At 34.0% G+C, this 144,179-nt stretch overlaps 2 protein-coding genes, 2 long non-coding RNA genes and 1 other non-coding gene across 9 annotated transcripts; 2 read left to right on the top strand and 3 right to left on the bottom strand.

Annotated features, from left to right (window-relative positions):
* Nucleotides 1–18,019: 18,019 nt before the first annotated feature.
* Nucleotides 18,020–18,183, bottom strand: LOC126740822 (U1 spliceosomal RNA). The gene has a single exon (XR_007662008.1). It is a non-coding gene; the product is annotated as a U1 spliceosomal RNA (small nuclear RNA).
* Nucleotides 18,184–29,581: 11,398 nt separating this feature from the next.
* Nucleotides 29,582–99,931, bottom strand: LOC126740757 (uncharacterized). 4 transcript variants are annotated; one of them, XR_007661987.1, is made up of 7 exons: nt 99,847–99,931; nt 99,523–99,796; nt 89,177–89,315; nt 88,480–88,732; nt 59,691–59,807; nt 51,174–51,354; nt 37,096–37,271 (listed from the first exon to the last, which is right to left on the bottom strand). It is a non-coding gene; the product is annotated as an uncharacterized LOC126740757 (long non-coding RNA). The 4 variants fall into 4 exon arrangements; XR_007661986.1 differs by lacking the exon at nt 37,096–37,271 and adding an exon at nt 29,582–30,294 and having other exon boundaries at nt 99,523–99,909; XR_007661988.1 differs by having other exon boundaries at nt 51,174–51,351; nt 99,523–99,911.
* On the top strand, nt 44,911–49,493 carry LOC126740759 (uncharacterized). The gene is made up of 3 exons (XR_007661990.1): nt 44,911–45,333; nt 45,393–45,417; nt 49,379–49,493. It is a non-coding gene; the product is annotated as an uncharacterized LOC126740759 (long non-coding RNA).
* On the top strand, nt 53,540–54,360 carry LOC126740747 (uncharacterized). Its single transcript, XM_050446908.1, has 2 exons — nt 53,540–53,741; nt 53,806–54,360. The coding sequence occupies exons 1-2, from the start codon at nt 53,547–53,549 to the stop codon at nt 54,235–54,237; spliced, it is 627 nt and encodes a 208-aa protein (XP_050302865.1). The 5' UTR covers nt 53,540–53,546; the 3' UTR covers nt 54,238–54,360.
* A 13,325-nt stretch (nt 99,932–113,256) lies between the features above and the next one.
* On the bottom strand, nt 113,257–143,782 carry LOC126740754 (alpha-crystallin A chain-like). 2 transcript variants are annotated; one of them, XM_050446915.1, is made up of 3 exons: nt 143,337–143,782; nt 132,674–132,776; nt 113,257–113,526 (listed from the first exon to the last, which is right to left on the bottom strand). In XM_050446915.1, the coding sequence occupies exons 1-3, from the start codon at nt 143,639–143,641 to the stop codon at nt 113,434–113,436; spliced, it is 501 nt and encodes a 166-aa protein (XP_050302872.1). In that variant the 5' UTR covers nt 143,642–143,782; the 3' UTR covers nt 113,257–113,433. The 2 variants fall into 2 exon arrangements, with proteins under 2 accessions (XP_050302872.1, XP_050302871.1); XM_050446914.1 differs by lacking the exon at nt 143,337–143,782 and having other exon boundaries at nt 132,674–133,211.
* Nucleotides 143,783–144,179: the final 397 nt, after the last annotated feature.

The raw sequence follows: 144,179 nt of genomic DNA, 5'->3' as shown, positions 1-144,179 counted from the left end.
AAAGGCAAGTTCATGTTACAATCTCACTTTTAAAATGACATTTTAATTTTATGATTTATTATTTGTCGTTCGACCCAATCTATAGGTTGATGTACAGAAAATTAAAAAAGTTGTGTTATCTTTTCTTTTATATCAGTTAAAGATCAAAAAAAGATAAACAATAACTGGTGAATGCGGCGGGCATTTCTATCTCCCAGCGCATTCACCAATTCATTTATTTAACTTTGTTTAAAAAGATAAATACGAGGCGAGCTACGACAGTTCTTTAAAATGTCGTTTTCTTAAGACAATTTTTTTTACACATTACAGGGCAAAAAAAAAGATTAAACATAACTTTAAAAAAACTGGTGATCGCGGCGGACATTTCTATCTTCCAGGGCATTCACCAATTTATTTACTTAGTTTCTTTTTAAGATAAATACGAGGGGAGCTACGACAGTTCTTTAAAATGTCGTTTTCTTATGAATATTTATTTATTTACACTTTACAAGGCAAAAAAAAGATTGTAACTAACTATTAAAAAAATGGAGAATGTGCCGGGCATATCTATCTCCCAGCGCATTCACCAATTTATTTACTTACCTTTGTTTAAAAAAAAAAAAATTGTACTTTTTAATCATACCTAAATAATAAACGAAATGCAAAAAGAAAACTAATTAATTATTTTAACAACGAAAAAGAAAATAAATGATTGCTTAGAATGTATAAGAAGAAGTAGCTAAAGCGCTTGGAAAGATTTAAGTGAATGTGTACAAATTTGACTAAAAAAAGAAACTAATTATAACTATCATTATCACTAACAGAGTCGGAAAACTCTTCGTCATTTTCCGAATCTTCTTCAAATGGAGCAATGATCAATGGTTCAACTTGGATATCGAGTACTTTTTCTCTCTTCCACCAGATTCTAATAATGTTTTCTGTGTGATCCACTGATTTCCGCCAATACTCCTTTGTGATGTGATTCAATGCCTCATTTCAAACAGCTTTAACCTGGTCAGATCTAAGCCCAGCACCCACATGCTTCTCATAATAAGATTTTGACTCTGCCCATATAAGCTCAATGGCATTAAACTGACAATGGTATGGTGGCAATCTTAAAACTTCGTGGGCATATTCACGTACTATTTCGTCAACAGCATATATTTTTGGTCTTTTCAGCGATTTTGCAATTGAAAGAAGTTCGAATTTTAGCATATATGGCAAGGGATTCTGTTTTTCTTTTACTAACCATTCATAAATTTCGCTTTTTCTCCAACTTCCATTTGGTTGTTTATTCAAAATTCTTGAATGATACGACGCATTGTCTAATACTATTAAGGAAGGTTCTTGCAAGTTCGGTATTAACTGTTCCTTTAACCATTTTTCAAACATTTCGCAATTCATATTGTCATGATAATCCATACTTTTAGACTTAGAAAAAAAAATTAAACTTGCACATGGAACGAATCCCGTTGAAGACCCGGCATGTAAAAAAAATAAATCGTTTTCCCTGACTTTTCTTTTCACGCTTTTTACAGATTCATCTTGCCAAGATTTTATTCCACTCCCGTTTGAAAATATCCAAGTTTCATCTAAGAATACCAGTTTCCTTAACTTTGATGTTTTATTTTGTGTATATTGTCTTAAAAATCCTATTCGTTGGCTCACAATATTTGGTAGTTCACACAAATATCTTCTATTGCAGTCTTTTTTATAGCGAAAACCTATGCTTTTAATTAATGTTGATAAAGCAGAAAGTCCAATTTCCAAAGTGCCGCTTTAAAACATCCCTCAGAAATGGCAGCGTTATATTTGTTTTTAGCCTATATAGTTCATAAATCCTATGCCTTACTTCCATTTTTACACATTCACTTAAATCTTCAGTCTTCGGCTTCTTCCTTTTACACTTTTTTTCCTTCTTGGGAATAAGATTGTTCTTGTTTTCATATACAACCTTTTGCACCACTCTTAAACTAATTCCAAGCGCTTTAGCTACTTCTTCTTGTACATTCTTAGGCAACCCTTTATTTTCTTTTTCGTTCTCGAAGTAATTAATAACATTAGGTACCATTTTTTTGGCTTGAGGATTTAGAAATCCACAAAAAGGCTTTTTCTTTTCCATAATTTGAAATTTAAATTATCTTGTGACAAATAATGTCATCCGTCAATCGAAACGAGACAGGCATGTTTGTTATGAAAGTAATTGTTTTAGAACCACTGACATTTATCATTTTATCTTCTTTTGATACATTAACGCTGCATATATCTGTTTCGTTTATCTGACGCGTTGTAGTTAAAAAACTTTGTTGCGCAAATTGAAATGAAACGTTACTACAAAAGTTTGTCGTTGATAATCCGATACACCCGCACGATAAGAGCGATTTTGACTATACCTCGGTATATTTTTTAAGATGTGGTTGGTTGGTAAAATGTGGTTGGTTAAAAGGGAATTTTAAATTAGGTTTCTTGCAATAAAATAAAAAAGTTATACATATATTTTCGCTAATATAATATTTCATGTTTTTATTGAGGTAAAGGATAATAGAAGTATTAGTTATAGATTTTACTTTTAGATCAATAATTTAACTCGTATCTAGTGCTTTTATAGAATTTTATATGTAAAATTCTGATCCTATAACAACTTTTGCTGTAGAACAAATTATTGATAGTACTAGCTGAAAATGGAGATCTATGTTTTGTTAAAAAATTAATTTAATCTATAGACATTGGTATAAAAAAACAATGTATTTTTTAAACTAGAAAATAATAGTATAGGCACATAATTCAAGGTTAAACTATTTGATTTTTTTATATTTTTTAGGTTTTCAAGAATAGGATGATTCGGATCGCAACAATAATTTTATGCCACGCAGATCTGATGAGGATGAAACAACTTCATAATATAATAATTTTTAATAATATACTTAATAATTTTGACTACGGTACTGAAGAGATTTCAGACCACTCGACCATTTCAGAGCCAACCAGAAAACCTAGAAAATGAAGGAGAAATCCAGAACAATGGAAACGCTTTTAAGCTAAGAAAAGAAGAAATAGTGGCCTAGAGTATGTGGGACGAAAAGGGGAAGCTCACATTGGTAAGCAAGTGGAACCTTATCTCCATTCCTGTTGTTATAAATGCAATGAGTTTACCGAAAATGATGAGTTGCTATTTTTAAAAGGTGTTGGGAATTGCAAAACTGGAGTCTTTAGACCAGTGGCGGCTCCTTCTTAGGGTCAATTGGTCAATGACCCCCCTTAAATAATCTCATAAAAATACCAATTTTATTATAAATATCTTTTATCTAAAACTTTATTGTGAATTATAAAATTCTCTAAGCAGTCTGCATTGGCAAAACAAATATATTATTAACGTCGCGCCTCGCGCGCATCACAAGCCCGTGGCTGGGCCGTATTTTAAATTGTCCCTATACAGTTCTTATGGCTTAAGGAGAAATGCATGTAAAATAGAACAAAGAAGGCAGATTAGCATTTCGTGAGCGGGAGTGAGAGTCACCTTTCAGTCCTATATCGCTAACGTAGTCGACGGCCCGACTGGATGAATGTTTTATTGTTTTGTTTTAGTTAGTTACTGTTTGCCGCCCGCACTAAATAATTGCCTTAAAATCTGCTGAAACATTAAATCATTAACGGCGGCTTGATAAAAAGCAAAGTGGTCGACCAAAACCAAATAGGAATTTAAAACAAACAACAAAGGATAGGGGTAAAGATATTCAAAGATATTTTAAAGAATCAATGTACAATTTGTGTAATTGGATTTGTGGCTGCAGTGTGAGAAATGCATTTTTTTGCTACCCGTATTTACTGTTTCCGAATGACGCTGTATGGGCGAAAAATGGAGTAACTGACATTAAGCATTTAAAAGTCAAAATTACAAAGCATGCTTCTTCCACTACTCATATAAATTCATCAATGAGTTACGCAAGTTTAGGACGTGTTAACATAAGACAGCAACTTGATAGTGTATATCGTAAATCTGTACATGACTTTAATGAATCGGTTTCTAAAAATCGGTTTATAATAATAAAAGGAGTTTTCGAAATTGCATTGCGCGGTCATGACGAAAGTAACAGCTCCAATCATCTCATAACAGCACCAAGGAATTTTTCTGGGCCTTATCGATTTTGTTTCTGAACTGGATTTAATGTTTAAAGAACATATTGAAAAAAGTACAGTATTTAAAGGAACATCCATAACAATTCAGAACGATATTTTAGAATCAATGTTAGCCATTTTGCATACTCATATAATTAAGGAGATTGGCCAGACGAATTTTGTGGTAATTCAAGTGGATGAGACCACAGACAGCTCCAATAAAACGCAGATGATTGTCATATTGCGATATGTATTAACTGATATTGTACATGAAAGATTTTGGAAATTTGATAACCCTCCAGGTGCCACAGCACAACATTTAACTAATGTAATATTGGAAGAACTTCAATAATTATCAAAAATTAATGAAGCACCTGAAAAATTAATTGCCCAAAGTTACGATGGTGCATCAGTCATGAGCGGTAAACTGGGAGGAGTACAAACAAAAATTAAAGAAATATCCCAAATGCACACTTTACTCACTGCCCATCAACTTAATCTTATCCTGCAAAAAGCGGCGAGTCAACATAAACCGATAAAAATATTTTTTGCAAATTTACACGAATTTTCGTCCTTTTTCGGCCGATCTTCAAAACGTACGATGGTTCTGGGTAGAGTGGTTTCGATAACCTGTTTATACCCTTTTTCCTATATTTTTATTTAAAATCATTACCCTAATAAAAAGGCAAACTTAATTTTCGAAAAACGATTTAAGCATTTAAAGTTATTTTTACCCGCTTAATAGGGCAAATATCTCGGTAAATATTGAGTTTTATCTAAGTCTGTATTTTTTATCTAAAATATAAATGCTAAAAGATTTTTCAAAAACTTTAAAAAATCGATAGTTTGATTTGTTTTTTTTTTCTATTAAAGTAAACTATAAGTTTTCAAACCAAAATGACCCCCCTGAAGATTGACCCACGAGCCGCCACTGCTTTAGACTTCTTTTTTCTATTCATGCATTGGAGTACGTGTCCCTCGCCATAAAGTTCAAGAAGTTATAAATCATAAAGCGATCAGCACAACAATACATTTAACCTGGAAACGTATTTGCAAAGATGCTTTGAATATAAGTAATAAACAATTTACCAACGTTATAAAAAAAAGTGTGATTCTCCTACTGGTGTACCACCTACTGACAAAAGAGGCAAACATAAAGCTTCTAATAAGTTTGATAGTTCTCTAACAAATTTTGTGAAAAAACGTGTGAACTTAATTTCCAGATTTAAGAGCCATTACACAAGTCATTATAATCCAAACCGAAAATATCTGGATTCTGTTTTAAATGTCAACAAAATGTATGACCTGTACAAAGAGAATGTAATCAACATAATAAACAGCCTGTAAAAATTAGCTACTATCGTCATATGTTTTTAATACCTGCTTTAATCTCAGCTTCCATAAACCTTATACAGATACATGTATATTATGCTTACCTTACTTTTACTTTGTATATTATGACCAACTTAGTAACACAATAAAAACCGGCAGACCAGAAGACGGCAGGTTGCAAAGATCAATAAAGAAGTGCATCTTAAGAAAGCAGAGAAAGCTCGACAAGCTAAACTGATCAGCTAAAAGTTCAACTGATCGAGTAGCTATTTGCTTTAATCTGCAAAAGACCTTACCGACACCTTTACTAACCAATAGCAAAGTATTTTACCTCAGGCAGTTGTTGACTATAATGTTGGTATCCATGACCTTGCCAACAGTCAATCACATATGTTCATGTGGCATGAAGAAGAGTCATCAAGAGGGGCTGGAATTTCCAGACTTGGAAAATTTCAAAGGTTATTCCGACATTAACATTTCTAAATTGGTGCTTTACAATCTCTTATTTTTTCAGTGAAACATTCATTAGTAAACTGATTGTTCAGCATTAGGGACAAATCGATGGTTTCTCATTTTGTTTTAGGTTTGTAGATGACACATTAAACCAAGGATATTAAGTAGATACAATATATATAGGGAGTGTTCGAAAGCATTTGACCGCATAGATCACAATATTTTAATAGAAAATCTTAGTTGTTTTGGATTATTACATTGATGAACTGTTTTGTTTTATCTTAACAATAGGCAAAAAATAGTAGAGTATGTAGGTCAAACACCTTAGGTCTTTTTAGGTAACATCAGGTGTCCCTTGAGATTGAGTTTCTGTCTTATTTAATATTCTTATTATTACCATTAAATCCGGAAGCAGTAAATAGGTTTTAGATACAGAATTTAGTGCAACAGTAATTGAGTCCATCAGCTACGAATGATAAAGATATCGCAAGCTTTGTATAAGTAAAACAAGTTCTTTGTCTATTGCCACAGATGCGTATTGCATTACAATTTTTGTATGTTGTATGTATTTAATGTTTTATGTAATGGTACTGTATATTTTTTTAAGTCGCATTTCTGCATTCTACCTTTTATTTTCTCATTGCATGTGAATACATACAGAGTATAAAAACATCCAAGTACAAAGTCATCCTAGCAGAGTTGCTAGGATGATTTTGACTATACATATAACAGCGACACTATTAAAAACACAAAAAAATATTACACATCTATCACTATGTCATCCCGATAGAATTCCTCCAAGCTATAATAAGCGTTTTTTAGGAGTTTTATATATTTAACAGTCCACGAAAGATCTTGAGGCATAAAACAGTTAATGTTAATGAGTAAATGATCATAGAATTTATGTCTCTCATATATCAATTTCTTGATCAGTGCTGTTCTAGGCTTTGGCAAAGGTAAATTGGAGGCCTGAAGCATCGCAGATCATTGGTTAGTGCCTTGGATTCGAATAAGGTTTGTAAAAACAAGGGATGAGGTTTCTAAAACAAATATAGATATCAATATTAGATTTCTCTGAGCCACAAAATGAGGCCTACAAGATTCTCCCTAGTTGATATTAACCAGAAATCTAATTGCCTTTTTCTGAAGGACGAAAACTACGGTTAGAAGACCCCGGTTAGTCCACCCGAAAATGGAATGCGACTCAAAGAGGGTAAAATAAATTGAACGTGCAAGATCATGGCCTAAATCATTCCTAATAGCTCTTATTGCAAAACAATCTGATAATAATTTCTTGCTCAAGTGCATTATTTAATCTTCATAATGCAGCCCCCCATCAATTAGAATGCCAAGAAACGTCGCTATATTTCTAAGTAGATTTTCTTTAATAAAGAGGGCTCGTATATGTAGAATGAATATTATAATAATATGTACAAATTAATGGAGGTCACGTAGAACAAATAATTCAAATTTTACTTTAATGTCTTCGTGTTTCACTCGACTTACTTCAAAAAAACGATTTTATATTTCTCATTTTGACGCTTTGTATATTGTATATCGAGCGCCCAATTAAAAAATTACATAACAAAAGTTGCATGACTTCGGTCCACCCTATATGTGGCCGGCGGATTGACTTCCTTTTTCCGGACACCCTGTATACAGTAATATTCCATGATCCACACAATCGAATGCTTTGGATACATCACAGAACACCGCCGCCGATGCGTTCCTTTCATTCGCGCCAAAGTAAACAGTCTCCAAAAAGCTGTAAATAGCATCTCGAGTGCTCCTTGCCGACCGAAACCCAAATTGTTTAGATATTATCAAATTAAATGAGTGCAGATATTCCCACATTCTTTTCGTTACCAATTTTTCGATGAGTTTCGAAAAGTAAAGAAATTAGACGGAAATTGGCGAGGCCACCAGTTAGATGTTAAAAAATATAAATGGCTGTAACTCCCAAATGATTTGGAAAAAACTTCGTTTTAATATAAATCATAGGGAAAGTTGTAGGATTTCAGGTTCGTATTTGATTGAAAAGATATTTGATTACGAGAAGTATAAAATAAGAAGAGATATGTATGATATGTATAAGAAAGAGGTTTACTATAAAACTGCCGTTTTTCCTCTTAAACCTTTTCGCTTTTCAGTAAAAGATAATCCGTTTTCTATCCGGAATTAAGCTACGATAGGAACTTCGTAGTCTAGAGAGGGGAGGACTCAGGAGAAACTCAGATCATGTTCCAATCTATTTTTTCTGGGATTAACCCAGAGAGAATCACCACTAATAACCTACAACTATACAGACAACTATACAGGCGCCAATACAGACATATACTTAACAATGTTAGAAATATTTCTTGGAAAATTGGGACCATCGAGCAATTAGAACGAGAAATCGAAAATCTGATCAAAAATATACAACGCCAACTAATACTTCTACTACTACAACTCGCACGAAACTCATTAGCCACAAAGGTTATATGCAAACCTAAGAAGGAAAGGCTTTCCTTGGACATCAAGAAGCTTACTCGTTTAAAAAACCATGTGCGAAAAATATAGCAAAACAACCGACGAGACGAAGACAGGCAGATGACTACCCAACTAACAAACTTAATACGACACAACATTCACACTTACAAAAATGGCTGTTGGACACAAAAATTAAACAGACATACCACACAGAACAATTCGCTCTAAAGGATTGCAAGAAGTGTGAGAAAAAACCATTTTAGTCATTAACCAAAATGGCCATGATTATAACGCATATATGAATGCCGATAAGTCCACTTTGTCCCAACCCAACACAACCCTGGTGAAATAGGGTGAAAAAGTTTCTGCCACGCCTACCACACTATAAGGCTGCCTGCACTAAAGGATCTAAAGGATACCAGGTTGTAATCCCTTACAACTCAAATAACAAACCTACTTACAAATCTCCCTGAAAAGGCAATTGTCCAGCCTGCAGAGCAGCTTGGCTCTAGACCTGAACATAATACTACCCTCCTGGCGGTCAAACTCGTTCAAGATTCCTATGAAAGCTTCAATAAGAAGACGAACACCGCGATGCTGTTGCTGGACATAAAGCACGCATTTAACTCAGTAAGGCTTGCAGGACTCGTCTTTAAATCAGACATCATCCTTAACTTCTTCTCCATCCAACATCTCTCATCTACACCTATATTAGTGACCGTAGCTTCCAAATCAGAATCAATAATAAGCTCTCCACACCCAAAGCACTAAAAGCCGGTGTTTCTTTATACCCTCTACACCTCTGACGTACACTGAACTCCTCACACCAAACTAGCTCTATACGCCGCTGACACTGCCCTTTATGCTCAATCGTACTATGCCCCAGCGGAAAATATCTCTATCTTACCCTCCAATAAAGAAAAATATCTTGGCATTATTATTGATATTTTCCCTTAACACTGTTTTTCCTTCTCCCTCTCCTTTTCCCTTAACATCAAAATATATTACTATATATACTTCATCCCTTAATTTCAAAATATATTAAATAAATCATATAATAAAAAATATATTTTGCAAGACGTCAGCCACTTTGAGTTAAACTGGACTTTCATTTCACTGATGCCGAAACCCAAAATCTTACCAGACAACTTTTAATTTATTTTCGACCGCTGTAAATCCACGGGAAGAACTATTTATCTATAATAACCTCTCTCTATGGTCTACCAGCGTGACACAAGCTCCCCAAGCTGTTTAAGCCACTAAGAAATCTTTTTGGCCACACCGTTTATGCGCTACTAATAATACTAAAGGGGTTTTTTACATTTTTAAATATAGTTTTCCTCTAGTAATTGAAGGGTCTCTTGCATCGGTGAAGGGAGCGCTCTTTCCCCGCTACTCAATGCAATTTAAAGGCGCGTACACACATAGAACAAAACTCCGCTTCGTAGCATCGTCGCATACCAATTTTTTGTTACGGAGCGAAGTTCGGGGTTTTGATAAATTATCGTGTCACAAAGCATTGTATAAGCTGTAGCAGAACATTCTGCCGTTGTATCGTTTTCTATTAACATTTTAATTTATTTAAAGTTATAACATGTCAATGTTACGTTAGAATAATTTAATATATAACAAATCTCAAAATTCCCTTTTACTCATAAAATGGCGAAACTCAAGAATCTGTAGTAGCCAATGCTATTTTATTGCAGTTTCGCCATTTTATGAGTAAAAGAGAATATTGAGATTGTTATAAATTAAAGTGGTTCTGTTTTATTTGTGTGTGATGACAGTGGCGTATTGTATTGTATATTATATTATACAGGATTAATATTTGTATGCAAATTTTTATTAATTTAATAACCAAGTAACATAAAATTATTAAAATATTCTGATGTCAATAAGTGTATACATAAAATAATATATTTATTTCTAACAAAATAAAACAAGGTGTTGACCAGACTAAAAGGAAATTTATCAATAACTTTATCTGAATTATTGACAAAATTTACTATTAACGTTTCGAAATAATAATTTTTCTACCTTTGAAGCACTTGGACGACTTCTTCTGTCACAAATAATTAAACCAGCCTTTGAAAAGATTCTTTCACAGGGAACTGATGAGGCTTGCACGCAGGATTTCTCTTGTGCCAATTTACTCAAATGTGGGAAATTATATTTGTTCTCCCGCAACCATTTAAAACTATCTTCGATGCGTGGTAATATTGTTGCTTCCAAATATCTCTATACTTACGTACATACGGACATTTCATCTGCCTCATCAAAATCTTCATCATATTTTTTTTCTTTTCTAATTGGTCATCGGTAGTGGTTAATACTCTTCTCTCTTCGGCAATTAAATTTGCAATATGTATATTTATTCTTTTTTTTGTGTTTACTGCCGCTGCTGTATTTGAAAATGCCAACATTTTAAATCTTGGGTCGAAGAAACTTGCTGTGGCCAAAGTATTACTAAATTCAACTGTTTCAAGACGCTCATAAAATTGCTTTTCAATAAGATCAATAACATTATTTATTATTTTAAAAAAACTCTTTTTTTTATTGGTATAATATAGGAGGCAGTGGCATAGTTTTCACCACTAATCATTTTGGTAAGTTTTTCAAAAGGCTTCAGTAGACAGAGTTGTTTGATAGTTATCCAGTCTGAAGAAGTTAATAATGGAAGATCTTGTCCAATAACTGCTATGGTACTTTTGATAGCCTCTTCCGGAACAATAAATCTCTCTAACCTAAAATACAGCGAATTCCATCGAGTTTTTACTTTCTGAATTAATTTAAAAGGCTGATAATAGTTGCCACTTTGCTCCTGATACTTTATGAGCTTTTAATAGAAAATATTGCTTCGGTTGAAATACGCCACAACAGTTTTAACTTTATCAATTATAACATTAAGTTCTGGTAAATATATTTTTGAATCAGAAATCGGCTATTTCATCAGATGGACTTTGCTATTTATTAAGAATAATTGAAATAGTGGTAGCTAAATTCTCGCTAGTATGATGACCTTCGATTAATGAACACTGGAGCAAAACTGTTTTGAGCTGAAAATCATGTGTGATGAAATGGGCGGTCAGTGCGATATAGCTTTCTGAATTAATTGATGACCAGCAATCGGTCGTAAGTGCTATGGACCTTGAGTTTTTTATAAGAGCCTGACATGCATTATAACATTCTTCATATTTCGCTGGATGTAGTGTTTGTGAAATATACTTTCTATTTGGGAGTGCATATGAAGGATTTAATGTATTGATGAAGTCTAGTAGAAGTACAAGTAAAAAACTTGTCATTTTCTGTTGCGTTGATTTTGAAATAGTACCAGCACGGCCGTCACTACAAGCACTAGGTACACACGTAGATTCAGAATCTCTAGCTGTGTTTGATAATATGTCATGATTACTGGATTCCATATGATTACTGGTTCCATTGTCAAAAGGATTTACAGAAATATTGATGGCTGGATGGCAAGATGTTAAATGTTTTTTTAATTTCGAGTTTGTTGATTTGTAAGAAATTTTTTTCTTACAAATATTGCAACTTGACAGGCAGTCGGCGTTTTCCAAAGACGTAAAAGAGTTCCATATTTCAGTTGTTTTCGCCCTCTTTGCCCTTGGAGCACTTGACATGTTTGTTTTTTTATTAGCCCGCACTTTTAAACTTTAGCGAAGGTTGGTTTATCTATAAAGATGTTTTTCTTAGGACCAGATAATTAGAAAATTTAAAATAGATTATTTAAAAAATAATATTATACGCTTAACAGTGGTCATAGGAAATATAGAAAATAGTGAAAGTCACTCGAAGGGAAGTGATTTTGATCCACTATGAAATCTAACTTTTTTATTAGCTTATTTTTTTACAATAATTTTTTTTTTAATTTCTCCAACAAAATTAGTCAACATAGACTTATTTTATTAAAATTAGTGGAATCTTAAAATTAGCGGAATTTTAATGCCTAGTTTAGTTTTATTTCTTTTTTTATTGCTTACATATTTTTAAAATTAAATATCAATAAAATTAAAATTATGTATGACGGGTGCATGAAGCAAAAAATAATTTAATATTATCATACGTTACGTAATTTTTGGTACAATAATATCAAATTAAAAGTTATTAAAAACCAGGAAGACCACATGTTTATAAATCAAACCAACCTTTCCGTTTTAGGTTAAGTAGTAACACTTATTTTTTCACTACAAAAACACCTTTAAAATTCGCAGTTTGTAAAAGAGCAAAACTACTTATATTTAAGGGAAGAGAATTTTCATAGAACTACACACGTCCGGGTACTGACTATTGTTTTATACGGTGAAATTGGCAGTGTCTAGCATAGATAAAAGGGGTTTAAGTGTCTGTTTTTGGTGTCTAGTGTCTTTAATGATAAAAAAGAATCCAAGAAAAGACTAAAGAATTTCCGGGCTGCAATGATCTTGGAGGGCGGGACACGCGATATTTAAACATATTTTATATTGATTGAGAATATGGGAATAGAATATAATATATAGACATAGAAGATACAAAATGTTTTTTTTTTGTTACTAGATATCTTTTTATAGTTTTAAGTATAGTTGTAACAAATAGTAATTGAGAATTTGCATGTGTCGCAATATATTTTTGTATTAATTTTTGTCTTAAAAACTTATTTAAGTAAGTAATTATTTGTCCACGCAGCTAAAATAAATCGTTCCTAGATTTGACGCTTCGCGGCAGCACCACACGGTGCACGAAACTGAACTTGAACTGCAATCCGATAGTCGACCGGGTACACTTTTTAACACAGGATTGCGTATCTTCCGAAATATTCAATCAACGTATTTTATTATAATAATTATTTATCGAAAGAACTGCTCCTACACATATGGTGTAGTTCGATATATTCGCCCTTTTATGCGTTATTTGCGGTTATTAATATATGCCTTTAACGTGATGTGCGCCAATAAGGGTAACTGCTTAATTCTCTATTCAATATCGGTTATAACAGTTATCGGCAAATAACCGGTTATTAATAACGGTTATTGATATATCGCCCATCACTATTACTTTTTCCCAAATCTCAATTATCTGTTTTTTCTTTTAAAAACCCTTCAATTAAGATTATCAATTTGAAATCTATTGTGTTTACTCCCCAACCTGAAAGTTTGGATGAACTTCGTCAACGCATCATCGACAGCTGCCATGATATCCCACAACATGTTTTTGAAAATGTCCGTCAGGAATTTGAAATCGCCTATATCCATGTATGGCCAAAAACGGGCAACATTTTGAACACTTATTGAAATAAAAACTGATATTTTCATGTTTTTGTTTTCTATCTGAACAAATTAAGATAAATAAAGATTTTTCTAATTTTCTCAAAAACGAATCGACCGATTCAAAAAAATCAAACGTCAAAATAAAAGACTTCGAAAGACCTTTCAAACAAGCTATTACTCGATACCCCTTGCCGTTTAAAATTTTTAAGGGGATGACCCTGGGGGGTAGAGGGTGAAAGAGGGTGTAATTTTAGGTTAGAAAGTCGTCCCCCTTGACAAACCTTTTGACGTATTTCAGCGTTTTTTTTAAACACTGATTTTCGATAAATCCGTGGTGGGAAGTTTATAAATGAACACCCTGTATATAATAAATAAACGTTGTAAACCGTTACATATATAATAAATTATTTATTGGGCTAAAGTAAGTAAAAAATAGTTTATATTTCACATATAATTGTCCTGCCATGAAAATTGGCCTTCGTTCTAATTGGTTTTGCATCTATCGATAGCCTCCTTGGAAGTAGCGAAGACATTGTCTCCTTTGCAGCTTTTGATGGTTCAAGCAATAATAGTTTACGAACTACATATTCAAAATTGCTGACATGATACCAAATACATTTTGTACCGTTCTTCTTGCGCATGATAATCTGAAATAAAATTCTTTGCTATGATCTTTTACGAAAGAATCCAGAGGAAGGTTTCATTAAGGAATCGTTCAAAGCAAACGCCTTATCCCCAAGAAAAAAGTAGAGAATTTTGTTGTGTTGTGTTGTCTGCTGAGTTTAAGGTTTTTGGCTCAAATTTAAATTATTTTTCTCCAATATCATATAAAAATAACAGTTTTTTAAATATTCCACTATCTAGAATTCGACTCTGATACCCGGAGTTGACATATAGGAAGTTCTAATCAGAATCTACCAAGGCAAAGAGGACAATACTAAAAAATGATTTTTAAAATTAAAAGCAGAAAGTAAACGTAAATAATCTTGTTTTGTATATCGAGAATAAAGTGACAGGTAATGAAGACAATTATTTATCCGATAATCATCTAGACTCCAATGAATCGCCAAAATCCCCAAATGCCCCAGAAGTGAAAAATAGGCAAGAACCAAGTTAAAAGACAAGACAGCAAAATCCTACTTGAAAACGCCCAAAGAAGGTTGAAAGTTTGGATAAAGCTTTTATTATTTTGTCAAACGCAGCAACATCAGGTAATAAAGAACCTGAAAAAAACGAATGTCAACGTTTTGGAAATTTTGTGGTAAAACAAAAAAAATAGCTAAGTATTCTTTTAACTTACAAATTAGTGTTCAACAAGATATTACGAATATTTTATGTAAGGCAGATAGAGTTCATCTAAAGCAAACTTGAAATTCGTTTGGGGTCAATCACATATTAATAATCTTCAATACCTATTCTCTAGAAAAGCTCCAAACTATACTCTATTTAGATAACTCAGAATTAAATAATATTGGTGTTAATCTGTAACAGACACCGCTGCCATCTCCAACGTATTTGAAAACTTACTCAAACACAAGTCGCACTGGTTCTATAAATTTAGATCATATGACAAACATTGATAATGGTGTGAATTAACAACAGACACCGCTGTGATCTCCAACGTATTGAAACACTTACTCAAACACAAGTCGCACTCTGTAAACTTCTGTAAATTTAGAAAATATGACAAACATTGATAATGGTGTGATTTTACAAACACCGCTATTATCTCCAAGGTATTCGGGAATTCACTCAAACGCAAATAGCTCTTTCTGTAAATGATACAAATTTAGCTTTCAGCCAAACAACGCTGTTTGATATGACTAACGTTGATTTACAGGAATTTTAATTCAGGATAATGGGCATTGCCATAAAAAGTAGATAAATTAGATTTTAAAACGTTTTATATTATTGATTTTCTCTTATTTGAGTAATATATATTTTTTATTTATCTCAATAAATATCTAGTTTCTTAGCTGAATGTTTTCTTTTGAGTCCTTCTACAATAGCTTCGCACACTTCTGGAGTAAAGGCGCTTATGGCTTTGTGATGTAGCCTCCGGTTAGGCCATATATATATGCTCAGCTTTTGAGGCCCGCTGGCTAGCTTATACGGTATGGGTTGGGGGATTGATAGTTAGTCCCCTATATGCGAAGATTGTATTGGTAGGGTATGGGTTTTAAATGGTGGTTCTGTGAGCGCCCCACACGGTTTAATAAGTGAAACCACTAACATACCCGCGTGTGTAGGGATAGTGGAATAAATAAAATGTTGTTAATAAAAAAGACACAGTTTATTGGTACCTGGTACCTTCTTTTCTTTGCGGTTCTGGAACCTGCTTGGCGTTACTCGATTTGCCCTTTTGTAATCTCTAAGTCAGCTGCAATGTACGAGGCGAATTCAGTGCATTTAAATAGTTGAAATCAATTAGCTGATTTCTAAATAAATATCATGATAACATATATCAAATAGCAGCCGATGAGCTGAAACAAAATGCACATTACCTTGTGCTTCAGAACGATAAAATGTCTGCATTACACAATTGAAATTTAAAGAAAATTAAATCAAATTAAGAGAAAACGAAAGGAATAAATTAAATGTAATATCTGTGATACTCACCTCACATGTGGTTGACCCCTTTTTGATTAAAAAAGAAGCTCAAAAATACGGACCGGCACCATATATCGCTAAAGTCAGGTGACTTTTTTCCGGTTGAAATAGGTATTTCAACCGGCTGTTCAGATCAGAAAAAAAGCCAAACGTATTCTCTTCAACAAAAGAACCCACACGTAGATTGACCAGAACTCAAAAAATAACGATTTAAATAAGTAAAAATGAATTTAAGATAAAAAAATATAAAGGATTGCCCGGAAGCTCCCTACCTAAGCGTGGCGCTTCCAGACAGTCACATGACTGTCTTTTTTAGAGATGAAATTGTAACTATTGAATTTAAGGAGAAATATTCATATTGAAAAATCATAAAATAATTAAATAGGTCCGGGGAATCTATATTGTTGTGAAAAACAAAGCTTATTAAAAATACAGTAATTCCATCTGATCTAACTACCTACCTACCCGCAATCCGTCAACCTGTAACGGCGAATAAGTCACTGATATGAATTATAAAAGTATAGTGATAGTTTCAGACAGATCTTCCGAAGCATGGGGAACCTGCAATCTGTCAAGTTACAAAGCGACAAGCTGACTGGTTACTTACAAAATTACAAATTATTGTAAACATTACAATATAGTGACTGAAGATCTTAAACACTATGCGAAAATGGTTGCCTTAAACTATTGTTAAATAGTCAGTAGCTAACGCCATCTATGCACACTATAAGCAAAGTAATAGTACTATTTTCGTATTAGTAATAGTACGATTTTTAGATTTCACCATTTTATGCGTAAAAGGGAATATTGCGATTATTATATATTAAATTTTTTTAACACGATATTGACATGTTACAGCTTGCTTAGATATTTTAAAAAGGTTTTGCAGACTACTATAAGAATCACCAGTAGCTAAAACATTAATTGCCACAGCCATCTAAAACCGATAAAGCCCACCTACATCGAGTATCCTTTCTTGTCGTCCAAATAAATTAAGGTTCTTCATTTTATGAGTAAGGGAATATTGAGATTGGTATATATTAAATTATTCAAACGCAACATTGACATGTTTGATTTGGTGACACAACCTTGGCATATAGGGCACTATCCATAAACCCCCAAGCTGTAAAAGCTAGTCAGCGGACCTCAGCAAAACTGAGTATTCACATGGTGTAACCACAAGTCACATATAAAATTAGTGCCCTGAATGTGGGGCTTGATTTGGTTGGATGGTCCACCCTATTGATATGCCTTGGTCGCAGTGAGGAATAAATAAGGTTTTAATTTCATTTGGATTTCTGATGTTTTTTTATTTTCTATTCGATTAGTAACATTTTTGAATTGTACTAGCTATAGGTATTTTCTTTGGTTTATTACTTAGTGAATAATAATAATTATTATTGCAAACATTTCCTCACCAACTTCTGTTTAAATTTGATTATAAAAGGTACTATTGAAATTAAATTTTTAACGGAAGCAGAAACTGAGTATTTACTATCTTTACATAAAATTTGTTCAAAAAAGAAGACACCGAATAGCAAAAGAATCATTAGAGCTACTCTTATGGAAGAAGGCAGTTTTAAGGATAAAAATATCCACATTTAATCTGAATTCTGAACCTGTATTATCTTATTAGATTATTAGTATACCTATATTAAGGCCAGTAACAGGGCAACTGGACTAACTGGTAAGAATACCTTATTCATAAATAACAGTCGCGGTTATAACTGGTAGTCCAAAATAACCGCTTAGCCCATTAAATAAAAAATAATCCAATTTTGTTTCAATTATCATATCCGGGACAGCGCGTACGCAGTCCCGACTACCAAAAATTACGCGCCCGAGTTATCCGCATTAGGGATAATCGCAGGGGTCAGCCCAAACGCAGTGCAATGAAAGGGCCTCACCCCGGGGGAACCGCCTTATTGATCACGGTAAAACCCCTACGCCAGGTAAGTATGATTTCAGCCATAAGATAATTCCAAATAAATCTCCACGTCGAACGCGCCACGGTATGATGCTGTATATGGCGCCATCTGTGGTAGGGTAGCAAGCGAATAATTTACGCATAGACTATTGGATTTACTTGTTGAACAGGCTGTTTAGCATATATACGCTAAATAAAGTAACACTTGTGACTCCACCGAGTGGCAGAGCACGACGGCAACGAAGCGCGCTGATTTTAGCATCTGCTGTCGCGAGTTAAATTCAGAAATCGACGAACGGTTTTTTAAAAAACATTTATTGATACAAAAGGGCCTTAAAACTAGGTGAACAAAATATGAATAGCAACGGTATTAGCCGAGGCTTTGACACAATATTAATGTTGTGTAAAAGTCTCGATTGTACTGTAAGTTTTTGTTTGAATTGCCATTATTTAATGTCTAGTCCATATCCGTCGCAAAAATTAAAAAACATATTAATACGAAATAGGGCATCTTTAGGATTAGTAGTTGAAAACAAAAATTCTAATATTTCTAATTTAAATAGTCAAAATATTTCCGATCAAAATAATTTAGATAGCATAAGTAACCTATTAGATAACTTAACTTTAGATTCTAATTTATCCAAGCCTAATTTAAATATTAAAATGGAAAACATAAGATTCCACACTTCTCTCTTACCAACCTTCTCTGGAATTCAAAACCATTTGGAGAGTTTTATAATATCCATAGATGAGTTTTACCAATTATATTTTATAAATGATGGTATTGAACAAAATAAAGTTGTTTTAGCAGCCATTAAGTCAAAGTTAATAGACAATGCTCGAGACTTTTTACTTTCTAGACCAGATTTAGATTCATGGCCTTCAATTAAAGAGGCCCTAAGGCTAAAGTTCGGTGATCCTATCACTTATCAAATTTTATCAATAAAAATGAAAGCATATTACAATTTGTAGATAGACTCGAATCCTTTGTACAAAGAATTTTTTCTAAATTACCGTCAAACGGGGTTAAGTGAATCATAGTGGGTAAAATGAATTAATCGGGTATTTCCGCAAAAAAGTCGATCCCGTCGCAGACCTGCCCCATATAGTGACATTATTGCATCGAGATGACCTCGTTAGTATGTCTTTGTATGTGGTAGGGTGTGTTTCGCTGCTCAAAAAAATACACGTGAGTACCATCACGACATGTTCCGGTTAAACGATTTTTTTGTATTTTACAAAACTTTGGAAACGATTGGTTGCGGAAGTGATCAATATTAATATTTATTTACTTGAATGTAATTAATGTGTTTATTAGACATTAATAAACAAATTTGTGCTTAATTTTTGGTAAATTTTTTTTTTGTTGAATTTTAGCATTTTTTTTTTCTAAGATGGTAACTTTAATGGGTAAAATGAATCATTTAAGTGTCGCTGTAAATTTATGATTAAATTTTTTAGAACTTTTTTTTTAAATAATTTTTTATATAAGAAATATTTTTTATTAGTTTTGGTCTTTTTAGCATGCCGAGAATTTACAAAAAAAAAATTGGGAGCGCAGGGAAAATGTAACTACGATCAAGAATATGTTCGTCGAGCAGTGGCAGCGGTTAGACGAGGTGATATGTCCATGAGACAAGCATCTGAAAGATTTGGTGTACCTTTCAGTACCATTCAAAGAAGATATCATGGCAAACATTCTTTAAAATATGGTCGACAGCCTGTACTAAGTGGTGAGCAAGAGCTAAGACTAAAGGAGACAATCAAAATTTGCGCCGACTGGGGATTCCCATTAAAAAGTACAGATGTTAAAGCAATTGTGCAACAATATCTAAATAGACTAGGAGTAAGGGATTCCAGATTTAAAGAAAATATGCCAGGGATGGACTGGTTCAAAAGTTTTATGAGCAGAAATAAAGACCTTACCGTTAAGTTGGCTGAAAATACAAAACGCGTTAGAGGTGCATTAACCCGCGAGGTTATTCAAAAATATTTTGAAAACTTGCAGGTCACGTTGAAAGACGTCCCTGCTCAAAATATGATCAATTACGACGAGACCAATTTTGTGGATGATCCCGGGTCGGCTAAAGTAATTACAAAAAGAGGTGCAAAGCATGCCCATAGGTTAATAGACTCCTCAAAGACCAGCACAACTGTGATGTTTGCAATAGCCGCTGATGGAACATTACTGCCTCCATATACGGTATACAAGGCAAAACATTCCTATGATGGTTGGACAGAGGGAGGAATTGAAGGAGCAAGATATAACAGAAGCATGAGTGGATGGTTTGACTCTGATATATTTGAGGACTGGTTTAAGACAATTGTCATGCCTTATTTTCGAAAGCTTGCTGAGCGTAAAGTTTTAATAGGCGATAACTTAAATTGCCACATTACCACTAATGTCGTACAGCAATGTGAGAATAATGAAATTGATTTTGTCTTACTCCCTCCCAATTCAACTCATTTGCTTCAACCGCTCGATGTCGCGTATTTTAGGCCTTTAAAAGCTGCATGGAGATCCACCTTGGAACAATGGAAACTAAAACACCGTGGAGTCATTCCTAAAACGGAGTTTCCAAGGCTGCTGAGACAGAGTGTGGAAAAGGTTGGCATAAAGTCGAAAGAAAATTCCATTGCTGGTTTTAAGGCATGTGGAATTTTTCCGCTCGATCCCAACAAAGTTTTAAATAAAATTCCACGAAATTTACACATCGATGAAAATGGTGAGAATAATGATCAGGCCTGGAGTAACACAATAATCAGTCACCTAAAAAATTTAAAAACTACCCCGAATCAATCAACAAAGAGAGGAAAAAAAATTATTATCGAGGCTGGCAAAAGTGTGTCAAGTCAAAGTTTATTATCAACGATAATAGATAAAACACCCACAAAAAAATCATCTAAAAAAAACATGAAAAAAAACGAAAGAAGAGCCCTGGAAATAACGGATGATGAGTTAGATCGAGAGTTAGATAAAGAATTTTCCCTAAGTGATTTCGAAAATATTGTTGAAAACTTTGACGAGTTTGATCCAAATCCGTCGACATCGAATGATGATACTTACATGATCGACACAGACTTATCCATGGAGCCAAGGATTGGGGAGTTTATTATTGCAAAGTTTCCAACCGAGAAACGAGATCGATTGTTTGTTGGCAAAATCGAGAATTGTTCAAAGAAAAAAGAATTTACTATAAATGCCATGAGAAAAAAGGGAAACTCGGAAAAGGGGTATTTTGTTTATCCAGAAATACAGGACCTTTGCCTAATAAGCCAAGACCAAATTATTAGAAAACTGCGTCAAAAGTCTTTCAAGAGGGGTAAATTTGTTTTTAACTTAGACAACGACGAATTTAAAAAGTTGGAGTAATTTCTTTTTTGTTAATTTTCCTATGTTTTGTATGTAGACTTAAGTTTTTTTTACCAAGAGTGCCATTTTTGTTTAAAGAAAAGTTCCTAAGTTTGTTGTTTTTATAAAGCCTTAATATTCTGTGATAGAATGTGTTATAGAATAAGACTTTGTTACTTAATCTTACTTTTGTTACCTTTAGAATAAAGAATTTGTTTTTTTTAAGTGTTTTTTTCCGTTTAAATCTTCTTTTTTTATTTTTTGTTGATTCATTTTACCCACATTATGTTTAAAGTGAATTTTACAGCACTTCTAATACATGATTCACTTTACCCCAAACCGGAGGGTAAAGTGAATCAGACTTTATCAAAAAAAATGGAGGACTTCCCATGCTTAAATGCTTACAAGTTTTAACAAAATCTTTTAAGACGTTTACCAGAATCTACAATATTTTTTACATATTTTTTAATTTAATACTTTGGCAGAAAAACGAAAAAAACCACTTATTTTGATTCACTTAACTCCATTTGACGGTACATTGCGAAGTCTCAGATATAAATGCGAAATTAATTTTAATTAATCAAATAGAAAAAACTTCGGTTTTAATTCTGACAGCCAATTCGCCTCAGACATTAAAAACGATGTTAATATTACAACGCCCTAATGTACTTGATGACGCATATACGCATGTAATTAACTATAATATGATTGAATCACAGGTAAATTTTTCAAATCTGTCTAATGTTCATAATAACCAATTTACTAATAATAATAACCATAATTCCTATGTAAAACAAAATAGCTTCCAAAGTCCCGTAAGATTACTACCCTAGAATCAACCCCCCATGACATTCCCCCAGCAACAATTTCCCAGTCAGCCCATACAAATACGACCTAGACCAGTTCAAAGACATTATCCGACAAATGCTCAAGTTTTTGGAAAACCAAGAAATGTCTTCGCTCCCCAAAATCATAATAAACCTAAATTAGATCCCCTACTCCAATGTCAATCTCCATAACTGGACCCTCTAGGCAGTATCAACAAAGAATTCCTTTTCGACAACCAAACTTTTTCCAATCATCAGGCCCCCGAAATTTTGTGTCCCAAGAGTTAACTAACATTGAGACCAATGCTAACTCTTATCCCGAAGTGCCTTATGTCGAAGATAACCAGTCTGAACATTATACCGATTATTCACCCCAACATTATTCTGAATATTACGAGCCAAACCTTCAATATGAAGAAACCTCTTTTGATCCCATCTTAACGAATCCTAATGAACAAAATCCTACTACTAATCTACCCCAATTCCGAACAAAAAATTGATAATTTCGTAAATTTTCAGAAATCAGGCCCAGATCTACCATCAACTTAAATAACGTAGCACAACAAATTGAGCTCTCATACTTTTATTTACCACAAAAGCAATTGACAATTTTAATTGACTCTGGTGCCTCTGACTATCATTTCTCCTAAAATTGCAAACAAATATTCCGACAAAATATTTATCAAACCTTTCGAAGTAACCGCATGCAAGAACATATAAAGAAATCAAAAATTTAAAAATTTCCTTGCTAGAAGATATATAGATAGGCATAAAAAACGAATTTAAAATGAGAGTATTAAATTGGCATAACGATTTCTATGCCTTAATAGGATCAAAAGATCTTAAAAACTTAAAAGCCTTACTAGATTATGTAAGCAAAACCCTTAAGTTGAAAAACATAATAATTCCCTTCTCTTTGGCTTACAATGCCCCTCTTGCATCTGGTACACGACTTTAACAATAACTTTTTAAAAATATTAGTAAATTTCGAAAATGGTGTCGCTATATTGCCCTCGTTTGACATAAAAAATCATATTATACCTGACAGTTTAGTAAAAGTTGAAAATGGCTTTTGCACTATTCTCAACCCCACGCCTACCGTCCACGTAAATTTTCATCAAAGGATGAAAGTCATCCCCCAAGACCAATTTGATATACTAGACCCATCATACCCAATTTTAGAAAAATTCAACCCTGAAAACATCTTACGTTTTGATCACTTAACCCCTCTCGAAAAATCCAAAATTTTACCTTTATGTCATGAATACAAAGACATAATGTATCACGAAGGATGTGACCTCAGTTTTACCAGTCAAACCAAACATAAAATTCGAACTAAAACAGACAGACCTATTAAGGTAAAATCCTTTCGACATCCCCCTCTAATGAATATTGAGATACAATCCCAAATTCAGAAATTACTAGAGAACAAAATAATTCGTCCTTCAATATCTCCGTATTCCGCACCCGTGTGGATAGTCCCGAAAAAGCCCGATGCTTCAGGCATCCAGAAACATAGGATGGTGATTAACTATACATCCCTTAACAACGAGACAATAGAAGAAAAATGGCTTCTTCCCAGAATTGATGAAATTTTAGATAATCTCGGAAAATGCACGTACTTCACGCCCAAGGATTCCATCAAATAGAAATGGATCCTGATTCTATCGAAAAAATATATGTTTATATCGTTCATATATCGTTGTTTATATCGTTCGAAAAAATATAGTCATATGTTTATATCGTTCTCCATCTTCTAAAATAAATGACTTTTTAAATAAACTTAACACTATACTCTCCGAAATTCCTTCTAATGCTAAAGTGGTTATTGCGGGTGAAAATCAGATACACTCTATAATGCTCAAGAATATGCTAACAGCTTATGGGTTAGTAATGTATGTGAATTCACCTACAAGAATTACTGATAGTACTGGGTCAACCATTGACTACATTTGCTCAAACATTGAGAAAGTTGCGTGTACGGTATTCCATTCAGGATCACGAGGTAGTATTCTTTTACCGTCAACAATGGTCACTATGAATACCTCAGAATGCCCTTCGGCCTCAAAAATGCACCCGCCAACATTACAGCGTATGATGGATGAAGTTTTCCGTGATTACTTATACAAATTTTGTTTTGTCTACATGGATGACATAGTCATTTTTTGCTCAAGTCCCTATCTGAACACATAGATCATATACGTCAGATATTTAAAAAAGTAAGGGAAGTTAATCTCAAAATACAGCCTGATAAGTCAGAATTCCTGAGTAAAAAGGTAGCTTGCCTAGGACATATCATTACCTCCGAGGGAATAAAACCCAATGCTTTAAAAATTGAAGTAATCCAACGTTACCCGATGCCAAGAAATCAGAAACAAATTAAAGCCTTTTTAGAGCTTGTAGGCTACTATCGCCGATTCATCAAAAATTTCGCCAAAATTACCTTTCCTCTAACGAGATGTCTACGAAAAAATACTCAAATTGATATAGAAAATTTAGAGTATAAAAATTCCTTTTCAAAATGCAAAGAACTCATATCCAATTCCTCTATCTTACAATACCCTGATTTCACAAAACCCTTTAAACTCGCCACCCACGCCTCCAACATAGCGTTCATACTTATATGGCCAAAAATTCCTAATTGAAACTGACCGTAATCTCCTAGTTTGAGTTTCAAAAATCAGAGAATCCAACTCTCGATCAATTCGTTGGAAAATAAAACTAGAGGAATACAATTTCGAAATTCACTATAAAAAAGGAAAAGAGAATCTAGTAGCAGATGCTCTCTCCCGCATTAATCTTAACACTCTTGAAACAAATGATGCCGATTCACAGTCTAATGTCTGAAATGCCGACAATACAGTTGCCAACTTATCCGATTTTTACTTAGCCGACTTTGTCTTTAATGAAAGATACAAAGAAGACGTTCCAGCCCAAAACATCTCAAACTCTGTTAACCCCGTCGCGAACGACGACGATTCTGACGTCACTGCACACTCGAATAATGATACAGAAGGAAAGAGTATCCCAATATCAGAATTACCCCTTAATTATGCAACAAATCGTCTTGTCATCGACTACGGCGATGAATTTAAACACACCTACACTAAAACTTTTAATAAAAACCACAATTTTGAAAAAATTTCAAAAGAAAAATCAGGAACAACACATTTTTTAAAAATTATCAAGGACATAATTAAACCAGATGTTACCTTTACTATATTTATTAAAAATGTCGAATTAAAACTCGAGTTTCAAAGCCAAGTATTTTCTAATCTAAATACAACCGTAAAACTAGTTTTTGCTAGCACTTACGTTCTTGACGTAACTGACAAGACTCAACAAAAGGAAATTTTAGCCAATTATCACAAAATTAACCATAACGGTATAACAGAAACATATAACCATATTAAACAAACATATTATTGGCCTAAACTACGAGATTCTATAACTAATTTTATTAATTCATCTGAAATATGCCTTCAAAATAACGTCATTATTTTTCACATCATAACACCCCCTTAAAAATCGTCACAGACGTAAGGAATTACAAAATAATTTATTCAAAGAATTCTGTCAACTTTTCTGTGTAGAAGTTCATTACACTACTCCAGGAAATTCTTCCTCCAACAGTCCTGTAGAAAGATTGCATTACACCCTTTTAGAAAAACTAAGAATTCTGAAAATGGAAAATACCTATGAAACCCCTCAAAACCTCATGACTTCCGCTGTCCTAACCTACAATCAAGGTCATTCGACCTTTTCCATAGTATATGGCCCTTACGTAAACGAACCGAACATCGATAACGACCTAACCTTATTTGAGAAATATAATGATAGACGAAACAAGAAGTTACTACCATTTCACGAACAAATTTATAAAACAGCTTACAACAAGCAAGCTACAAATAGTCAAAAACAAAATAAAAATACAGAAAAACTGTGGCATGGCAAACATGGCACTGCGGCAATAATACATGTTTACAAGCACAGGTTTAATGGAAAGACGAATTCGGATAAATAACATTGAAAAACGCTGAAACTAATCGCTGCAAGCTTTTTTCTCATAAAAACGCATGTTATGAAACGCATAGTTTTAAAATTTACGAGTTTTTTACTCACTTTTTTATTTATTTAACACATCGTTGCTGATATGATAATACCTCCTAACTAACATTTTTGATAAACATGACTTTTTTTGTATCATTAGCTTTATACATATTAAGCACACGATATGAAATCATCAACTAACTTCAATAAAAATATTTTGATTAATGAAAAAGAATTCATACTCTCTAGATAAGTTTTTGCGAGACGCAACAATACCTGCAATCTGTTATTATCCGCTTGTCATAATTATATATTATAACGACCGTTTTGGTGCTCTGTATTATTAACTAATTATTTTCACCAATATAAAGGCGTAACTCCGCCTAGTCAAGCGTTGAAAAAAGACCCACTTAGCGTAAGCTAATGGGGTCCAAGACGATTGCTTAGCCCCTAGCCCATAGAAGAAGGAGGGAACACACGCAGAGGCTGGGAGGCATGGCACCGCTACTCGGCATAACCCATGAGAAAACAAGGCCGAGCCCTAGATGGAGCCCTCCGGAGAGGTAGCAACGTAACAACCAAGGTTTTAGGCCCGCTTCCTTGGGCTGTCGGTTAGTATAGGGGAACAACCTTACGTAGCTAGCGTAGGGGCTGCCCTTTCAACTGGTCAAAAATCTCGATGATTATAGTAGTGCTAAGTGGCACCTGTGGTAGGATTCTGCTGCATCCATCGGGACTACACTTGCTGCTACCGGATCCTCGTGAAAGGAAAAGTCTTGACCACCATATACATCACCCTAACACAGCACTGACACACATAAGCAAGACTGGAAATTCTACCCGCAAATTCCCCGAATTCTGGATGGATGTTTCATGTGTCCAGGAAGAAAAGCTACTAAAGTCACCAGCCGTCAGCAACTCAAAAGCTGAGGTAAACGAAAACCAATCAACCAAGGCGGAATCAAAACGTTCAAATCAAAAAAAGACCAGGCGGGATTAATGCTACCGAAGTCGAAAAGATGCAACGACTTAAAGAAAAAAAGAAGCAGGCAAGGAACTGCAAGCGCACGAACAGGCGGGAAGAAGAAAGGCAGAGGAAGAAGAAGGAGTGAGAAGCTAACCAGGAGGAACGAATAGTTCCGCCAGAACCAACTTCCGCTCCTACAAATTCTCTTGTAGGAGGTAGCTCCAAGGGCAACACTAAAGCCTCGACTAGCGGGCAACACCCGACGAGCCGCCAGCTATTACAGGCGTGGACCAACGGCAAGTCAAAAAAGATACCCCGCCCGACTACCAGCATAAGAAGCCTAGGCAACAGGGCAGGTTCATTCCTCAAAAGGATGCTCAGACAGGCAAGACACCTAGGAGAGACACCCAGTGAGGGCATCCACGAAGGATAAAATGACAAACTCAGTTCAACAGGGCCAACTAGGTCTTTTTTATCTCATCTCTGAGATGAGAAGGGCGAAGGCTGAGCTTCACTTCGGAAACTCGGGACTTTCAACTTCGGAAAATTCAACAAAAACTTACCATAACATACACAAAACACCTAACATATAAATAAACAAAGCTTACAATAAAGTGGCACTATCTATGTACAAAGAACTCAACTAAACAATCAAATCACCTTATACATTTCAGAAATCTAACCATCATTTGAGTCTAAAACTATTTAAGGTTATTAAAAACTAGGTGGCCATCAAATTCAAACCTTTTATTAACACAGACAGATCTGGGCTTTTTTAATTTCCATTGTCTCCAAGAGGTTTAGTTTTTTAATTTTATTGCACTGATGAAGTATTTTTATATTTTGGCTGTCAGGAAAATTATGTTTGGAGTCGAGGAGGTGATTAGCAAAAGCCGATCTGGTGACTGTGATATCGGTATTTTTAAATTTATTATATTGGGCCTTGTGTTTACTAATCCTAGTAGAAATCTTCCTACCAGACTGGCTAACGTACACTGCAGGGCACTCTTTACACCTAATCTCATAAACTCCCGGAGAAGATAGTGGAGGTAGTTTATCTTTAGTTTTAATTAGATGTCTTTTTAATGTATTATTGGTTTTAAAAGCTTATGCCAAAGGGAGAAAAAAAGCGAGATAGTTGTGACGAAAATGGTCCAAAATAAGTAAATGACCTAAAAGTTTTGATATAGTTTGTTTGTTGTCTGATAAAATTAAATGATAATTTATACTTGTTCACATACTGAAAATACATTTTATATATAGGTTTAAGAGGGAAAAAGTTGCTAATTGTTTAATGGTAAGGAATTCTTTTTTAGAAGCTTCACGACAAAATGCTTAAAACAATATAAATTTAATACTTTGTTAGACATTATCAGTCAAACAATTATGGTTCGCCTGTATAACATTTCTATTCTTAAATATTTGATTTCCTGTGAATCCAGTCCCAGAGTGACATTTTTACTGTAAATTCTAAAGCTGCTATGTAAATGCTATACTAGAAATAATTAAGTATGATTTGGGAAAGAAAACAACATAGATACACAACTTCTATACCAAAATTTTATTAATCAAATCGTATTTATTAATATTTTATAAACATATTGTTTTTAAAGCAAACGTTACAAAAAAAGATCGTGTTTATATTAATCACAATAACACATTAAGAATATCAGTCAGAATAAAGTTATTAATTTTTAAATAAAATTCATTTTGTTTACTTCTATCTTTTTTTATACAGGGTGTCCCAAAAAAGAGTGTCAAGCGAGCGCCCAGAGATAGAGCAACCCTAGGGGAATCCGAATCACCCCCATGTATATGTTTTTAGTTTAGGAGTTATTAAATTTTTTGTGATTTTTTGGTATTATTCGACTTTTATGCTTATTTCTGCTATATTCATAGTAAATAGGTAAGGTGAATGCCTGATTTTTATTTTATTATTTAGATAAAAGTTGACTCTGACAAGAACAAAGATAATTTGATCCAGAAATTAAAATATTGCTTACAAAAATAAATAAATTGTGACATAAAAAACAAAAGTAAAAAAAGTTCAACAAAGTTAAAGGCGTTTTAAAAATTACAGCATTTTTTTTTTAAAACATAATTATTTAAGAAACCTTATCGGTCTATCAGCTTTTCACTATAAAAAATTCATTGGGCTTTCCTTATCGCATCTTATCTAAATAACAGTTAAAAGGAAAACAAAAAAAGATTTACTAATAAATGAAATAAAGCAAAAAGTGTTTTAATCAATTTATCTTTAATTATTACATAAAGTTTTCAAAATGACGACCTTGTTGTTCAATACAAATACGGCATCGGCGAAAAAAATTATCTTTTAACTGTCTAAATGTTAATCTGTTATTTTTTACGGCTTGTTTTGCTTCATTAATTTTTATTCTTAGTTCTTCTAAGTTTCTTGACTCTTGAGCGTACACGACCTCCTTGTAGTAACCCCAAACAAAAAAATCAATTGGGTTTAAGTCCGGTGACCTGGGGGGCCACTGAATTGGTCCACCTCGACCGATCCACTTGTGTCTAAATCGCCTATTCAGATATTCTCGAACATTTATCGCATAATGGCAAGGAGCCCCATCGTTCTGAAAAAAAATGTCTCTCCTTGTCTCTTGAAATTCGATTCGTCGGTCCATAAAATTGAATTAAAAAAATTTTTATTTGCCGCTTGACGTTGCAACATTTCTTCACAGAATCTTACTTTTCTCGGATAATCTTCGGGTTTTAGTTGATGGACCCTTTGAATATGATATGGATGATAACCCATCTCATGGAGTGTTCTATGGGCCTTCGATTTCGGTATTCCGATACGGTGCTCAATTGCTCTAAGGCTTACATTTGGATTTGCTTCAACTTCTTTGACCACTGCATCTACCGAATCTGGGTCTCTCATCCCTAACGGTCGTCCAGGAATAGTCCTCGGTACTCGCCCTTCCCTATAAGCATCGCGAATGTAAGAAATATTAAAGAACAGTAGGCTTAGTGTTATATTAATTTTACGAATCCGTTCGGTTTGTTTATTTTATTCTTATACCATTCAAAGAAAACGTTTACGGCAGGTAATAAATATTAATGTGTTGATACGAAAAGAACGCCTCGAACGGATAAAGTTTTTTTTGCTGAGGAATGTGAGTTTTGGTTTGACTATTCGAAAGCAGAGTATTGATGTTTAGCCGGTTTACGAAACTTGTAATAAAAGTATTGTTTTTGTTGTAGAAGAAGTAACTGTGTTTTTGTAACGTTATTATCCTTACATATCAGCGGTGGGATAATACTCGCGATATTTCTTCGGAGATAAGCTACATACCGTAAAAGTTAGCTAGTGCGTGTGTGATGTGATACAGCTGATTGTTTATAGAGAATGAAAGTGCGCAATACCCCTTAAAGCTAATGTTCCTTGACGTGAGTTGTTAAAAGTTTGAGTGAAAGTTGTTAAAATGGGCAAAAGGTCTAAGAAAGGAAAACGCCGGCGATCACCATCCTCCAGTTCTTCTTCGTCAAATGAGGACCGCAAGGACCGGAAAATCCGGAGGTTAGAACAAAAGCTAAGCAAGCTGACTGATCAAGTAAGTCATAGTTATAATAAACAAATGACAACTTTTGGCTCGGTTGTCAATGAAACAATTATACCAGTGTTCGACCCTAGTCTGGAAAATTTGACTGTGTGTGAATGAGTTTAAAAAGTGGACGATCTAGCTACCCAGCACGGTTGGGAAGATTTGTTAACTTTAACGTTAGCTACCAATCGCTTACGTGGTAATGCGCGTAAGTGGCGCAATACAGCGCAGGTGGCTAATTTAGACTGGAGCGATATTAAGCAACTCTTACAAAGTAATTTTCCAGGAACAATAAAATTCGGGAAATTATTAGTTGAAGCTGCCCTTTGCAGACCATTTTCAAGTCAAAATTTGGGGGATTATTGCTTCGAAAAAGTGTCAAAACTCAATAAACTTCGTTTACCTATACCCGATGAATTTTTAATAGATAGTGTCATTGAAGGTTTAGTCGATAAAAACGTAGCGTTGGCTGCTAGGGCTGCAAATTTTCAGACTGTCGGAGAACTGGCTAACTATTTAGGTAACATTAGCAGTAATCCTACGAGTTTTAGAGCTGTAGATAAAGGTCCTAAAGTGTTTATTCCGCCTAAAGATGAACAAACTAAACAAAAATATTCTGTTCTTCCGTATGCTAGTGATAAGAGAAATCAAAGTAAGAAGAATGCAGCTTGCTATAATTGTGGCGAAAACCATTTTCTAAATCAGTGTAGAAAACCTTTAAAGAAATGTTTTGTATGTAAAAAGATTGGACATTTGCGAGATGGGTGCCCGACGAACTCGAAGCGCAAAGATAAAGACATTGTGGCGTCTTGTAAAGTATTTAATAGAAACGAACAACATCTGTTTGTAAAAGTCGTGAGGTTAAGTGTTTAGTAGACTCAGGTAGTTCCTGTTCCCTCTTAAGATTTTCCTTAGTACAAAAGTTACAATTAAATTATGTTACATGCGAACCGAAAGTTTTGACCTCTTTTAACGGTAATAGGGTTGTTGTAACGAAGGCTACTACTACTAGTGTAACAGTTGAAGAGGCAAGTGCCGAAGTCAATGTGCTTTTGTTAGATGACCATGAATTACGGTATAATTTTATTTTGGGTCCCGGCTTTATAAATCAAGAACATATTATGATGTTGAAAGTGCGTGACAAGCTAACATTGCGTACACTAAAACCGTTCAATTTTGATGCTCTCTAGAGGACTATGATGTTAATACAGTGGAAGTAAATCCTATTACATTAGATCTGTTGAAAATTAGCCAGCAAGTTACAGATATCGAAACGTCGCAGTTGTTACAACTAATAAACAAGTATCCTGACTGCATTTCTTTTTCGCTGCAAGATCTGGGTAAAACTGATTCGACCCAAATGACTTTAAAATTTAAGTGTGAAGGGCCCGTAGTTTACAATCCTTATCGCATGTCGATTTCTGAAAAGGAAATACTACGTAATATTGTTAAGGATTTGTTGGATAACAATATTATACGTGAGTCGGTTTCACCTTATGCGAGCCCGGTACTTTTAGTAAAAAAGAAAACTGGGGATTATCGTTTAGCGATTGATTATAGAAGATTGAATGCCAAGTTGGTAAAGGAAAAATATCCTCTCCTTTTAATAGATGATCAGCTGGATCGTTTAGGAGGTCATAATTGCTTTATCACACTTGATATGGCTTCTGGCTTTTATCAAGTGCCAATGGCGGAGGAGTCTATTGAGGCGACTGCATTTATCACGCCAGATGGGCATTACGAGTTCCTCAGAATGCCGTTTGGTTTGGCAAATTCGTCAGCTGTTTTTCAAAGATTGGTAAACAATGTTTTAGATGAATTACGAAACAAGATAGCTTTTCCTTTTATTGACGGCGTTATTATTCCAGCTAGAACCGTAGAAGAGGATCTGAATAGGTTAGACCGTGTTAAAAGTTTTACGTGACCATAAGCTTACGTTAAAGTTGAGTAAGTGTGAATTCTTTAAGTCTAATATCGACTATTTAGGAAGAGAAGTCACTAAAGATAGAATTAAACCCGGATATAAAAAGATAGCCTCGTTGGAAAATATTCCCGAACCACGAAACGTTAAGCAGGTTCGTCAGTTTTTGGGGTTGGCTGGATATTTCCGTAAGTTTGTTCCAAACTTTGCGACGTTGGCAGAGCTGTTAAAAAGGCTTACAAAGAAAGCTATAAAATGGGAATGGTCACAAGAACAGGTTCAAGCTGTAAATAAAATAAAAGCATGTTTAATATCCAGGCCAGTGTTAGCTATCTTTGACCCAAACTTGGCTACAGAACTCCATACGGATGCTAGCGCCAATGGAGTAGGAAGCATCTTACTTCAGAAAGTAGATAGAGAAAAGAGAGTAATTGGTTATTTTAGTAAACAAACTACTAGTGACCAAAAATTGTATCACTCGTATGAGCTAGAAACTTTGGCTGTAGTTTTAGCTCTCAAGTTTTTTAGAGCATAATGAGTTGGTTTAAATTTTAAGGTTGTTACAGACTGTAATGCCCTGAGAACAACGTTCACTAAGAAAGATTTAATTCCCAGAGTAGGGCGATGGTGGCTTGAGGTTCAAGACTATAATTTCCAAATTGAATATCGACCTGGTAAACAGATGATGCATGTGAACGCATTGAGTCGGAATGCAGTGCCTACGGTGGAAGTTGCTTCCGTAAATTTAACCGAGGGAGACTGGATCACCGTAGCTCAACTACAGGACGAAGAGATTTTTAAAATTAGCGAGGTTTTGTCAGGAAAAAGGGAGTGTTTTAATGCTAATCAATATAATAAAGAATATGTTCTTAAAAATGGCTTAAAAAAGTTTATAAGAAGCTTGGGTGCGGCAAAACGGCCTGGGTGGTTCCGAAAACCGCTATTGTGGCATGATGATGCAGGGCACTTAGGGCTTGAAAAAACTTTAAAGCGAATAGCAGATACCTATTGGTTTCCAAGCATGCGAAAATTTGTTTCAAAATACATTAAAGCATGCTTGAATTGTTTATATTACAAGCATCCTTCAGGAAAAAAACAGGGTATGCTTCATCCTATTGAAAAGTCACCTGTTCCGTTTCATACGCTTCACATAGACCACCTGGGTCCTTTTGTGTGTAGTAGTAAAAAGAAGCAATATATTTTGGTTATAGTAGATGCTTTTACAAAAGTTGTATATTTGGAAACGGTCAAAAATACTAAAGTTCATTATGTTACGAAAACATTGATGGATTTATTTTATTTATTTGGCGCGCCTTCTAGACTAATATCTGATAGAGGATCAGCGTTTACGTCTAAGATCTTCAGAACATTTTGTAAGAATTATGGGGTTAAGCACGTCCTAAATGCAGTCGCCACGCCAAGGGCCAATGGGCAGTGCGAAAGAGTGAATAGAACAGTTTTAAACTGTCTGGCAACCACAGCTGGTGGAGATTCAGAAGAATCGTGGCATAAGTACGTAAAACAAATCCAGAGTATAATAAATTGTACATCAAACAAAACAACAAAAGTTTCCCCAATAGAAGCTCTCGCAGGTTATAAGGGCAGAATAGTGGCGGAGTCGAAAATTCTGAATTTTGTGAAGGAAGGTTTGAGTCGAACTGATTTACGTGTATTAAGAACCAAAATAGATGAACGCATCGCAAAGGAGCAGTTGGTTCAGAAAGAGAGGTTTGATAAAAAGAGGTCCAAAGCAAAAGAGTACAGAGTAGGCGACGTGGTTATGGTTCTTAGAACCGATCTCCCAGCAACGAACAGTAGTAGAAAGTTACCAGCAAAGTTCAACGGTCCCTTTCGTGTTGACAAAGTACTATTTAACGACCGTTATCAAGTCGAAGATTTGAGAGATGGCTCTAAAAGGCTTAAGACGGCAGTAGCTGTGGATAAAATGAAACCATGGCTTTTGTTACGGGAGTAGTTAGTATAGGTCAAAATTCAGTTAGCATTGACCATAACGCAGTCAGCATTGGCCAAAATGCAGTTGGCATTGGGCTTGTTGCAGTTGGCAATGGTTAAAATCCAGTTGGCATTAGTTAAATTGCAGTTGGCAATGGTTAAAATTAAGTTGGCATTAATTAAATTGCAGTTGGCAATGGTTAAAATGCAGTTGGCATTAGTTAAATTGCAGTTGGCATTAGTTAAAATGCAGTTAGCATTGGTTAAAGTGCAGTTGGCATTGCTTGAAATGCAGTTGGCATTGGTTGAAAGGCAATTTACATTAGTTGAAATGCAACTGGCATCGGTTGAAATTTAGTTGGTGTTGGCTTTGGTGCAGTTGGCAATATCTAATGAACCGTTGGCACGAGTTTATCTGAAGTTGACATGACTTATTGTTGGTATTAGTTTAAGCAGAAATATATTAAGTAATGATTTATTTGTTTGTCATCCGACTTAGTATTGAAACTAAATACATATGTGGAAAATCAAGTAATTTATTGTTGTAATAATATAGAAACTAACTTAAGATTTTCTATATAAACTTTTATATCATGGTAGATAATTAATGGTGTTATAGTATACTATTTGCATTAATAGTTGTTAGTATTTTTGTTGTTGCCGTAATGGTGTTAAATTTGTATATTTTCTTTTGAGTATTCGAGGACGAATAATCTAACAGGATGGCCGAATGTAAGAAATATTAAAGAACAGTAGGCTTAGTGTTATATTAATTTTACGAATCCGTTCGGTTTGTTTATTTTATTCTTATACCATTCAAAGAAAACGTTTACGGCAAGTAATAAATATTAATGTGTTGATACGAAAAGAACGACTCGAACGGATAAAGTTTTTTTTTGCTGAGGAATGCAAACACGGGACGGGAATTAGTTTCAGTTTTGGTTTGACTGTTCGAAAGCAGAGTCTTGATATTTAGCCAGTTTACGAAACTTGTAATAAAAGTATTGTTTTTGTTCTAGAAGAAGTAACTGTGTTTTTGTAACGTTATTATCCTTACACGAACTCTTAGTATCATGCGATGATCAGGCCATCTCTCTGGTATTGGATCACCTCTGCATTCTACTTGCCTCCGGTATAATCTAGCTGGTTCCAAAGCATTCCCTCTCGCATATCCGTAAAAGTAATGCATTTGTTCAAAGTCTTCGCTTGTAAAAGGGGCCGCGTGTCTAGCCATATTCACAAAATACAGTACAGAAAAAAATCGACTTTACCACTTACAAAATAAATAAACTTAAACTTCCACTTGAAAAAAGAAAATAAAAAAACTAATTCAGATCAATGTGCACATAAATGTAAAAGAAACCAGTTCGTTAAGACGTATTTATCAAAAATCGCTAATGTACGTGAAATCGCTACTGTACACTACTAAGTACTGCATGTGAAAGAATGTGAAAATAGTAACGGGCCAGTGATTTATAATTTGTTAGTATCTGGTTTAGAATACTTAGAATACTAAATTTCTTAAGCAAAAACTTGTTTTGGCAATTGCATTTTCAGTTACTCAAATCAATACGGACAACTTCTTTTAAAACAAGATATTAATTTTAGGATTTTAGGCTTGACAATATTTGAACTTATTTTTAGGTATGATGCAATAAATTTAACTAGATAAAATAATCGCGGTAAAAGGCTGATAAACTGATAAAGTTTTTTTAATACTTGGTTTTAAAAAAAATGCTTTAATTTTTAAAACGCCTTTAACTTTGTCGAACTTTTTTTACTTTTGTTTTTAATGTCACAATTTATTTATTTTTGTAAGCAATATTTTAATTTCTGGATCAAATTATCTTTGTTCTTGTCAGAGTCAACTTTTATCTAAATAATAAAATAAAAATCAGGCATTCGCCTTACCTATTTACTATGAATATAGCAGAAATAAGCATAAAAGTCGAATAATAGTAAAAAATCACAAAAAATGTAATAACTCCTAAACTAAAAAAAATCGGATCATATACATGGGGGTGATTCGGATTCCCCTAGGGTTGTTCTATCTCTGGGCGCTCGCTTGACACTCTTTTTTGGGACACCCTGTATAGTATAAGTATAATGTATTTGCAAAACTTTTATTCATTTACAAAAATTGAAACGTTATTTAATACAAAACACTATGAAAACATTAAATTGAGATATAGTAATAAATCATAAAATAAGTTATACAATAAATCATTATTTATTTCCCTAAATTTTCCTTTTGTAATTTTTGAGATATCAATTGATTTATCTGGTTGAGCTCTCTGAAAAAGAAATTCATTCTAAAATATTAATTTATTGAAAAATTTTAAAAAATATATAAAAATTAAATATCATAAATAACTATCTTATATGATCCTATAGGCAATACGTCCTAGGAGAGTCTTGTAAAATCAACTATCTAAATTGCTGGTAGATGGCTTAGGCGCTTTTGTGGTACATTTAACCTTTCCTAAAAATTAAGAGCTTTAGATAGGATTTTTGTAGATAAAGTGTATATTAGGAATAAGGGTAGAACAAAAACACATTAATAGAAACTATACGTTAATCTGTGCCTTTAGATTTTACGAAAATAGAATTACGAATGAGTTTCTTTTTCATTACAAACAGAACCAAGGGGTCTTTGTATATATTATAAAATATATGCGTCAGCAATTAGAATCATATTCTGTTTTTATTTAATAGATGACGACGGGGATATCGGCTTCAGACAGAAAGCTAACATAACAAGAAAAAATTGGTGCCCGCTATACTAACTCTAAAAATAATAAAACAATTCTGTGAATAAAGTTATATGCTGTATCGAAGTTACCAAATTTTCTGTAATTCTCTTATTTATCTATAGAATTACTCGGTTCTTTTTCCAACTTAAAGATTCATATTGATAACTAAGCTTTGGCCAGTAAAGTTAGGAAAGTTTCTACTTTGTTAATAAACGCGCGACCGCGTTAATTATTAATTTATCATCGCGTTTAATACCTCAGCACCGTTTGTATCCGTACCACCATTACTATTACCGCGTTTACTGAGTACCGCGCATGCCCATTCTCTATACAGGGTGAGTTTTTTAAAGTGTTACAATGCGATATGTCAAAAACGGCTGCAATTTTTTTTTTGACATTTTGGTGACATTTCAAGTATACCGGGGGGCACTTTTTGTGATATTTTTGACATTTGTCCCTTCACCCCCCTAAGAGGGGGGGAGGGTCACTTCCTTATTTTAAATGGAATGACGTGTTTTTTATTCTTAAATACGAATCTACATAAAATATGAAGTCTGTTTACAAAAAAATTTTAAAATTGCTCTGCTGGTTACGGAATTATGATCAAAAATGTTTTGATTAAATTTAAAAATAATTCGAATATTTTACCATAATAACAGCCGGTTGTCATGGAAATCCTACTATTTATTTTACTAGTATGGATGGAAATGAAAATCCTAGTAATAGTAGGATTTCCATGGCAACATATGTTGTTAATTTTGGGGGAGTGCAGAAAAAATTATACGGAGGCTGCAGTAGTGTGGGCTGAGAGGTTTCCGGATATTCCAAAATCTCATATGGCCTTTAAGAGACTGGAGACCAGAAGTCGTATGACTGGTAGTCTAAAAAGTAAACGACGAAATCGGATTAAAACGCAAACAGATGAAAATAAGGCAGTTGCTGTATTAGGAGCAGTAGCTATTGATCCTCAAATCACCAGGCGGCTTGCTTTAGATGCTGGAATTAGTCAATCACCAATTATAACAATTCTGCACCGGTACAAGTTTCATCCTTACCACATTACACTTCATCAAGAGCTTTACGGACATGATTTTGAGAATCGCATTAATTTTTGCACTTGGATTTCAACAAAAATGCGTGAAAATAACCATTTTTTGAGAAACGTTATTTTTTCTGATGAGACTTCTTTTAATAATTGCGGGCAGGTAAGATTTAACTTATTTAAATTAGAACATATTCAAGTTTTGGTTGTTTGTTTTTCTAAAAGGTAAACAGGCACAACATGCATTACTGGGCAGCAAATAATCCTCACTGGATGAGAACTGTACCAAATCAACATCCCTGGTCTGTGAACGTATGGTGTGGTATTTTCGAGGATAGAGTTATTGGTCCGCATTTTTTCCAAGGTCATTTAAATGGACAGGTCTACACAGATTTTTTAAGAAATCAGTTACCTCGTCTACTAAACCAAAATTTAAATCCTAACGTATGGTTTCAGCAGGACGGAGCTCCACCCCATTATGCCATACAGGCCCGTACTTATTTAAATGAGATTTTTGAAAACAGGTGGATTGGTCGAGGTGATCCTGTCAACTGGCCTGCTCGTTCGCCAGATTTGACCCCCTTGACTTTTTTTTATGGGGATTTATAAAAGACAAAGTAATGGCTAGTGCACCTACAACTCCAGAGGACATGAAGAACAGGATTCGTTTTGCTTGTTCATTAGTGACACCAGCAATGTTACAGCGGGTACGAAACTCATGTCAAGAAAGGATAAGAAAGTGTTTGGAAGTCGAAGGCGGTCACTTCGAACAGCTCCTTAGGCATAATACATAGACGATAAATAGTTAAAAAGTAGGAAATAATTTGTTTTTATTGTAGTAGAATATTCGAATTATTTTTAAATTTGATCAAAACATTTTTGATCATAATTCCGTAACCAGCAGAGCAATTTTTGAAAATTTTTTGTGAACAGACTTCATATTTTATGTAGATTCGTATTTAAGAATAAAAAACACGTCATTCCATTTAAAATAAGGAAGTGACCCTCCCTCTTTCCCTCTTAGGGGGGTGAAGGGACAAATGTCAAAAATATCACAAAAAGTGCCCCCCGGTATACTTGAAATGTCACCAAAATGTCAAAAAAAAATTTGCAGCCGTTTTTGACATATCGCATTGTAACACTCTAAAAAACTCACCCTGTATAACGCGATGGGATGGCTGGGAGGCATATACAGTAACAGCACCCGTGCTATGCGAATCCGGCCAGCCGAAGTTAAAAACAGTAATAGCAATTGCGCTAGAAGTAGCGCACCCTAACAGTATATCAGCTAGAAGTTTTATACATTTTAAGGTTTTTTTTTTCGAAATCTCCGAACCACTTAATTCAGTTCTTTAGTGTAAATAGCTTAAGTAGGAATAGGTATTTTATTTTTAAACGAAAGATAATCATTCGATAGGAAATGTGAAACATTTTAAACTGCTTGTTATTATTATAGGTAAATATAATAATAATGTAAAACTAACAAAAATAATAGGTAGTAATATTACAATAAATGTTCAGATTCAACAATTGTAGAGGTTTACAATTGTTCAGTTAAATTATTTATTATTATTATTATTATTATTAAGTAAGTAATTAAAACACATTCGTAGAGCTATTATTTTTTAAACTTGTTAGAACCAAGCGCCTTGCGTTCGTTAACGCATTTAGCGAGCGCATGAGGATTTCTACTTTTTTTAATTGAAAATCCTTTGGCGTTTCTAAGAGCCATGCTTCCACCCATACTGGTCGCTCTTCTTGACACAGCAGTTGGTTGAACAGATATTTTCGTACCGTGTCCTAAAGCAACTCTCTTTTTGCTGCAAGTTACTTCTTTATACTTAAAACAGGTATATAAGCCACTAACTAGACTATTTTGGTCCTGGCATACTTATTTTTATTACTCAAAAACTGTTTTACGGCTGGACAAAATGTGGTAGGATCTTCATCAATTTTTCGTAAAATATCAAGATAGTGTTTCTTCCATTCTTCTTTTATTTCATTAATTTCTTGGGGTGATCAAACACTTTTAGGGCTATTATCTTCATTTAGTGAAATTTCATTATTTGTTTGTGATTGATTATTATTATCTGTTTCTTTTTCCTCGTCACCACACACTATTTCCTCATTCATTTCACCTTACAGTGGTAGAAACATTTTCCTGTCTGGTTCTTTGCCACTTGCTACCCTAAACACCTGACGCTTAACATTTTCACTTAATGTATTCAAACTGAATTTTAAATTATATTTTGTTAAAACAGCAGCTTGATGCTTACAATGTTATCCATTGATCCCTATATAGCAAGTGCATTTCCCAGAAAGCATATCTACCATGTAAGAAACAGTATTATCACTACTGCTAAGAACACTATATTCAAAATTATTTATTTCATGGATATTATCATGATTAACATCTTTATCAGATGTGATGTATCGATTTAAAACACTTTTTGTATTTCTATTCATAATCAAATCTAAAAGACGCTGCTTGTAGTAACTTTCAAAATTCTTTATAATAAAATCTACTAATTGAGTTAAATTAAACGCTTTTGTTCTATCTAAAGCTATGTCTTTTAGTAACCGACAAGTAATTTCGGTGTAATTATTTGTGTTCGTACCTCTTAATAATAACTGATTCCTGTACAACATACATCACATCTCTTTCTTTTTCAACAAGTTCTCAACATAACTTAGGAATAATGGATATTTGCAGGTCTGTTGGAAAACTTACAGATTCTTCAAACCCTTCATTGTCAGAGGCTATTAAAATATTTCGAAAGAGTTTCTACATGGGTTGTTGATCTTCTTTAAGTATACCATGGCTTCCGGTCTGAATGCACTTACATGAGGCTTTAAGAACGTGAAACGTACATAATAAAAAGTTAGAATTAGGCCAATATTTACGTAAAATATTGGTTTCTGTCAAGTCATCGTCGAGAAATCGAGAAATTTTAATAGGAAGAATTTCAATAAGTTTTTGGAGAGCTGCATCAAATACTTCCGATTTTAGGCTGGTTGATATTATAGAACCGATTGGTAATCCTCCAGCAGGTGTCTGAATAATAAAAAAATAAATCTTGTGATTTTGGCTATCACAGTTACCAGAAGAATCCACTAATAACAGTTCGTTTACTGTAGGTAGATTTAAAGTTCTTTGCATCACGGAAGTGCACAGTGCAACAGCATAAATCTTCAATTCTTGATATTCCATACAAGGTTCCGTCACTATTTTGTGCTTCATTTAAATTCTCCTCTAGCTGCTTCATCATTCCTTCTCCACTTTTTTCACCAAAGTTTGCTTTAAAGTTTTTTTCCCACATGACGTGTTTGCACGTCAGTCTTTGTCGAAAAAATGCATCTGTCGGATACTTTACTACCATAATCTTCTCCCAATAAATCCATCATTCATGCATAATACGTATGGTAAGCGGAGGCCGCGGAATGTCCCCGTTGAAATAACTCCACAATTTTTAATTTAGCTTCTTCTCCTAGATCTATGCATCTAGTATTCCTATGGCATTTATATTCTCTTTTGAAAATATTTCTGTCTTGCTTTTTTCCCATCGATTCTATTGTTCGTTTTATAGTCCAAGCTTTCTTCGTATTATTTTGTAAATCTCTCATTCAGAGCTGTACGAAAAAAGAAAACATGTGTGTAGTAGGTAACTAAGTATGTTTTATTTAAATTTTCTGAGTTAATTTAGTGTAAAACTGTAGTATTTTTATCAAGAAAACCCATGACACTAGTCAAAAAATTTTTTTTTAAATGTTGAGCAGCCAGACACGTTACCTGTATAGTTGTGACGTCACCATAGAGTAATTAAAAGTATGAGAGGGTTCAATCCCATAGTGACAAGTGGGCACCATCTTTACCCTAAATTCGATTGCAGCGTACGGTTGCGGTCTAACCGAACTAAAATAATTGACATTTGTCACAGTCGGTAAAATAGTCTACTGTAATACCGATCCGTCATAGAAATGAAAGGCAGGCTATTCAAAATTTTAGAATGGCGCGAAATTTAAAATTATTGACCCATTAAATCAATTTTTAACAGCGTAAAGGCTGTGAATCTCGATCACAAACTCAAAAAAATTATGAAATAGTGCAAGTGTATTAATTTAATTTTTGAAGAGGCTAAGAGTGATAATGTATGTAATTTAAGTTTATTTTATACATTTTTTAATTGAATTCGTTAGTGTTTTGACATTAAATTCATCAAATTTGCTTTTAAGGTTAATTTCACTGTTATCAACAAATTAACAAGGGTAGGGGTAGAATTTAAGTCAATTGTAAAGTAAGTTTATAATTTATTGTCTTAAAAGGGATCCTGATACAATTTGTTTTTGTGCTGCTTTAGCACAACACTGTCCATGGTATGTATTTTGCTTTTTACATTTTACATTTTGAGGATATGATATAAAAATTACAATTTATCAAATTTATAAATTAATTATTTATAGACCTAAGAACTATATTTCTCAAAAATATGCCCTAAAAATTTTACATTTACTACCTACTTTTTTGTACAGAGGGTCCCCAAAAATGTTAGGGGTGTGGTAATATATAAAAACTAACCCTGTAATTAAAATATTCTTTATGGAGAGTATGATATTAAAAATTAGTTGACACTGATGTATACCCTAAATTCTAGATGTCATCAGTCCTTTTTCTTAAATATTCAAAGAGAATCCCTGGTTCTTACTCCCATCTTATCGAGGTGAGGTACCTCCTTGAGTAGTGACCTGGTAGAATGGAAGTTGTTTCACTTATTGTGCTTTTGGTACTTCCTAGCAGCAAAGCACTGATGATACCTTTTGTCAGACCTAGTAAAAAGTGGTCTAGCATAATTATGTTCATTCTGAACATTATATTGAGATTGATGGATTATGATAGCAGGTAATAAAGTCAATGTATCTTCCCAAGGTACTTGTGCCTCGACCAGTACTGGGGCATTTTGAATAATACTTGGGCCAGCAATTGGGAAAGCACACTTTCTTAAATAAGTAAGTATAGTACTAGTAAATGAAATATCATCAAAATGGTCTTGACATAAATAACACCTTGTTGAGGTTGGGCTTAAACCAAGTATTTCAAACCATTCGAACCTCCTAATAATGTCACTTTCAGGAAATTTAAAGAAAATTTTATTTTTGTATGAATCTTCAATAGGACAATAGTATATATTAGAACAAGTGGGTGCCTTGCATTTAAAAATTAATTTTCCTGGTAATGACATTATTAGGGCAGTTTTAAAATGGTAAACAACAATTTTAGGTGACCTACAACATGGTGAAAACTATTTGATAAAAAAAATTGCACTTACCCCATCCTAGGGATCTGAAACCACACAATAAAACAACAAAAAAGCTTCTACCTATATGATGAAATTACACTTGAATGACTTTAAGCTACATTTTTAACTATTTTTTGTTGAGAAAAAAACAAAAGAACACACCCAATGGACGCTCAAATAAAAAGGAATAAGCAATGGCGACGATCGATGATGCGAAGGTGGGTGATGGCAAGGAACGAAAGAAAATCGATAATCTAATGACAATTATGACAGAAGTTGGCCCTCGATGCCGTCTAACCGAACTAAATTTCTTAGGTTAAATTTTAAAACTTGATGATCAAATTAGGCTACCTTGCAAACACTCTTTTAATATTCATTTCTCTATGGACGTCACATCCGCGTGTTGGGTTGGGTTGGGTTAATTAACCACGTAAACCTTCACAATTTTTTAAAAGTTTTTTCTTCTCTTTATAAATAAGTTTTTTTCTTATATACTCCAAAAAAGGAAGAAAAAAAAAAGATGGTTTCACCACATCATTTATTTAGCCTAATATAACGAACTTATAATGCATCTTTATAATAATTTACGTAAAGAGTAATAAATAAAATATAAAATCGTTATTAGAGTCTAAACAACATATATTTTATTTATAAAATAACAAATCACTCTGTTAAAAAATAAATAAATATGATGAGCCAGCAATGATACATTATTTTCAATTCCAAAAGTGTTTAATTCATTACCTAATAAAATATTCTTTCTCGAAAAACAATTTATTATACAAAGAAACTGAAAAATTTAATGTTCTCACAATCAACACTCGTCTTAAAACAGCGCAAACTATCATTTTAATCCCACGTACCTAACTCGAATATGGCGCCAAAAGATTCAGCCAATAGCGTTAGCCTCAGTTACAAGTCCATGATGTTTAGAAATCACGCGGCCTGGCTGCTTAAAATTTAAAAATTTTTTTTTTTTTTAAATTAAAAAAAAAAAAAATTTACTAGTTTTATGTGTTTTCTTGATAAAAATACTATAGTTTTACACTAAAACTTAAAAATGTGATACCTCCCTGTTTATTTATTATACATGCTAAATTTACTTTGTTTAGATACAGCGCTTGACCTTATGTTGTCACATGTAATAATAGTACAACAAATAATTACGTTATTCTTACCTCGACATCAAACTTGTTGCATAATTTCAACCTTATCACACTGTTACTTATAACTTTTGTAGGAAAGTTCTCAGGCAAACGTCTTGCTTTCATGTTATTTTAAATATTTTTTATATTCGACAGCCTGCGATACTGAACAACTACTGACATATACCTAGTCTGTTGTCAGACTAGGTATATGTCAGTAGTCACTCCAGAGAACCGATCGAAGCGTCAGCAATAACCGACCGAGGTAAGCCCCACAGTCCGTACATCGCTCCGCCGCTGTTGCCAGTATGTAAGTATATTAGGTAAGAAGGTAGGCAAATCCCTTTTTCCTATTACTCGTGTCCACAGGATACACGGCGTTGCGTGCCGGACCGTTACATGCTTAGAACATTGAAAGGCTAGAATTAGTAAACAACAACTTTGTTTGAGTCCAACATGTGCACAGGGGCAAGAGGGGTGTTTTGTTTACAAACATATTTGCCGATTCTCTGTTGTCAAGTCGACGCAAATTTCCAACGGAGGAAATTTTTAGCTATATTTTAACCATCATTATAACGTTAATTTAACTTATTTGTATTGTATTTTATAGGAAAATTTAAAATAAAAAGAATAAATACTACAATTAATCTATTTTAAGAATAAATATAATATCCTTAAGCAAAAAAAACAAAATTATTAACATTCTTATCGCTAAGACTGCTTCTAAAAAATTTGAAGCGACAACACCGGAGCTTAAGCGCCTGAGCCATACGCGTAGTGTCATCTGTCAAACGGCCTCTTTGTTTATTTTCGGGATTCGTGTATTTTCATTAATTTTTGGTTTAAAAAGGAAAAAGGCCACATTTTAGTGTTTTTTTAAATTGCTAGGATGGCAAAAACTTGTGTCGTTTGTGCCGCATCATGATAATGGTCGGGACACACATGCCCGCAACGAGTCCGCACCGAGCACGCACCGTAGCACGGCCGTGTCTCGGTTGTGAATTGTCGTTCGTAATCATATGAAGTAGTCTTAACATGACCGCACCGTGCCCGTGCGCCGACTCCGCAACGAGCTAGAATAGTTTTGTTTTAAAAATCGACGGTGACGGACGACGGTGCGTTCCCGTAGTAATCATACAGCTGGAAATTAAAATGGAAATTGAGAAGCTATTAGTTTATAATAATTATTTTTAGCTATTTAGTTTTTAAATTTACATAAAAAAAGGTTACAAGGTTTAATTACCAATATTTTTACCACTAGATTCTACATTAGTTGTTTGGGATTTTCGTCTTGGAAAAAAAATTTTTACGGCGAAGAAACCAAATAACTAGTAAAAAACATGAATTTTGACACGATCTAGATTTTATTTACTACATTTTAGCAAAAAAGATGCAACATCTAAAAAAACTGGCAAATATGATCCATAAATTAAATTATTTAAATTGCCAGGGCTGTATTTTCCTGCCAATCTACGCTGCCCTCTATAGAACTAAAGAAATCATTTAGTTGTTCTCGTATTGCGAATGCTGCATTTGTTGATCATTACCAAATTTCGAAAACATTTTTTTTTGAAATGAATTTAATGTACCAACCCAATTAAGTTTCGATTCAAACTGAATACTTTAAAGTGCGTCATGACCGTCCAATGCGATGCGGGATACGGCCGTGTGTCGGAGATGTGTGTTTTGGGAGATAACGCACCGAGACACGGCCGAGCTACGCTGTGGGCACGGTGCGGTCTCGGTACGGATATGTGTGCCCCGACCTTAAAAAGGTGATTCCAGCCGATCTTTTCACAAGTAAGTACCGATACTTTCATAACATCACATCATAAGGTTACCATCATCATAAACGTAGAATAGGGGATCTTATAGATATTAACCTAAATGTGAAAGTGTGCGTAAAATACCAAAATATTTATATTTTTAAATGTACCTATATAGTTATGTTTTTTTAATATAGATATTAGGTAGATAGATGAAATTACTAATTTTTTATTGCCTTTAAAGAATTTTGAAATTATTAATTTCAAAATTTATTTAGATATTGATATCTATGTATAAAGTTAATTTTGTCTTTCCCTAAAATTTGGTCGATAATTTATTGTTTGTTTTACCATATTGCAACTTACAATAATACATATAGTAATTGGCACCACATATTAATTTATTACTGTATTTTTTTTTGCTTTTTGATTAAATATCAAATACTTATTATAGATTGCTTAATATATGCCCACAGGGAACAATGGATTTTATTAATGGAAATCAACACAATTAAAAAGAACATATTTGTTTATTCAGCTCACATCCTTAGAAGTGATTTATTATATAAGGAAGATAATATTATCAGTAGCCAGACTTTATTAAAAAAATCAGCTCTACCTCAAAGGTAGTTTTTTTTAAAATATATTTTTCTAGTATAAAAAAATCGTCACAAAAAGTATTAGTGTTACTCATATAAGCTTTATTTATACCTAATACTTATTAGATTAGGTATGTGTGTAAAACTATTTTTTTACTAGGATTTCTGATGCACTGGTTAAAAACACAGCAGCCGATAATTCAGTTAATTTACCAAGTGATTTACCCTTCAAAGCTGCAGGGGTAGTTTTGCTGAAGAGTGCAAAAACTTCTTTAGCTTCCAAAATGGTATATAGTACAAACAGTGAAGCTAATATAGACAAGTATGGATAATTAAAATAGATTAATATTCTTGATACACCAAATTTTGTATAATTACAGATCTGATCATTCATCATCAACAATAACTGCATCTGAGATTAATAGTTCTACAGTAACCGTGGGGTCTAGGTCAACAATTACTATTTCTCATCCAAGCCGTTTTTGTTTAACTGCTACACATTCCCTGACTCTGCCAAGGAAAAGGTAAAAATACACTCAAAATAGAGTACTAGTTTTATGCATGTATCATCCTATTTTATATATCTTATTTAAAAGTGATATAGTATTTTATTGTGTTATATTTGTTTAATTAAATGCAATTAATCAAATGTATGATATTACAAAGATTCTTTATAATAACATGCATTTTATTGATCAATTGGTTTATCATAATATATTTTTTTAATTTTTTCTTTTTCTTTTTAATTAATACTGTATTTTTGTGTATATTATTCTAGGGTAAAATCGAAATGATATCCTGAGGACCTAAGCACTGATGATTCCATCGTTTCAAAAGCTAAATCACTCGTCACCAAATTATGGCAAAGAAAATAAAGAACAAAAAATTAAAATTCGAAGATTGCAACAAACAAATTTGCGCCAAAGAAATTGAATTAGATTTCTCAAGTCATTATTAAAATACTTAAGAAATAATAACATGATTTTCGAAAAAGCCCAACATACTACATATTTTATTTGACTTGTTAAAGTACTTGTATATTTCTACTAATAAACTATCTAATCTAATCTATTGTACATAGTCTTTATTCTCAGGTAAGCTTTGTTTTTTAGTATAAATTAATATCATATAATAATTGGTATTAGGTATTATATAGGTCACTGTTAAATGTATCAAAACCATTGTACAGGCTAAATACTCATAATAAAAATCTTATAACCTATAAAAAACCTGCAACTCCTTCACAATTTGAACATCCTTGTAGTTTTAACTCTTTCCGCTGAAGCAATACTGTCCCTTTGAAAAAGTCAGCACCATAGAGGTATATATTATGTGATATAAAGTAACTGATGTAAAACTGAGTTTTATCCAATATAACAATAAAATTATGCCAAATAATAAAAATTTGTGTCTTAAAACATGATTTATTAAGAAATCTATAATATTATATTATTAAAATATTTAATTTCCATAAAAATGCTTTGACAAAAATGCTGCCTTTTATTAGGACCTTCCTCTAACGAAGTCCGTTAAAAAACACATAAATAGCTCGTAAATGGTAATATTACTTATACTCAAACTCTATAATAATTAACAAAAATTTATCAGGTAAATATTTGTTGACGACGTCACTGGTAGAAAGTGCTTGTATCGGTGGCATCAACAATGCGATCGAGCGGCGTTGCGATGCCATTACCGTTTTCTCGTGGCTTCGTACTTTATTTTCATTTATTTAACGTATATTGACTTCGATATAGAGTATCTTATCAAATTTCTTTAAAAAAATGCTTGATATTTTATTAAACGGTTATTTTATAAAAGTAGTATTGTTTTGAGCCTTCGGAAACAACTGAAAATTTTTATGATATTATAAAGTGATTTTTTCCATTTCTCTATGAGCATTTGGCATCATTGCATCAGAGATGTTGCAAGCAAACAAACCTGCCCACAGTTCCACGGTATGCTACTTCTAGCCTTTCAATGTTCTAAGGTTACATGGTAACGCTGTGGACTCCTTAATAAAGTGCAGAGGGTTACGTGTCGGACCGTTACGAGATAGCACCCTGCATTGGATATTATCCCGTTATTCCCAACCTGACAACATTGCCATCTTCTACCTACATAATTAAATCCGCGAATTTTTAAACAGAGTTGGCCATGGTTACGAGCGCCCGCATTTATTTTCCATATTAGACCGCTTACATCTCCTGTGGGTGATTTACCGCTTACCATACCGATTAATACCGACCCTTTCATGCTTTAATTCCTCTGGGCTGTATCTGATCCACTGCCATAATTAACCGTACCGCTTTTACATGTTGCTTACCGACATGGGTTCTCTTCATTGCATCCCTCCTCTTCTCTTCCCGCACCGTACCGTATTGAATTAGGCCGTATGTAAGGTTTTTTAAGAAGAACACTTCTTAATAAACCTCTCATCATTATACTGCATCATCATCTCATCACGTCATCTCTCTGCTAAGAAGCAGAGAGATGACATGTTAGGTTTGGGAAGGAATAAATGTGATTTTGTTACAATTTTGCCTATTGTTCTACTCACACAGAAGACCTGGATTACTTTCTCCACTGTTTAAAGGCTACCCGATAGGCTGTGGTCCCTCATCCTCATTAAACTTGAGGGTGGCGCACGAGATAATGGTTGGATAACCAAGTACAAACTTTATGAATAACCCAGAAGATCGAAAGAAGATTAAAAAAATTAGTAAGCGCTAGTAATACCATTACAAAACCGATTTCAATAGTGTATATAAAATTGAACTAGCTTTGCAAAAAATTGACCTATTTAATATTGCATCTGAGAATGAATTATTGCAAGTAATAAAATGTATATTCATAGAACCACCGTTTTGGTGCCCATAATTAAAATTTTCACTTACTTTTTATAATTGATAACATACTCCCACCCATAATTCTGAAGAAAGAGTCCTTTGAAGTGAAAATGAATAATCATCATCTGCCTTCATCCAATTTGCGAAATGACATCAATTATTTTTTTACATGATGATCTTTAGGAAATTTGGAAAAAAAATACACATATTGAATTTAAATATGTGGTAAATATTTATTTCTTTTATCATGCATGGAGGTTTATATTAAAACTCTGACCCTATATTAACTTTTATAGTACTAATAAAGCAATCAATGAGCAACTCTGCAGGTGAAAGCATTAAAGTAAAGGTAAGTAGAATACCAAATAAACTCGTAAGCCGAAAGTACAACATACAATAAAAAATAATGACCCTATTCACATTTTCATAACAATACGAAGATATTCACTTATAAAATGACCTGGTAGATTTATAGGGATTATACCTCTCTCAGAATTACACAAAAAACGAAAAATCGTAAATGCTCATTGTTAGTTAAAAATTCCACAATACACGAATGTCCAAAGAGAATAAAAAATAATGTTCAAAATTCACACCAACACAAATCTCTTATCTCGTATTGCACAGGCTTGCAGAATCAAAATTCAAAAAACGATCGATAATAGCAAAGGATAAACTTATACCAAATTTACACTCTGCTTAATTTTACCTTTTCTCTTTCTTGGCATCAAAATTTGCACACTAGCTTATAAGATGTTATCGGTATTTAAGTTTATAAGTATATGGTAACGCATTTATTAATGAAGGTAATTTATAGTGCTCAAGTTGAAAACATCAAAGTGTTATTTACTATAAACCATAAGGTAAGTAAAACTGCTTAAAAAAAGATTTTAAAGAGATTTTAACGAGATCTTTAAGATTAACAAAAAATATTACCTTTTCCAGGCCTCAGAATATTAAATGTTTTTTCTTTCTCAAAGGCCTTTCTGAGAACCCTGGTTTTCGTTTTTTTTCAAAGTTAGTCATACAATGTTTGCTTCAATTGGTGTTAATACTCTTTTCTTCTCAAAAGAAGGCATATAGATGCCTATAGGTTTTTGGGCTGATCGGTCATCTGCTAAAAAAAATTATCTCATAACATTATTTAGACTTCACAAAAAAGGTTTTATAGTTACTATTTTAGTTTTTAGATGTTCAATCAATCAATAATTATACTACGTTGAAGTTTCAATTTACAGTATTTTTATGCAATTTTAGTAATATATCGTAAATGTATATTGTATGTAGGTTACAGTGACAGTTTATATTAGTTAAATAGATTGTCTATTTTACATATGGTCTGTAAGATATACAGTGACCGCATAAATTCGATAAAAAGTAGAGACATGATTTTTTTGAGAAAACGCTCAGAGCCGTCGATTTTTATTTTAAGTTGCGCGTTATTTCACATAAATTTTTGTATACAGGGTGAAACAAAAAAAGTTATGACGTCATCGGTCATTTTTTTAAATGGAATGCTATATTTTTTATTGCATTTATGAAATATAGGCGAAATTCCAAGCAAGTTTCGTATAACACACCTTATCTCAAAACTATTTTCGAAATATTTACATTTAAATAACAAGAAAATAAATAAGTACGTCGATTTACAAATCAAGGTAAAATCGAGAATAAAAATAATGTTATAAACACTGTCAGTTCGAAAATTAATAGTTTTTATCAGAATAAATGATGGCTAATTTAACGAAAACCCAACGAATTGAAATGATGCTAGGGTACGGAGATCGAGTGCGCACGCAAAAAGAAGTGAACTGTTTAATGCCAAATACCCAAACCATCCTATTTCTCAGTCAATAGTTACTAGCAGAATAGAGCACAAATTCATAACTTCAGGTCATGTTAGGGATTTGCCGAGATCAGGTCGTCCAAAAATTTCTGAAGAAACAAAACTAAACGTTCTGCTCTCCGTCGAAGAAAATTCAAACAATGCAATTTCACAAATTTCAGTTGATAATAATATAGCCGAAACGTCAGTAAGACGCATCTTAAAAGCAAATGAATACCACCCTTATAAAATTAGACTAATACACGAATTAAATGAGGACGATCCTGATCGAAGAAACCAATTTTGCGAGCAAATGATCAACATTTGCAATAATAACCGTTAGTTTGTGTTACGAGTTTTGTTTTCGGATTAAGCAACTTTTTGTTTGAACAGTGTAGTAAATCGGCAAAATTGTCGGTACTGCTCAGTGTCATATCCACACTGGGCAACTGAGGCTCATACACAGTACCGTAAATCTATTAATGTTTGGGCTGGTATCGTGGAAAATAAAGTAATAGGGCCATACTTTTTCGAAGAAAACTTAACAGGACAACGCTATTTGAATTTTCTTCAAGAAGATCTTATCCCTGCTTTGGCTGCCCTATACCCAGACAAACAAGACCCTGCTGTCCCGACAAATAATTTGTGGTTTCAGAAAGACGGCGCACCGCCACATTTCTTTCGAGATGTCCGTAAATACTTGGATACAGTGTTCCCAGGAAGATGGATAAGACGAAGAGGGCCAATAGAGTGGCCGGTCACCATACCTAAATCCCTGCGACTATTTTCTATGGCCAAACAACGTAGAAGATTTGAAAAATAGAATTAGATATGAAATTAAGACATACAGTGTCGGCCAAAAGTAGAGAAACTTTTCTAATCTAATAATCTATTCAAAAATTTTGTGACACCATGTATTAAAAATGTTTATCTTAGCCTAAGCCATAAATTCATACCAAAACAGTTTAAATATTTATCACAGGAATCTAAATAGTAAACAATGAATTTTTTACTTGAGGACATAAATAGAGAAACTTTTTGTATTAAATATTTTAAAATAAATAGGTCTCGTTTGAAGCAGTTCGTTTTCGATTGTGAAGAAGCCTATTTAGTATTAAAATGCCTCGAGGTATAAATTTATCTGAACAAATAAAAAAAACTTATAATGGGCCCGTTCTCGATTTTTTTTTTATTTTACAAATCGAAAGAAAAACACCTATAAAGTAAATTCCCAATTTTTTAGATTTTTATTCCTACTTTTAACCCCTTAAAAAAATTAACAAAGTTGCTCCACGCGAAAACGGGGCGGAGCTTCGGGTGACGTCACGATGCAGCAGACGAGACGGTGCGACCGCGCCGCGGTATCGGGAGACGGCCAGAAACAGTGGAAATCGAATTAAAAAACGTGTTTGTTTAGTCTGTTGCGAGTATTCGTGTGGTGTTTTCTGTTATGTAACTTTTTTTAATTTAATTTCTGGTGTACCATGAGTGAAAAAAAAACTACGAGGAAATATTGTATTATACCTGAGTGTCCTAATACCTCAAAAAATGCCCCTGAGAAACTATTTATAAACGTGCCTTCTGATCCTACAGCTAGGAAGGTTTGGCAAAAAGCTATGCGTCGAGAAGTTTTTGTTTCTGGTAAATCACACGTTTATTGTTGTGAGGATCATTTTGATGTAAGTTAAAGTTTGCGATGATAACGCAGAATAAAAAATATTTTATATCTTTAACCTCTTTTAGGTAAAAGAAGACATAGAAAATTATATGTATTTAAAAACTATGAAAAAAGGTAATATTCTTATTAAGCCAAATGTAGTACCGAGATTTTTTGATTGCCAAAAAAGTCGAGTAACAGCACATAAAGCGAAACAGTCGAAGTTTTTACAAAAAAAAGAACAGCGGTCTTTGATTCATAGTTTACTACTTCCTGGGACTTCTGCTGAAGTCGAGGATGTTGAGCAAGAAGATAACGTGACAAGCGAAACAGAACCGAAACAAAAAGATGTAGGCATTCAAGTTTTATTTAAGGTAGAAAGTCGCAGCAAGGGAATTCAATGTATGCCAGATGATTTGGTGCCAGTGGAAAAAGAGAAGAAAAAAAGAAAATGTGCATTTAAGCAAAATGATTCGAAGATAATGCGGTTTGCTGAAAAAAATAATCCAGCACCATGAACATATCTACTTCTGGCAAATTCCCAGAATCTGCCTTTATGAAGCCTCTTTCGACTGAAAACATTGCACAAAACTCCACTAATCAAAACAATAGTTTAACTAATAATAATAGTGTTTTATTACATTCAGCCATCAAACAAAATAGACCCTTTTTTATAGCGGCGAACTAGATAATAATAAATAATAACATCAAAAACACTGAAATGTCCGACTCAAATGCGTTCGGGGTAGGTCGCCCGCAGAGAGCTGCTGCGGCGTGACGTCAAAAATGGAGGGAGCGGCTTTTACGGATATTCAATATTTAACGTCGAATATCTAAAGATTGGATATACATAGAAAGCTGAAATTTTTACAGTTTATTTAGGATGTTAAGCGTTGTTGAATTCTATGAAAAAAATTGCGAAAAAAAAAAGTCGGCAACAAGCCCATTGAGAAGCACAATGCGGGAGTAAAACAAGTAACAATCGCTAGAGAACTTGATCTTCGTAAAAGTGTCATTTGTAAACAAATCAAATTGTGGCAAACTAGAGGCACTACTGCCAGCATCTCTAAGCCAGGTCGACCCAAAAAAACAACATCTGCAACTGATAAGCTGATTAGACGATGTTCTATAAGAAATCCATTTTTCTCCGACGAAGATCTAAAAAAGGCATATCCCAGCATTTCCCTTTCAGTTCGATCTATTCGAAGACGTTTATGTGACGCCAACTTAAAAGCCAGGAGACCGGTAAAAAAAAACCTTTCATTTCAACGAAAAATAGACAAATTCGTTTAAAATTCGCAAAAGAACACTTACATTGGACCTATAATCAATAAAAAAACGTTTTATGGTCAGATGAAAGTAAGTTCAATTTATTTGGGTCAGATGGTATGAGATGGGTTAGACGTCCCGAAAATGAAAAATTCAACCCAAAGTACACTATTCCCACAAGCAAACATGGAGGCGGTAATGTGTTGGTGTGGGGATGTTTTTCCGGGCATGACGTTGGTCCACTGGTGAGAATAGATGGGATCATGAATAGCCAATATTATCTAAACATCTTAAGGAATAATATGCTTCCCTACGCCGAGGATAATTTGCCGTTAATTTGGAAATTCCAGCATGATAACGACCCCAAGCACACTTCTAAAATTGTCAAAAATTTCCTAACCTCTCAACAAATTCAAGTTCTGAAGTGGCCAGCTCAAAGTCCAGATTTAAATACCATCGAGAAGTTCCGAAATAAAGACAAATTATTCCAAGTCCTAAAAGAAGCATGGAGTGAAATTTTCGGAGATATTATAGATATATAATCTTCTTGAATCTATGCCAAGACGGTGTAGTGAAGTTGTGAAGAATAATGGTTATGCCACAAAGTATTAGTGTGCTTTTATCCACATTTTGTATTATAACATAATTATGTCATAAAAATAAAAAGTTTCTCCATTTTTGTCCTTAGAGAAAATAAATTTTGTTTGCATATTTTGTAATAAATTATTTGTTTTCAATTTTTTTTTCTAATTATTTTCATCACTACTAGATATAACCATAAACATTATTTACAATTACTTCGAATTAGTTTTAATAAGAAAAAAATTAAAATATTATAAGTTTCTCCACTTTTGGCCGGCACTGTATATTACCCGAAATAATTGATAGTGTTTTACATGAGTTTGTAAACCGTCTTGCTTTCTGTCAAGAAGTAAATGGGGATCAGTTTGAACACTTAATGCATTGATAAGAGTTTTTACAGTTTATAACATTTTATCCTCCATTTTATCTTAATTTGTAAATAGACGCGTACTCACTTTCTTTCTTGTTGGTTAATTGTAAATATTTCTGAAACAGTTGAGTTTTGAGATAAGGTGTGTTATACGAAACTTGCTTGGAATTTCGCCTATATTTCATAAATGCAATAAAAAATATAGCATTCCATTTAAAAAAATGACCGATGACGTCATATCTTTTTTTTGTTCCACCCTGTATACAAAAAAATTATGTGAAATAATGCGCAACTTAAAATAAAATAAAATTAAGCGCAACTTTAAAAAAAAAGTCCGAGCGTTTTTTTCAAAAAATCATGTCTCTAATTTTTATCGAATTTATGCGGAACTTTAGGCGGTCACTGTATGTGTAGTGCCCCTACTTAAGTTAGCAACATATAGAAAAACTTTTTTATTATCAGTTTTATTATAAAAAGTTCTGCATGGTCCAAAATCTAACATCCAATAATCAAATATCAATAATCGTAATACAGTAGAACCCCGATTATCCGTGCGCGCGTTATCCGGGCGGCGGATTCTCCGTGCGGCATTTTAAATTGATCATCCGCATCGTGCAAACGCTCGTCTCGGGGAATCCCCAAGTTTCTTTCGGGGAATCCTTCGTTTATGTTTTTACCTGTTATTTTCGCCAACTGGCGAGTATTGGCGACCGGCTCATCGCTTATTAGTTAAACGTAAACAGGCGCACAAAATGCAGCGTACGGGTGCTAATGAAAAGCGTAAACGCAATGTTTTAACTATGGAGCAAAAAATGGAAATTTTGAAACACTCTGAAAATAACATAAGTGTTGCTATTTTGGCTAAAACATATAATATTGGAAAACAAACGGTTCTTGACATTGTGAAGAAAAAATCCCAGTTACAGAGCTTTGTAGCAAAAGCGGATAGTGCAAAAGCTACTTCTGACAGGAAATCTCTAAAAGGATCTACGTTTCGAGAACTTGATGATGCTATGACCAAGTGGTTCTTGCAGAAAAGATCAGTGGGGGTTCCGATATCAGGACCTATGTGTACTAGGCAAGCTGAAAAGTTTCACAAGCAGTTGAAAATTAAAGGCAACTTCTCGGCATCTTCTGGTTGGCTTTACAGATTTAAAAAACGTCATGGAATACGAGAATTAGCTGTTCAAGGGGAGAAATTAAGTGCTAATGATGTAGCTATGGTAGAATTTTGCTATGATTTGGAAAATCTCATGATAGAGCATGACCTAAAACCTGAGCAGGTGTACAACGGAGATGAAACTGGACTCTATTGGAAAGCAATGCCGAGAAAGAAACATTTTGGAGCCTCAGAAACTAGTGCACCAGGTTAGCGTTACATACATATTTTTTTACGTATAAAATATTTCTCAAAGTTGTATTTTTTTTTAGGTTTCAAAGTAAGCAAAGACCGTTTAACAGTTTTATGCTGTGCTAATGCCTCAGGAACCCATAAGCTTAGGTTAGCCGTCATTGGAAAATCCAAAAATCCTAGAGCTTTTAAAAATATAAAAAGATTGCCTGTGGATTATTATAATCAAAAGGCAGCTTGGATGGATCGAGTAATTTTTAAAAAGTGGTTTTTCGAAAAATTTATACCTCAAGTTAGAGCTTATCTCAAAGAAAATAATCTTCCACCAAAGGCTGTACTGTTACTGGATAATGCGCCATCGCATCCTGATGTAGAGCAACTAAAGTCAACAGATGGGAACATATTCGTAGCATATTTTCCTCCGAATGTAACATCTATTGCCCAGCCAATGGACCAAGGTGTTATAGAGACCATGAAGAGACTTTACAGAAAAGACCTCATGCTGCAACTGTTGGGAGAAGATGACATTGTGGGATTTTGGAAACGTCTAAATTTGAAAGAAGCAATTTATGCTGTAGCTCGTGCTTGGAGTGATGTGAAAGTGGATCACATTAAAAAATCATTTTATAAAATAATGACTTTAGAACATGAAGACGGTTCTGAAGATGAAAATCACTTAAATGAAGGTGAGCTGTCCGTCGGAAATATAGCAACTATTGCCTCACAAATCAAAGGTTTAGAAGAAATAGACAATAAAGAAATACAAATACAAGAATGGATAGAATGTGATCACCAAGAAACAGGGTATCAGATCATAGATGACGATTATCTACATAACAAGAGCTCTGCAGAAAGTTCTGACAAAAGTAGTGATGAGAATGAGAGTTCTGATAAAAATGATTGCGTCATTATGACGAGTCATCGAGAAGCAAGGGATGCAGTAAACATACTTATTCAATATTCTGAAGAACAGCCTGTAACTGATGACATTCATGTACTTCAGCTTAGAAAAATGAAGGAAATTATAGGGTGTAGAAGTTACGAGGCCCAAAAACAAACAAAAATTAGTGATTTTTTTATATATGTACATATGTATGTATATACATATAATATGTAATATAATATGTATAACCTACATAATATTTTTTATAATGTATGTATACGTTTATACATAGCAAATACATTATGTCTAAATAGGTAATAAAACATTTTTTTTGTTGCATTATGTTTTATCACGTTGTTTCTTTTCGTCTGGCACATGTATTTGTTTAAATAAATTATGTATTAAAAAAATAAAAATGAGTCTTTGGATTATCCGTGTTTTCGATTATCCGGCGAAGGCTCGGTCCCGGCTGGCCCGGATAATCGAGGTTCTACTGTACCTTTATTTTTGACAATAACGAAAACTGTTATAAAAAGAAATTATTTAGAACTAAAAATTACAATCAAATATACAATTATAAACTGCTATTAAACTTGTTTTCCCACAATAACAATGCAAATGTAAGTATAATTACGTGAAATCTAGGATACACTGACAACTCAATGCACAATTGAGAATTCGAAAGTTCTTCTCATTCAACTCAGTTAGTAGGAACATCTAAAAATTGCCTACACGAATCTGCAGAGTATTAGAAATAAACGGATGGTTGGATTTTGTGCAGTATTTTGTGGTAAAAGAAAACTGTGATGTGTTTTTAGGTAGTGAAACATGGTCAGAGGAAAATGAAACTTTTCTTTTTCAATTGGATGACTATTGTTCTGTCCATTCTTGTAGGTATGGAAGTATCTTGTAGGCCTATGTACGAAAATCGATAAAATTTCGTGAAATTGAAATATCAAGTACTGGTGAGTTAATAAACTTGATCTGTATTGGATTGGGTGAACAAAACCTAAAAATAAGTGTTGTTTATAGACCTCCCTCTCTTAATATTCACCATTTTTTAAATATTTGGAGTCTATAATGTTAAAACATCCTAAAACACACTTATTAGTAGGAGCTACCAGAGTTAACACAGTATCAAAGTCTGATAGATCATGTACTTAGTGATTATAGTTGTAAGTTAGAATTTAAAATTAATATTGGGGACAATGCAATTTCAGATCACAATCTAATTTTAGTAGTCTTAAGGCAAAGTTTCACATTACCACTAGTCCATATATAACAGTCCATGAAATAAAATTTAACAATAAGGTACTGTGTTTAATATTATGGTCAATAAATATTCAATGATGTCTATTTTTCTAGTCTATTTTTATGGTTTCACTTCTGAAAGTCTTGAGACAATTTAATTAATTATTTGATTATTAAATTAAATTAATTAAATTATTTGGTGTTCTGTTATATCAAATGATTGATTCGTGCAGACCAAATTAAAAATTAAAGTAAAATACACTACCTGTTCTACTACAACTAAATAAAATACTTGTGAGTTGTTCCGATTCCTTTTAGCTTCCATTCCTTTAGAGTACTTTACTCTATTCCAGTTTTCCTTTTTGAAGCCATTCATCAAATTCTAAAATTAAAATTTATAAATAAATAAAGATAAACGATCAAAATCTAAACTAAATTAAAATATGACAAATATGTAAGACGAAATAAAATCTTTAGTACTCTATCTAAGTCCCTGATATAATTATTTCAGTAGGAAGATCTTTTCAACTTGGATTCTCGAATCGCAGAAGCATATAAAATTTTAGTTGATAAAAAACGAGTTACGACCAAAAAAAACGAATACGCAGAATTTTAAAAATTCTTTTATTGCGAATTAGCCGGAAGTAAACGAAAACGTTCTAAAAAAGTATTAAAGTCTGGTGGCATTATGATATGTGGCAGAAAAAAAGTTTTTATACAAAAGCTGTAAGATTTACTGCAAATACCCAAAAAACGTTTAAAAGCATAATACAATGTTTAAAGCATAAAGTTATATAATTCATTAATGATATTACTCTATGCTTTAAAAATGGTCTTTTACTTTTGGTTGCTATTTATTTAAATATTTTCATTACTATTGATGGTCGCCAAGCTATACAAATGACTTTAACAATTTTAATCAATGGTGTAAATAAAACTATATGTTTCTTCAACCTTCTGTCAGTTTAAAAAGAGAACCAATCCAGTATTAAATACCCACCAAATTAACGATTTTTGTATATAAAATGTGAATATAGTTTATCATTCAATCGTTTTAATTAGCTTCGATATATATGTTAGGGGGGAAAAGTGGACTGTATTTTTTAATTGTTAATTGGAATAAAAGGTACTTACAATTTTCTGGATGAACACTCTTTAGACGGCCGGCTTTCTGCTACAATTCTTGTATCAGATGAAAGGAAGGTGGGTTTAAGGAGAAGAAAAGGAGGTTGACATTGATCAAATTAAATTTTAGTTGTACAAAAGATAAACTGTACGCGACCGCGCTTTAAGATAAAAAATGAAGTTAATTTTTTAAAATGTAAAAAATGAGAATAAAGACATTCCGTCGAATTGATGTGAAATGCCTCTGTCGAGTACCATATACAGAGTATGTATATACAGGTTATTTAAAAACATTATTTTGTAAATAGAAAAATTATAGTTACCCAATTATACTCTATTTCAGAAGTGTGTAGAGCAATAAAACCTCATTAGGTATGCAAAAGTGGTACCTGGTGATCCACCAATATTTTATGCCACTACCTTAGTTGGGTATTAGTTTCAATGTAAAATTCTTTCTTTTCGTTGATTGCAGGTAGTGCCACCCGGTTTTGGGTCAATTTATGAGTTTTGCCCATTGTTACCCACTGATAAACATTGAAAACGGTTCGCCAAAGGCGTGCAACTGGGACTTTTTTACCTTATAATTAATGTACTTAAATGCTATTTTATTTTAGAAAGTTACTTTTGTTTAAATGGAATAATATATTTTTTTCACAAATTTATTGAACATAATATGTAGAGTAAAACAGTTGAAAATGTCACTTTTGGATCTGGCACTTTTTGAACAGTGTATAACAATTTTAAATTATAATAGATTGTAGTCTTCTTCATCATCTGACGAACTGTCATCACCTCTTGACATTATAATTAAAGGATCGACTGTCTGATCGATGAGGTTGTCAAGATCCCACAATTTGTCCTCTTGCTTAATTACATGCTGGACTGCTTTTCGCCAATTCTCTGGTGTCGCTTCCGTAATGGCTTGATCAAACAGTAGCTTAACATCTTTCATTTTAAAAGTCGTGTTTTGTCTTGCTACAAATCCTTTTACCTGCGCCCATATCAGTTCTATAGGATTTAGTTCGCAATGATATGGCGGTAAGCGCAGTACAGTTATATTATATTTTTCGGCTATATCTTCCACGGCGTATTTCATGAAACGAGTTTTGTGTAAGTTTGCTATTGCCAGCAGTTCTTTTTTTATCAAATTTTCTTCAAACGCAATACCTTTTGCAGTCAGCCAATCGATAATTTCTTGCTTTCTCCAACTTGAAGTTGGCGTCTTCTCTATTCGCCGTGAATGATAGCTTGCGTTATCCATAACCACCACCGAATTAGCCGAAAGAAATTTTATCATTTCACCAAAATAGTCCTCGAAAACGTCTGAGTTCATGTCTTCATGGTAATCTCCTGTGCGAGTCGACTCAAAGGTTAGCAGACCTTCTTTTAAAAATCCCTCTTCGCTTCCAATATGTGTGATTATAAGTCTTTTTCCTTTTCCCGAAGGTACTTTAATACCCGTAGACAGGCCTTCTATGAAAGCTTGGCGAGCACTGGTTATATTTTTGTCTTCCCACATTTTTTGGACTATATAACCTTCGTTAATCCACGTCTCATCAAGATAAAAAACTTTCTTTTGCTCCCTGCGGTACTGCTTGATACTTCTCAAGTATTGTCGTCTCCAACAAACAATTTCGTCGCTCTCCAGTAAAAGTGCTTTGCGGTTATGCTTTTCCCAGGCAAAATCCATATTTTTTAAAGTTTTCCATAAAAGTTTTCTACTTATCAACGGAATACTGTCATCTCGGCCAAGCTCCATTAAAATTTTGTCTAGGGTGGGTATTTCCTTTTTAAAATAAAAAGAGTGAACTTTTCTTCGAATTATACATTTAGCATTTTCATCAAGGACTTTTGTAGGTCGTCCTGGCTTTTGCTTGGGAGATTCCACTTGACCTGCTACTTTTCTCTCCCGCAACAATTTGAAAATGGTGGACTTTCCAATTCCACTCATTCGAGAACATTTTTCAACAATTTCTTGCACAGTAAAACTAGGGTAATCGTGTTTTATGCAATCATGTACATTTAAAATAATAACTTTTTCACTCAGCGATAGTGGAGAATTTTTAGTACATCTTTTCGTTGGACTGAATACCTCCATTTTTTAAATATTGGGATAATAATATTGTGATTACACTGCAGCGTAGCAGTGACTACTAACGTTTAAAATATGATTTAAAAGTATTTATAGTCTGTATATATTACCTGACCCCATTTTTGCATGTTACAAAGCGTTAAAAGATAGGTACCTATACAAAAGGATTAAAAGTATTTACTTAGTATTTAATCTCTTTCAAAATAAAGGCATTTAATCCGTGAAAATTAAATTCATAAATATTGTAAGTACCTGCGCCTATGAACTACCACGAAATGTAGCCAAACAGAACGGAATTCCCCAGTTTATTGCTCTATACACTTCTGAAATAGAGTATAAATTTAAAAATAAATACACCCAAATTCAATGAAATCCGAACATTCCGCCGACAAAAAAAAGGTATGAAACACCTTTTTTTCCAAAGAGCTTAACTAATTACTATATATAGGAAGCAGATATAGTTTCACTACAGGCCGCTTCAATAAACCATTCACAGTACGTACCATCACCACCCTAATCAATCCGTCAGAGCTCGGATACACTTCCACCGCTCGACCCATTCCCACTGCATGTGTACATGTACAGGGTGGGCCAATTTAGACGTTTTCTTATGGGAAGTCATGTCCCTGTTAGAGATAAAAAATGTTGACCTCCATTCTCCGGGCTCAAATTTTAAAAGAAGTTTATTGAAGCAAATGAAATTTTGCTATGGCAAACAGTTTGGCCGCTAGAGGGCGTTTCTGAAATTTGGTCATTTTCGTTTTTCGGCTATGGCTGCTGTGTTTTTAAAGATAAATGATTTCTGTAAAGACTTTCTTATAGCACTTTTAAGCGCTTAACATGCTCATGATATTTAAATTTATACAGGGTGCTTCATTATTAAATTTATTTATTTTTTTAATGGAATGCATATTATTTTTTTGCATTTTCTTGTAGCCCTTAAAATTCCCTTTTCAAATATATATAACACTTATAATCTAAATTCATTAGTTTAGGAGATATAAATAGATTTCTTAAGTATCAATAAATTATAATGCCGTGCCATTTAAAACGCCTAAAAAACAGAGTAGGCGGTTGACACAATTGCGGGTGAAACAATTGCGTAAAGGGTTGAGTAGGCGGATGTCAAACTGCTTTGAGTAATACGTCATTTTGACATAAACAAGCTTATTTTCATAATCTGTTTTACTTTGTATTTCTTTTATGTGATAATCACAATGTATCAAAACTATGAAAAATTCGATATGATTAAATGTTTTATTGAATGTAATGAAAATGCAAGAGAGGCCTGTGATTTATATCAACGACGATATCCAGAACGGAGGCAGCCACATAGTACGCTGTTTGAGAAATTAAAAAGAAACCTTATTAATTTTGGTTCTTTTGCTAAACCTCGAAGAAATGCTAATAATAATATAAATGACGATCAAGAACTATTGGATATAACAGTTTTGGGCGCAATTGAAAATAACTCTAATCTATCCACCCGGAAATTGGAAGTACAAACTGGTGTGCCAAGCACCTCTGCAAGACGGATTTTAAAAAAATATAGGTATAAAGCTTATCGAACCCGAAAAGTTCATCATCTCTTTCCTGCGGATCGTGATAGAAGATTGGAATTCTGTCGGTGTTATTTGCAAAAGTGTGGTCAAGATACAACATTTGGCTACAATTGTATTTGGACGGATGAAGCATCGATTAGTAGTGCAGGCATTTTTAATAGGTATAATAGGTATACCTGGGCTCGAGCAAATTCTCACGCAATGGTGGCTGTAAGAAATCAAGACCGTTACAGTTTTAGTGTATGGGTAGGCATATTTCGTGGTAGATTTATTGGTCCCTATATTTATGATGGACAGTTAAATTCAGAGCGATATTTACAAATTCTGCAAACGCAAGTTGAGCGCTTCCTAGAGGAATTGCCTCTAGCCCAGCAGAGGCATCCTATATTTTTCCAGCAGGATGGTGCGCCACCGCACAATTCTAGAGTGGTCAGTAATTATTTAAATGAGCAGTTTGGTGAGCAGTGGATAGGAAATCAAGGTCCAATACGTTGGCCGCCTAGATCCCCTGACTTAACACCCTTAGATTTTTATCTTTGGGGAAGAATAAAAGACTTGGTATACCAACAGCCAATTACTTCAAGAGTAATGTTGGAAGAAGCTTTACATAATGCATTTGCAACAATAACAAATATTGAATTAAGAAACGCTGTTGATAATGTTGAAAAACGTAGCCGCTGGTGCATTGATCAGGAAGGAGCTCAGTTTGAACACTTGTTATAAGTACGTAATATATAGAGTTGCAGTTTTTGTTAAAATATCAATAAAAAAATAAAATCTGGTTTTTACTTTTTGTTAGTTCATATTCTAAGTTTAAAATAAATAATTAAATAAATACTTTTATTTTTATTTTTTTTTACAGTATTATTTTGTTTTTGTAACTGTATTTCTCCATTAATATAATGGACGTTGATATCGCAGGCCCTTAAATTCTCATTATATTTGATAAAACATCTAATCATATGGAATTTTTTGAAAAACTGATACGTTTTTGGATTCTAATATCAAAATATAAATACAAAGGAAAACATAGATTATAAAAACAAGTTTGTTTATGTAAATATTAAGCTTCACTTATAGCAGTTTAAAACACGCCTACTCTTCCGTTTACGCGATTAAAATGGCGGGTCATTACCTACGTGTTTTTAATATTTAAGAAATTTATTTATATATCGTAAACTATTAAATTTAGATTATTAGTGTTATATATATTTGAAAAGGGAATTTTAAGAGCTACAAGAAAATGCAAAAAAATAATATGCATTCCATTTAAAAAAAAAAAAAAAAAAAAAAAAATTAATAATGAAGCACCCTGTATAAATTTAAATATCATTCATGAGCATGTTAAGCGCTTAAAAGTGCTATAAGAAAGTCTTTACAGAAATCATTTATCTTTAAAAACACAACAGCCATAGCCGAAAAACGAAAATGACCAAATTTCGGAAACGCCCTCTAGCGGCCAAACTGATTTGCTTCAATAAACTCATTTGCTTCCATAAACTTCTTTTAAAATTTGAGCCCGGAGAATGGAGGTCAAAATTTTTTTATCTCTAACAGGGACATGACTTCCCATAAGAAAACGTCTAAATTGGCCCACCCTGTACATTACTTCTTTGATGCAAAGAATGTAGATATTCTTTTGACCAACGATACCAAAAATCTTGGTTAATTCTTTGCAGAAGTTGCCAACAATCAAGAGGGTTTATAGGTATAGAAGATAAATTAGGTTCCGGAAATGGCTGTAAGGCTTCCAAAGTAAAAAAATAAGAGCAGATAAGTCGTTGGCATCGTTACTCACAGGAGAGAAAGGACGACTATTAAGAAATGACTCGATTTGTATTAGGACATTATTCATCTCCTCATAGGTTAAGTTTTGATTGCCAATTACTCTAAAGAGATGAGTCTTGACTGATTTCACTCCCGACTCCCATAGACCACCGAAATAGGGTGCCGAATTTCATTCAGGTATTTGTAAGGTCCAGTAAAGAAAGTTAGTCCCAAAATCGCTATAAAGGACTTCATGCCTACCACGTGGCGCAACAAATCTAAGTGCGGCTAAGAAAGCATCACTACCTAAACTAATCCAAATATAGTGCTTTCGTTGCAAAGCAGACGAACAAGCATAAATATGCCTTTGACAATCTAGCACTTCTATGTCTAGACATAAGTATGTTAAATGGACCGGAAAAGTCAACCGCCGGTGTGAAGAAACGCCTTGACTTGACTAACCCTTTACTTTGAAAGAGCGCCCATAGAAGGCTGGGAAGACACGAAATTCAGTTTCCAACATGTGAGACACTTAAACAAAACACGTCTGATTACGCGTTTAGACGAGATAATCCAGAATTGTTGGGAAATGATATACTGAACAGATTGAATTCCAGCATGGAAATATTTCAAATGAACATACTGGATCAAAAGCTCAATAAAATGACAACTACTCGGTAGTAGTGCAGGGAATTTTTGTTGATATGATAACTTCGACTAACACAATCTACTACCAAGCCTAACAACATTATGTTCATCAAGAAAAGGACTTAGTTTACGAAAAGATTTAGAAGTAAGTTTATTTTTTACAATACTATTTATTTCATCAACAAAATAAGTAGACTGTATGTATTTTACTAGATGAAAAAGAGCTTGATGTAGTTCAAGGCTTCAGAAAGGATCTTGAATATGAGTTTTAGACTTACAATTATTAAAAAATCGCAAAACGTAAGCAAATATTCTTGTCACTTTATCCATCTTTGAATATTTAGAAATCAGAGCGTCAAACATATGGGATATGGTCAGATTGTGAAATGGCAATCTCTGACCAAGTATCTTTGGGAGCCATCAAGAACTTTGGACCAGACCACCATATAGAACTCTCAAGGCTAGCTGAGATGGCAAGAGTCCTCTTGAATCAAGATCAACGACATTGTTTTGGGAAGAAACGTGCTGCCAATGAGAATATAAGAGCGACTCTTGAATAAATGTAATTCTATTACTAACAAATGTTTTCCATCGATGAGGAGACGATTTTATCCAAGAGAGTACTATTGTTCAATCCGACCACGCAAAAATCTGATTAAAGGAATAAACCTCAATCACAAAAGATAACAAGCGGCTTAACAAAACCGCTGCACAAAGCTCCAATTGGGGAATAGAAATTGTTTTGAGAAGAGCAACCTTAGCCCTGGCAATGACAAATTTAACTTCTAACGCATTAGAACACTCAAAACGAAAGTATACAGCTGCACAATATCTTTTTTCCGAGGCATCTGAGAAACCATGTACTTCATAAGATTTATTATTACCCGGAATCAATCGGTTATTTTTACTATTAGACAAAATGGAAATTTCAGTTCAAAATTTTTCCCAGATCCGTAATATATCCGCAGGGGAATGAGCATCCCAGTTTAAGACCACATTCTTTGAATTAAATGTTTAAGAAAAAATATCACTGGAGTTAGAAATCCAAGAGGATCGAATATCCTAGCGAAATTACTTAGGATATTTCGTTTGGTACACAAAGTGTCCATTGAGCTAATGGAGAACTGATAAACATCAAAAGAAGGATTCGTTAGGAGAATTGTTTAAATCTATGTCAAATAATAAATTTTGATTATATAGATATGAAGCCGGAAAGTTACTTATTTAATCTAGGATCATTCGCACTCCATTTACAAAGTGCGAAACCGCTTTTTTTTAAAGATTTATCAGATCTTCTTGCAATTTGAGTGTTTCCTCAATAGTGGAACCCATTAATTCCATGGATATTCTCAACATACGAATGAGACCTAATCAATTCAGCTGCTTTAGGGTAATTTGACTTTTCATGTTCGGACAGTATAAGCAAGGTTTTAATAGCTAAATAGGGATTAGGGGCAAGACCATATGTGACAGTACATAATACCATATCTTCAATAGGACCACCTGGTTGAAACCGCCATAAGATCCGGTGATAATCGATATTATGAGGATTTCACAAGAATCTGTATAAACATTTGACGAATATTAGCAGTAAAAACAAAACGGTCACGCCTAAAAAGTAAGAGCAATTTAGTAATATCAGCTTGAAGTTTAGGCCCAGAAAGCAAGTTGTATTTAAAGATAATTGAGACGGAACTTTAGCAGAGACATTAAATACTACACGTATTTTAGTAGTAACACTGGAAAGTTTAATGACACATGATGAGGAATATAATACACGTTTTCTGGGATGGTGGTACTAGAAACAATTTTTATGTGCCCTAATTCCATATATTCATTTTATGAATGAATATATGGAATTACATAAAAATACACAGAATATATTCATTCCGATAAGTTGTTTCCAAATAAATTTTATCTTCCGGTTTATCATCGAGAGATATTGAAGTGACTTTAGGAACTTCATCAACGCTCCAGAATCTTTAAAGTGTTTCTTTAAGAGAGTTAGTACATAATAAACTTGCAGAAATAGATTGAGAGGGAGAAGAGCGTGTTTTTACCATTACTAAATATCCAAAAACATTATTAATCTGTCATTTCTAAGGACACCAGCGAATACATCTGCGCCAAGTAAGGCATGAACAGGACGTGATTTATAGAAAGTGAATCAGCCACTTTTCACGCAATTTTTTAAATGCGACCAATAGGTGGCCGCAATATTCGAGTATGGTAGGTCTCCACAATTTTTTGGAATGACAAAAACAAGCTGAATCTAATGGTTGAATTATGGATGAAACTCCTTGTACGCTATTGAATACGGGAACCCGACCAATGCCGCGAACGCTATGTGACAATTTGTAAGGACTTAGTCCAAGACTTTAAATGCAACCCTTAGTAATAAAATTTGACTGACTGTGATCCTGAGTCTTCCAAAACTCGGACGGATTGATAATTACCTCTACTAAAGTGGCTAAGGGATTGTTGGAAGAATTTAAACTGTCTGATGATTGCAAACATGGGTTACAGTCTACACTTAGACCAACAATTGTGTTACTAGGGGTGGAGAAATGTGACTCAACTTGATCCTGCTGTACATTTGCACCCTGAATATTGCGAATATTGGCAAGTTCATTAGATGAGCTAAAAATGTTTATGAAATGAATCAAAGTGCGATGCTTAAGACCGCATTTGTGACAAGAAAGGGCAGAAGTAAAGTTGACATGAGAATTACTAAGACAGTTTATGCAAAGATGGTTCGCTTTTGCAATAGTGTAACGTTCATTGTGTAATTTTGATAAAAAACTTTGACATTTATAAATAGAATCACTACATTTTTGACATATTTTACAACTCAACTTGTTGTCCTATCTACTTTGGAAATTAGTGCTTTCAACTGGGTACCTCTAGTGAAAAAGACTTGCGCAGAGGGTTTAGAAAAATTTGATTTATGCTGTGCATTTGAGGTAACAGGCTTTTGGATCATCTTCTTTTTCTTCCTAGTAGTTTCTATATTATCTAGAGCAAAACAGTGTTTATTTAAATATGCAGTAAGCTGTTGAAAGGAAGGCATTCGATTCGAATCTGTAACTTGTAACCCTTTACTCTTTTACTGTCTACTCTTTTAAGCATCATTTGTACCAAAAGTCCCAGGAATCAACTGGTAGTCCCAAATTACGCAAAGCTTCTAAATTATCCGAAAAGATATATGGGTTACGCAACTCTTGTGTATTATCAGAGGAGAGTTTTTGGGTAGTTTTAATAGCAGCCCAATGATTGGCCGAAATGATTCTACGGCGATATCTCTTACATAAACTGTCATAAGCAATTTTATAATTACTTTCAGTAAGGGGTAAATTTAAAATTAAAGTTAAGGATTGTCCTTTGAAGATCCTAATAAATATTAAAATTTTTCAACCTCTGATATTAAGTTATCATTATGCACTATTGCTTCAAATAAATCTTTATAAGTCGGAAATTGGGATATTTCTCCATTAAAGGTTGGGACTCACAACGGTGGCAAAGATACAGATTGACAAGAAAAACTACTGGTTTGAGATGAATTACCATTATTTGAATGCGTGTCATCATTAGAATTATTAAATTGGAACTTTGGAGAACTCCTGTAGTAGTCTTAGTTTTTCAGAGTAATGACCACCAAAATTAACCCATTGGACATGACCCGATAGATAGGAGCTAAACCAACCCAAAGAAGACCGTCTAAAACCATATCTCTTTACCTTTTACAACAGTATTCCGTTATCCACTCAGTGAAAAGCCTTGAATAAACACTGCTCACAGAACACTGCTGCAGCAACTTCACCGGAATTGAGTGTTCTATAAAGAAATTAAAGAAGATCAAAAATAGCATCACCCGCGCTCTTGACCTCTTGAAACCCAAACTGTGCCGCGCTGAGAGTGTTAAATCTTTCCAAAAAAGATATCATTCTCACCTTCACCAATCTTAGATATAGGTAGGGAGGAGAGCTATTGGTCGAAAATTAGAAGGAGTGCTGCAGTGTCCCCCTTTATGAACCGGAGCAATAATTGCTTGTCTAAGGTAATGGGGATATGTATTTGAAGTAAATGGGCTTCGATGACACTTTAAAATGGGAGGCTCATTAAGTTCACTAGTTGAAAGTGTATGCAAGAGAGTTGGAAGTGGTGTGTTTGTTTTGCGAAACCTGTATGGATGTGTGTCCGATGCTGCCCTAGGAAAAACCTACTTTAACATCTTACACAGTATCGGTGTGCTGGTGTGGGGGGAGATCCTCTTATTCGCAGCGGATCTTTGGCTTTCAAAGAAATTTCGACATGACATGACAGTACTTACTGGACTTTTATTTTGTCTTATTGGATGCTAGCCACTATTTTTTCAACATGCAAAGTTTTAAGGAATTTCTGAATCTTATCTGCGTCGTATGCAATAGTATTTTTCAACCTAGCTGCAAAAATCGTCTTAGCAAGGTGGTATCAATTGGTGGACATGTAATATATTGCTCAGGACAATGTCAAAATAAAGCTATTGAAAGAGAGCATTTTGCGAAGGAAATGCAAGATACTATCGCTGCTCTTAGTGAGAAAATTAAAGAAAAACATATTCACATTTTGCGACTTAAACGTAACAGAAAGACATTTGAAGATCTAGCAACGGAAGCGGAAATCAAACCTTCAGCGGAACTAGATAGACAACATCAGTACTGTAAGGACTCTAAAATTCAGATTAATAATTTGGAAATAACCCTCGTCGAATTGCAACAAAGCATTTCAACAAAGGAGAAGGCCGATAATAAAAAGTTGTTAAAAGATCACAAAGCCTTAGGTGATTTGAATCATACATCATAGCATGCTGGTCTCAATTAAAACTCTTGAATTGTCAAACGGCAGCTATTTCGATTAAATTAAATCTCTTAAAAAATCTCTACTTGCATTAGAGGTCAGGTTCTCTGATGACACTAATATAGAGACAATAGTACAAGTTCGGGCAGTTCGGAATTCAAATTAAAAGATCGAGGCCTGATTGTTGGTGATAGTGGCACTGAAACTTTCCTTTTCCAATGATACATGGTGGCGCGACTGAAGGTAACTACCTTGGCTACCTACGCGTTGCAACTAGTGATGCGAAGAGTCCGGATTAATCGCCCGTTAAATCCGAATATCAAATTATTCCGAATAAATCCGGATATCTAAATCGACCGGATACACGCCGTCCGTCGTCCGTTCGACCGACAATGAAATAATTGTATGAGCTTGCACGAGGCTCACGAAGTGACACGATCGAAGTACAATATCCAGCAGTATTTTCTATTTCTTTTCCGTTGCTTAAATATTGCTTTATCTATACTTATTGTACTCATTTAGTTTTAACATAATGTAGAAATCTGTAAAAACGAAATGTCTAATGGGTTGCATAATGCATACCTTATATTCGAAAAACAGCTATAAAAAAACGTTTATCGGATGGTCGCGCATCGAGCCTGAAGGCCGAAACATGGCATAATTTGCCGAACGGCCGATACATCGAGCGGATGAATTAATCCGGATGAAAAGAACGAATTTTCAATTCATCCGAATCAATACTGTCCGGATATTGAATTAATCCGGATTTTTACAACACTAGTTGCAACTGCAACGCGTTAGTGCGCTTAAAAGAGAGCGTTGGTGGGGAGATGTATTTGATAATCATCGTAATTTTCCCAAAGCCGGTCGATCATCGCGGTACAGCCTACGTTTCGTTTACGGTACAAGATTCCCCCTAGAGATGCTGTTCCGGCACGGAGCTCCATTTTATCATGGGTGGAGCCTTTTAGAGCAGTGTGTCTCGCAAGAGACTAGGAGCAACACGGACAATTAGAACACCCGCAAATATCGAGGCAGTCCGACAGTCGGTTTTGCGATCTCCTAGACGATCTTCTTCGCAACATGCCGCTGTCCTGAGGTTATCGGACCGCTCAATTCTTCAGGACAATCTTCACTTTCATCCATGCAAAATGGTAGTCGCCCAACAAATTTCCGAGCGTGATTTTGTTTCAAGGCAAAGAGCAAGCGAAACGATTGTGGAAAATTTGCCTCCAGATGCAGTTGTGTTTTTCAGTGATGAGGGACATTTTCACATCACAGGTTGTGTTAACAAACAAAATATGCGCTATTCGTGAGGAATTAATCCCAGAGAAATTCATGAAAGGCCTCTTTGGACTGCTATGTCAAGTGGGGTTTATTGGGTCATATTTTGTCGAGGAAGATAATCACACAGTTACGGTAAACTCTGAGCGTCATGGGACAATGATTAACAATTTCCTTCTTCCAGCTCTTGAAAATATGGCCTTAGGCGATGTATGGTTCCAACAAGATGGGGCCACAGCCCACACATCACGACTTTCAATGCCTGTTTTAAGACAAAATTTTCCAGGGCGACTTATCTCCAACCGAGGTGACATTCCATGGCCCGCACGCTCGCCAGATGACTATTTTTAGGGAGCTACCTCAAACAAAAGTGTATAACAACCGTTCTGCAACCCTGGAAGAATTAAAAACCAATATTCGTTACGAGATAGAGCCAACGTACCGAATGATATGTTAGAAAGGATCCACGCAAACTTCAGAAATCGGTTATAGCAATGTATCGACAGTATTGGAAGACACTTGTCAAATATTCTGTTTAAAACAACTTGATTTTGTCCAATGCTAATAAAAAAAAATAATAAAAATGTGCAATATATATTTTTATTTTTTACCTATGAAAAAATTAAGTTTCATTGCCGGACCCTGTAGTTTTTATAAGCCGTGTTAACGCTAAGAGGGGATATCCAATTACGCATGATAAAATAAATACTTTAATTAAAACTTGTACTAAAAGTAACTTAGGATTAATTGATTGGATCTCCCTTTTCTGATAGAAAAGTACTCAATGAATTTATTTTTCAAAATAATTTACACATAAAATCTTGTATGCAGACTAATAATTTTAATAGAACTAACTCTACTTCAAGTTACCTTGGAGTAGCAGCACATAACCTTAGCAGCACAACTGTACCTTATGACCTAAAAACTAGCGTTGTAATTCCAATCCCCAAAGTGAATAAACCAACTGTTCCTTCGGAGGTTAGACCTGTAAATCTTTTACCAACTGTAGATAAGATCTTAGAGACTATAATTTGTAGTCAATTGAGGGATTATCTTGAGAAAAATCATTTGTTGTTTGAGGGACAATCAGGATGTATCCAGTATGTATGTACAAATTGGAGAGAGAAAATGAACAATGGTGATGAAATAGTTCTTGGTGTATTCGTAGATCTTAAGCGTGCGTTCGAAACCATTGATCGTAGAATTCTTTTAAAGAAAATGAGGCTTTATGGTATTGATGATTATGCTCAAGTTGGATTGATAATTATCTAAAGGACAGGTTTCAAAGGACAAAAATAGGTCATAGGGTATCTCAAAAAAAGGAAAGTGTACTGGGTGTACCCCAAGGAAGTGTTTTGGGGCCCTTATTGTTTATTCTTTATATAAATGACCTGAATAGGATATTAAATAGATGTTTTATACACTTATTTGCAGACGATACCCTCATATCCGTCTCTGGAAAAGATTATTTAGAAATTGTAAATATATTAAATAGTGAGCTTAATGTGTTGTATGATTGGTTATGTAAAAATAGATTAAAACTGAATTCTTTAAAGACTAAATGTATGGTAGTAGGATCAGTAACAAAATGTAAATATTTTTTCGATTTAGGATTGTCTTTGTTCATAAATGGTTCACCTATAGAGTTTGTAACTGAAATTAAATATTTAGGTGTAATCCTTGATCCGCAATTAAATTTTTCAAGTCATGTAAATTATTTATGTAAGAAAATAGGAAAAAAAGTAGGGTTTTTTAATAGAATATCGTATGTTGTTTCTAAATGGTCAAAAATGTTAATTTACAAAACTATAATTTTACCTCACTTCACGTATTGTAGTTCATTATTGATTTCTTGCAACAAAGAAGAGATACAAAAATTACAAATACAGCAAAATAAAATAATGCGTGTGTTATTGAATTGTAGCAAATATGTGCCGACTAAAGACATGTTAAATTCTTTAAATTGGTTAAATGTTGAGCAAAACATAAAAAAGGCAAATCTTTCTATTGTATATAAAATTGAAAATAACTTATTGCCAGGGTATCTCAACGTTTATTTAAAAAGAAGAGTAGATTTATAGTAGATAGATCTAATAAACTTTAACATTAGGCAGGTAACGACATCCGCGTTACAAAAAACTTTGTTTTACGAGGGACTGTGCATGTTTAATAAGTTGCCTGAGGAGGTAAAGAATGCACGAAGTGTACATATGTTTAATAGGGGACTATTTGTTTATTTACGCAATCAAAATTGATTTTTTGTTTTCTGTTAAGTAGATATAAGTAGCCAAGTGCTAAATAAAAAGATTATTTATTTATTTATTTATTATTTATATAACGCAAAAATTCTTATTTCTAAGTTCATTGCTAACCAACTTTTGACACCTAATTTTAAACTTGCAACTGATCTTGAGACTGAGATGTTGTAGACAAGGTGTTGTTGCTTCTAATTCTTTTTTGAATAGCAATGATTTTTTAGAGTAACCGACAAAAATTCTGTTAATGAGTGTCCGCTTGGCCAGGTTAAACTTTTGTAACTTAACGTACAATCTGTAAGAAACAAAATTGACGAATTGGCACATCGATTCATTTGTAGACTGGAGCAATTGTTAAGAAGTATTCCGTTATACGCACACATTTTGTTGGCAGGAGACTTAAATATATAAAAATTTTTTAAACAGAGATGATATCCTAATAAACCTTATGTGAACTTTTAATTTGCATATGCATGTGGCGAAAGCGACACGCATTACAGCTGTGTCAGTACATGATTATGTAGATGATTACTTAGATTATGTACTTTTTTTGGATTAAGGGATTGACACCAACATTGTAAATCCAGGTCTCTCGGACCAAGAGCCCTTTATTGCTAATTTTAATATTGTCTCAAAACATCATCCCAGCAACAACCAAAGGACTAAAAAAAGAAGGTCTTCAAAAGCTAATTTTCGAACCTTTGCCAGCATTTGCAATGTTACTACATGAAATTCTGCTCTTCCACACCATGATCCTTTAAGCCACTTTCATCAAATGCCGACTCATGCTTTCGAAGAAGCATTCCTAGACAGATTTTGCAAGAGAAGTGTAGGTAAAGATTAAACCAATCTTCAAGGTTTAAAAGTGTCCTCTCTTAATATGAGATGTTTGCACATGCTTATAAAATACTTTATTTCCTCCTTGACTTTTATGACATATTATAATAACTATAGATGTGTGTACTGCAGCGGGGGTTCTTACGTACTTGCCGTATGTCCACCCTCTAACTTTTGACGCCGCAAGGTATCCGTCAACCCTTCTCACTATTTCTTTGTAAAGTTATAGGAGAAAAATCGACAAAATGCCTCGGGCGCCACCTAAGTAATTAAAGGAGCCTAGAGTCCCCTCTAGCCTCTCGGGTAAGCCTTTAGACAGTGGACAAACCAGGTAGAGATTGAAAGTAGACTGTCCGGTTATAATGAGATCTTATTACTCTTAATCTTTATTATTACAAATACTAATAAGTAAGTAACAGGTTCGGTTGCTTAAAACTAAATGAACAAAAGTGTCCTTAGAATCTAACAATCCCCCATTACCATTTCTATGATTAAGGGCAGGCAGTTCCACACAGATTTAAGGGACGGGGTTATGATGTTTTGTACAAGCGGTTACGGATGATATTCGTGAAGCAAAGCCAGAAACTCAACACAAACCAAGCGAAGCAATCTTAATAAATCGGTCAACATTTAGCTCTGCTCTGTTGCTATACGGATAGTAATTATGACATCACGGACTCGGTTATTACTTGTCTCTCACCACTTTAAGAAGCCAAGTAATAATTAATAAACGCGAAGAAAGATGGGCCCAAAGGACAGTTTCAAAATAAAATAAAACGGAACGGGACGGAACGATATCAATAGCAACGGATTCGATAAAGATCTTAATACGCGAGCTCGGAAGCGGCTGGTCAACTGTCAACAGGTGGCTCTTACCTAACCCAATTTACACTGTCAACATCAAGACAAAGTTTTATTGTAAATTTAGCGGTATTGAAATATCGAAAAGAATTACTGGTACTTCGCTCGAAAGGTATGGTACGACCTTACTGCGACGAATGTCTCACGGTCGGTCGGTTATACACTGATTCTCCGGCGGCTCTTGCCGGTTTAATGATCCATTTGTTTACGTTTTGGCGCCTATCTTTTTTTTCTTGGTCAGGTGCTCTAGCTTATGGCACGGAGTGTGGGAATTAACTGATTGGGTGTTGTTCTCCACTGATTCTCCGGTCTAGCAATTTTACGCTCTTGCCGGTTTAATGATGTTGTGTTTTTATCTTGCTTATAGGCGCCTATCTTTAGTTTACTGGGTCGCATCGAGGTGCTCTAGCTTATGATGGCACGGATCGTGGGATTGTACTGTTGTTGTTGTTCTCCACTGACTGTCCGGTCTAGCAATTTCACGCTCTTGCCGGTTTGATGACGTGTTTTATGCTGTTTATAGGCGCCTATCTTTTGTTTACTGGGTCGCATCAGAGTGCTTTGGATCTTGACGGCGCGGAGCACGGGATTTAACTATCGGGAGATGGTGTGTGTAGGTTATATTTATATGGTCGGCAGGACGTTGGTATTGGATGCGAGCCCAAACGCAAGCCCCGCCCCCTAAGGTGAATCTGTTGATGCGGTTTTATCGTTAGCTTTTGCTTGTTTTTGACGGTGTAAACCGCGTTTCTACCGTGTTGTGTTTGTGCGGTAATTAGGTTGGGTGTTATTTATATTAGACTTATTTAGGAGGTTGGTGATTTTGTACGCGTGGAACGTTTGATGTATTATGTATTTGAGAATTTTAGTGTGATTGTTGTTGAGAATAATGTATGTTATTTAGAAAAGAAAGTGTGAAAATATAGATAGAGTGAAAATGGTGGAAGTAAAAAGTAAAGAAAAAGAGAAGAAGATAAACTTTGACTGAGGCTTTTGGTTTAATATTTATAAAAAATACCCTTCCATGGGCGGTGTTATCGCCATTTTAGTAGGAACTTTCTTAGTTCCTCGTTTTGCAGTGCTTTTAGCCGCTCCTTGAACTTAGTATGCTTCATAACAATAAACTCCTCGATTGTACCGGTACGGCAGTCCTCCCGTATATCTATATTTCTGGCATATCTCGGGGCATCTGTTATTATACGGAGTACCTTGTTTTGAAAGATTTCCAACTTTTTAAGATTTGACCTTGTGATATTTGTTAAAACACAGGATCCGTACAACAACTTTGCCCTTATGATTTGCTTGTACAAGAGGAGCTTATTGCTAATCGACATCTTACTTTTTCTATTCAGGAACGGGTAGACTCTGCACCAGGCCATTACATGAGTTAATCTGCCTCTTGATGTGTGATTCAAGTGTTTTTTTTTGTCAAAAATTACACCCAGGTACCGAATTTCGTTCATCCAGGGGACTTCCTTGCCCAACACTACCAAGTTGGGAACGTCACGGTCTTTTTTTTTTGTGATTAATATCGCTTCCGTTTTGCTTTCATTTATTTTAATTTTGCAATCCGTCGCCCATGAACAAATTTTGTCCAGGTGACTTTGGATATATGCAGTGATCTGATCCAGGTACTTACAACTGGCGAAGACACAAGTGTCGTCCGCGAACAGAGCCAACTCTGAATAATGGCTATTTTTCGGTATGTCAGCCTGATAGATGTTAAATAGGGTGGGTGAGAGTGGTGATCCCTGGGGAACTCCAGCTCTCATCTCCCTATAGGGTAATGTTATATCATTCACCTTTGAGGTGAATTTTCTATTTTTTATAAAACTTTGAGTGAGTTTTATCAACCCTGAAGACATACCGAATTTCGCCATTTTATGTATTAAACCACCATGCCACACCCTATCGAAAGCTTTTTCGACGTCGAGTGCGATCATGGCGGTTGAATACTTCGCATTTAAGGAGTCCACAAGACTCTGTTGGATCCTCGCCAGTTGCATTTCTGTTGAGAGGCCCCGTACAAATCCGTGTTGTTCGCCGGGGATAATTTTCAATTCCACGCATTCCTCTCTCAGTCTGCTAAGTACCGCTTTTTCAAAAATTTTTCCAATTGATGGTAGCAGTGGATTGTACTGACTGGGATGTGGAAACGTAGGTTATATTTATAGGCTGGGTGGGCGGCTGGGATTGGTTGGATTCACAGGTCTAGGACACACCCACCCAGCTCGTCGGTTTTTGGCCAGTGTTGTTTATTTTGTTTTTTTAAAAAGAGGGAAAAAAAAGGTGTTATGATTTTTATGGTAATAGTAATTTAAAAGCAGGATTTCATGTTAATTTACTTAGTTTGGAGATTAAGTTTTCTATTTTTAAGTTTATTTCATCCTCCGGCAAGGATAAGAGCGTTAATAAATTATTATTTTGTATGGGTGTTTTTAACCGTTTAGCCTCTGAGTTGGGATCTTTTACAGTTTCAGTCCCCCTGAACATCGGGCCCAAAGTGGGCTCTCTTTTTAACGCATCGGCGTATTTTCTGTTGATTTTAATAAAATTTGGGTTCTTTGGACAGCGCCAGTAGCTGGCCGGATGGTCGCCGCCGCAATTGCAACACTGGGCCGGTGTTGTACGTTCTTTTTCGCATTTTGAATAATGATGTTTTCCTTTACATTTATGGCAACGCGGCCCCGCGTTGCAATTGCTCGCGGCGTGTCCAAACTCCTGACAGCGATGGCACTGTCCCACCTGTCTTATGTTATTAATTTGGAACGTTTTGAGGCGCTCCACTCGGACCCTGATGTTCATTATGCTGTCAACTTAGTAGATGTCTTCCTGTTCTTTTCTGATCAGAAAGTGGATGAGGTCCGTCTGCCTTTTTCGACCTGGGCCGGTGTTAAACCAGCCCATTTCTTCAGGCTCGAACCTCATCCGTTTCAGTTCACTCTCTATGTCCCTCAATTCAAAGTTTCTGTCGAAACCTCTCAGGATTAGATTTAGCTTTCTGTCCTCCTCCAGGAAGAAGGAGTGGAATCCCATCTCCCTTTCCCTGAGGAGGGCAGTCAGGTTCCTGTGGTCCTGTGCTGTTTTTGGGAAGAGTGCCAAGCCCAGCCTCTCCTTTTGTACTTTAAGTATATTAATTTTCTTTTCCATTATCATTTGGTATTTACTAGCCCAGTTTGAGGTGTCTCTGATAACGACCTTTGGTATCTTAGGACTGCTAGGCTTTGCACTCCCCCCTTTTCCCGCAATAGATAAACTATTGAGGGGCATAAAGAGTGGGTTTTTTTGAGGTAGTGTGTCCCGCTTCCCCAGTTTGCCGTTTATTGCAGCATCTGGGCGCGCTGAGGGACCAGGTTCTTCCGTATCAGTGTTTGATTCGGAATCTTCAGATTGTAACATCTCCTCCTCTCGCGGGGAGGAGAGTTAGCCTCTTTTCTGGATCTTTTCCGTGTGTTTTCTTTTTTTTGATTGTCGTTTAGCTGCTCCCTCAGCGCTCCCAGCTGCCCGGCAAAGTTTTTATTATCATTTTCAAGCTTTTCATTTATTTTTAATATTTTCTCCATATTATCATTTGTTTCCCGCAATTGAGCATTGAAGATGCGGTTTTGATCCTTGAGGAGATCGATCTCTTCCTCAGTGTTTTTAAGTTTGTTTTTGAGTCTTTCGTTTTCGCTTTCGAGCGTTTTATATTTTAAATTTTTTTCTTCAATTCTCGATTGCAGGTCTTTTATCTGAAACTCAAGGCTTGTGCAGTTATCTTTATAAACCTCAGCACTGTATATTGGACTTTTTGCTTCCATGTTAAGGGCAGGATTTAAGGACTGGGTGGGGGTTTTTGGGTATCTCCGTTCAAGGAGAGGTTTTTGGGAGGGGTAAGGAGTGCCAGCTAGAGACTTACCCCGCTCTAGTTGTTCTCGCTTCTTATTTTCGTTTGTGCTCTGGCGTCTCTGACGTCGGTGGTTTGGCCCCCCGCTGACTATGGGGGGCGAGTTCACGCTGTTTTCCGCCGTTTCTGGTTGGTTTTTGGTATTCTGCTTTGGTTTAGGTTAGTAGGTTTGCCGTTTTTGACTGCAACTAGCTGCTCGTCTAACTGCCAACTGCCAACTATCATCTTGGCACTAATGTTTCCGGACTAGCTACATGGCTCCTGCCGGTCTTCTGACTGTTAATTTACCGACATTTAGGCGCCTATCTTTTGTTTATGCGGTCGCATCAGAGTGCTTTGGTTTGTAAGGCGCGGAGCATGGGAATCGACTGTCGGGACGTGAAAAGGTGGGTTATATTTATACCTTTGGGTCGCTCTGGGATTGGTGGCTCGCCCAAGCGCAGGCCACGCCCCCCAAAAGCGAAAACTGCTGATCCTTTACGGTGCACTTTGTAGCGGAGAGAGCACAGCATTTTACGCGGTGTAATTTAGGTTTTGACCGTCAATGGCATCTTGAATGAGGTCGATTTTTGCGGTGTCGGAGAATAGACAGTTTGCGCTATGTTTGGGCTTGATGTTTTTGTAGGTTATTTTTATGAGAAAAGGCCGCTCCACGGCCGGTTTTCTCGCCATTTTAAAAAGAATTTTTTCAGTTCTTCATTCTCGAGGGACCTTATACGCTCTTTGAATTTGATGTGTTTCATTTTTATAAACTCCTCTATGGTCTCAATGCGGCAATCCTCTCTTATATCTATATTCCTTGCATAGAAAGGTGCATTTGTGATCGTTCTTAAAGTTTTATTTTGAAATCTTTCTAGTCTTGTGAGGTTTGTTTCTATTATGTTTGTTAGCACGCATGAGCCATAGAGGAGCGTAGGTCTAATGATTTGTTTATAAATCAGGAGTTTATTCTCAATCGACATCTTGCTCCTTCGACCCAGAAAAGAGTAAAGTTTCTGTACCAAGCCATTGCATTGATTAAGCTGCCTTTTGATGTGAAAACTGAAATTGTTTTTGTTGTCAAAAAAGACCCCTAGGTAGCGAATCTCGCTCTTCCAGGGAACCTCTGTGCCCAATACCACCAAGTTTGGAATGTCACGATCTCTTTTATTTGTAATTAAAATTGCCTCCGTCTTGTCTTCATTGATCTTTATCTTCCATGTTTTTGCCCATAAGCAGAGTTTATCTATGTGGCTCTGTATATAAGCATTTATCTGGTCCAGATATTTGCAACTGGCGAAAACACAGGTGTCATCAGCGAAAAGTGCTAACTGTGAATAATGATCATTCTTCGGTATGTCCGCCTGGTAAATGTTGAACAGTGTTGGGGAGAGTGGGGAGCCCTGGGGCACCCCTGCTCTCGCTTCTCTATATGGAAGAGTTTTATCGCCAATTTTGGCGGTAAAAGCTCTACCTTTTAAATAATTTTGGATTAATTTTACCATTCCGGCGGACACACCGAATTTTACCATTTTGTATATCAATCCGCCATGCCACACCCGGTCGAAAGCTTTCTCGATGTCGAGTGTGATCATGGCGGTTGAGTATTTAGCATTAAAAGAGTCCACAAGACTTTGTTGGATTCTCGCCAGCCAACTGCCAACTGCCAACTAACTGCCCCAACTGCCGTTAACTGATTGGGATGAGGAAGCGTTGGTCGTATTTATGCACTGGGTGGGCGGCTGGGACTGGTTGGATTCACAGGTCTAGGACACGCCCACCCAGCTCGTCGATTTTGGGCCGGTGTTGTCTTTTTATTTATTTATGTATTTTTTTATATATTTTTTTTTGTTTTTGTAAAGAAGTGACGAGGATTTTAAGGCAATAATAATTTTAATGCTGGGATTGATGTTAATTTATTTAGTTTTGAGATTAAGTTGTTATGTTGATGTAGTGTTGTGTTGTACTGGTATTTCAATCTGTTTAGCCTCCAGATCGGGTTGTTTTATTGTCTCCGTCCCCCTGGACATCGGGCCCGAGATGGGCACTCTTTTTAATGCTTCAGCGAAGTTTTTCTTGCTGTTTATATAGTAAGGATTTTTGGGACAGCGCCAATAGCTAGCCGGGTGGTCGCCGCCGCAATTGCAACACTTGGCCGGTGCTGCACGTTCTTTATTGCATTCTGTGTATATGTGTTTGCCTTTGCATTTGTGACAGCGCGGCCCCGCGTTGCAATTGCTCGCGTCGTGTCCAAATTCCTGACAGCGATGGCACTGCCCCACCTGTCTTATATTGTTGATTTTATATGTTCTAAGGTGCTCTACTCGGACCCTTATGTTCAGGAGGTTATCGACTTTATAGATATTTTCCTGCTCTTTGCTGATTAGAAACCGGATGAGATCCGTTTGCCTTTTTCGGCCTGCGCCGGTGTTAAACCAGCCTATTTCTTCGGGCTCTAATCCCATCCGGTTTAGTGCTTCCTCTATCTCTCTCAGATCGAAATTTCTATCAAATCCTCTCAGGATCAGATTTAGTTTCCTGTCCTTCTCTAGGAAGGAGTGAAACTCCATCTCCCTCTCTCTGAGGAGAGCAGTCAGGTTTCTGTGATCCTGGGTCGTTTTTGGGAAGAGTGCCAAACCTAGCCTCTCCTTTAATATGTTAATTTTGTTTTCCATAATAATTTGGTACTTTTTTGCCCAGTTAGTAGTGTCTCTGATGACAACTTTGGGTATCATTGAGCTGCTAGGTTCAGCACTCCTCCCGTTTCCTGCAATTGAGAGATTATTCAAAGGCATGAAGAGTGGATTTTTTTTCCGGTGATTCGTCCCGCTTTCCCAGATTGTTATCCGTCGTAGCAACTGGGAGCGCTGAAGGACCAGGTTCTTCGTCCGTGTCAGTGTTTTCTTGCAACATCTCCTCCTCTCGCGGGGAGGAGATGTTTGCATCTTTTCTTGATCTTTTTCTAGGATTTTCTTCTTTTTTTTTATTGTCGTTTAGCCGGTACCTCAACGCCCCCAGCTGCTCGGCAAAATTTTTGTTATCATTTTCTAACTTTTCGTTAATTTTAAGTATTTTTTCCATATTCATATCATGCATTATCTGCAGTTGGGAATTGAAGATACGGTTTTGTTCATTAAGATGTTTGACTTCTTCTTGAGTGTCTCTTAGTTTACTTTTGGGTTGTAAATTTTCATCTCCAAGAGTTTTGTAATCTTCAATTTCCAACCGCAGTATATCAACCTCCGTCTGGAGGCTATCGCAGATTGTTTTGTACATTTTAGTGCTGTTAAATTTTCCTGATTCAATATTCTGATCGGGGTTTAAGGATAGGGATGGGGTTTTAGAGTATCTTCTTTCAAGAAGAGGTTTTTGGAAGGGGTAAGGACTGCCTGCTAGAGACTTACCCCGCTCTAAGTTATCTTGCTTTTCTCTTTTCTCTGTTTGTTCGGTGTTAGAGGGCTCATTTTGAGTGAGTTGACGTGTCTGTCGTCGGTGGTTTGGCCCCCCACTGACTATGGGGGGCGAGTTGACGCTGTTGTCCGCCGTTTTGGATGGATGGGTTTTTTGCTTTTGCTGCTCTGCTTTTGCTTCTGACTCTTCAACTGCCAACTGCCAACTGATTGTCTCACGTTGGTGGACCTGGAACCTTTTTATACCCATCGCAGGAATTTGGATGCCGACGACTCACGATCATCCTCGGAATCAATCGTGGGATAAAAATGCAATTGGGAAAACTTAATGAAAATAGAGTTTTTCCTCATGAAAACGGTTATAGGCTATGACCTTATATGGTAAACAAACTTAGTTTCAGCTCTCAAAACCGGGTATTTCTAGGTGAAAACAGCGGGAAAAAAGCTAGTCACATGTGTACAAGAAAACCGGCTGTTACATGCAGATTTTGCCCTAAGCAAGTAACATGGGATTTCATATAAATTCGGGCAAAAGTTTATGGGTTTTGGTATCGGCTTGGAAGGATTGTGTGATTTACAGTTTTATAAATGGAATTTGGGGTTTGATAGCAATGCAATTTATTTTTTAGGCTTTTGGGGTTTGATTATTTTTAGGAATGTATTTACCTACCCTATCCTGTCAGCACACCTCGGTGGAGTTAGTTGTATTATGTTTCCTTAGTCCCTATTCATGTAAATGGTGTTGGGAACTTTCTGACCTTTGATTTATTTGTCAAGAGTTTCTATGAGGCCGGTATATGTCTGGGGTATGGAGGGACTTCTAGAGGGTGCTGTTGTGTCACAGATTGCGCTATGAGTGGAGTAAATAAGACCTTTTAGATGGTGATCCGTTAGTGTAGGAAAACTTACAAATACTTTCTTCTATAGCGGGATCATGTTGGGCAAGGTATCCTAATTGATTTGAAATTGGCCTCCCCAGTTTTGCTTGCTATATTTCCCTTCAATTCTTCAAGTTAAGTTTTAGTAAATAAACGTGCCTTGATATCTGGTTTCTAACCCTACTAGCCGATTGACAGTGACTGTGATTGACAGTGACTGTGATTGACAGTAATGACTATTGACACACTTGTTGTTGTGGAGGTTTGGCAGCGTTGCTGTTTCCCATTGAAGTTTGGTTTCCATTTGGCGGATGACGGAGCGTCATAAATCAGGCAGAGCGACGTAAGAGGAAAATTGGAATTTCGTAGCCCCGTTGGGAAAATTTGGTTAGTTTTCCATGTTTTAGTATCCGAGCAGTATCATTTTGCTGTGGTATTGCGGAATTTCTATTTTGATAAAGTGAGGCTCCGCGTAGTTTGCACCAAGAGGCAGGGTCAGATCGTGTCGAAGAGAGAGAGTGACAAGTTCACTGCCAGTGTCTGGTCGGTCGACATTTTGTGGTTTTTAGGAAAATTTAAGTTCATCTTGCCGGGAATTCGGTTGAATGGAAAAATATTCCTCCCAAGTTTTGGGGTTTAATTTGATGAACGTCTAGTGGAAAGTTGTAGCCGAGAGGATTTTGGATTGACCTGATATTTTTGGATTTGGTCGGCTGCTCCCACACCATTTATGGGATTTTGAAATTTTCTAACCACAAAACGAGACTCTAGGCCTCGCTCACCACCTTAGGTATGTAGCAACATGTTGGTAATTGCCATAGAATTGATTGTGTGTTTATTGTACTGATTTTTTTTGTCCTCTATTTTAGAGGCCTCTCCTTTTTCTCATTCTCTCCTCTATTCTCTGGTCTCTCCCTATTCTCTGGTTTCTTCTGGTCATCCCAACACTGTTGGCAACCGGCTGAAGTGGGCCTCAACACAGCCTGGACAAGCGCAGAGCCACAGTACAATGCTCAGTACTGTGGCTCTGCGCTTTTGGATTGAAACTTGCCTGAAATCGACTTGCCCATGTGGGCGTTACCCTGGTTGTAGCTGACTGGTTCCAGAGCTGTCGAGTTAAACTACCTTAGCCAAAATACACAAGAGATTAGAGGACACGCAAGTTTTTGCACATTTTATTTTATTTTTCCCTTATTGAACGATTTGATTTAGGGTTGGGGGTTGATTTATTAATTTGAATTTTATAGGTTTATTTTCTTTTATGTAAAACAAAAACGTTAAGGGGTTCTTGCTAAGTCTATTAATATTAACCTAAGGGTTTTCATTTGAGTCGAGCATCGACATAATTGATTTTGACACTGAGCCCGGACCACCTTGTAAGGGATCGGCTACTTGCTACAAATAACATATTTAGTCATAATGTTGGTTGTTGGTTAATAGGTTTTATTGCACCAACATACCATTAATAGGCTTTCAAAGTCAAACCTTACCATTTAAAAGTTTTATTTAGATTAATGTGACTTGACTAGTTTGTAAAAGGTATTTTAGGGCCAGTGAGGTATTGTGAATTAGGTTCCAAAAATATACTTCTTGTAAACAACACATGATCACGTTTTGGATTTTCCCCTTGAACAGTAGTTCAGTGCGGATTTGTTTTTTTTTCCTTACTAATTCCTCGCCTTAAGCATACCTCAAGTAACTCTTAATTCTTTTATCAATTTTTTTTATTTACTTAAAATTACTACAGTATTACATTTTGAATAATTATCTAAATTTAAATATCTTAGTGGAATTTAATTTTTTTATATAAATGGAAGTGACTATGTAAATTCTTGGATGATTATATCAATCTGGTGGACCTATGGATTGTTATTTGAGTTTTTCCCAAATTATTTTCAGCTTTTAGGGTCTAGGTACAGGCATAAATATAGGTCATCATTTTCTTGATTAAGGGGGGCTTATATTACCATCATAATGTATCAGGGTTTGGTGTAAAATATTTAAATCAAGTGGCGCTCTTATTAAAATTTCTCCCACTACCTTCTCCACTGTCTAAAAGCTGGCGGCCACCAAATCTCTGAATCTTTTAAAACAAAATTTGCTTGTCTGGACTTAGTAATTTTTTTTTGTGGTTGGATAGTAGGTATGACTCACACGGGTTGGAAATAAATTGGTTTGAACCGAGTTACGCGCTACACAGCTTTTCAGGAAAACCGCGGGAAACGGAAATATATTTTATATTATATTTTGCCACACCGGGCATGCCCCTTCATTTAGGCTTCCCAAGGTAGGTAAACCTTGAAACTTGCAAACTAGAACATGTAAATAATGCAACCGCATGAAAGGAAAATTTTATGAAAATAACCGGAAAACTGGAAGCATAGTGATGAAAACCCTCTCAGTTTTAGGCATTTGTGGTTCTTTATTATCCACAACGCCAGGGACTACAACATAGTCAACGGAGAACTATGTATAACCTATAAGAAATCAAACTTTTCCATGATACTATGCGGCTGCAAACCTCTTTAAGTTGGTTTCTTTATGTATGTTTACAATTATAAGTCCCTCATGACTCACAGGTAAATCTTGAAAAGTACCTTTTTGTTATTTAAATTATAAAATTCGAGGTTAAATGTTAACGGAGCAAAATTATCTAAGTTTTCTTATAAAATACTGCCTGGGCTAACCCTTATTACTATAAAATAAAGACAAAATCTTGTAACTTCGTTACAGTACAGAAAAACCATCAAGTTTGCCACGAAGAGATATTTTAATGACCGTTTGAGTGGCGCTACAAATAAACAGCGTGAAAGCTGGTGTGTTGTAGGGGATTTAACGGGTAGGAATGCATCTTGTCCCTATACAAATTTAAAGGCTGATTTATTTAATCATTTTTACATCGCTATTGCTGCTAATGTGAGAAACACTATGTTATCATCTTCAGGCACTGCTGACCCGTGAAAATTTAAGGATAACCCAATCTCGCAATCTTTTTTTCTGTTTCCTACTGATGCAGCGGAAATAATAAGTGTAATGCAAAGGATTCAAAATAAGAGTTCCTCTGGATGGGATTTCAGAAATTTGTTTTTTTAGAAACCGCAAATCAAAGGTGTGTTTCCCAAATTTGCCAAGGTTTTACCCTTAAGAAAAGTGATACTGAATCTCCCTCCAACTATCGACCAATTTCTCTCTTACCAAGAATTTCAAAAATTGTCAAAAAACTCAAAAGTCGGATGCTGGATTTTCTTAAGAGAAATCAGGTTTTATCAACATCACAACATGGCTTTCAAAACTATCTAAGTACAAACGATGCAATTTTTTCATTTCTAAGACAGCTTTATCTAACCCTCAATGAGGGTAGTGTAGCGGCAGCATATTTTGTGATTTCACGAAAGCATTCGATTCTGTTGATCACAGGCAGTAGTGTTACAAAATAGCACTTCAAAATGTCAACCTATCACTGTAGGTGTGCCTCAAGGTAATGTATTAGGACCTTTAATGTTTGTTAATCACCTTCCAAATCTGAAGATCTATGGAGAATTTGTTATGTTTGCTGATTACATTATTGTCTCATGGAACAATACATCAAAATAGCATCTACATCTAACTATGTTTCTAAAACAAATATACTAACCTTTAAGTGTCAGTTGCCGGTCTCCAGTTTAAATTCTGAACCTCTCGAGGTTCAGGAAGTTCACAATTTCTTGGGTATCTGGATTGATTCAAAATTAAAGTTCTCGACGCACATCACTAAGATAGGAAAGAGGGTGGCTCATGGTTGCTATGCTGTGAGGGTGGTAGCTTGTGAATTGGGTGCCAGGATGTTAATTATGCCCTAGTCGAGTCTCATCTACGATATGGCATTTGCTTCTGGGGCTTTTTATTCTCTAAAAACGAACGGTTAGATTTATGTGTGGGTTAAATCGTTGTCAATCTTGCGAACCATTTTTTCAGTCTCAAAAAATATTAACACTGCCATCCTTGTCTATTCTAGAACCTGTTGTTTGATCCGCTCTAAATTTAATTCAGTCATAAATGCTAATAACTCTAATTTACGAGAAGTTCTCATATTGCACCCTTTGTTAAGGTTAAGTGAGGTATACACTCAACATTTACAAAGAATTCCTTAATTTATTTTAGTTTAATTTTTTTAAGCATCTTCCTTCTTTGATTTGAAAAATTAAAGGCAAGAATAAATTCGCAGGGGAATTAAAGCGCTTGGTGCTGAGGAAGGCTTACTATAGATTGTCAGAGTATTTAGGGGATAATTTTGAGCTTTGACTTAAATTTTTAATATTTTATTATATGTCAGATACGGATTCCTTACTTACTGAGATAAATGAACGTGCTGAGAGGACCAGCAACATTACTGTTCATATTCTAAACGGAACTACACAAAGTCTCGGTCTCAAAAGTATTTATTAACAGTAGGTTACACGTGTTTCGCTCATATTAAGAGCATCATCAGGCCTAAAAATTAAAAACAAAGAATATAAATACAATAACAACTTTCAAGTTAGATAAAATTAGTACCTTAAAACTTGACTACAAACAGTACATGCTTTATGGTAACATTATACACACACGCTAATTAAAATAAATTCTTAAGAATGTGATAGGCCACAAGTTTGTAAAAAAACCAAAACAAGTAAATTAAAATTGAAGAAATACAAAAATTTAAAATTATTGTCCTAAGTGAGCTTCGAACCTACTGCTAGTCTCGAAAAACACGTCGGTTAAGCAATGTAAACTACTGCGCTACCAGGTCTTTGGAGATATTTCTAGTAGAAGTGAAGTATGTCAGCCAATATTGCTAAAAATAAGTCCCGGTTTAAAATTAAAAACGTCTGAACCCAGTCTAGGATTGAGCTTTTCTTGGCTTTGGTTATTTCCAATTTTTCCAGAAGGCCTCATGTTGATGCATCATTGCCATTTGAACATTATGGTCAAGGTAAACTTCAAAAAAGGATGGGTCGTATATTTTCCAAAAGAAATTTTGAAAGATTCAGTTTAATTTGTATGGAGACCATTGGGAAAATTCCCTAAGCTCTGATGATCCACTTCAGGAATTCCACAATACTCTATGTGTATTATTTAATGATTCTTTACCCATACATATCCCAACAGTTATGAAACATACAGAAAAGAAACCTTGGATTACAAGAGGTATAAAAACATCCAGTAAAAATCCAGTATTCTTAATCTATGTTAATGATTTACCTTATATTTCAATAAATGGCTTAAAATCGCCATTTGCAGACAATACCACCATTTTGTGGCAAAATAAGAATCGTGAGCGGCTTGAGGCAAATATTCGGACGGATTTATGTAAGGTAAAAAGATGGTGTGATGCTAATAAGCTGTTCTGTAATATTTCTAAAACAAATATTTTGAAATTCAAATGTGCATTTAATGATGTCTTTTTAAGTAATAATATAGTATTGTCTGCTAATGTGAGCAAATTTCTTGGGTTGTATATTGATTCTGGGTTAAAATTTTAAATTCATATAAGCACATTATGTGATAAAATTTCCTCTGGCTGTTATGTTCTTCACATCGTTGTGAATAATTTAAACATCTCAGTGGCTAGAGCATATTTTTTTAAATTGAATTCGATCTTCGTTATGGTATTTGTTTTTGGGGATCACGTTCTCAGTATTGTCTTTAACAAGGTATTTATGTTGCAAAAGAGGGCTATTAGATGTTTATTTAGGGTCGGTCCTCGAGAGACTTGTCGTTCCTTATTTGTTAGACACAAAATTCTTACTTCGTACTGTATTTTTATTTTGGAAACAGTCTGCTTGATTTTTAAAAAACATAATGGTGAACTGTCGGGTGAACTAATTGTGGAGAATATAGGTTATAATACCTGGCATGCCTTTTATATTAGATTGCCAATCCTCTGGTCTGAACAAGTAAAAAAATCAGTGGTGTATAATGGAAAGAAAATGTTCAATCACCTACCCTTATCCATACGCCAAAGTAACAACCGCTTGGCATTTAGGCCCTCTACCAAAGCTTTTTTGTTAAAAAAGGGCTACTATATCCTTACAGAATATTTTTCTAAAGTATTTTAATACAAATTATTAAATATGTTTGCAACTCACATCTTTTAAATTTAATTTTATTATCTTCATTTCAATGTATTCATGTATTATTTTTTTAGTATAACATTATAATTTTATTGTTTTATTTTATTTTAGTTATAACTGTATTTCTTTGGCTCTGTTAACAAGAATGCATTTTGTTTTTTCAAGCATATTTTCAATTTATATTGAATATGGCTATAGCTTTGTTTGTGCTTCTTAAGAAATTTAAAACCTCATCTTTTCTCAGTTGGTTTTCAGGGGAGTTAAAGTAGTTGATCCAGCAAAAGAAAATTTCAGATAAGAAATATCAGTCTAGTCATATTGTTGCAGACTACAAAGTCTTTTCAGATCTTAGAGCTAGGTGCAAAACTCTAATGGAGGCTTGTTACCAGAACTTTATTTCAAATTTGGACCAATTACTTTATACAAGCCCCAAAAGGTTTTGGTATAAGTTTAATAAGCTAGAGCCACAAATAGGCTTCCTGATTTGATGACCTATAATAATGGCAAGTTTGCTGGTTGTGAGCAAATTGCAGAGAGGTTTGCCCGATTTTTTCTACTGTCTATAATGGTGATAATAATGTCTTACCTTCTCGGCAGGCTGGTCTAAACATGACTATTCCTAATCCTAAATTATCTGTTGGATTCATTTTTATTAAGATCTTTTGATTACCCCTTAAACTTAGTGCTGGCCCTGATGGTATACCCAATTATTTTTTGAGAAAATGTGTATGTGCCTTCTCTTATCCCTTCTTTATTTTATCCAGTAGGTCATTTGACTTGACTGTTTTCCATCCCAGTGAAAACTCATTATGCCTTTGTGTTTTATTATATTATAATATAATTATAATATAATGTTTTATTATGCCTATATTCAAATGTGGTGCTGTTGATGATCAATTACAGGAGTGTGTGCGTACAGTCTGCCATTCCAAAACTTCTAGACAGTCTTATTTACAACCAAATTAATTTTTACTGCAAAGAACTTCTGTTAAGTGAACAGCATGGCGTCAGTCGTGACAAGTCTTCCATTACAAACTTGTTGTTGAATCAGGGTGCTCTGTTGAATGCTTTGGAGAGGGGTGAGGAAGTGGATGTAATAATACAGACTTTTCCAAGGCATTTGACACCATCAACTTATTACTGGAAAAATTGAGACTTTTTGGCTTTAATTCAGATTTTGGTGGCCTGGTTTGTCACTTTTCTTTCTGCCCAATTTCAGCAGGTACAAATTGGTGATGCTAGTACCTTCCGGTACTAATGTGCGGACTGCGAGTCCGCATGGTCGAAAATTGGCCGGTATTTACCGAAGAATTCCGGGTACCGCTCAGTACCTGTTGCGATTGGGGGCTCCAATTTAGTGTTAAGTGGTAAACAGAGTAGGGTGCTTCGTGTTGGAGTTAGGCTCTTATGCGGACTCTCACTCCGCACGTTAGTGTTGATGCTAATTTTTTAAGGTAACAATTTTTAATTAATTTCTGCTTTTTGCAAATTAACAAACCTAAATATTCGATTACAGTGGTTAATATGAATACGAATAATGTTAATACGAAAGGAAACAACAATATCTTGGCCAACTCTTCGATGAGGTTGCGACTGATGAGGAGCCATTTGATGACGACTCGAGTTTGCAGGATGATGATGAAGAGACTCAAGATCATAACACGGATGATGAGCAAGATATTAATGACCCAAACAACATCTTGGATCTTCCAGATGAAATAATGGAAGAAGTGGCGCACGAAAAAGCTGCATATTACATTGGAAAAGATGGCCAAACTAAGTGGAGAAAGCATCCAGGAAATTCTCAGGTACGGACAAGCGCCCTAAATATTATCAAGTTTCTCCCTGGGGTAAAGGGAAATGCAAAAGGGTTAAAATTTGCCGCAGAGATCTGGAGTCTATTTTTCACAAATGAAATGTTACAAGTCATTGTTGATAATACAAATATCTACATTGGAATGTGCAATTTAAATCCAAACAACCGATCAGCAAGGCCCACAGACATTATTGAGTTGAAAGCGCTTATAGGATTGCTTTATATATGTTCGATGTCAAAAAATAGTCGGGTAAATGCCTCCGACTTATTTAGAACAAATGGAACATCCATGGAAATATTTTGTTTGACAATGTCTCGGGAAAGATTCAGATTTTTGTTGCAGTATATTCGTTTGGAAAATAAAAATACTAGAATAGAGAGACAAAAATATGACAAATTAGCACCGATCCGGGAGATCTTTGATTCATTCAATTCTAATTTGTCTAAATATTTTTGTGTTTCCGAGCTCACAACAGTGGATCAAATGTTGGTGGCATTCCGAGGGAGATGCAGGTTTCGAGTATATATGCCCAATAAACCTAACCGATATGGTATCAAAATATATTCTTTAGTGGACGCAAAATTGTTTTACACTGCGAACATGGAAATTTATGTTGGGCATCAACCGATTGGATCTTATGAAGTTCAAACTGATAACGTTTCCCTCCTTTTGCGTCTTTGTCACCCCATCTCAGGAAGCAGCAGAAACATTACCATGGACAATTTCTTTACCAGCATGGCTGTTGCTAACGCCCTTTCAACAAATCATAAACTCACGATTCTTGGTACTATTAGAAAGAATAAAAGAGAACTTCCACTTGAATTTGTCCAACCTGCTAAAGACCTAACCAGTCAAGCATGTTTGCATTTCAAGACAAAGCAACCATAGTTTTTTTTATTTATTTATTTATTTATTTATTTATTCATCAACGTATATAACATTTCAAGTACTTATTAATAATTAACAGTAGTCTTAAGTAAAAACTATAATACTAATAAACAATACTGTGCTAAACCTAATCCAAAGAGTGGGAGTAGGGCACTATCCCAAGATAGTTGCCCTAGCTGACGACTTAAATTTATTTAAAGATGTACTGAAAAAATCAAGATCTTTTGCAAATCTATTCACTGTAGAAGCTATTCTATTTATAGGACTGTTTAGTAGATAGGATGTTCTGCAAAAGGGAATGTGGAGAAGCGCCTGACCTCGTGTTGTGTAAGAACATACATGCAAAGAGAAAAGGCACAGACATTCCGGACTTCTAACAATACCATTCAGAACCTTAAACGCAAAGCAAACATCAAAGAACTGCCTTCTACTAGATAAGGAGTTTATGCTCAGGTAGGACATGGTCTCTGAACAGGTAAGATCCAGGCCTGACTTCATAAGAGTATATCTGGCAAACCTGATAAACTTGTGCTGGATATTTTCAAGCCTCTCAATGTGAATCAGAAAATGAGGTGACCAAACAATATTGGAGAATTCGAGAAGAGATCTCACCAGGCAAATATATAGTGTCTTTAATGCTGACACATTAGTAAAGTCTTTGCAAGATCTTTTGATAAAACCAAGCAGTTTATTAGCTCTATTTACAGTATTTTCGAAGTGGTGGGGAAAGTAAATAGTATCGTATCGTATATTCCCAATAAAAATAAAAATGTGCTTATGTTGTCAACATAATGAAGACAAAATAGACCAAGAAACTGGAAAACCACAAATAATAGTTGATTACAATCAAACCAAAGGCAGGGTTGATACAGTGGACAAGATGTGTGCAGCCTATGATTGTGCCACAGCTACTCGTTGCTGGCCAATGTTTATATTTTTTATGCAACTTAATATAGCTGGAATAAACTTCAAAATATATGGATGATACACCTCGAAGAATATTTCTGGAGAATCTTGGTATGCAGTTACTAGATGGACACATACGACAAAGAGCTACTAATAATCGGATACCACATACCATTAGACTTCACCTTAGAGAAATTTTACATTTACCACTGCAAGAAGAGTTACCCAAACCAGAAACCGCAAACATAAAATGACGCTGCTTTTATTGTGATAGAAAGAAAAATAGACCAACGAGATTTAGCTGTGCATACTGTAACAAACCTATTTGTTTGCAACATGCCAACTACATTTGTAGTGACTGTATGGCTGGTGAAAGTGACGAAGATTGACTATATTATTTTAGTCAGAGTTTAGGTTAAAAGTTTTATTTTTGTTTTTTGAAATGTAATCATCTTTTGTTTATGTTGAAAGTTTGTTAGAAGTTCTGTTTTTGTTTTTGATAATGATATGTTTCGATTCTGTGATTCCTACAATTTAGAAAGAAAGAAAGAAAGAAAATGTCCTATATTACGTAAGACAACAAAATCTTGTGTACAAGCATCCTAAAAACTAAAAAATCCAAATTTACTTTAAATTTCAAATTTCAAACAAACATAACATCTAAAACACTTTACCATAACATTTACACACATTACCAAAATTAATCATAACAAAACAGATTCAGAAAAAAAAAGCATCTTTTTGATAAATTTCATTAAAAAATAAGTAAAGCTGTCAATAAAACAGAATTTAGAAGAAGTAAATTAAATTATTTAACAGGAAACAAAACTAAAACACTAAAATGATGTCAGAGCACAGGTTAAAAGGTATCATTGAAAAAATCGTCAAGGCTATAATATGCCCTGGATAATAAAAGTGATTTTAATTCCTTTTTGAATCTCTTAACTTCTAAAATTTGTCTGATACATAGAGGAACATGGTTGTAAATTTTTTTGCTAAGGTATATAAGTGAGTTCTTGGTGAGGGAGGATGTAGGGATTGGTAAGGGAAAATCGTTAACCTGGCGAGTCATATGACCAGTGTTAGAGGGAGGTTTAGGACATTTATGAATAAGAGTAGCTGTTTCTAAGATAAAAAGAGAAAAAAGAGTTAGGATTTTTTGGGATATAAAGAGAGGTTTACAAGAATCTCTTAACCCAGCGGAACATAGGTATCTAACTGCCTTTTTTTGAATCACAAAAATTATGTTTAATAATCCCTTGTTGCTTAAACCCCAAAAAGGCAAGCCATAACGAAGGTGGGACTCAATAAGAGAAAAGTACACTGAACGTGCAACTACCCCTCCCAGCTCATGCCCCGCCATTCTTACTGCAAAGCATCCAGAGGATAATTTTGATGCAAGATTTAGGATATGATCTTCGAAGCGAAGGCGACCATCAATGGTAATACCAAGGAACTTACAGCTTTCTTTGTTTTGCAAGGGGGAGTTTTCACTAAACATAAGGCCCTGAACGTCACACTTAAATCCCATAATAAAGGTTTTGCCCACATTAAATACAAGCCTGTTTGCAGCACACCACTCCGATAAAAACTTAAGATCCTTAAAAACCTGGGCTCTAACATTATCAGAATCTCTATGATTCCAAAAAATGGTGGTATCATCAGCAAACTGAACCACTTTGCCCTGCAGTTTTAATGAACCCAAATCATTTACATAGAGCAAAAATAATAGTGGTCCTAACACTGAACCCTGAGGTACTCCAGTTTTAAGGGATCTGGAATCGGATAAACATCCAGATACTGTAACTCTTTGGGTACGATTAGACAGATAGGATTCCAGCCATTGCAATGCCACACCTCTAAAGCCATAATTATTGAGCTTAGACAGCAGTATTCCATGATCTACACAATCAAATGCCTTGGATAAATCGCAAAACACTGCCGCCGCGGACTCTCCAGAATTTAACGACACATAGACACTCTCCAAAAAGCCGAAAACAGCGTCATGAGTCCCTTTTCCCGTTTGAAATCCAAACTGATTTGCAGATAAAATGCAATTATGTTGCAAAAAAGATAAAATTCTGATTTTTGCAAGTTTTTCAACTATCTTGGAGAGGGTAGACAATATAGAAATTGGACGGAAATTACAAGGCTCACTCACATCTCCACCCTTATAAAGAGGGATAACCACTGCCTCCTTCAAACATGCTGGAAAGATTATGAAAGGAATTGTTTATGGCAGAAGCTAAGGCATTCAATGCTGAGTCAGGCAAAAGGAGTAGTAATTTTGATGATATTCCATCAGCTCCAGCTGATTTATGGTTTTTTAAGCTTTTAATTGCATCTCTAACATCAGGAAGGCTAACAGGATAAAAGAAAAAAGAATTTTGAACTGACACTTGTTGAATATAATGCAAAGGATCAATATTAGTATTCACATCCTTGAGCAATAAATGAGGAATATTACAGTAATAATCATTTAAACTATTTGGTCTTACTTCTGGTTCTGAAACTTTCTTGTGAGAATGCCTGAAGTCATTTATAATTGACCAACATTCTCTCTGCCTATTTGAGGACATATTCAAGTGGTCACTATAATATTTAACCTTAGCTGCTTTTATCGTCTTTCTATATAGACTACGATATTTCTGATGATAAAGAATAATGTTTGCATTAGTTGTAAACTTGCACAGCTTAGCCAAAAAACGGAGGTTTTTAGCTGAAGTTCTGAGGCCTGCTGTGACCCATGGTTTTCTATTTTTCATTTTAAGCCTCTTTTTAGGAAAACACTGATTGATCTTGTCACATAGCACATGAAATAACAAAGTAAACGAGTCAGGAGCCATTTCAACTGCATTCCAATTAACCAAAGCTGCAGTAGAAGAAAAAGCATTAAAATTTGCTCTGCTGAAAATTCTTCCTATATAATGAGATGAAGGAAATACAGTGTTGCATGGAATCCTAGCAAGAATGGCTTCATGGTCAGAAATACCAGATGAGAGTACTCTACATGACACATCATTTAAATTTGTACACAAATAATCAATAGTAGTTGCAGATGAGGATGTTATACATGTGGGTGAAAGAACATGCATCTTCAAGTCATAAGATTCCAATATACTTAAAAGGGATGTATGATATGATGGCAAGCTTACATCAGTGAAGTTAATATTAAAGTCACCAGTCAATATAACTATGGAGTGTAGAGACAATTGGGATAATAGAGAATCAAGTTTGTCCAGGAACATACCAATATCTCCTATGGGTGGTCTATAAACACAAAGAACATATAAATTAAATCGCTTACAAAAACAAAGGGAGAATTCAAAAACCTTCTCCAACAGAAAGCTATCATACTTATTAATTTTACAGAAAAAAGCTTCAATTGTTTGTTTAACTAAAATAGCTGTTCCTCCATGTATGGAGTGTTGCCGACAAAAAATTGATATAGGAATATAATCAGATATTAAGAAACATTCGTTAGGCTTTAACCAGTGCTCAGTTAGTAATACAATATCAGGAAAATCACATGAATCAAGTAGAAGATGAAGCTTGTCCATTTTATTTCTTAGAGACTGTATATTTAAAATAAAACTACTGAAACTTTTCACATGCTTATTTTCAATGTTATTAATAGAATGTGAGTGAGCTTCATCTTCTGTGTATTTATCTATAAAAAAGAATCCCTATCACAGTCAGTATCTAGAAGTCCAGATTGATTACTTGGTTTTATTGTGGACACATTTTTTGATGAAATGCTACTTTTGAAATGTTTTAAAATATGGGTATACAGTAATAATGCCAAATCTGATCCAAAGTTGCTGGCATGATTAGACTCTAAAATTCTATTTAGATTAATATTATTGGCGTGAAATATTTTATAGAGAGCCTTATTGCTATTATAAATTACATTATGGTTTGGATACATGTAAGGGCTTGTCATCACTAAACTATTGCTGTGTAAATGTATAAATTTTTTTAAAATATCGAATGATGAGCAAATACCATTTAACATTAAAATCAACATATCATTTTCTGTAAATTCCTTAACCATAGATGATGCAGTATAAATCAGTTCATTGTTTGTACTTCCTGGCTTGAAATTGTTATTTTTATTAAAGATTTTCTGGGCTTTTGGATTTCAATAATTTACCTTCAAAATGTGTAAATATATTTATATTTGATGTGTTTATATATGTCCACCAAGACTAATATAGTTATATGCAATTTTTGATAATTTTTCACTGAAAAAAAGATATGCGGAGTGTGAGTCCGACATTAGTATTTATGTCACATAAGTCCTCGTTAGTACCAGAAGGTTAAAGATATTTTAGTTTGCTTCGAAAATTTTTTGTTGTTTGCTGACAATTTAAAGTTTTATAGGTTGATCAATTCAGAACAAGACATGGTTTTCTTGCAAGATGATCTAAATAGATTCTGTGAATAGTGTGTTGGTAATAGTTTGGCTTTGAATGTGGGTACTAAATACAGTTACATTAATTTGTAAAAAATAAACAAACAGGTAATTTCCTCCTATACTACCTATAGATAATGTTAATCTTAGGTACACTGAAGTAGTAAAAGACCTAGAGAGTTCAATTTTTTTTTCTGATTCTGCCTTTATAAACTTCACACTCCAGTTCCTAATGACCATTATTTTTGTGACCATTTTCTTAGCTAATATTGCATTATCAATTGTTCAGATAATTGTTAATTAATAATTAGTGGTTAGGTAGGCTAGTTTTTATTTATTTTTCAGAAACATTTAGAGTTTTTGTAATAGGGTTAATACTGTGTTTTGATTAAATAAATAAAATAAAAAAAATAAAAAACTGTTTCTAATTTTCATTACAAAGGCCCTCATTCAGTTGTTAAGAAGCTATTGTGACAAGCAGTTATTATTTTTATATTTGTAACATACAACAAATCAGGCTTCAAAACTAAATACTAAATAAATCAATGGAAGAGGCTTACCTTTCATCTCAGAAAAATTCAGTGATTCTGAAGATATTAAAAAAGATGCTCCCATTGCAAAAATATTTCTGAAATCTTCATTAAATCTGAAAGATATTTCGCACCTTCTAAACATTTAAATATATGTTTTTTTCCTAAGTGTAGGGGATTGTGGAGCCTTGAGTTTCTTCATCATTGTGCATTGCTTTTGTTTCTATTGAACATGGACTGGGTCGAAAACAGTTTTCCGAATCCACGAAACACTGACATTGTTCTGTGTAATATCGCAAAAAGGCTAAAAAATAAAAATCGCCAAGAAAATGCAAAATAAGCCCCAAAGCATACCTCCAAAACTGAAGGCGACTGCCGCTTATCAGAATCGAGAACGCAGCATATGTCGCTTATTCTCAGCAACCTATTTATAGTCCGCGCCCGCTGTCATTAAATCGTGAAATTCCCAAGTGATTTTAATAATTTTTTTGTCCAGATATTTAACAATTAATAACTAAATCGATTCATAGAGGTTCCAAACCTCTACAAACTTAGTTTTTTTTTGTGGAAATTAATTATCACATGTTATCAGTCACTAAACAACGTGAAGATAGCGGTAGCTCGAGTATGGTCCCAGTACCCAGACTGTCCAATGCCGCCTCTTCATTACAATCTTCTGAAAATCCGCACGATGATACTCCAGGTTTCGAGCCTGGCGGTGGTGATGGGTGGGTGCTTGCAAAAGGCAAAAAATCTCGCAAGCAACACATTCAAAACTCTAAAACAGAATCCCTATCAAAGAGGCGAAGCTGCGAATAAAATCAAGGAAGACAAGAACGTCGATCCTTTAGGAAAAAAAACCTTAAAATGGGAAGTCGAGAAGATCATGAAACACAATTAGATTCCACGTCTGCCCAACAAAATAGAAGGGTATGGGTCTTCTTGTCAAAAATTAATAAAACTATCACCAAAATGGACATAAAAAATTACGTTACCAAGCATAGCAATTGCACTGATGTCTACGTTAAACAGTGTATCCCGAAACAAAACCAATCAGACAAAAAAAAGTTTATGGTAGGAGTGACTCCAGAACTAAAGGATACCATCTACAGCAATTCCTTCTGGCCAAAGAATGTTGCATTTGAAAGGTTTAACTTCTCACTTGGACGGAATTTTTTAGATGGACGAAAAAATCTGAACCAGAATCTGAATTAGAGGAGGTTGTCCGCATACACCCGACTTCCAATCTCAAAATGATGTCCCTTAACATCCGAAGTTTGACAAAAAAAATTGGATGAGTTGGAAATCCAGATTGAAAACAAGAATTTTGATATAATTTGTCTATCTGAACATTGGCTTCCTCAACAAGCAGTAGAAAGTTACTCTCTGCCTGGATTCCATCTATCCAACAGTTTCAGCCGTACTGAAGCAGAAGGAGGTGGAGTCCTTATCTGCACCAGAGAACCGTTACTTGAAAAGAAGATCCCAACTATAGACAACATGTCAATAGAGACACACTTTGAAGATTGAAGCCTTCCAGGTTGTAGTTTTCAGTGTCTACAGATCTCCATCAGGTAAATTGGACGTGTTCTTTCAGAGTCTTGATACAGTTCTAAATTTCTTATTCCATAGACGCAAACGTACCTTTATTTATGGTGATTTTAATATAGATCTACTAGCGGATAGCCTTACTTCAGCCGAGTTCACCCAACTTGTTAGCACATATGACTTTAAATTTCTGGCAAATAGCGCAACTAGAATCTCAAAAACCACAAAAAGTAGTTGCCTTGATAACTGCATAACAAATTGTGCAATTAATTGTAAATGTACTCTATGGGACACTTATATGTCAGATCATATAGCTATTACTAATACATATGAATCAATAAATGAAAGTTCTGAAAACACCCACACAACGGTCTTAGAGTTCAGGCCGTATTGTGGAGAGAGATTTTCTCGCTGTGTTACTTCATTACTAAACGTTGACTGGTTGTTGGTACTTGATAATTGTAACGTTGACAATTCTTTTGAAATATTTCTCAATGTTCTAATGTCTATTATAGACTTTCATATTCCCAAAAAAACTAAAACAATTCTCAACACAAATAAAGAAAAAAAATGGTTTAATAATGAACTGAAGAGATTGAGAGATAACATAACAGTACTCTAGAACTCTCAGAATGGCTAAAAATTCGTATAAAGGAATATAAAACTAAAATAAAACAAGCGAGACACTCGAATTATACAAACAAAATAGGAAATAGTCATAACAAATCCAAAACCATCTGGAACATCATTAACGAAACAAAAAATAATGATCCTAGTAATTCGAAATGTAATGTAACTCCCGATGAGTTTAACAAATTCTTTGTGAATATAGCTGACTCAATTACAAATACACTGCAAAAATCTAATGACCCTGTACAATTTACAGCAAAATATGTACATAACAATTCAACAGTATTTCTCTCACCTGTTACCGAAATAGAGGCCACTGATCTTTTAGAAAGTTTAAGTGATAGTTCTGTTCAAGACATTTTTGGTTTGAGCAATAAAATATTGAAACAACTTGCAAATGGTTGGCCCTACCACTATTTCTAATAATAAACAAATGTTTTTCATCTGGTACATTTCCACAAAAGCTTAAAATAAGTAAAGTTGTTCCTATATTTAAAAAGGGTAATATGGATGATCCAGGAAATCATCGACCCATATCAATAATACCGATATTATCCAAGCCCATTGAGCTCTGTCTAAACCAACGTCTCATATCTTTTTTTGATAGACATAATTTACTTTCACCAGCGCAGTTTGGCTTTCGAAAAGGAAGATCCACTGCTGATGCACTCAGGATAATAGTAGACTACCTGGTTGATGCATTTGAGGGGGGCAAGACAGTGGATGCAATTTTCTGCGATCTCTCAAAGGCGTTCGACTGTGTCTCGCATAATATTTTGTTGAGCAAGTTAGATTTTTATGGTATCCGGGGTATTTGCCTGGAACTTATCCAGTCCTACCTTTGTGCGTCAGCAGATGGTGACTTGTGGAGTAAGAACATCCTCCATACTTCCAATAACAACAGGGGTGCCTCAGGGATCAATCTTGGGTCCTCTTCTGTTTTTACTTTATGTAAATGAATTACCCGCCCACTTCTCAGAGGTGATATCTTTACAATATGCGGATGACACAACTCTTCTCAGTCGGCATTCAGATGTGATTTCCCCTTCAGAATGGAACTAGTGCAATTGTTCACAAGTTAAAAGTATGGTTTGCTGACAATAATACATGTTTGAATCTAAATAAAACAGAGGTGGTTAATTTCTCTTTAAGGGAAAGACATCAGAGAATAGACGCGATCAAATTTCTGGGTGTTTATCTAGATAATAAATTATCATGGAAGAGCCATATAATAGATCTGGCAATAAAACTCTCGTCGGTTCTTTTTCTGTTGCGCAGAATTGTTCAATTAGCGCCTCCAGTAGTATGTAGAACGGCGTATATGGAACTTTTTCAATTAAAGTTGTCATATGGACTGTTATTTTGGGGTAAGTCGGCTGACTGGCAGAGAGCATTTAAGTTGCATAAATCGGCACTCAGAATTCTAGAAAACAAAAAACCAATAGATAGTTGTAGACCTTTATTCAAAAATTTGATCATTGGACGAATTCTACAATAGTCTTTAACCTAGTCTATCAAAATTTATCGAATATTATACTTTCATACCTGTATAACAAATGTTTCATACATACTGGCGAGCATTTCTGATGCGAACCAAAATTGTATTTTGTTTTATATTGTGAACAAAATGTAAGTTTTTTTTTTATTTGCTACGTTATGTAGGTAAAACTCGGATAGATTAATGTCTCCCTATATGCACTGTATTATTGGCGTTTGACAGTCTATACTTTTTGACGATGCTAAGCTGTTGGATGTATATGAGCAAATAAAGCAGTATTATTATTGTTATTATTAAAGACAGCGTTTTCTTCCTTGATTATACGAGTCAGAAAAATGTATCACAAAACTATAAGTGCTGCCAAGAATATTTATTATAATAATGTTGTCGGGGACCTTGTTTAAAGGTCTACCCATCATATCTAACTGATAGATAGCAGTAAATAAAAATAGATATCTACTATATAATATATAAAAATATATGTAGTCATCTTTCGGGCCCATTCCTAGTCATATCTGGTGTATCTCAAGGGTCTCACTTAGGTCCTCCTTTCTTTATTCTTGTCATTAATGGCCTTGGCAAATTGCTTACTTGTAACTTCCTGATGTTTGCTGATGACCTCAAACCTTTTATCAGGATAGCATCTTGCAACGATGTGCTTAAACTTCAAGATAATTGTGATATGCAATTGAACTCCAACAAGTGAAAAGTATAGGCTCTTGAATAAAATGCTAGTTGTGTATTCAATTAACGATGTAATTCTTGAGGATATCAGTGTAATTAAAGACCTGGGTGTGTATCAAGATTTTTAACTGACATTTTATTTTCACTATGAAAATATTATTTCGAGAGCCAACCGAATGTTGGGCTATATCAAAAAGTTATGCAAAGATTTTAAAAATATATTTGCTTTACAATAATTGTATATTGCATATGTAAGGTCTTTACTTGAATTTTCAAACATTATTTGGTGTCCCTATTTTCAAATTCATATTGACAGAATTGACACTTCAAAATAAATTTCTAGGATATGCTAGCTATATACTCTCTAAGCTTGGGATAATATTAAACAGTGAACTTACTATGTCATACCTAAACCTAAGTCTATTGTCTGCTAGAATGGAGTATTATGATGTTTGTTTCGCAGACAAAGTGTTAAATAACTATAAAGGTAGATAGCCCAGAGTATTTGGCCATATTTAAAATTAATGTATCATCATACCAAACACATATTGCAAAACATTTTATGGGTATTTTATGTAGTTCTTTTGATATTCTATTGTTCCACTCCATGGAGACATATACTGTTCATTGCCACTAACGTTAAGCTTAAGATAACTAGAATTAGTGGGTTGTTGGTAGGTAGTAAGATTTATACAGATTCTTTTTTTCTAGAAAATAAATAGAAGCACAAGAATTTTTTTCAGGTGCCATGCCTTAATTATGCCACATTTTAACATAAAAAGCATGAGAATGTTGTTAAAACATAACTTTAACAAACTTGAAATAAAAATAATTAATTTGGAAACTATTTAACAAATCTTGGCCGAGGACAAAACGAATAAGTAGGAAAAAATCAAAACGTAAAAGTATTTTTAAAACGTTAAACGTTTAAAAAAAATATATTAAATACAAAAAAAAATTAAATAAAATCTTCCTAAAAAGTGGGACACACTAAATATGTTTATGTATGTAATGTAATAGCAAAAATAAAATATCAGTAAACGTTGTTAATATTTTTGTCTAAATTTAACCTTTTTTATAATAATTCTACAATACTTTCTTAAAAATTTAGCAAATTATTAGCAAGATTGGGTAAAACTTTGTTTGACCATTAACTCGGCTTTTAATGTTTTTATGTCCAGTATGTTTCTCCATGCCAAACCTATTAAATAAAAAATTCTTTCACCTATAGCATTTGCATGCGGAAGGGACAAAACTAACCAGCAAATTTTAAAAAAATTGGTAGTATTATTTTTTTTAAATAGGCCACAGAGAAAAAAGTAAGGAAACGATATATTCTTCAAAAAGTAAATCTTCGTTAACTTCGATTTGGAAATCTTTATAAATTTTAAAAAAATATTCATATTTGCAAAGCCTTTCTCAATAGAAAAAGCGCTATGGATCCACAAGATTGTTGTTCCTTTTTTTAGTTTTAATGAGCTTCTTATTGATTGCATAATATTAAATAATTCTGTTGATATTGTTTTTTCAGATTCTAAGTTAGTTATTGTATTGTGAATCGAATTTCCGATATTAAGTAATAAACCTATACAAAAAAGCATGTAGTTTACAAAAACAAAACTAATTTTATGAAGATTTTTATCATAGCAAAATTTTCACTGCCAAAAAATTAATCCCTAGAGATAGACCAGGAACAAAGTCTTTAAATAACAAATTTTAAGACGTTGAAATATTTAATACGTGCTTACCTAAATAGGCTTCAGCAAACTCATCTTCAAAACAAATCCAGTAGTGAGGGAATTTTTCTCCCTCGTTTTTTGTGATTAAAAATAAGATTTAACGTGAATAAAATATTTCAGTGGCATTCTAAAGTAAGCAGTTCTTATTAAATTAGGCCTTTCTTCTTCGCTGAAAAAAATGAAAAATGCGTTTACTTGTTTTGCGCTACTACTAAATTCATTGTGACAGTTATTAACTAAAGATTCAACATCATACTTAAGTGCTACTTGTCCATATTATAACCATCCAAGAATAAGTTTGGCTTCACTTATTATTAAACTTTACATTCCATTTAGTTTTTTTTAATACAAGGTCCAGCCTCTTCTTGATTTAAATTAATTATTTGTCTCAAACAGCAAACATTTTTTTTTGCTCATCATCATCTTCGTCAACACGTCCACCCAATCAATCACATCATTTAAATCATTACCGTTAGAAAAATCCATATTACGAATCTCAAGAAAATCCAGCCCAGAGAATGTGGGGTACCTCAAGTCTTAGGCCCTATTTTTTCTACTGTTTATAGCTATATTGCTAATCTGAAGATTAGCGGTATAGTAAATTCTAATTTATTGTATTTTATTTACGCCATTCAACAGATTTACATTTAATTACTGAATGGGAAAAAATTTACCATCAATAACAATAAGAAAATTATTAAAAAAGAAAAAAGCAATACAAAAGTTAAAAAAAAGACAAAGTTTTACTAAGAAAAGTGTACTGTTTTAATAACTGCTATCCTACAGTTAAATAAGTTACATTGATCCTGAACAGAATTATATGTGTTACAGGCTCTGCGTAGTGGAGAAAGTTTATTACTGTTAGCCCTTGGTCTTGGTAGGTAAAATGTTTGTGAGTTTCTGGCTGATATGCGAGGTATGTGAAAGTTCAGTTCTTGTAATAATTTAGGCAAGTCAATTAATTTGTTCACTAATTTATATAAAAACTGCAAATCAGCAGACTTTCTTCTATCCTCTAAAGAATGAAAAAAAAATCCTTCCAGTAACTGCACATGTGGAAAACCAGTTTCTGGGTACACTCCATCGCATTTTCTCTGTACGCTTTCAATCTAATCTGATTTATATGGTTTTGCTGATAGGGGGACGAAACTTGAGAAGCATATTCAAGACGTATGGATCTGACATATGAGAAGTATAAGATTTTTAGGCTGAGAATATTATTAAAATTATCAGAGTTACGTATTACAAAACCTAACATTCTGTAGCTACTGAAAAGTTAGTAGGGGAAGTATTTTCCACAAATAAAATGCTAACCCTCTAATTTAGGAGTGATGCATTTCGGCAAGTGTTCTTGCCAACATCAGACTCTAAAATATATTACAACCTGTTTAAAAACATTTACGAATATTTTTTCTTGAAGGTAACATAAAAAAATACAGACAAAATTGTAAAATTGTAAAATATTTACAGAGCTACTTAACACACACACAAATTCTAAACAATAACAAATAATACATGCATGGTATATTGCACGACATCTAGTGAACAGTTAAAATTACTGTCTCTAAAATTACTGCCTCTACGAACTTCCTCTTCCGGAAGAGGAAGAGGAAGTTCGTAGAGGCAGCTTTCATTTCACAGAATCAGAGGATCTTCAGCCAGCCAAGCGTCGATATACCCAACATCTGGAAGTCTTTACTCTCAGGACAGTGTAGGATCTAGAGAGACGCGTGTCCTTCCCCCCCTCCAACTCTTTTTCACGGATGACTTTCCCTCCCTTCCCTCCCCTTCCACATCGCTGCACACATCTAGTATATAAGCTTATAGAATAGTAGTTTGCTGTCAGTTTACACTTGATAACGGTTGGAGATACTTACCAACCGAAACGTCGTGTTACAATAAATAAATAAGACAATGCAAGTCCGACAAGATGTTTTCCCTCTTATTGAGGGTGTAAGAATTGAGACAAAGGGATGATTTCATAATCAATCGAAGCGTCTCTTTGCATTCTACAACTTTCCTATTTAAGACAAAGTTGAATCATTCTTACCCGAAGAAATAACTCGAAAAAACTGGTTTCTAATATTCACTCCTTAATTTTACAGCCCTTAAAATGCAATTTATCACCTCTTTGCTGTAGAAGAAATGATAGTTTGGACTTTTTGCTTTAATTTGGTGCGTAGAAGCACAATCGTACAGTCGATAGTTTCTCCAAAAAAGGTTTTCAAAATTTTCACCCCCCATAAGGGTGGTTTACGTACGGAGTTGAGGGTCGCTTTTACTATCAAATTGAAGGTAAATTTTTTCTCCACGTTCTGTACATCCAACACTCTTTTCTTTGATGTATAGTTTTCAAGTTATTTCAATTTCAGTTATTTCAATTTTCAATTTTTGCATAGTCGATATATATATCAATGTACGCGTCTTTTTGAGAGCTATAACTTTGCTATTTGAACAAAATTCGTGGGATTTTTTCCAAGAAAGTTATTAATTTAAAACTAATTTTTCAAAACTTCACCCCCTTTTTACACCCTCTAAATTAACTCGGATCAATTCGGCTCTGTGGAAGAAAAGGTAGCTCTGATTTTTCTGAACAGTTTATCTCAGCGCCAATCCAAGACCATCCCCAATCATCACCTAAAAAAAACCCCTCGGAATTTTTGTTAGCATTTTTGGTTTTTGCACTCTGTCAACCCATACAACTTACTGCCTGTCTTACTGAAAATGGAAAATTAAATGTACAGAATACAGCGACAGAAACCTAGAAAATAATGCATATAAAGTATTAGTTGAAAAATATAAAGAAGTTGACCCAGAAGCGGAGAAAGAAATTGTACAAAAAAAGATAAACAGTTTAAGAGCTAATTACAGAAAAGCGCTTAAAAAGGTAAAACTGGAACTAGCACTGATGACATTTATGTACCTTCTTTATGATACTTCAAGCAATTAAATTTTTTTGCAAGACCAAGAAATCCCTGTGGAGGGATGTTCTACAATAACATCCCAAAATGAGTAGGAAGGAAATTTGGACCTGGATGAGCAAAATACATCAGAGGCAGAGGTAAGTGAAAGACAAAGTCCTATTAATTTATTTATTTATTTATTACATATTACATATCAATTTTAAACAACATTGTCCTGCCAAGAGACTTTCCCTTCGTTATTGAAGTAATCACAGAACTTTTATCTCACATTTTTTGCAGAAATTGATGCGTTTCGTCCTCGTAAGGGCTGTAGGGAATGTAACTGGGTTTGTTCTATATTAATATTTGTACTGTTGTCGGAATTATTGCTTTTTGACATATCTGTATACTGGCATTTAATTTTGCGTCTCAGAAAGTTGTGAAGATAGCAGCAAGCTAAAACTATTCTTTATACTTTTTCAGGTGATAAATTAATTGTCGTCAAAAGTAATCTGAAACGCGACACTAATATACCAAATGTGTTTTCCACAATTCGTTAGGCACGAGATAACCTATAATTAAATACTCTTTCTTCTCGTGTTAAATTTCTTTGTGGAAAAGGTTTCATAAAATTATCTTTTAGTGCAAATGCCTAAACCCCCACAAAAACAAATGACAATTGATAATTACTGTTGGGTAATATTCTTGGAGGAGGGAGATTTAATCCTTCATTTTCCAGTAACTGTCCAAATTTAGTATTTGCAAGCACGGCTCCATCTGACATGCGTCCATTAGCTCCAATATCGACCATAATAAATTCATAATTTGAATCTACGATGCCCATTAATACAATACTAAAAAATTGTTTATAGTTGTAGTATTCACACCCAGATCCTTGACTTTTGTATGGCAATATGCTTGCCGTCTATGGCGCCAACGCAATGTGGAAAATTCCATCTGTTTTTAAATCCTGTTTTCAAATTTTTTGGAATCTTAAATTATTGAAATAATCATATTAGTAAAATTGCATTTAATTTGAAGGAGCTGTAGCTGTAGCATAAAGCAACAAAAGTATTTAAATATTATCTGTGAAAATAGCAGACTGTTTTTTCGCCCTTTACTTTAAATTATTTTAGTTTTATAAAAATGTTGTATTTTTGTTTTAGGAGGAAGATGTAAATATTAACCAGAGGCCAAAACCAGCTATAGAGCGACCGCCAGCAAAAAGACAATCGATGGCCTCTCAAAAACATTTACTAAATTTGGCATGTGAGTATTTACAACGCTCAGATGAATGTGAAAACATCGGAATAACATGGAGAAATGAATTAAAAAAGATGAATTCGGAGCAACAAATTTATGCAAAAAAAGCGATCAACGATATTTTGTATGAAGGACAGTTAGGTTGTGGTAGTATGCAATAGGTTAAACACCCTTAAAAGTAGTTTTTATAAAAATTCTGCAATGGCTTATTTTTTCTATGCGAAATCATAAAGGAAATAAGTGTTAATGTAAGGTTATTGCCTCTAGCCTATAAGTAGGTCGATTAATTATGATAGCGTAAGCAAGTTAGCTATTGAACAAAAGGTTTTTATACTTGAATGGAAATAATATAGTTTTGGTTTTAGTAGAGAATGTGTGTTTTAATTTGAGTACGTTCCATTCGAACAATATATTCTTAATGTCCCCAAACTAAGAATATTATATGGCGACCCTGCCAGCTGCACGTGATTAAGTTAAGTTTTATAGTGGTAGCACAATGCCTACAGTTCCAAGTTCCATCACAGATTAAAAAGGCTACTAGCTAAAAAGTTTGCTATTTGTGGTTCCGTTTGAAAAGAGTCCAGTTTCCCTGAAAAGAAAGTTAAAAACGATACTTGGTATAAAATAAAATGAAAAATAAAATGGGTAAAACACAATCCAAGGAAGAAGTTATAATAGCACAAAGTGTAAATAGCGGCGGCGTTACTGCTGATGGACGTAATGGCGTATCGGCAATGAAAGTTTGAAGTTGGTTGGTGGTACTGTCGTAGTAATCTGTATCCTTTGGTACTGCTGTTGTCGGGCAAAGAAAACCCTAGAGGCTAAAATAAGACGTGAAATTACGCGAAGTCAAGAACTAGTTTAATGAACTAAGCAGAATCTCAGTGAGTAGTGAGTGAGTAGTGAGTTTAGTAGTTAGTGAGTTTTAGTGTTAAGTGGATAAATATGGAGGAGTCTCTGGCTGGAAAGCCAGACTGAGATCCGCGAATGTGCCGATGGGGCCGGAACCCATAGTTGGTATCGCCAAATGCGTTGCGGTCGCGTCAGTGAAGGGTCTGCTGGACAAGTGGACCCACCGAAGATGGACTGAGTCCCCTGGTATGAGACAGGCCAAAGCGCACATAATTTTTAAATAAAAAGAAAGAAAATAAAAAGTTTGGTGAAAAGCAGAATATTGATACAAGCACTTATGATCAATCAACAAAATTTTCTTTTGTTTCCTAATATATAACTTAGGGCATGCTCATTAAAATTTTTGAAGTATTTCTGTTGTTTGACATTTTCTGGGAGGTTATAAAATTTTGGAGCTAAAAATACTACCGAATGTTGACCAAAATCTCGAATCATATAAGGTAGTACAATTTGCTGGTGTTTATTAGCTCGGGTTTGGTGTCTATGGTTTATTATACTTTGTTTACCATAGAATTTATGAACATAAGAGCAACAGGTTGTTATAAAAAGAGTTTTCAAATCTTGTATTTCAGAATTATATAATTGCTTTGTTGAAAACAACCTAGGTCTCTTTAACATTATCTTTACTATTGAGTTTTGTATTGTTTTAAGATTTTTTAGACTGTTTTCATATGCCCCACCCCAAATCAATATCCCATACCTTAATAGGGGTTCCGCGAGAGCTTTATAGATCAACACAATGAGTTTTCTGCACAAAATTTCCCTTAATAAATAAAAGTTATGTAAGAGTGCCTTTATCTTTTTTGTTAAATAATCAATGTGTATATCCCATTTTAGATGTTTGTCTATATGGACTCCCAAATATTTTATAGAGTTTACCTGTGCAATTGGTTCATTAATATTGTTTACAATAATATTTTGAAAGTTTGGTCTATTTGAACTGTTTATGGAAAATGCTATATATTGAGATTTTTTTGGATTAAGTGACAATTTAAAGGTGTCGAAAAAATTTTTGATTAATGATAGACCTTCTTGAAACTTAACTTTTGCCTCTTGCCATGTGTCTCCAATAAATATAATTCCTGTATCATCTGCATAGGATATTACTTTGCCAGGAGTTTTTATATCATTCACTGCATTTATATAAACATTGAAAAGTAGGGGTCCTAGTACAGTGCCCTGCGGTATTCCAATTTTAATGATATCAGGATCGCTAAGGTTATTTTCTATCTTGGGGTATTGCATTCTGTTTGATAGATAACTCTGTAAAAGTTGTAATACTTTGCCTCTGATACCATATTTTTCTAATGTTTGTAATAATATTTGGTGTGATACTGTATCGAATGCTTTTGTTAGGTCGAGAAACACCGCAAGGCACTTTTTATTTTTGTCCATACTTTTAGTTATATCACTAACAAGCTCATATATAGCATCTATTGTACTGACTCCTCGAGTAAAACCAAATTGATTTTTTGATAGTACATTATTTTGGACAAAATAACATAACAGTCTATCCTTAAAGCATTTTTCGAAGACTTTTCCCAGGTTAGAGATGACACTTATTGGTCTATAATTATCCATCAATTCCTTACTTCCGGACTTAAAAACTGGACTCACCACAGATACTTTAAAATGACTTGGCACTACACCAGTTTTAAAAATTAAGTTTATAATATGTACAAGTGGTGGTAAAATGTGCATATGGAGCAGTTTTAAGATTTTTGCAGAAATTCCATCTTTACCAGGTGAGCCATTATTTTTTAAAGAATTTATATATTTAATAGTAATGTTTTATAGTAAGGGGTTTCAAATACATGGAATTTGAGAATGTCCTGCTTATTGTGAAGGGGTGAGGGGGAGTATTAATGCTTTTTGATAGGTTTAAACCAACATTCATGAAATGCTTGTTAAAATGATTAGCGATCTCTATAGGATTTATTATTTGATCACCATTTTGCGACCTAATCACTTTTATTTCCCTTTTACCCTCATTCCCATCTTCATTTACAGCCTCATTTATAAAATTGTATATTTTTTATGTTATTACTATTTTCCTGAATTTTATTTTTGTAGTAATCATTTTTTGTATTTTTGATCAGATTATTCAGTTTATTTCTGTACTGTTTATATTCAAAGATTTTTTCTGGTGTAGGATTTTTCCTTAATTTTTGTTTTAATTTGTCTCTAGTTTTTATTGAAGTAATTATACCTTGCGATATCCAAGGTTTAATTTTTTTAACTCTTGTGTTTAACACTCTTTCATAGTATGACTGATTTATTATTTCAGATATTTTTTTTACCAAAAGATTCAAGGGCTAAGTTAGGGTCGTTTTGTGTAGATATTTCATTCCAGTTTCTGTTTTTGGCCAATTCGATTAATTGTTGATAATTTATGTTTCTAATTGTTATGTCATTTATTTTAGAGTTTTCTGGTTTATTTTTATTTGAAACAATATTTATTAATATAGGCAAGTGATCTGTTATATCGTGATTTACTATATATGGATTAAATTTAAGTATATTTTCTTTAATTTTAGTTTTGAGAAATACGTGATCTATACAAGTAACTTATAATTAAAACACCATATCCAACGTAACCTCATTTATTTTTCATACTAATATTACAAGAAGGCGACTAACCTAAAAGTATATTCATTACTCTCAGTCTTATTGGAAAACATAACACGACAAAAATGAAATAAGATTAAAGTAATATTAGGTATTTTTTCATAATGCCTTAAAGGTTTGGATGACTCACTATGGTTCATGAGGCTTTCTTTTTTGATACCTGTTCGGATTTGTCCTGGATTCTTTTTATAGGACCGGTCTTCACGATAGGAATCTGCTTATATTCAACCTGTTTGTGTTCAGGCTTTTTCGGGGCTGTAATACTCAACACTCCGTCGCTGGATAGTTTCGACTGCAACCCTTTGATGTCACAATCTTCAGGCAAAACATACCTTCTCACGAAATGCCTGGATATATACCCATGTTCGTCTTGCTGTTCTTCGTGCTTGCCTTCCACGGTGACGGTGTTATCGTCGTTTAACTTGACGGTCAATTCTTCTGGTTTAAACTGTTGAACATCGATGTTGGCTTGAAACTTATCCTTATCCGATAAAATTGACACGTCTTTATCCAGAGCGGCTAGTTGGTTTAGGGCAGAATCCAGAGGACGTAGAGCTTCTTCCGGACAAAATAATGATATCCACTGCTTGCGTGGCATAAGAGCGGATTCATTCAATAAATATGGCAGTAGAGACATTTTTTTTTGGTTAATTTGCACACTATTTAGAACTTTGCAGTATATATAAATTCACTAAGAAAATTGCCTGTTTATTCGCTGCTTTCACTTTTCAGTCGCTCACACTATTCGAATCTGCTGTCCCCGAACAAATCGAACATATTTTATAGTCGCGCGCAAAGCGTCTCGAAAATTCCAGATTGCGGCAGGTTAGTATTCGATACGATAACGCGATGTTCTTGGTCTACGTGTTGTAATACACCCGTCTAGACTACTCTAGAAACAGTGGGATGATTTGAAGAAACGTATAGGCAAAACAAACCGTTTCAAAATAAATGTAATATATTAATAATAATAATAATAATAATAAATAAATTTATTTGCCAGTAATAGTACAAGTTTACAGTGCATTATTGGTATACATTCTTCATACATGATGAATGTATTACTGCAAAATGGAGTTTAAGGCAGTAAAACTGATATTGAATAAACTCCGTAAAAATGTTGTAACTGTAACTAACAACAAAGAATATTAAATTAATATATAGATTCAATGTTAGCACAATAGCAAATCATAAGTAGTATGTAGTTTTATAATTTCAACACAAGTAAATTACAACACTGTTTTTACTCAAAACATTCTAATAGTTCCTAGTTCTTATACTTATAGTAGACGTTTGTACCTACAGTTATATGGCCATTTATGCCTATGTATATTTTTATTCATTCTCTTTCGCTTCATCCAGCTTGTTTAGCATTTATTTTATATATATACCAGTTGCTTTGCAGGCACGAATTAGTCATTAAACGGTAGTCTTTAAGCAAACTTCATGTTAGTTTGTAAGTTGCTTTAATTGTATTCTTCTTTTTAATTAAACGTATTGTTTTTAAAAAAGGAAGTTTCAATTAATAAAATAAAAGTCTACCCAAAACACAAGTACACTATACCGTATGAAAAAAAAAGATAAATAAAAAACAACAAGACTTAGTCGTGTGTTAGCAAGTTATTTTTATATAGATATTTGAATTTTGTTGGCGTGAGTATTTTCATTTCGAGAGGAATATGATTGTATAATAGGTAAACATTATAAGAGAAAGATCTTGCAAACAAGGCAGTTTTATGGAAAGGAGGAGATATTAGGCCCCTATACCTTAGGTTTAAGTTGTGAACATCTGTTCTAAACTTTATTTTGTTGTACAAATATGGTGGACTTTTATTAAATATTATTCTGTGGAATAAGACAGCGGAGTGAAATGTACGGCGATTTTCCATATCCAACCAATTGCAAGTTTTGAGTTTGTGAATTACTGGCTCAAACTTCCTTATGCCAAATGCAAACCGCAAACACGACCTCTGAACTCGCTGTATCCTGTCCCTATCCTATTTGGTTAGGCATGGACCATACAATGCATCACAATAATTAAAGTGACTTAACACAAGAGCATCTGACAATGTTAATTTTAGTTTTTGACTTAGTGCACGCCTATACAACTTTATATATATATGGATATAACAACTTTAAATTTGCATACGCCCTCTGTACACACGCAGATACATGTTCGCTGAATCTTAAATCTGTATCTAAAATTACCCCCAAATTCCTCGATTTTTTTTCAAAGGTAAGCTCTGAGTTATTTAAATTAATTTTAAGTTGGTTTTCTAAGTCAATTTTTTGTTTTCCAAAAGCAAGTATTTTAGTTTTTAAAGGGTTTAATTTTAAGTGGTGTTTTTCTGAGTTTCGAACTAGTTGATTCAAATCTTTATTTATGTTAAGTTGAGTTTGTGCTATGCTATTAGGTGTGACAGAGTATAATAATTGTTCATCATCAGCAAAACTATAATCAATACAGTGTTCAAGGGCATGTGTGAGATAACAAGTGTATATGCAGAATAGTAACGGGGATAGCCCGGAGCCCTGTGGAACACCACAGTGAAGCGACCCTCTGTCCGAACATCTCTTATCAGTTTCTACATATTGAACCCTATTAGATAAATAGCTTTTAATTAGATCGACAGCACTCTGTGAAAATCCAATATGCAATAGCAAAGCGAACAGGACCTGGTGGTTTACCTTATCAAACGCTCTTGTGTAGTCTAACAATATCAAAACACATGAGTTTCCAGAGTCTATATTTGACATTATTGAATCAACCACGTCCAACAGTGCTGTACAGCAACTGTAGCCTTTTCTAAATCCCGATTGTCTCAAGGGAAGGATATTGTGTTTATTCAGGTGTTCTATTATTCTAGCGGTTAAGATTTTTTCAAATATTTTCGAGCAGGGTGATAAAATGGATATGGGTCTTAATTCTGAAAGGTTTGTGGGCTCGGTTTTAGTTTTTGGCAACAGAAAAACTCTAGTAATTTTCCAGGAGTCTGGACATTTAGATACGAGAATACACGAGTTATAAATATTAACTAAAATATTTAGAATCTGAGGGCAGCATAATTTTAGCATTTCACTGTTTAGACCATCCGGACCAACGGCATTTGATTTTATTGATGATAAGGCAGTGTAAACTTCCTGTTCATCCGTCAATCTAAAAGAAAAAAGCTCAATAATGTTTTTTGCCGTACTAGCAGTATATAATAAAATCAAGTCCGGATCTGGTGGTTCAAGTTGAGAAAATTGAAGAAAAAAGTTGTTTATTTCATTCGGGTTATTAAGATTGTTGGGAATAGTATCACCGGACTTTTTGTTTAAAATATTAAGATTCTTGAGAGTTTTCCATAAAATTTTTCCGTTGCCATTGTTATTCTCTAGTAAGTGTTCTAGGTAGGCTTTTTTTTCTCTATTTATAATACTAGTAGTTTCGTTTTTAATGTATTTATAGTAATTCCAATTTAGAGGGGTTTTATTTTTTTAAAATTTGTTATAAGCCTGATCCTTTCGCTTGATAAAACATTGAACAGCAAAAGTACACCATGGCTGGTTTCTATGTTTATAGTTAATTGTTTTATAGGGAGCTAATTGATCAAATAAGTTAAGTATTGTATTAGTAAAAAAATCAACTTTCAACACATGATTATTTATATAATAAGTATTATATAAAGGAGATACAGCCAGGCAGTCGAGCACGCTTTGTTTGTCTATTTTACTTAAGCATCTTGACCTTATAGATTTGTAGGTGTTTACTACATTTTTAAAATAAGACTGAAAATTCTAAATAATGATCAGAGAGATTATTTACTTTATTAGTACCGTAAAAATCTTGCCTGGCTTCCTGCGTAGAAACCAAAATAATATCGATTAGTGTTGAGCTATTATTTGAGATTCTAGTTGGACTATTAATTGTTTGTTTTAGATCAAAGAGTTCTATTGTTTTCCTGAAATTCTGTGTGTGTGATTTTGTGTCCTCGATATTTAGCAGGTCTATATTTATATCTCCACCACATATAATATCATGGCAATTTGTATAAAGTTGTGATAAATTATTCTCAAGGGTATCCAGAAAATCTGAGACAGAGCCTGAAGGAGGCGTGTATACAGTGCCTATTATAACGTTTTTGTTTTTAAGTTTAATTTTAAGCCATACCTCCTCTAGTACTGACGAACAATTTAAATGTAGCTGCTCGAATTCAATTGAATTTGAAATAAATATACCAATACCTTCGCCTCTGCCTGCACTGCGATCTAATCTTAAAAATCTATAACCATCACATTTAAAACATCGTCCGGTATACCACAATGCAACCATGTCTCACCCAGACCAACAAAGTCAATTTTTTTTTCCAACAAAAATGTTTTAAATTCAGCCAAGTGAGGTACTAATGATCTTATGTTATAAAATGCGAATGAGAATCTTTTCATTTTTTTCCCACTAAGTCCGATTAACTCTTGGAAACTCTTCAAAAAATGGCAAATGTAATCATGTTAATAGTTAAATTTGTTAATTAAATTGAGTACTTCAGTAACGTATTTATGCAAAGAACGAGAGAAGAATACAAAAAAGTGTTTTTCTTTTTTTCCCTCAAATAAAAAACGATAGGTTGATATAAGTTACAGATTTGTGGCTACGTAGGATAGGTACTATACTAACCCGATACGAATTTTAAAATCGAAATCAAAAACTTAGGGATCTAGTATATAAAAGTAAACAGAAGCTTATATATAAAAAAAAACAGGATATGAACAAAAGTGACAAAGAAAAAAAAGAAATAAAAAATTCTTACCAAGTTAACGCATTTCACCATTTTACCCCTAAAAAAATTACAATGATTGTTCCAATTGTTTTTCATTAATTTTAAGAAATCAATTTTATTTCTCCGACTCTTTTTAAAATCTATCTAAATAATTTGTTAGTACTTCCCCTAAATGGAGAAATAATTGCATTTGCCGACGATTGTGCCATTTTAATCCGAGGAGACTCTTGACAGGAAGTAAAACATATAGCAGAAAAAGACCTCCAAATAATAAAAGACTAGTTTGATGAGCACCTTTCAACAATGAATATCAATAAAACCTCAACTTAATATTACATCACTAAAGGTAGAAAACAAAAACTTAGAAATAAGAAGTTGTCAAAATATTACCTATCTCAGAGTTGTCGTTGTCTCCCATCTAAAATGGAATGACCACATCAAAGCATTATGCACATAACTGAAATATTTGTTATTCACTTTTAAAGAAGTTAGAAATACTCAAACTACCAAAAAAAACCTCATTATTTATAATGGTTTAGTCCAATCTATATTAAGATATGGCATATTGGCATGACCAGGAGTTTCCATAACTTACCCGAGATCAATAGCCACATTACAAAAAAAAGGAATGTTCACGAAGAATATTCGACAACCCAGCAAAGAGCTTTTTTCAAAATATAAAATTTTTAACATACGTCAATTTTATGCTGAATCATTAGTTAAATATCAATTCGATCATTTAAAATAAACCAGCATTCTTATAATATTCTTATAGATATTTATATAATTCTTATAAATTCACTGGTAACTTCTACCGTACAAAAAGCAATTGGTACAAAGCAGTTTTCATATCTGGTACCTAAAATATTTAACATGCTCCCTAGAAATTTAATAAGCCCATCAAAATCCAAAAAAAAGAAAGAATCAGAAATTTTTTCTCTGTATATACATACATAAAGAAATGAGAAGACAATCTTTTGAGTGATTCTTGTAAATGTACATACATATTTATTCTATTATATTTTACTCTTCTCTAATCTTAAGATTGGTTTCCAAACCAAGGGGTGGAAGAGAGTAGCAGCCCAAGTAGCATGATACTATTTATTTTCAAGTTCATTTATAGATTACAGCTATTAGCTATTGCACATTAAAATTAAAATTGACATTTAATTTTAAAGCTTTAATAAATCTATGTCAATATTATATCTATAATAAATCTATACAATATCAAATTTAGAACTAGTTACAATATTTTTTTGCAAATCACACATACAGTGGCGGCCAGCTAATTAAAAACGACACAAAATTTAATTTTTTTGGAAAACCATTTTATGCAGTTTTACGAATGATATTTATTTATAAGGGTTAGACATATTAAACACATTCTACCATAAATCAATAGTAATCTATTCAAAAATCTAGGGAAAAAAAATGTTTACAAAATTAATGGACAACAAATTAAAAACGAATTCAATATTTTAATTTTACACCAAAAAAAATCAGTATTTGGTAGGATATCCTTTAGCTTCTTTTATTGCTAGACATCTTCTTTGCATAGATTCTATTAAAGTTTGACAGCGAGTAATTGGGATGGAATACCAAGCTTCTTGAACACCTTTCACTAGTTCGTCCATGTTTTTAAATTGCTTTGGCTGAATTATTCTTTTAAGATCATTCCACAGATTCTCTATCGGGTTGAGGTCTGGACTACACGAGGGCCATTCAATTACATCAACGACGTTTTGTTCAAACCACCTTTTTACTGAACGTGCTGTATGCTTGGGGTCATTATCCTGTTGAAATTTCCAGGTAATAGGTAATTTTTCTTCTCCATATGGAAGCATCACATTTTCTAATATAGATTTGTATTTCTCCTGATCCATAATTCCAACTCCATACCATGACATGCAGCCCCACATCATGATTGAACCACCTCCATGTTTAACAGTTAATTTTGTGAATCTTGGATTTAATTCCTCACCAGGTGGTCTTCGTACTAAGTACGACCATCCGATCCGATGCGATTAAGTTTTGTTTCATCCGACCAAAGTATATTTTTCCATTGGGTAAGGGTCCAACTCAAATGATCGCGTGCGAACTGCAATCGGAGTTTACGATTCTTCTTTGAGACAAGTGGCTTCTTTCGGGAAACTCTTCCAAATAGTTGAAACTCATTAAGTCGGCGGCGAATTGTTCTTACTGATGGCTTCGGATCGTTTTGTGCATACATTTCACGTCTGATATCTACTGCTGTTAAATGAGGCGACTTTTTTGCTAAACGTACCATAATTTTATCCTCTCTTGCGGTTGTTATTCTAGGCCTTTTCTTCCTAGGTACATTTCTAACCGTGCCGTGAGTTTTATAATGTTTAATAGCATTATGAACCATAAATTTGGAACATTTTAGCATTGCTGCAACTTTACTGTATGAATGCCCTTCTTGAATCAAATTTAAAATTACTTGTCTTTTTTCAGGGTCACAACTCTTTTTTTTACCCATAACGTTTGTTTTATATTGACCTTGTATTACTTAAGTGAGACACCAACTAAATGATAAATAAATGCTACACATTCATATTCGACAAAAAATGATAAAAAAAAACAAAAGATGAATCGTTTTTATTTAGCTATCCAAGGTATTTCTAAATTGTTAAAATATCAGATTCCAAACCTGTTTCAAATCCAAATATTTATGCATGTGCAAGCTTAACATGAAGTGATAAAAACATTTATGTGCAAATAGAAAATATACCGTATGATTTTAGCATAAAATATTAAAAATTGTATCGTTTTTAATTTGCTGGCCGCCACTGTACCTATTTGGTAATGAGGACAAAACATCATTAAAAAACTCGTCTAATGTATTATATGCCTTAGTAACTAAGAATATTTTTAAATGGTTTTTAAATCTAATATAAGAGTTAAGTTTTCTTACACGAACTATTTTAATTAATTAGTTAAATAAATCATAATTGCAACTCTACTTATACATTATAGTTCACTATAACTAAAACAACCAACTTCAACTGTCATTAAACTTTAAAGGATTTTGACTATTATAAAAAAGAACAATATTGTACGTAAAAGAACGAGTAAACAGAGCAGTTGAATGGTGTGGCATAGTGAGGGTATTGGGCAGTGTGAATAAAAATTCAGTAAAAGCTAAAACTTACATTTTCCTAGCAAATGCTTAGTTTGCAGTGAATAAAAATAAGTAGTAGCTTTTACTAAAAATGCAATTAGCAAAAGCTTAAGTTTTTAGCATTATCTAAAATGGGTGTGAATAAAAGTAAGTAATTACTAAGAATATTAAGGAAAAGCTTACATTTTTGCAAGCTTGTTTTTGCAAAATCCTGGCTTAAAAATTTAGTATTTTTAAACAGTTTGGCAGAAATGGCTGCATTTATGAATATAAGATCTGTAAAATTTTATCCCAAAAGAAAAGAAAGTCGTGCCGAAGAATTCCACGGTCTGTATAGATTTAGTGAAGAAAATGTTGAGTGGATAGCTAACCATTTTTTTGGAGCCAAAAGTAGAGACTAGAGGTGGTGCATTAAGTCCAATAAAAAAATTCAAATATTTTTGCGCTTTCTAAGTGATCCCCGATTTCAAATAGGGATCGGAAAAGAGGAAGGAGTTCATAGAACAACAATATGTAAAACGATATCTCACGTTTTACCAAAAATAGTTGAAAAGGCAGGAATTTTGATTAAATTTCCTACAGAAAACTCGACTGACCAGGCAATCAACGAATGGGCACAGTTGTATAGATTTCCCTGTGCTTTTGGTGCAATTGATTGCCCTCATGTACCAATAATAAAGCCATCGCTACATGGTGACGAGTATGTTAATAGGAAAGGCTGGTGGAGTATAAATGTGCAAGCAACTTGTGATGCAAAAGAAATTTTTACATCCGTAGATGCTCAATGGCCTGGCTCGGTGCACGACAGTCGTATTTTAAGAAGATCAAATATTTTTGGTATGATGAGAAGACGTCAACAGAACTACAGTATAGAAACACCGTATAGAAACCCCACCACACCTCAAGAAATAGCGTATAATAATTTACATAAAGGAGAGCGCGTTATTATAGAACGCTGTTTTGGACAACTAAAACGTCGATTCCCTATTTTGCAACATCCGATACGATTGAACATTGACAAAATTCAGTCAGTAATGGTCAGCGCTGTAGTTCTGCATAATGTTGCTAAACATTTAAATGACCAATTACCAAATGACGAAGAAGAAGTAGCCGCCGAGGATCACGATGGTGAAGAAGTTAATAATGAGCTAAATAACGACCGTCAGCGTGGTCAACAGAGACGAGAAGAAATAAAAAATATATTTTTTCAATTGCAGTTGTAAATATACTACTAAGTATGATACCATACAGTGCGTTTTTTTTAATGCGGTACATAGGATTTTACATGGTAAAATTTCAAGTGCTTGTTAAGTTTATTTTTACTATGTCAAACTTAGGTCTCTAGAAACATAACAAGCTTTAGTTTCTTCTTAAAAACTTGCTGGATTTTCAGAAAAATCAAATTTAATCTTAGAAAACAAACACTTTTTCATAGCCTTGTATATATTGATTATATATTGATTTAATACCAGCTATTTCATTATTACATTGACAATGTCAAAAAGGTGACTTAAATGATGTCAAAAACGAAATTTATTTAACAAAATAAGCATTTAATTTTACTAAAAATAAATCCATATAAAAAAAAATAAAGAAATTAAATTAATAATTTGTATTTTAATGCTTTTAAGCAGCTACTTCAGGAACAAATTACATCACATTCTTTTAAGGACCTTTTATTTAAAGTAAATTTGATGAAGTGTTTTTGTTTACTCTTAAAAGAAATCTTTCTACTACTTATTGATAATCTTTCTACTACATACTTTCTAATTGATTTGCGTAGAACTGGGCGATCTGGATATAAAAGCCAGTAAATACATTTGCCATTTCCTGGTATGAGACTGATACAATCTTCAATCTTACACCAATCATATAAACAAGAATCATTTTTTAATAAATAATTTAAAAAAATTGAGCTTTTATTTGTTGTTATGTAAAAACCACAGATTTACAGAATTACTATATTCATATATATATTTACTGTATTCTGTAAATCTGTGTCAAAACATTTGACAACTAATGAATGTCTGTAGCCGGTGGTCCTGTATTGTACGGGGTATTTCAGAAGAGTCAATTTTTAAATTTTTAAATTAATTTTTAGAATAAATTTAAGCATTTTTATTCTAAGAGCTGGGAGTAGTATGCTGCTAAGAGCCCAAACTTAGCCTGTGTCAATTTTTATAACTACAGTAGAAATGGGCCTAACATGCACTTGACATTCATGTAAAATCCTATGTACCGCATTAAAAAAACGCACTGTATAATATCAAAAGACAACATGAATATTAATACGTAATAAGTAAAATTAACAAGAAACTTAAAGGAGGATATTTTGGAGGAAGTCTAAACATCTTCTAGAAAGTTTTCAATGGGCCACACTGTATTATGTTATATTTTATGGTTTTCATTATTCTGATTTTTTTTAAGTTAAATTTACAAATTTAGATGTAAGTTGGTACCTTAATCTGAGTAAAGTTCATTAATTTAAAAACGTTAACAACGAAAACAATTTATTCCTTTAGTTACAACTTTTTGAACAGCACATTATTTATTTCTACAAATTGATCTCCATTTTCTTTTTGTATTTTTTCCAACAATAATTTTTTCTTTTCCTTTTGAACCCTTATTAGTTCCAGCTGTTTCAACAATACCAGTCGTTGAAGCTCAGTATTGGACAAATTTGAGGTTTCGTCTGTTTCCTTAAATTTGGATTTTTTGGTAACTGGAGACTTATCAGGTAAACGCCGAACATGAGGTGGAGATGGAATAAATTCTTCAGTTTTGGACGTTGATGGCTGAGGTTGTTCCACAGATATTGCTTCTGCAATAATTTTTTTGAATCAAATAGCAGCAAAACGGTAATTTATACTATTCAGCGAAAAAAAAAACCGCTGCAAATTCAATCAATACTTCCACATCACTGTTTGAGTACCTAACCCTCCCTTAGTACTTAGAAAACGACACACATCATATTTTAAGTTTCGACCTTGATGATGGATTCGTAAAATAATTAGTAGAACTAGATTCATTTAGCCCAAAAATATTACCTTAAGAAAAACTTATAAAACTTCATATTATGAAATGTTTCCCTCTCTCAGATGTTTTCTCCCCCCCAAAATTCAGTGGGGTGTAAAATCAAAATATGCATAACCAAAAACCCCTAAAATGACATATTACTCGATATTTGATACGAAAAAACGTTTTTTTTTTAAATTTTATTCCCTCCCTATCCCCGTCCATTTTCTAAAATATTCAGTGGGATCTAAAATCAAAAACCTTTGTACCAAAAAACCTCTTAAATGACATATTACCTGACTTTTTACATTTTTTTTATTTTACCCCCTCCTTATTACCTACCTGGCACTTTTTGAAAAACAGGGTTTTCTTGTCCTTCCATTAGCGCCAAAAGTTGTTTTTCCCACGCGTTTAAAACAATTTTCTTATTTCCCGTGGCAGTTTTGTCCGTATTTTTCTTCAACTCGGTCTTCATATTTTGGATTTTCTTTTTAAGTTGTTTTTCAGTTAAATCCCTTCCAATTTGCAAAATATATTTTTGGTGGATTTCTTTGTATGCTTGTTCTTTTTGCTCTATTATTTTAGGAACTTGCGATTTATTAAATACAATATTATAGCTTTCCAAAATTTCCATCAATTACAGGTTGGACGAAATTTTTGCACGAACTTCCCCCCGCAAAAAAATCACTTGTAGAATTTTCTGAATCACTACTCATTTTAAACGTAAACACTTAGCACTCGGAAATGATACTGGTTTAAACAATTTATAAAAATGTGCTCGATAGTTGCCTTTGTCGATTTGCACATCGGCAGTTAAAAATCGACAGGTCTGCGCCTGCAGTTCCACAGAATTTCACGGCCGACTGATTAGGCACAAAAATATAAAAATAGGCCTTATCAGAATAAAAACATTTTTCTTTCAATGATTTACCAAATAAGAACTTTAAGTAAATACTTAAAATATCCAGCTTTTGCTAGTAAGTAAAAGCAAAAGGTTATTCACTTCAATTTCAGCAAATGCTATTAGCAAAAGCTAAATCTACCTAGTAAAAGCTAAACCTTATACTTCATACTAAAAGCAAAAGCTAAGTTTTTATTCACACTGCCCATTATGTCTAATATTTCGACCATGTACTCGATTTCTAGGTAAAAGTTTTTCATACAGATATTGAGGGCTTCGGGTATTATATAAACGGTATAGAAATATAGACAATAAAAACTTAAATAAATATTCCTTGAGAGACATGATCAGACTTCTTAAATTAAAAATAAATCGGCAACAGGTGTTTTAAGCACGTTGAAACCAGTAGTGAGCCTGTTGATCTAAATAGGAAAAATAAATTATCAAACAATATTGGATAATGGATAAAACAAAAGCTTCAGTAAGTTTTTTCCTAGTCTTATAATTTAAAATTAATTTGTTAGCATGATAGCATACGTATTCTCAAATAACACCTTTTTAGCAGAGCTCTGATATGTTCTCTGAACCGCAAAGAGCTATCCAAACTCAATCCAAGAATCTTCAAATTATCAGAAAAGGGAATTGATGTGTTATACAGTTGAATTTTAACGGATATCACAATATTTTTACGAGCATTTTTATTTGAAATTAGTATGATTTTAGTTTTGGCTGTTTTAATGACTAAGTTATGCTCCTTTGAGTGAATGGTCCTTGACTGAAATTGAATTAAGTTCAGCATTTAAATTACATTCAAGTAAATTATCGTTGGGATCGAAGTAGTGGAGAACCTGCGTATCATCGGCATACTGGTGAATTTCTGATAAATTTAAAACCTTTGGTAGGTCTGGCGTGTAGACAAGAAATAAAAGAGGCCTAAGGACAGATCCTTGAGATACCCCTGATACTATATGTTTTGGCTCAGAACAGTTGGCATGTATGCGTACTCTTTGTGTAAGATTCCACAGATGTTTTAAAAAAAGGTAAGACTATATCCTTGCATCCATAATACTTCAGTTTGGCAATAAGTAAGTCATGGCCTATTACATCAAAAGCCTTGAGTAATCAAGGGACACCATAACAGAAAGTTTCATGTCAAGCGCTCGAATTATATTATCAGTAATATTCAAGAGTGCACTAGTTGTGCTATGTCCAGTCCTAAATCCCGACTGCTGAGGAGGAAGTATATTGTTGGATGTCAGGTAAGTAGCAAACTGTATATAGACCACCCTTTCTAGGACTTTAGAAATTACACTCAATAAACTGAATGGACATAAATCTTGTGGACTCTTACGATTGGAAATCTTGGAATAGAAATGGTAGTCGTATCCCTTCATGCTTTAGGCAAATAACCTGGTAACAAACAACTATTTTTTTATTAGTAATAGGGTTAATGATATTAAAATGATAATATTGTTCGGTCCTGAAGCATTAGATTTAATGGCATTAATTATCTTTTTCACTGAATATTGATTAATAAGGGAAAAGTTAAAACTAATATTACTAAACTTGTTAGGCAAATAAAAATGTTTTTTCTCAAAGCAATTATTTGACTTATTAAATACACTAACGAAGAAATCCTTAAAATTATATTTGGTCAATTAAATTGGATGGAAGTTCAGAGTCACCTCCAGAGGATCTAATATTAAGGTGTCTCAAACCACGCCAAAGCAATTTACCAGACTTATTACTTTGAAGCTCTGCTAGATAAGCATTTTTTTCTCTTCTAATCGAGGCAAGTGCGAAATTTCAGCACTCCTTCATGTCCAAGCAAGATGAGCCTCTGGGGTTGACAAATTACTATATTGTCTTAAAATTTGCTCGAGAGGAGTTCTTCCATGGTGAATATTGATGCATAATGATTTAAATTCTAGTTATTCTTTTCTCCTAATAGCAAATTTTAATTTCCTTTTTAAAGAAAAAGTGTTTGAATTGTCAATAGCGTATTGCAAAAAAATTAATTTATATATTTTGGCGATTTACAGATCTCCCTCTAAAAGTTGTGTGATCGTTTTTTTGGAAAAATTAGAATCTTTATTGTCACATGTGTCAAATGTCTCGGGTGATTTTTACATAGACTTTCTGAATCAGTACAATAATTACGCCATGTTATTGTGCAATCTTTCGCAGTCCTTTAATTTGAGCATGCATGTTGATCAACCAACATGCATTACAGGTCGTTCACTCGATTATGTTTGGTCAAATTTAGGTAATATTATTTGTCACTGCACAAATACAGGGCTATCTGACCATAAAGCTGTCTCATTTTATATGTCAATGTTTAAAGCCCAAGATCAAACAAAAAACAAACGTGGCAGACTTTATACTAAGAGTAATTTTACAAAGTTTGGGTCTCTTTGCCAAAAAACCAATTGGAATAAAGTTTTGATGCGGATAACAAATTTGTATATAAAAATTTTCACTTTTCTATCTTGAACAAATTCAATGAAGCCCAATTGTTAATTAAAAAATTAAAAGAAACAAGCCACGATAGATCTGGGCCAAGTTAGTTGGGACAATTGTTTTTATATTGAAGATAAATAAATAAAAAAGTTGACTTTTTATACCAAAATATTAACTTCCTATTTGATATCCATGCGCCTTACAAAAACATAAGAATAAGTAAAAAAGCAGCACCTTGGTTAACCTACAGTCTTAGATTTATTTTAAAGGAAAACAAAGCCCGTACTAAATATGAAAAAGATTATCTTATGATAAGTCCAGTCCAGTTAGCTGGACTTAGGTACCAATTTTCAGTTAGCGTTACAATATTTGGGTATCCCAGAGAATCCATAAATAACTCTAACCCATTTACCTTATTTCTAACACACTGAATATTCAATAAAACTAAATTTCTAGAACCTCCTTGAATCAGGCTCCATCTAAAGTCGAGGGTACTTCTTTATCTGATCAATGGAAAATTCATTTAAAAAAAATTAAACCTACATACCGTCAGTCAAAATGAAACTCGTACACTCGTTTAATTCTATTATTTTTTCTATTTTTATATGTGTTAGTTGCTTACTTAAAGAAAAATAAATATACAGAGTCTTGCACCGCCAGGCGGGACATAGGAAATCGCATGTAATTTTTAATAGGGCCAAATGTTAGATCTTCTCAATATCTTTATCTTTAAGTTATTAGCAAAAATCTTGGTGAACATTTTGCCTTTTTTGTTGCCTCGTACTTACAGGTATTTCTCAAAGTGAGAAAGTTAGGTAAATTATTATTGAAATTCGTACAATCGTATATACGCATCCAAATTATTATAATATAAACCATTAAATATTAAAAAAAACTTGTAAACTTATGACTACTTTTTAATTAAAAATAATTTATTAAACCTAAAATATTAACTTAAACAACTTATTATAGCAAACGTTCAAATATTCCTCCGTGGGACGTTAAGCAATGACCCAAACAGTCGTAAAAGTGATTTTTCCAACATTCGAAAATTGATAAACTGAAATTTTGTTACATTCCATCAAAATCGCATTTTTTAACTCGAGATTTGGATTCTTCCTTGTAAATTTTATTTTTTTAATGGCAAAAAAATCGTTGGGAGAGACATCAGGAGATCTTGGTGCTCAATTAATTTTGTGTCGCAGGCCAATACCATTCCTATTGAACGTGTTATTTAGATATTCCCGAATAGCAAGTGTAGTATGCGCCGGGCAACCATTCATTTGATACCAAACTTCAACAATTCTTTCAATTCAACTGTCAACACCGAAGACAGGTAAATTTCAATTATGACATACCTAAGTGTTTTCTAATAATGTTGAGGTGCATCTTGGATGTATTATCATTTTCTAGGGTATAATTATATATTCAATCCTATTTTGGACTTATTATAACTACTTTTCTCAATTTTTTTTTACAATTCAGTTTTAATTCTTGGATCTCCACTGGGAAAATGTTTAATATTTCCTTTGCCTTATATTCATCTAGATTAAAATATTGATGCAAATATTGACAGTCACAGAAATCATAGATTTTTTAAATTTCCATTGAATCCATCCTTACAAAAATCTTGGAGGAAGATCTGTCATGTAAGTCTAACCCTTTTCTAGTTCTGATTTTAACAACCCTGATATTCCTGTGCAACTTAGATGGGATGGTGGAGTAGAAATGATATTCACATGTAGTAGAAACACAACATGTATTGTTCAGTTTAAAGAAAATGATGACACATCCAGATCAACATATCCCTCTAAAAAACTGATTTCTCTAATCGACTTAATCCCCCTTAAGTTATACACATTTTTGGATAACCATGGTCATTTAGTCAATTTAGAGAAAAAGTTTTGGTTGATTTATTAACATTTTTTTAAGGACTTTTTGTAACCAGCATGACATTGTAACATAAATTGTTCAAGCTAATACTTGCTTAATAATTTATAAATATTTAAAGGATAGAAATCAAAATCACAACAATCCTTAAGTATTAGTCACTTTCACCCTCTGCCCCCCAGGGTCATCCCCTTAAAAATTTTAAATGGCAGGGGGTATCGAGTAATAGCTTGTTTAAAAGGTCTTTCGAAGTGTTTTATTTTGACGTTTGATTTTTTTAAATCGGTTGATTCGTTTTCGAGAAAATTAGAAAAATCTTTGTTTATCTTAATTTGTTCAGATAGAAAACTAAAACATGAAAATATCAGTTTTTATTTCAATAAGTGTTCAAAATATTGCCCGCTAGGGTTTTCCAAATCTACAATTCGTTTATAATTTAAAATGGAAACTACCAACATAAACAGCAATTCCGAAGATTAGACGTGGAAAAAATTAAATAACAACCTGAATTTTTTTCCGCATTCTTTTCATCAACACATCCTAGGCGAACTGTATTTATTGTTATACCTGCTTAGTTATTTATAGTTGCACGATTTCGAAAGGCGAGTTGAGTTTTGTGAAAAAATGACTGAAGCGATTAATGATAATACTATTCATGTAAAGAATATCTGCTTCAGCGATGAATGCACATTTTATCATAATGGGTTTGTTAATAAGCATAGCTGTAGATATTGGAGCAATGAAAATCTTCATGCATTTGTAGAAGGGCATACCCAGTACCCTCAAAAAATTAATGTATGGGCAGGCATTTTAGGAAATAAAGTGATTGGGCCATTTCCAGCAAGACGGCGCGACGGCGCTCCTCCTCACTATGTTCTTCCCGTTCGGCAATGGCTAGACGACGAGTTTCCAGATAAATGGATAGGGCGAAGGGGGCCTATAGAATGACCTTCTAGATCTCCTGATATAACGCCATTAGACTTTTTTTTATAGGGTTATTTGAAATCTATTGATTTTACTCCCCAACCTGAAAGTTTGGATGAACATCGTCAACGCATCATCGACAGCTGCCATGATATCCCACAACACGTTTTCGAAAATGTCCATCAGGAATTTGAACATCGCCTTTATCATTGTTTGGCCAAAAACGGGCAACATTTTGAACGCTTATTGAAATAAAAACTGATATTTTCATGTTTTTGTTTTCTATCTGAATAAATTAAGATAAACAAAGTTTTTTCTAATTTTCTCGAAAACGAATCGCCCGATTTAAAAAAATCAAACGTCAAAATCAAAGACTTCGAAAGACCTTTTAAACAAGCTATTACTCGACACCCCTTGCCATTTAAAATTTTTAAGGGGATGACCCTGGGGGGCAGATGGTGAAAGGGGGTGAAGTAATTTTAGGTTAGAAGTTTGTCCCCCTTGACAAACCTTTTGACGTATTTCGGCGTTTTTTTTTAAACAGTGGTTTTCGATAAATCCGTGGTGGGAAGTTTTTAAATGAACACCCTGTATAGTTGTATATCTAGTCATCATTAATTAATTTATTCACAATGAGAAGCCACATTTATTTCAAGAAAAATGTTCAATTTCTGTTGTTATAATAGTTTAAGTTTTGTTTTCCGTAATATGTGGATTTATATTATTTTGTTACAATTGTATAGATGAAAAAATATATATGTTTAATTTTTTATTTACATATGTTTGTTAGATGTTTCTTATAATGTTTCAAACTCTTATGAAAACAAAAAAAAAACCGGTAATTTTTTTCTGAAAATCTTTGAAAGAATCTTTTTTCTGAAAAAATTTGATTTTTAGTTAAAATATGCTTTATACCTGCAACAATTCCATTTTTTACGTAAAAGGTCTTCTATTTAGTTCTCTTTTTTTTTTTTAATTTAAAATTTGCTCCCATACCTATCGTGCCCATTTATAATTCTAGGTAAGTATCTATATCTAAATATCTTAAATGCCCTAAATAAGTAATATCTTGAGAAGTAAATTTAAATCTAATATTTTAGTTGGTGTGTTAATAATTCTTGAATAAAGCGATGAGAGATGAAAAATATTTATTTTTTTTCCCAACATTTAAAATTAACAAATTATAATAAAATGTGGGTATTTCTAAACTTATAAGCGCATTGTTAATTTTAAAATAAAATTCTATTTAAATATATCTCTTATCACTCGTCAGTTAATGCATCAATTTCTTTAATTCTGCAAATTACTTCAAATTTAAATATCGTGCAATAGAGCAGGCTTAAATTTCACGCCACCCAAGATGTGTAAGATTAGACCGCGCTTTTAATGAAAGTCTTTCGGGGTTCAAACTTAAATCTATTTTCCAACAAAATTATAGATACTTTTTAAACAGAATCCTTAATTATAAAAAGGTTATAATATCGACCAAATCCCTTCGACCCGAACGATTACCTAAACTCTAAAATCCCCGCCAAGCTCTCTTATTCCAATCCTTATCTAGTTATTTATTATTCGTACTTCCGGGTTCTACCGCCTCGCTGACTCATGTTAAAGACGAACACGTGTCCAACAGCTGGATCCCGTGTTTACCATACTCAGCAGTCTGGCAGCTTTGGCGGTACTTCAGGCACAGTCTAACAGTTGAAATCTTCAGGGTCTCTGCAGCCTCGCTGACTCATGTTAAAGACGAACACGTGTCCAACAGATGGTTACCCCCGTCTTTGTCAACAACGTCAATAAGCTGTCAACAGAATTTCTGTCTGTTCATAAGGCAACACCCATTTCATTATATTTGTGTTCTGTGCATGATGATACTGAATCCAAATTTACATAATTTCCAATAGAGAGCATTAAATGAATGCTTAAACAGACTCTTTTATTGCAATTCATAAAGACAGATTAAATTTATTCCAAGCATTAATAATGTATGTTATTTAGTCAATTTATAATTAAAACACCATATCAAACGTAAACTTATTTATTTTTCATATTAACATTACAACAAGGTAACTAACCTAAAAATATACTCAGTCTTAATGAAAAACATTACATGAAAAGAATAAATAAAATTAAGGTAACAGTATTTACTAATAATGACTTAAAGGTGTGGATGACTCACTATGGTTCATGAAGCTTTCTTTTTTGGTGTTGGTTCTCCCTTTCCTTTATCCTGGATTCTTTTTATAGGGCCGGTCTTTACGATAGGAATCTGCTTATATTCAACCTGTTTGTGTTCAGGCTTTTTCGGGGCTGTAATACTCAACACTCCGTCGCTGGATAGTTTCGACTGCAACCCTTTGATGTCACAGTCTTCAGGCAAAACATACCTTCGCACGAAATGCCTGGATATATACCCATGTTCGTCTTGCTGTTCTTCGTGCTTGCCCTCCACGGTAACGGTGTTATCGTCGTTTAACTTGACGGTCAATTCTTCTGGTTTAAACTGTTGAACATCGATGTTGGCTTGAAACTTATCCTTGTCCAATGAAATTGACACGTCTTTGTCCAGATCAGCTAGTTGGTTTAGGGCAGAATCCAGAGGACGTAGAGCTTCTTCCGGACAAAACAATGATATCCACTGCTTGCGTGGCATGAGAGCGGATTCATTCAATAAATATGGCAATAGAGACATTTTTCTTTAGTTACTTTGCACAATATTTAGCACTTTAGAGTATAAATTCACTCAGAAAATCGTCTGTTTATTCGCTGCTTTCACTTTTCAGTCGCTCACACTATTCGAATCTGCTGTCCCTGAACAAATCGTACATATTTTATAGTCGCGCGCAAAGCGTCTCGAAAATTCCAGATTACGTGTTATTGTAATACACCCGTCTAGACTACTCTAGAAACAGTGGGATGATTTGAAGCATAGATAACGTATGACGTAACGTTTAAACGTATAGGCAAAACAAACCGTTTCAAAATAAATGTAATATATTAATTTAAAAAAAAGAGTGTAATATTGGAGTCAAATTCAAAAAATAGCTATATTGTCCCAAACAGAGTTAAAATATTAACTAAGAGATAAAATAATTAATAATTTGTCTAAATTTCTAAATAGAACAAAGTGTATGAAACTTCCAAATTCTATTTAAATTATAATGTCCTACACATTTTTTTCTTCTTGAGTTAAAAATAGAAAAAGTATTAAGTGAAATGTAGTTTAATAATATAAAATAAAAATATATAAAGAAAGGCCTAAAATTCTCTAAAAAATAAGTTACTGGTAAATTATATTGTAACGGCAAACAACAAAAAATATAATTGTTACACTACTGCAGAAAAACAAAATATATTTCAATATAACTCAACAATCACTTTAAAAATAAATTTATACCAGAGAAATATATGCTCTAAAAATCAGCAATAATTAATATAAAAATCCTATAGATAGGCCATGTCTGCCAATTAATAAATTGCTGCTATAGCCCATTAACAACAAAATGATATAGAGCTGGCTTGGTTTCAGTGTATTCAATAGTTAACTATTTTAGAGTGGCTATATTAGTACTACCTTGATCGCAAATAGTTGCACAGACTTTCATACCAATTTAGTGCAAATCTTTAATGCAGTTAATTATAAGGTTTTTTTTAAAACCTGTCTAAACTGTAAGTTGTATGATTAAATCTAAGTCGGTAAAACTTAGGACTAATAGATATCAGAAAGCAACTAGAGTTACGATATTTTTTTTTTAAATCACACATACATATTTAGTAATCAGGGCAAAATATCATTAAAAACCTCGTCTAATGTATAATATGCCTTAGTAACTTAAAATTTTTAAATGGTTTTTAAATCTAATATAAGATTTAAGTTTTCTTATACAAAGTATATTGAAATTTTTTTTACCCAGTTAAATAAAACAACTTTTCACTTGCTCTGAATGTGGATTGGGCAACCGAAGGGTATATGTTTTTTTTTAATTCTTTATTTGTATAACTTTAAATAATTTACATCACTATTTTATTTAATTCTCTAAACAGTGCTTTAAGCTCTTGCCTCGAGAATATTAACTTTAACTTAAGAAATATACAGTGTTGGATTGTTATACATTTTTTACTATACACCTAAATACATTTTAATTTTTTTTTTAAAACAACGTATAAACTTGGATTTCCTTAATGTTTTCAGGAACTTTATTATATGTGTCACTAGCTTGTGCGATTGGATTGCGTAAACCTATGTTTGTCCTTACGGTAAAATTATGGATATTACCTTGAGCCCTAGTATTATGACTCTGAATATGAATTGAGTGTACAATATTTACATTAGATTTTTGTTGTTTAGTAAGGATTTCTTTAATTAGTTTAATTTGTTCTAGTTCTAATATTGTATTGAGTTTTGGGATCCCCAATTCTTCATATAAAGCTTCGGTATTAGTAAACCTATCATAGTTATATAATGCTTTTAGAATTTTATTTTGTGTTATTTGGATAGTATTAAAATTTGTTTTTGCACATGTCCCCCATATCGGCAGTAGATATCTGAGGTGAGATAAAAAGAAGGCATTGTAGATATTATTTTTGGTTTTTGCACTTAGGTAATTTCTACACTTGTAGAGTACAGGAATCATTGCTGTGAGCTTGTTGGAAATATGCGTAATATGTTCAGACCAATTTAATTGATTATCAATAATTAAACCTAAATGTTTTATACTGTTTACTTCATCAATTTCTAAATGATTAATTTGTATATTCAGGTCTGAAATGTGTTTATTCTTTTGTTTAAATGTCATAAATTTCGTCTTCTCTATATTTATTTTTAATTTATTATAAAGCAGCCAGTTAAAATAAGTTATTAAATCTCTATTGATTTCTCTAACCAACGATTCCTCTTCCCCCCCAGTGTACACTAAAACCGTGTCGTCAGCAAAAGCACAATAACGGAGCTCTGAGGTTTGCACGTCTTAGGCTTAGCACATAAATTGAGTATAGCAGTGGCCCAAGCACAGAGCCCTGGGACACTCCATTCTCAGTGCAAAGAACTGAACTCTGGATACCTTATAAATACCTTACCAATAAATTTTTCATATTGTTCTTAAAGCCCAAGTTGTCTAATTTACGTAAAAGTATATCGATGCTGACCACGTCAAATGCCTTTTGCAGGTCCACAAATACTGCAACCACAATAAGTTTTTTATCCAGAGCTGCCGATATGTGGTCCATAAAATCTGTGATTGCGCTGAGTGTGCTACTATTTTTAACAAAACCATACTGAAACCGATCAAATCCGACATGTTTTTCAATAAAATCTATCATTCTTTTCTTTATTACAGTGTAAGACGAGTTCCAAACGAACTGCCTCCTACAATTTCCTGCTGGTGCTTTTTGAATACCATAGTTGTTATTTCAAGTATATATAAGCAACAAAGGGTCAAGATTCTATTTTGCACAACAAGATGCCGACAAGATATGCGACTCTCCACAAAGGGCTTTAATTGCTCTTTTCGCAGGACAAATACTATATTAAAGAGATAGAGGGCACATGATCCTCAGAAGCAAATCCCATAGCGAAGATGTCCCAGCAAACACAAACTAATGGCGTGTTACTCTTAAAATGTTGGCATAAATTCACTACGTTTAATGGCAAAGTTAAGAAATGACCCACCGGCGTTTAGCCGCCCATCATGGCTTGCCATGAAGGTGCAATAATGGTGCGCCATCAATGGTTAATTAAAAGTTCCTGGCGTTTTATTTTGATGGCTCAATGATGTTCAGCCATTAAAGGGCTTTTATAGTATACTAGTTGTTGGATTAATAATATTTGTTTCCATTAAACGATAATGGCAAATTGAAGGCATGTATAGGACCATTAAAGCCATTAAAGGGAACGAAACAATGACAATGCAATTTTCTAGAAATAGTTATATTACGTATTATATTCTTATTATTTTACAAAACATTTATTATTATTTAGTTTGCGTAAAAAAACTGTGCACAGGATGTCCCAAATTCGAGGGATCTGGGAAACTATTAAATTAGGGTAAAGCGACAATAGTTGCGTTTTCGGCGTGTTCATGAGAAATAAAATGCACTCGTTTTGTTCCTTTGGCTGCTAAACTAAAACGTTTTGTTGGTGGTGAAGAGTCAAGCAACAACCCTTCTCGTTCATATTATAAATTTTTGGTTTTTTATTTTTTAACTGAGTGCACAACAAATCTAGTTTTTTGAAATGATCTTCTACGAAAAAACGATTTAATTTTTGGGCTCTTGCTGGATTCATGAATTGAGATCGACGTTTTGATATTCTCGGATGATTTTTTAGAAAAGTCCTTATCCACTCCCTACCAGCGAGACGTTTTTCCTGATTGAAGCAATGCTTAATTTTCTTTTGCTCAACATACCTGAACACAGACCTTCTTAATGCTTCTGGTGTAAGCGGAAAACCTTTATCGGCTAGCCGAATTATTTTATTCTCAAGATTATATAGTCTCTTCATTATCGGTTAAAATTTTTTTTCTACCTAGTTTTCTCTTCACGCTTTGTGGTTTAATGTGGTTCCTAAGTGTTCTTCTGGGTATTCCGCATGATACATAGATTATCATGCATATATAGGGTATGTACCGTTTTCAACTGTCAGTGCAGGATTGTACTGTGCTGATTTTACTGTAATTTGTCGTTCCGATTTTATACAGCGTGCTGTTTTGCTCCAAAAAAGGAACAGTTTTCAGCACTGTTTTCATAACCACAACATAACCTGTAAAACCAAATCACCTGTTTCTGTTTTGTTTTCCGGTAGGGTGTTTTGCTTTATTAAAAGCAGACCACATTTGTTAATAAAATAAATATGACTGAAAAAGCAAGATGGTAAAAATAATAGAGGCAGAAAATAATTTTGAATACCACATTGAAGTTACACCGAAAGAATACGAAAGAGCCCAAACAGGTTAGTATGAGAGCTTTTTAAGTGGTAAATTTTATTATTGTTAAACATTTTAAAACCACAATTATTATTTCAGACATGATCTTTGCAACCAAATTACTTGATAATAATTCCCACAACGTAAACAAGAAAATTCAAGAAATCAACATCAACAACACTTCTGACGGTTTTGACATTCCCCCACTATTTTACTGTACCTACAGTAGCTTTTATCCCCAGTCAATCCAGTAAAGATTAATGACGTCACTGATGCATTTATGACGTCATTCAGTACTGAATCAGTAAACTGAAAGAAATATCGGAACGACGCCCAGTAAATTCAGTACTGACAATTGATAACGGTACATACCCATAATGAAAAATCTACGTATTATTAAAACAATTTAATTTGCTAACTTACCGGTCGAAATTCTTATAAAATATAGCACAGCGAAACGTGACACCATAGAACAAGCCAGGAGGCTCATAACCATAGAACAGAATTACATTTCCGGCCACAGTAATACCAAATATTATTAACAGATGGCGATATAAATATTTTAGGCGTTTTCGATCGGGCAAACCAGCGTTGGGCCTTAATATCTGGTGGGCCTTATTACCCCCGGTTACCTTAATAAATGTATTAAAGAAAAACATTGTTTTATTTCCATTTGTTCAATTGGTGATATATCGTACACTATTGTTAGTAGAGTGTCGTAGATTATTGCAGTAAATTAACTCATTTAGATATGTAAAATAAGGCAGAAAAGTTTTATTTTTGTTCAGATCAATATCTGATGCTAATAACACCTAATCAAAAAGGACCTTTTCTCTATGAGTAACCTTTTTGAGTAGGCGTTTGCTTTAGATATTACGATTAAACGATAAGATTGTCAGATTAAATGAAATTTGATTTCCCGCCTTAATTCGGCCACGCCTTTCGCCATTTTGATTGGTCCAATTAGGCACGTCAAACTGTCACGGTAGTTACAATAGTTTCCGTTGCCAAGCGAGAGGACGCTAGCTGATTTGTCAGAAAAATTCATTCAAAAAAAATCAGTTTATATGCAACCACCACTTCTCTATATATTTGTGTTCTGTGATATCAAAGATAATTATACTAACGAATAGATAACCCACGTAAATGGCAAGCTGTGAACCGACAAGGAGACATCAATGCTTCCTTAAATAAGACTATTTTATGCGCTAACCGTGTAAGAATCGAAGCGACGTTGCCATTACTGATAACATTTTCAATTTTATCTGTTAGTGAATAATTTTCTCGCGCCGCGCCGCGCCGTATAAAGGCAGAACGAGGTATTCGCAAAAATTAAGTTTTGGGAAAATGGATGTTTTAATTAATTTTTAGTTTATTCTTAACATATTGATTTAACTTATTATTAGAAACTTGTGACAATGTTTTTTGCCTTATTTATTTAGATACACTGAGATAAAATTGCTTGGGCCTAAATATATAGTGAGGTTTTGTCGCCTGCATTATTTGCCTCTGTAAAATTACATAAAATATTACCCCTACCATATTATTGCTTTGAAAAAATTTGTAAAAATCGCGAAAAATTGTTGAGTTTGAGAATTTTGGTTTTGTTCGCATTAAAATTTCTCCATTATTATTTCAAACGCTAAAATTTAAAAAAAAACGCACGTGCCTAGAAAAATAAAACGATTCCAAATCTATAAAGCCTTAATTTTTGGCATTTTTTGCATTGATTTGTCTTTGTACCGCATCGCAGAATTATTATTGATAAGGCCTTAATCTTTAAAGTTGACATTTAAAGTTAATTAGGAACAAAGTGGAGGAATATGTTTTAATATGTTTTAATAAAAAATAATTCTCACAAACATTTTAAATAACAAAATCAAAGAAATATTAATAGTACCTATATTATTTTTATGAAAAAACTCAAAGTTATGGTTTAAAGCTAATTAAACAGCTTTACAAAATGCCGGGTTGAATTTTGGTGCATAATTGCCTATATTTTATAACAAAAATTTCTAATTTTAATAATATAGGTATGTACTTACATAATATATGTATATGTATATTATACTTCCTGCTTAAGTTATTCTAAAATTGGATTTTTATATACATGTAGGTAGTACATATTTACATTTTTATAACATTTATTACTAAAATCTTGGATCCGCAAATAATTAACACTTTTAGACGATAAAAAAGAAAATTATTCTAATACTTATACTTATATGTATTTTATTTACTTTTTTAATTGTTTTCATTTACAGCTATACAGGGTGTCCGGAAGCTAGATGCAATCCCTTAAGGGGGTGATAGCTGACTTAATTTCAAACATGTTAAGCTAAATATGTGTAGGTGGAAATTTTGTTTATACATTTTTTATGGCAATTTTTGCATTTTTCTCAAGAAATACCAAAATTTCACACTTAAATAGTAATAGAGCGCAAGTTACAATTAGTATCGGAGTTTCAAAGTTTATTTTGTTTTGTCTAATGTGTATTAATAAAAATACGATCAATTCCAAGCTTCTGTGTAAACTTATAGAAAAAATAAAGACATTGAAACGGCCTTTATTTTCAGATATCACTCATACCGATCCCTGGCCAATTCTCAGAATTATGGCCTCTTTTGTGCGGCAGGTCATGTAAACAAAAATTATTAGACTGAGACCTCTCATAAGCCTACTAAGCATTAGGGCCCCGATTGTGGGGTTATTTTAGGTTTTAATGTTAAATAAAACATAATTTTGTTTAAACTATTTATTGTTCATGTTCAAAATGCAATCCATTATTTCTAATACAGGCACGAGCCCTTTTTGTTACTTCTGTGGTGGATACTCTTATGGTCATATCTTCTTTCATCCTGTCAAATGCTTCATTTATTTTGCGAATCAACTTTTCTCTTATTCTTATTTCGGTGGTGTATACAAGCTCCTCTGCCCGGCCCCATATGAAAAAATCCAACGGAGTTAGGTCAGGCGATTGAGGAGGCCAAGGAAAGGTTCCGCCTCTAACGATCCAACCGTCCGGAAAACAGTCGTCTAAGTAATTCCTGACAGCCAAGGACCAATGCGCTGGACAACCATTTTGCTGAAAGATTATTGGTCTTTCTCGTTCCAATAATCCAGCTTCGTCTAGAAGAACGGGGATATCATTTTGTAGAAAATCTAAATAGTTGGCACCATTTAACACCATTTAAATTCTCTGGTAGAAAATGTGGCCCAATAATAGTCCTGCCTATTACTCCGGCCCACACATTGATCGAAAATCTGTTCTGAAATGATTTTTGTTTTTTCCAATGCGGATTTGCATCTTTGGCAGCCCATTCCTGCATACAGCCCTGCACCCCTGTACCATGAAAGGCATACTGTCCATCTTTCTTCATGGTCGTCCACACCTTCCATCTAGAAAGGTCAAGGTCTTCAGCTACTTTTCTGACGCTTGCAGTAGGGTCTGCGGTAAATGCTTCCAGTATTTGCTCCTCAATCTCTACATTATTATGGCCAGGGTTGACTCCACGTGCCGGATTATTCCCAATGCCAACTTCAGTAAGACGACGAAAGGTGTTTTGAAACACCCTGAAGTTTGGTAACCTCCGATCTGGATAACGTTCCTGGTACAAGCGTCGTGCCAAAGCTCCATTACCGTTGGCGCGTCCATATGTGAAGACAATGTCAGCGTACTCTTGGTTGGTAAATTCCATTTTACAATACTGTTTGTGTAGAAGTGTGAAATTTTGGTATTTCTTGAGAAAAATGCAAAAATTGCCATAAAAAAATTATAAACAAGTTTCGACCTACACATATTTAGCTTAAAATGTTTGAAATTAAGTCAGCTATCACCCCCTTAAAGGATTGCATCTAGCTTCCGGACACCCTGTATAATTGATACAGTTAAGTGTTTAAACTCAAATTGTAGGATTTTTCATAAATATGAGAATACAGGGTGTTTCAGATTAAAAAAAACATAAATTTTGATGCAATTAATGGGTATTGTTTTCTTAATTTTCTCCCTAAAAAATCCACAAACTAGTTGAAAAAATGAGCGGTTGACAAAAAAATTGTAAATAAAATATGCAGATTTTTAATACAGCGTGTCCCTTTCTCGTACCAAAAGTTCACTTTATTGACTGTTACAGATGAGGCAGTAAAATGATTAATAGGAAGTAAAATGATGAAGTTTACTATACGAGCTTTAGCGAAGGCAGTAATTTTAAAACGCCTAGTTTACTCTAATAAATAAGTATTATTATTTGTTATGTTACTATTTTTAAGGTTTTATCTCAAAGTAATTATTGTTTTGGAATTTGACTATTTAAACCGGTATTATATATTTTTATTCTTTAAATTTAATTTTCAGTATTCAAAAATGAACTTTGTACATCACCCACCTTACACATTTTTCATTTACCTAAAAGTCAGAAAATTATAGTTTTTGGTTAACTGTAATTTTCATTGCCGAATAGTTCCCAATTAAAACTTGAGATAGATATTGATTGTAGGTGATGTTCATTTCACAGGTATTTAGCTGTAACTTTGCGTAAAAATACACGTATTTATACCTGGCTCTTCTAGGAGCCACCCTAGAAGTTAAAGGCCCATGAAACGAACTTTAGGTACAAGGTGTTCCATTTAAGAGGAAAAACAGCATATTTTTTACTTTTTCCATATATTTACAAAATTGAAGATAGCCAATCGACGTATTTTAACTCGGAGAATTTGAAAATCCATAAGAAAACAATGTCGTCAGTCTTTTTTGTTTTCTTATTACGATTTTCAAATTCTCCGAGTTAAAATACGTCGATTGGCTATCTTCAAATTTTTTAAATATACCGGGAAAGTCAAAAAATATGCCGTTTTTCCTCTTAAATGGAACACCCTGTACTTACTTACTAAGGCACTGTTAAAGTTGAGTTTGTTTATAGAACTCTAGGGCTTACCGCAATTTAAAATCCAACGTTCGCAAATACTTGGATTTTTATAAGGAAATTTAAACATCTTTAACGTAGGATTCTCTCTTCTAGTTCGCCTACAGTCATAATATTGGCATACATTGCCCGACATTATGTATTACAGAACCAGTGACAAAATTTTAAAAAAAATAACAGAATTATTTGTAAATAAGTTTTGTCAAAAATCGACGGAGAGCTTTGCCGGTGTTGATAACCTGTATCGATACGTCCGTCACAAGAGTGAATAACCTTAGAACATTAAAAGGCCTTCAATGATCTAAGCCTTTCAATGTTCTAAGCGAATAACAAAAATAATATTGTGTTGATCAGCCGAGTCGCAGCCGCCAAATTAAATTTTGCAACACAGCCAAGCGATCGCCCAGATTTCAACGTGTAATTTGACCGATGGATCCATGCTCGAAAAGCGGGGATCCTTTTAGGTGGTCAAAAAATTTACACGGGATAGATTTTCTATAGTTTACTATTATTTTCTTTGGTGATATGCATGCGACATAGCTGGTTGGCAACTGATCCGATGCGACCTTCACACAATTAAAGTTCTCCATAACAATTTTGAATCCAAATTTACATAATTTCCACTAGAGAGCATTAAATGAATGCTTAAAGAGACTATTTATGCAAACCATAAAGGCAGATTAAATTTATTCCAAGCATTAATAAGGTAGGTTATTTAGGTCAATTTATAATTAAAACACCATATCTATCAAACGTAAACTTATTTATTTTTCATATTACAACAAGGTGACTAATCTAAAAATATACTCAGTCTTAATGAAAAACATTACATGAAAAGAATAAATAAAATTAAAGTAACAGTATTTACTAATAATGACTTAAATGGGATGACTCACTATGGTTCATAAAGCTTTCTTTTTTGGTGTCGGTTCTCCCTTTCCTTTATCCTGGATTCTTTTTATCGGGCCGGTCCTCACGATAGGAATCTGCTTATATTCAACCTGTTTGTGTTTAGGCTTTTTCGGGGCTGTAATACTCAACACTCCATCGCTGGATAGTTTCGACTGCAACCCCTTGATGTCACAGTCTTCAGGCAAGACATACCTTCTCACGAAATGCCTGGATATATACCCGTGTTCGTCTTGCTGTTCTTCGTGCTTGCCCTCCACGGTAACGGTGTTATCGTCGTTTAACTTGACAGTCAATTCTTCTGGTTTAAACTGTTGAACATCGATGTTGGCTTGGAACTTATCCTTGTCCAATGAAATTGACACATCTTTGTCCAGAGCAGCTACCTGGTTCAGAGCAGAATCCAGAGGACGTAGAACTTCTTCCGGACAAAACAATGATATCCACTGCTGCCGTGGAATCAGAGCGGATTCATTCAATAAATATGGCAATAGAGACATTTTTGTTTGGTTAATTTGCACACTATTTAGCACCTTACAGGATAAATTCACTGAGAAAATTGCCTGTTTATTCGCTGCTTTCACTTTTCAGTCGCTCACGCTATTCGAATCTGCTGTCCCTGAACAAATCTTACATATTTTATAGTCGCGCGCCAAGCCTCTCGAAAATTCCAGCTTGCGGCAGGTTAGTATTCTAGACGATTTACGCGATGTACGCGTTATCGTAATACACCCGTCTAGATTACTCTAGAAACAGTGGGATGATTTGAACAATGTGTGGGGAAAAAAAATGATTCAAAATAAAATTAATACCTATAATTAAAAAAAGCGGTTTAAAATTAATGTAATATATTTTAAAAAAATTACAAAAGGGTTTTCAGCTTTTTTACCAGTAAATGGGAAATTTCTCGCAAAAAACAACCAAACTTACAGCATTTAAAGTAAATGGTACTGTTGGGTGCCTTAAAATTACATTTTTGGGCATTAATTCACTAAATAACACAATTTTCTTGGTTTTTCCTAAAATGTTAGCTATAAC

Source organism: Anthonomus grandis, chromosome 9 (assembly GCF_022605725.1).
Source record: "Anthonomus grandis grandis chromosome 9, icAntGran1.3, whole genome shotgun sequence".
NCBI classification, from domain to species: domain Eukaryota; kingdom Metazoa; phylum Arthropoda; class Insecta; order Coleoptera; family Curculionidae; genus Anthonomus; species Anthonomus grandis.
The sequence above is the reverse complement of the archived record's forward strand: the minus strand, read 5'-3'. Positions and strand labels throughout refer to the sequence as shown.

Coding starts and splice junctions, on each gene's coding strand:
- LOC126740747 (XM_050446908.1), top strand. CDS start 53,547: ATGAGTGAAAAAAAAACTACGAGGAAATATTGTATTATACCTGAGTGT. Junction 53,742..53,805: donor GTTGTGAGGATCATTTTGAT/GTAAGTTAAAGT, acceptor AACCTCTTTTAG/GTAAAAGAAGACATAGAAAA.
- LOC126740754 (XM_050446915.1), bottom strand. CDS start 143,641: ATGTCTCTATTGCCATATTTATTGAATGAATCCGCTCTGATTCCACGG. Junction 132,777..143,336: donor TCCAGGCATTTCGTGAGAAG/GTATGTCTTGCC, acceptor TTTCGTGCGAAG/GTATGTTTTGCCTGAAGACT. Junction 113,527..132,673: donor AAAAGCCTGAACACAAACAG/GTTGAATATAAG, acceptor GAACACAAACAG/GTTGAATATAAGCAGATTCC.